The 144,179-nt window shown below is 38.6% G+C and overlaps 3 protein-coding genes and 1 long non-coding RNA gene across 13 annotated transcripts in view; 2 read left to right on the forward strand and 2 right to left on the reverse strand.

The window, feature by feature from the left end:
• The first annotated feature begins 6,368 nt into the window (after positions 1-6,368).
• LOC103045210 (nuclear factor of activated T-cells, cytoplasmic 1) lies at positions 6,369-110,778 on the forward strand. Of its 3 annotated transcripts, none has more exons than XM_049478607.1 (10): positions 6,369-6,896; positions 15,364-16,444; positions 20,343-20,502; positions 33,908-34,110; positions 39,841-40,013; positions 42,114-42,254; positions 58,842-58,897; positions 64,021-64,153; positions 75,647-76,261; positions 110,113-110,778. In XM_049478607.1, exons 1-10 carry the CDS (start codon positions 6,758-6,760, stop codon positions 110,166-110,168), a joined length of 2,757 nt encoding a protein of 918 aa, XP_049334564.1. In that variant the 5' UTR covers positions 6,369-6,757; the 3' UTR covers positions 110,169-110,778. The 3 variants fall into 3 exon arrangements, with proteins under 3 accessions (XP_049334564.1, XP_049334566.1, XP_049334565.1); XM_049478608.1 differs by lacking the exon at positions 6,369-6,896 and adding an exon at positions 13,259-13,572; XM_049478609.1 differs by lacking the exon at positions 75,647-76,261 and having other exon boundaries at positions 6,378-6,896.
• LOC111194261 (eukaryotic translation initiation factor 4 gamma 1-like) lies at positions 97,494-101,572 on the forward strand. Its single transcript, XM_049478610.1, has 2 exons — positions 97,494-99,915; positions 100,108-101,572. The coding sequence occupies exons 1-2, from the start codon at positions 98,101-98,103 to the stop codon at positions 100,633-100,635; spliced, it is 2,343 nt and encodes a 780-aa protein (XP_049334567.1). The 5' UTR covers positions 97,494-98,100; the 3' UTR covers positions 100,636-101,572.
• A 19,180-nt stretch (positions 110,779-129,958) lies between the features above and the next one.
• Positions 129,959-144,179, reverse strand: part of LOC103044895 (NACHT, LRR and PYD domains-containing protein 12) — an 18,631-nt gene continuing 4,410 nt past the window's right edge. Inside the window, exons 2-12 of one of the 5 annotated variants that reach the window (XM_049478931.1) lie at positions 139,339-139,455; positions 139,067-139,183; positions 138,704-138,820; positions 138,436-138,552; positions 138,031-138,144; positions 135,682-137,457; positions 133,998-134,171; positions 133,567-133,743; positions 133,133-133,306; positions 131,900-132,073; positions 129,959-131,720 (exon numbers count right to left, since the gene is read on the reverse strand). In XM_049478931.1, the coding sequence (XP_049334888.1) occupies positions 131,714-131,720; positions 131,900-132,073; positions 133,133-133,306; positions 133,567-133,743; positions 133,998-134,171; positions 135,682-137,457; positions 138,031-138,144; positions 138,436-138,552; positions 138,704-138,820; positions 139,067-139,183; positions 139,339-139,455 (3,064 nt within the window). In that variant the 3' untranslated portion in view covers positions 129,959-131,713. The remainder of the gene's footprint in view (positions 131,721-131,899; positions 132,074-133,132; positions 133,307-133,566; positions 133,744-133,997; positions 134,172-135,681; positions 137,458-138,030; positions 138,145-138,435; positions 138,553-138,703; positions 138,821-139,066; positions 139,184-139,338; positions 139,456-144,179) is intronic. The other 4 variants (XM_049478933.1, XM_049478934.1, XM_049478935.1 and 1 more) reach the window with 4 other exon arrangements.
• LOC125801727 (uncharacterized) lies at positions 139,462-141,384 on the reverse strand. Of its 4 annotated transcripts, none has more exons than XR_007438904.1 (3): positions 140,133-141,384; positions 139,901-140,074; positions 139,462-139,697 (listed from the first exon to the last, which is right to left on the reverse strand). It is a non-coding gene; the product is annotated as an uncharacterized LOC125801727 (long non-coding RNA). The 4 variants fall into 4 exon arrangements; XR_007438905.1 differs by having other exon boundaries at positions 139,462-139,813; XR_007438903.1 differs by having other exon boundaries at positions 139,462-139,639; positions 139,785-140,074.

The following is a 144,179-nucleotide window of genomic DNA, read 5'->3' on the forward strand; positions in this document are numbered from 1 at the left end:
ACTTTAGTTTAAAGTAGGTATAGATCCCTCCCTCAGACAAAGCACAGTGCTACTTTAAACATTACTCTGCAAAACATAAGCAATAGTTGTTTCATGTCCAGAAGCAATGCCAACTTCTCTGGACTCTGAAGGCATCTTAGATGGAACATCATGGAGTAGATTTTTTTATTGTATTCAGATGAATCAGAATTCCAACCCCAACACAAGTAGGATAAACACTTTTTAATACCCAGTCATTGCTTCTGAACCTACAGCAGGTGTCAGATACTACACTCCTCCTCCTCCTGCGTTGGCAGTGGATGAGGAATAATCGGAAGGGAAGTTTCTAAACATACTGCAGAGTCCAGACATGCCGTAGATAGCCTGCAGCAGTTCTCCATTATGACGGTTCAGCAAGCGGAGGATGTGGCTCTGTGAATAGCTGCAGGAAGAAAAGGAGAAGTGTGCTATCGAATGAGTGGCACTACAGTCACCTAACTTATACACAACCACAACCTCAGGGTTGCGACACTCGAGGGGCACGGACACTGCAGGCAGATGTGTGTGAAACGAGGGGGGTATTTTCACAGATTACACATACAAAAAAGAAAAAAAAATATGTGTGCATGAGATGCGCACAAGTTAGACTAGCTCTATAAGCTATTTAAAACTTGCTCTTGAAGTTCTTTCCACAAAATCAATTAGAAAGAGATCTCTCCAGCTCTAGTCTTACCAGTTTCAGTCCCTTTAAGAATGGTCCATTTAAGGGCTCTGTCACTTTTATGCAAATAAAGTGTTAGCTTACCTTGTGCTAGTTGGAAAAAAAACACGAACAAGCTTGTTCATGCTTAACTGCAATAGAACACACAAATACTTACTTACAACTCCCTCAACTGCTGACTTGCCACGGAAAGTAGGTATAGATCCCTCCCTCAAACGATGCATGGTGCTCATAAAACCAGCAGACTGAAAGGCCAATTCTTCAACTGATCCAATAGATAGGGCTCTGGTAGGGGTTTTACAGGTAAGGGGTGGTGCCAGACTGCTTTTAAACCTTTTTTTTCCTGCTTATTCACATATTTTACATTAAGAGAGACATCCAAACAGCTAATAGAAGCATATGATTCCTGACAAAAAGTGAGTTTTGCATAATATGTCCCCTTTAAAACTTTACAGCACATGTTAGCCATGTCCAGAAGTGGCATAAATGTCTCTGGGCTTGAAGAGGCATCTAGTATGGACCATCACACTGTAGCAATGTGTAATGTGGCCAGACAAATTAGTATACCAGATTCTACATATCTGACATAAAGAAACGATTGCTAAAGCAGTCTGGCCACTAGATTGAGGAGATTGAAGAGTGAGGGCAGCTTTACTTCTGTGTGTGTGTGTTTGGTGTGTGTGTGTGTGTGTATGTGTGTGTAAACTAGAATGAAAGAAACCACGACAGATATCCCAGAGGGCCTAACTGAAGAGCTGGATGTGTGTTTACAAGAGCGAGCAGTGATCATGTTGTGCTCTTAAATCATAGCGAGGATGAGTCATGTCATTCATGCTCTCCGCAGACATGCTGTGGTTGCAGGCAGTGTGTGTGTGTGTGTATGCGAATGAGTGTGTGAGGACTTCGAGGCAGATGTGGCTTGTCTCTGAATTATGTCCTCAGGAGGAAATTTGTCATTAACCTAAAATACTGCAAGCTTCCATCATCAAACGTCTGTATGAGCTTCTAGAAGCTTCTGGATGATGATTGAGGAACCTACCACCAGTGGTGCACTTCCCCATATCTGTATTAATCAAGGTTTTTTTGCATCTATTGGTTAGATTTTTCATATTGAAATGTCATATTTGTTGATTGTTAATTTGAAGATTTTTTTTTAGAGCTTTGGATTTTTGGTTGGTTGGGGCCTAAATGGGACCCATGTGAGATTAATTTAGGCTATAATGACAGTAATAGGCATTATAATTGGGAAGTTTAAATGGGCTTAATTTCATGCCTATTTCCACCTATTTCCACCTCTTCATGGGTTTCTTATAAAACAAAAAAGTTACTTTATTTCAGTAATTATGTTTTTTATTATATGGTTGATGATTATGGCTTACAGCCAACGAAAACCCAAAAATCAGTATCTCAGAAAATTCAGAGAATACTATATAAGACCAATTGGTACTTTTGGCAGTGTGGGCAGTGTGCCAAGTCCTGCTGGAAAATGAAATCCACATCTCCAGAAAAAGTTGTCAGCAGAGGGAAGCATGAAGTGCTGTTCAAGTAGCTTGAACTGTGTCTCTCCACTCTTCCTCCAAAAAAATGAAAATTTACTGATGGTCAGTGATGGTTTGAGAGCAATGTCATCTGCTGGCATTGGTCCACGTTTTCTATTTCATAGTTGACTGTTAATTTGTTGATTTTCCTTTTAAAAGCTTTGGCTTGGGCCTAAATGGGACCCATGTGAGATAAGATGTGAGCTATTATGACAGGGAGAATTGGTAGGTTCAAATGGGTGCCAGTAAAAACTCATAAACACTTTTATAAACCCACACATTCCATGCCTATTCCCACCTAGTACTCACCTATCCTCCACTTATGTGTGCCCCACATGGGAATACAATCTGATAAAAAGCTATTTAACCTTCAAAAAAGGGTTCTTCATTGGTTTCTTATAGAACAAAAAGTTACTTTAGTTCAGTAATTCAGTTCAAAATCTGAAACACATATATTATATACATTGTATTACACACACAATGATCTATTTTAAGCATTTTCTTTCTTTCTTTTATTGTTGATGATTATGGCATAAAACCCAAAAAAGGGTGTCTCTAAAAATTTAGAGAATATTATACAAGACCAATTGGTACTTTTGGCAGTGTGGGCAGTGTGCCAAAGCCTGCTGGAAAATGAAATCCTTTTCTGGCAAAACACTGCACTGACTTTGATCAGCACCAGCAGATGACATGTCTCTCCAAACCATCACTGATTGTGGAAACTTCGCACTAGACCTCAAGCAGCTTGGACTGTGTGTCTCTTCACTCTTCCTCCACACTCTGATCCCTTTTGATTTACAAATGAAATGAAAATGAAAATTTACTGATGGTCAATGATGGCCAATTTGGAGAGCCATGTCATGTGCTGGTGTTGGTCCACTGTGTTATATAAAGTCCAAAGTCTTATAGGTGGCCTATGTGGTATGTATGTGTCATTAAGGTCAATCAGAAGGAAAGGAGTTAAATTTTTGGCTTCCTTTCCAAAAGGCCTTTATCCCGCAACGTATCAGACGGACGCAGATTTTGCATTGCATGCCCCATTCACTGTAAGCAAATCATCCGGTGGAATGCAGCTGCCTCTGAAAAGCTCCCAAATGCTTGCAGAGCTGTGTGTATGTTCTAGTAGTGCACTTACTTCTTCCCTAATGGCGGTGGATGTGTGATTATATAAGATGATTCTACTCTGCCTCTACATTCTGGGGCTTTTTCCTGGTTCAGAGACATATTTTGCTGTGTATTTTACTCATTTTCTAAAGAAATTACTACACTGACTATTACTCTATTAGACCGTCGCTAATTACGCCCCCATAGGGCCTGAATGCATACATCGCAAATACCGTGATCACAAAAGCTCTGCTGGAATAGGATCCTTCTGATCTGGGATCAGTTTTTAACCTGATATAACATAGAAGGGAAAAGTAATTGTCCAGAAGCTGAACGGAGATGCCTTATAAAAGCGGCCCTGAGTTTTCTCAGCTGAACTACAGGCCTGAGCCCAGGCCCCAGGCCCACTCCTATAAAGACGGAGGTTTTTCAAAGTGGGTGGAAAATCAAAATCCAGATTGGACTATTCGCAGCTCTTTTCCGTTCTCTGCTTTTTGGAATCTGTGAAGAAACCAAAGTTTCCTCTGCTGCGAGGGGAATGTTATAGACTCTTTGGCCGTGTCAGCGAAGACGTAGACGGGTGATTCCACAACTGCAGTGCCAATTTTGTGTCCTACTGATATTACATTTACAAATATGCATGTAAAGTAAAGGCAAAAGGCATTAGAAACTTAGAAAACACTACATTTACCTGCCCCAGCCCACTAGAACTGCACTTTACCTTAAAGTATATTAATCAAAATGTATGTACAAATGTAAAACTTTAAATCTGCTTATGCTGGGACCATCCTCTTTAATCACTCACCCATTATACAGCTCTGGAAAAAAATAAGAGACTACTTCAGTTTCTGAATCAGTTTCTCTGATTTTGCTATTTATAGACATATGTCTGAGTAAAATGAACATTGTTGTTTTATTCTATAAACTACAGAAAACATTTCTCCCAAACTCCCAGTGAAAATATTGTCATTTGTTTGCAGAAAAGATGCAGAAGTTCATATTTATAAAGTTTTAAAAGTTATATTGTTGGAATAACAGTTTTTAATCACAGTCATAGGTCGTGGCATGTTCTCCTCCACTAGTCTTACACGCTGCTTTTGGATAACTTTTTTGGATGCCTTTATTCCTGGTGCAAAAATTCAAGCACTTCAGTTTGGTTTGATGGCTTGTGATCATCGATCTTCCTCTTGATTATATTCCAGAGGTTTTCAAATTGGTAAAAGTTAAAGAAACTCATCATTTTTAAGTGGTCTCATATTTTTTTCAAGAGCTATTTTTTCCGTAGGCTACAAAAACGTATTTACTTTTCACTCATTTGTTCCTTTAGCTTTCACTTTAATCTAACTCTCTAAACCCATTCACCCTATAAAAATATCCAGAAAAACACGTCACATGTTCAACATAGACCATCACTGTTTAAATTACATTAAAGTGTCAGTCTGTAGGTTTTGTTGATTTTGGGATTCAGAGACCTCTCTGGTGAGAAAGTGTAATTGCACACATCATATTAGTGCTGTCCAAAGATTTAGAAAAACAAGTATCTCCATTTCTGATTGTTTTAGTTTATTACATAATTTGAACACACAAACTGAGTTTCATACTCTGTAAAAAATCTTTATTGATGGACCAATAGAAATCTTCCAAAATGACCTAAAATAAACTCTTTTTAACACTGACTACCATTAAAAGTTAAGAAGGTTTTATCTCTTTCTTCAAAAAGTAAAGTTGCTGTTTTGAAAATACATGTTTTCATTGGCAAGCTAAGTTAAGTTGTACACCTTGCTGACCCAGATGTGCAAAAATAGACACACAGGGTTATTAACTAGAGAGTGCAGACACTGTAAGTGTGATAACACTTCTGCACTGTTGCTGTGGTAAAGGTGTTGGTTGCTAAGGTGTTGCTAGTTGGCTGCTTAAGTGTTGCTATGGTATAGATCTTGGTTACAGAGCTGTTGCTCTATGTTTTATGCTAATACTTCTGACTAAAGCAAGCAAAAACATTTGGCTAAGTAGTGCAATGCAAATACATTTTGCTAATGGATCTGTGTGCGTTCACAAGCTTTTGGGTAAATGTTGGAGCCCAAAAAATATGATTAAATAAAAACTGTAAATCTGATTGGTTCATAAATCATAAAGCATAAAACAGTGCTAATCAATGACTGTTGCAACTTAAAATCTTACCTGTAGAGAAGTTTGAACTGTTGGTTAGAAGTTTGGAGTCACATCTCAGTGATCTCCTAATGGAGAGTTTTGGCTACTTTAGGTTGTTGTTTGGCCACATAAGAAAATGGGCAGATGTTGGGTATGTGAACTGCTGTTCAATCAAAGGTTTGATTAACCCAGAAATGCATTTTAATAGAACAAAAACTTAAGTATATTTCAATACCTTCCTAAAATCATCATCTAACTCTTTATTTTTAGGTTTTTTATGAAACACAATGCATGACAGTTGTTGTGATGCCTGTTTAAAAATTAGCAATGAATAAAGAGGATAGGTTATTGAACACTAAATGAGTAGAACCAACCAGAAACAACCCTAATCCAAAACTTTGAAACTACTGATTGAAAAGACAAAAAAATACAGTTAACATTTTAATATCCACAGCATTTCTAGCTAGCTTTATGGACTGAGCTATTTTGATGACTAAAATGCATACAAACTAAAATTGGTAAAAGTTAAAGAAACTCAAATCAGCTGAAGGTGCAGGCAATTCTACCACAGGTGGCCATGCAGCATCAAGGAGATTATTTGGGCAAAAAGTCAATTTAGCCTAAAATCATTTTAGATAATTTTGACATATTTGACAGCTCTGTGAATCTATGAATCGAAGTTTAAAACTGGCATTTTACAGACTCGGTTCACTCCAAATAACTCAAATGACTCCTTGACCACCACCAGCATTCAGACAGCATCCGAACTCAAAAAGAATCGGTTCGGGAAAATAAACAGACAAACAAACAAACAGTCTGAACCGAATCCCCCACCTCTATGAATCCTCTGCGCGCGGAATCCCTCCACGGCGAGACCCGAGCAGCCGTGCCAGGGATGGCGCACGTGACGGCTCGGAGGGCGGGAACCGGGAGGTGTTTTCCAGGTTTAAAAGTGCGAGGGCTGCGGCTCCGTCATTCTTGCCGGGAGCTCCGCTGTGAGACCGCGATGCGGAGGAGAGCCGGAGTGGGGGACGCGGACTGAAGGAAGGGATGCCGCTGGCGTTTTTGGCGATAACTCGGTCATTTTTATCCTCTTTAATCCTTTTTTACACATTTTAAAAGCATATAAGCGCCTTTTCTCTCACTTTCCTCCTCCGAAACGTTCAGTCAGCCCCGGGCTACAGTCCACTGTCCTGTTTTAATAAACCGCACTGGAAACTCCGGCTGTCTCCGCTCCTCCAAACACCGCGCTGTGACGGGGTGAATGCCCGCGACTGGCTGCCTGCGGCCGGGTTCAACAGGCGAGTCGAGGCGGTGGTGTGAGCCGGTACCGGGTCTGGATAAGCGCCGGGAGTTTGAGGTGAAGTTCAGCGCTGAAGCGAGCATGAAGTCTGCAGAAGAAGGTAAGAGGAGGAGGAGACTGCTGTGCACTTTATTCTGCAGCGTTCAATTAATCATTTCTGCAAGTGTTTCTGAGTTTAAAAGAGATTTTTCAGCTTTAAACTAGTTAACACACTACAAACTGGAATAAAACACAACTGTGTGGAATGGAAGAGAGTATGAGCAGGAAAAAATAATAGAACTGAATGGACTTAAAACAAACAGACAATAGAATGTATTATAGTAGATTATAATATGATGGAATTAACCAGAATTAAATAACCTATACAATAGTTTACAGTGGATACTTCACAGAGACAAGTGTAATGTCAATGCAATAGTAAATTAAGAATAGAATGAACTGAATATAATTAAATAGAGTAACATTACAATATGTTACAGTATATATATATATATATATATATATATATATATATATATAGAGAGAGAGAGAGAGAGAGAGAGATAGATAGATTTTTTTCTATATCAGAATATGTACTAGAATAATTGAAAACTGAAATATAACTACTTTTTATGCTATTTTATTTGGCAGATATGATCAGAAAGTAAAACAATTGAGATTTATAATATCGTTATCATTTTAAGACATAAGGTGAATTGTATGCTACTGATGTGTTTGGAGTATAATATCATAAAACTGCTATTATAATATAACTATGATGACATTTTAAACCAATACAACTAATACTACTACTAATAATAATAACATGCTTTAAGTGTTTTTTTTTTTTTTAGAAACATCTATTAGCCTTAGATGTTTTAACGCACCTTCACACACATCTGTCAGTCTGTCACAGTGCTGTTATTAATGCATTGGTCATTGCATATTGCATAACTGCATGCCTACAACTTTGGTAATGTTCATTCTTGTTGTATGTAAATCAATATGCAATCAAACACAAGGGAGAATAAGACAAAAAGCTATAAGTCAATATTGTAGTTACAGTAACAGGCCTAAGTATTGCACGATAAAAAGCAAAGGATTAAGGATCATAATAACATAGAATACAATAGAACAGAGTGGAATACATTGGAACAGAGTTAGGACTGGATGAAACGGTTAAAATTTATATCTCACAATAATATTTTTTTTATTTTTATTTAATCAGTCAGTGACTGTGCTTATTAAGATATTGGAAACACAATATAAATTGATTTTGAGTTATTGTCCTGTCCTATACAGATACAAAATACAAATACAAAATTATTTTGCCAAAAATGTCAAATGCTAATGAAAAAGCTGAGATGTTAAAAAAGTATCTCAATGTATTTTTTATTTTCCTCTTTTATTTTCTTCTTATTTTTTTTTTTACAAAATAAATTTAGCCAGTTTAATTTATGAAATGGTTAAACAAGTGGCAAAATTAACAAAAAGAGTGGAAAGGCACTGCCCTCCCAGGTGTCTGTTATTGTTAATAATTAGAGGGTTTTTGACTGTCAGTCATAGAAAACGGAAATTTCCCCCCTAAAACCACAAGCAGTCAATTTGAACACTTCTCTTTTGTTTATAGCATTTACAGCAGCTGTTACCGCCATAAATAGAATAGACTGTGCACTATAGTTGCATCAATATGCTGCAATAGGCTAGTGTTGCATCAAATTTGACTTATTTACAAATGTGTATCCTTGTTAAAAAAAAAACATAAAACAATTTGCATTCATTGAATTGTGTAGATTTTATGCAGTTTTATTTTTGTGAATTGAAGGGGCCCAGATGTGCTACCAGAGCTTATTTTGCTCACATTAAAAACACAGATATTGTGTTAACTTTTGTGGACCAGTTAGAACTAGCATAATCTAATACTTTCTGTAGGATTTTATTCAGAGGGTCAAATGAGGCTAATTTGTTTGTTAGGGACTAGGACAAACTGTACATATTTAGCTTTTGCAAAAAAAAAAAAAAAAACTTGTTGTAGAACACTTTAATTTCTATGTCATAACTGCTGCTAGAGCTGAGCGTCAGACTTTTACATTGAACCTTAAATGGCAATATATAGGGTCCAAACACTCAAAGTCATTGTAATCAGTAGCGCAAGGCAGAAATGGTGGGAAAATAGATGTTTATTTTTCATCCTGTCAGAACACTGGGATCTAAAGACAGAGTAAAACACTGTGATATTTTAAGTACAAACGTATTGATTTCAAATGTTTTATTCAGTCTTATTGCCACAGGTGTATAAAATTAAGCACCTAGCCATGCAGTATGCCTTTACAAACATTAGTGAAAGAATATGTGGTTCTAAAGAGCTCACTAAACTCCATTGTGAAGCTGTAATAGTATGCCACAACTGCAACAAGTCAGTTTCTTCCCTTTTTTACCTTTCTAGATATTCCATCCTTAACTGTAAGTGCTTTTATTCAATAGTAAGAGCAGCAAAACGGGGACCAACTCGACACTAATGGTTCTGTATGTGTAATGTGTACAAGGTTGGGAAAAAAAAAACAAGAGACCACTTCCTTTGATTTAACCAAATTGAAAACCTCTGGAATATAATCAAGAGGAAGATGGATGATCACAAGCCATCAAACCAAACTGAACTGCTTGAACTGTTGCACCAGGAGTGGCATAAAGTTATCCAAAAGCAGTGTGTAAGACTGGTGGAGGAGAACATGCCAAGATGCATGAAAACTGTGATTAAAAACCAGGGTTATTCCACCAAATAATGATTTCTGGACTCTGGATTTCTTTACGAATATGGACTTGTATTCTTTGCATTATTTAAGATCTGAAAGCTCTGCATCTTTTTTATTTTTTCAGCCATTTCTCATTTTCTAATTTAAAGTGGTCTCTTATTTTTTTTCTAGAGCTTTATGTGTCCCAATAATATTGTCCATGCAGTGTGTCTAGCAAACAATATTGCGATATTTAAATATCTCTAGATTAGACTGTATTCATTATTTTATTTCCTTTGACATCCATTTTAACCTTATTTGCCAAAATCATTCTGGTATTGTTACTCACAGATACAGATACAGCTAAAGATAATATATATCTAACAGTATCGATAACAAATCATCATATCGTCCACCTCTATTGTCCACGTAGAGGACCTGTTCGTGATCTTGCATCACCAAAGTGAATCTTGGCCTCACTCCCTTAATCCAGGAGGCAGCGGGCCCCAGCACTGATGTCATGGACTTTCTGCCGACTTCTGTCTGTCTGTGTGGTTTTGGGGAGTGTATTACTGTGGTGAGGAGAGCATTATTATTCATTTCGGTCCGTGGCATTTAAGCCTCATAATTGATAGCAGACTCACGGGTGTTGGAGCAGCTTTTGAGTAAGCATGTCTGTGTGTGTGTGTGTGTGTGTGTCTCAGCACAACTCCAGGCTGCTGACGGGTGCAGTTTTCTGTACCCCTCTTTCCTCCCTTTTTTTACTCAGACCCTTGTCTCTCCTTCTGTGGTGCCTTCTACCCACAATGCACCCAGACACACAATTACCCCGGCCGGCCTGTGTGCTTGCGGGCGATGGTAGAAACCCGCAGATCTTCAGCAGAGCTGCACATGTGGATCGGGTCTACTGTGCATTAGGGTGGTATAGGGATGATATGATGGTATGTTAATGTTATCGCCATTAGTTACACAGTAATACAGTTTTCTGTAATTCAGTTTTTTGGTGATACAGTTTTCAGTAATTCACTTTTCTGTAATTTTAGTTTTCTAAGCTCATCAAACAGCAGGTTATTATAGCCTTAGAAAGCTTTAGATAGATTGTGAAATTGCACCGAGATAGTTATGAGACCTCCCAGTGTGAGGGTGAGGTTTAGGACCAGGGTTGTTAATGTTATCGCTGGGATAGGTGTAGGTTTGGGTTTGAGATGACGTTAAGGTTAGGTTTAGGAGGAGCAAGGTTAGGTTTAGGACTATAGGTTTGGCATTAGTGGAAGGTCTGAGTTAAGGTTAAAGTGTTTGTTAGAAGCATGGTTAGGTTTAGGACCAGGGTTGAGGTTAGGTGTTGTTTTTGGGTTGAGTTAAAGTATTGGATAGAAGCAAGGCTTGGTTTAGGACCAGTGTGGGTTAGGTTTAAGTTTGGATTGAGGTTAAAGTGTGAGTTAAAAGCAAGGTTAGGTTTAGGACTAGGTTTGGTATTAGTGGTAGGTCTGAGTTAAGGTTAAAGTGTTTGTTAGAAGCATGGTTAGGTTTATGACCAGGGTTGAGGTTAGGTGTTGTTTTTGGGTTGAGTTAAAGTATTGGATAGAAGCAAGGTTTGGTTTAGGACCAGTGTGGGTTAGGTTTAAGTTTGGATTGAGGTTAAAGTGTGAGTTAAAAGCAAGGTTAGGTTTAGGACTAGGTTTGGCATTAGTGGTAGGTCTGAGTTAAGGTTAAAGTGTTTGTTAGAAGCATGGTTAGGTTTATGACCAGGGTTGAGGTTAGGTGTTGTTTTTGGGTTGAGTTAAAGTATTGGATAGAAGCAAGGCTTGGTTTAGGACCAGTGTGGGTTAGGTTTAAGTTTGGATTGAGGTTAAAGTGTGGGTTAGGTTTAGGACCAGGGTTGGTGTTAGTTGTAGGTATGAGTTGAGGTTAAGGTTTTAGTTAAAAGCAAGGTTTGGTTTAGGACCAGTGAGGGTTAGGTTTAAGTTTGGATTGAGGTTAAAATGTGGGTTAAAAGCAAGGTTAGGTTTAGGACTAGGTTTGGCATTAGTGGTAGGTCTGAGTTAAGGTTTAAGTGTTTGCTAGAAGCATGGTTAGGTTTAGGACCAGGGTTGAGGTTAGGTGTTGTTTTTGGGTTGAGTTAAAGGGTTGAATAGAAGCAAGGCTTGGTTTAGGACCAGTGTGGGGGTTAGGTTTAGATTTGAGTTAAGGTTAAAGTGTGGTTTAGAGGGAAGGCTAGATTTAGGACCAGTGTAATGGTTAGGTTTAGGACAAAGTTTTTGAGGTGTTAAAGTGTGGGTTAGAAGAAGGCAAGATGTGGAACCAGTGTGAGAGTTGGGAGTTGAGACCAGAGTTGGGGTTATGTGTTGGTTTTTGGGTTGAGGTTTAATTGCGGGTCAGGAGCAGGGCTAATTTTACGACCAGTGTGAGGGTAAAGTTTTAGGTAAGGTGTGAGTTAGGGTTAGGACCAGTGTATGGGTTTGGGTTTAGTGTTTGGATTAGGGTTAGGGTGAGATTTAGAGCCAATGTGAGGGTTAGATTGAGGTTATGTTTAGGACCAGTGTTGGGATTAGAATAGGATTTTGCCTGAATTTTGGGTTTAGATTGGGTTTAGAGTGCTATGTTATGCTATGTTAGAATAGTTTTAGGCTTCAAATCTTAAAAAAAAAAAAACCTCAGAGAAGAAAAAAAAATCTTGGTACCACTTTAAAATAAGTCTCCTTTATAAAGGGTTAGTAAATAGTTCACAAAGGAGTTTTATTAATTGTCATTAATTAGGTTATAAAGCATGAATAAGCAGTTACAACACACAAATAGAATAAATAGAAGGGGCAACAGTGGCTTTGCGTGTACCAAATATTTGATTCCACATTCGTTTATACTTTTAAACCTCAGATCTTAATAGATGCTTATCTTACTTTGTCTTTTTCATAAGTCCACATGAACATTTCTGTTAATTACTTTATTCATTTAAATATAATAACATATACATAAGTAATTAAACTGAATTTATATATTAATCTAACTTTATTACATATGTTTAAAAAAGTTTAAATTTTCACTGTCTTTCTTTTTTTTATTTATGTCTTGTAAGTGCTTATTAATGTTTTTTTAAATTGTTTACTACTTAATTTATAACCATTAATAAACTCCTTTATTATCTATTTATAAACCCTTTATAAAGAAGCCTTATTTTTAAGTGGTACCAATATGTTATGTTGTATTTCGTTGGGATGCACTAGTATGAGAATTCAGTACTACTAACCAATAGAAATATACTTTAGGTCATCACCAAATATTGATTTGGAACGTTGATCAGATCTATTTTAAGCCATTATCTTTATATACTGATATGATTCTAACTAAACATTAATGCATTGCAGACTTAATGCCTTGTAATAAAGTATCATACAGCAAAAGATCCAAATCAGGGGCCACATTTTCTTCATTCTTCATTCAGTTCTGGGCCGAGCATCACACGGTACACTCTGATCTGAAGGCACCGAGATGCTTTTGGGAAGCTGGGCCGTGTGTGTGTATATATATGTGTGTGTGTGTGTTTGATAGCGTGGCGGATGAACAGTGGGTGAGCAGTGGGTGCGAGATCACTTCCCCTTCCAGCCTCCCCTTCAGATCAGCTCCACTGAGCCTGAAAATGCAAACGAGTGTGAGGCTGGCTGCGAGAAAGCCCCTGTGTGCTTGTTTACGCAGCGTAAGTACAGCTAACTGCTGCTGCTGCTGCTGCGAGTGAATCACAGAGCTCACATCAGAAAGTAGCGAGGGGCGGATCTGCCTCAAAGAGAAGCCTCTCTGAAAGAGGCGGCCGCCTCACTGAGGTGCTTTTCTTTTTCTTTTTTTTGAAGTGAGTGAGCGAGGAAGAGATAAGAGCTGCTGTGTGTATGAACAGGATGTCAGAGTCGCTGCTCTGCTCAAAGAGCGGCTATTAGACAGCAGTTTGTAGCAGTCGTCCCACAGACGCGAAGATGGGATCCGGACAGAAGGAGCCAGAGTTTGATTTCAGCTTTTTGTTTGAGTACGGCAGCCGAGGAGGAGGAGGAGGAGGGGGAGAGATGGAGACGGAGAGAGGTGTGTTAGCAGGTGGAGTGTGTACTTGTGGAGTGTGTGTGTGTGTTTGTGTGTGTTTACGGGATGTTTGTTTGTGAGGTACTATTATAGGATTTCGGTCTTGTTATAGTTACAGTGTACATTGTACATATATATATATATATATATATATATATATATATATATATATATATATATATATATATATACAATATATATCTGTATAGAATTCAGCAGCCTTAACTTTCTAACTTTAACTAAAGTCTTTTACATGTTATACATGTTGTATGGTAACTTGTATGGTAATGAAACACAGTAAAGTTCTCTACAGAGTATTCTCTAATTTTCTATATAATCTGCATCAATGTTGTACTATATGTACAAAATATTGTTTGATGTAAAACAATAATTTTGCATTATTCCAATGCAAATGTAATCTGTCTTAGATATTTTTTTTCTAGAGATATTTCTCTATACATCTCTGTATTCATTTTTTATTTGGTATCATTACAAGCAGGGCTATAAGCTCTATAACAGCTATACACAGCTATACACAACTATAAACAGCTGTAGTCATACTATATATAGGCAATATAAATTTTATTAAAACTATTGTTTCCTATTTGATCTCAAATTTTAACTATTTTTTTCTGTTAAAAATTCGAAACTGAAAAAATGCAGAAGTTCTGTTCAACCACAAACCCTATTGAAGGGTTACAGATTAGTATCTCAGGAGCATCTGCTTCTGGAAATAGTCTGTCATGAACTAATTTTAGTCAGTCTGCCCACGCATTCAGCGGTGCAAGACAGGTTCATCGTTTCACGTGGTGTCCTGTTTGCGTACCGCTGCGGTTAGCAAATATAGCACGAGGTGGAGGGGACTGCCACAAAAAAAAGGAAAAAAAAAAAGAAAAAAAGAAGCTTCGCTGCTCTGATCCAGACCTGAGTGACTTCTCTATAATATGAAACTGAATGAATTTGTTGGCCTAAGTAAGGGGTGGAGGGTGGTGGGGAATTTGTCTTGTACTTTTTGTAAGGTGTGGCATTTTTGCGCTAGGCAACCCTGTTGTTGAATCACGACGGATTGGAGAGTTGGACTGTTAAAACTTTTAATTTAAAGTAAAAAAAAAAGTTCTGCTGAGTTTAATTTTTTTATTAAAAACACTTTATTAGGCAAAGCCAATGTTAGCACAGCTGTTTAATTTTCTTTTAAATAAAAACAAGATTTATTATACATTTATAAATGCGTAGATATATCTATATACAGAGTTAAATAAAAAAAATCTTCCGTGTATTTTTTTTCTCTTTTTTTGAGCAGTGACGGCAGGTTCACACTTTGTCATGGGCAGATACAAGCTATACAGGGAAAAGATAGTAATGTTAGCAAATAAGGCATTTTTGTTTACCAGTGGCATACTGTCAGAATTCTGCATGGTGCATGGTGTGGTTACAGTAGCAGTATCTGAAGCAGTGGTACCAAACATTTATAAAAGTATTAAAAAAAAACATGCAGCAGAAAGTTGATCTACAGTGATCAACAGTGAAACTTAATCCTAACCCTTTGAAACTCCAGTTTTTACTGCTCTCTTATATATATATATATATATATATATATATATATATATATATATATATATATATATATATTGTGTCAAGGCTCTATAGGTATGAGACTTTTAGAAATATCTAGAAAAGTTTGCATCTGATTGAGTCAGATTGATTAAAAGGCTTTGAAAGGGCTTTTACTTTGCAGTTAAGATTCTAATGAGCTCACTAACATCTTGTGTTTTTTTTTTGTTGTTGTATTTGCAGAAGCTTTTAGCTACACGCCAAACGTTAGCCTGTCACTGCCTCTGGGAATGGGTAACCCCTGCCTGGCATCTCAGTACCACAACCTGCAGACCAGCCCTGTCATCTCGGTCTCCTCCTGCCACCAGGCGAGCTATGGGCTCCACGAAAACCCAATGGCGTCGGGCTACTACCTGTCCCACGGGCTCAGGCCTAACGGGGCACCGCCTCTGGAGAGCCCCCGCATCGAGATCACTACTTACGGCCAGATGTCTGAGGAGGAGGTGGAAGAGAGCAGCACAGTCGACCCCATGGCCAAGCGGGTCAACATCGTGACCCTGACCCTCCCCAGCATCGACGGCTACCGTGACCCCAGCTGTCTGAGTCCAGCCAGCAGCTTGTCCTCTCGCAGCTGCAACTCCGAGGCCTCGTACGAGTCGGGCTTCTACAACTACGACAACTCGCCCCAGAACTCGCCCTGGCAGTCACCCTGCGTCTCGCCCAAAGGCTCCTCATCCCTGCTGTCCTGCCCTCACGCCCCCGGCTCCGTCCCGTCCCCTCATCACTCGCCGTCCACCTCTCCACACGGCACCATAGTCAACGACGACAGCTGGACCGGGGCTGTCCCTCGCAATTCTCGCCCCAGCTCGCCGGTCTGCACTGTCGGAAGCCACGGCAAGAGGAAATACAGCTTCAACGGCGCCCCCTACAGGCAGCCATCATATTCACCCAACCAGTCTCCTGGCGCTTCACCACAGGGCTCACCCAGGCTCAGCGGGGTCGAAGAGGCATGGCTAGGCTCCACCACCAACCAGTACACCAACTCAGCCATCGTAGCTGCCATCAACGCCCTCAGCACGGACGGCCTAGCAGAAATCGGCGAAGGCGTGCCCCTCAAATCCCGCAAAACCAACCTGGACCACAATGCTGCCATGAGCCTGAAGGTGGAGCCAGGTGGAGATGAGATGGCCTCCAGCACGGAGCTCTGCCAGGAGGACTACTCCAACAGCAGCCGAACGCCTTTCAAGAAGGAGAGCTACTGTGCGGGATTCCTGGACGTGCCTCCACATCCCTACTCCTGGCCCAAACCCAAGCCGTACATCAGGTATGTAGATGAATAATGTAGCAAATTCTTAGCGGGAGCTGGAAAGGCGGAAGGCGATATGTCAGAAATTGCTGTACTTTAAAGCACTTTGAAGCACTTTATACTTTTTGAGTTTTAAGAGAATCACTAACAAATATACTACTAGTGCTACATTATCACATGACATAAATTCCTAAATAAAGTCTTGTTACTTTTGGCATATCAGTGTGTACTAGTGTAACTTAATGAATGAGAATGGAAAATGACTAATTTGGGAGAGAAATTGAGGTGGAAAAACAAATTAATTGGATGCAACCCTTTATTAATTTAATATTCAGTTTCATTTACACCTCAGCTCCTTCATGTAATTTCCGGAATTCATTTGCCATTGAGTTCATTGAGTGACGACACTGAATATTGTTTATCTGCTCTCCATGGTAGGTCTGAAGCTCTTAAATGAAGCACACTTCTTTCTCTTTTTCTAGTGTTGTACAAACATTAGAATTGCAGATTTCCAGGAAAGTAAAGCAGTTTATTGACATACTTCATTATCAACACAATAACGAGAGCATCTCCACATACTATTAGAGGAACTTAAGCTTAAGGCTGAAGCAGAAATCCAGCTCTCTAATCCTGCTACAGTAGACAGTCTTGAGCACTTTCAAGTGTCTCTGTTTCTGTAGTGTTGATTTATGATTTACGGCCTTGTTAGGTTCGAGCGCATGGAGATGTTTGGAGAGATGATTTGATCGTGAAAGGAGGGCTGGTGTTTCTGGTGATTTATGGGTGTTTACATCCAGATTATGACTTTCTACGAAGTCTCTGAATGTAAAACGAGAAATGTAAACGGCGTGCTGCTTCTTTTCCTCAGCGCGGATTGTTTTTTAAGGAATATAACGTCTGTTTATTTAACATAAGAGTATGTTTACTTTGTGTTTTCAAAGTCGGCAGTGGGTGCAGCTTAAGACTGGTTAAGATGGCCTCTTGCTAAATGTATGAAGACAGAAGGCTTTTCTTTGAAGTTCTGTAACATTTCATAAATCATGTTCCAAAGGGTGGCGCAGTGGATTATGTCTGTGTGTGTGTGTGTGTGTTTGAGTGTGTCTGTGTGTGTGTGTGTGAGTGTATGGCCAGCCAAGTGCCCATAGCAACGTACATACAAACATACCTCATACACTAACACACATCATTTTATTATTGTTTTTTTTTTCACCTTCCCATTTTAACAATCCTTAGTGTCCCCCTGTGTGCAGTATGTGTGTATTTGTGTCTATGTGTGTGTGTGTGTGTGTGTGTACACTATGTGGGTGTTTGTGTGTGTGTGTGTTTTCCTCTGCTGGCACATTTTCCTGCCGGAAATCAAGTGTTTGATGGTGATAGTGGGGAACAGGAAGTGATGGTGTCAGTGCTGATGGTGCTGGCTGCAGGTTCCCCCGCCGCCTCCTCCACTCTGAGAAACGCGGCCGATAAAAATGTGAGGGAAGCCGGTTCGCGTCGGGTCAGGGAACACGCAGAGCGTTCCGAGAGGATGGCTGAGATTGAAGCCACTCGAGCCGCTGGGTCGTTGGCTCTGTGTCGGACAGGCATCCGGACGCAGTGAAACTCCGTTCCGCTGGTGCTTGAGAGCATTGGATAACTGTTGCCTTCTTGCTTTCTCACGTGGGAATCTGCTCTCTGGCTGATCTCTCAGGGCTGTGGCGACAGAGATGAAAACAAAACAAAACATAGCGCAGTCACTCTGACTTACACCATCGTAACATATACCGTATTTTCCGCATTATAAGGCACACTTAAAATCCTTTAATTTGCCTAAAAATCGACAATGCTCCTTATAATCTGTTGCGCCTCACTAAAGATTTTCAGTAAAGTTTCTCCAGCAACAAGGCTGGAGCAGTATTAGCATTAGCCAATAACCGCAGCGCTAGCTCTTTCGCCGTTCAGAGGTGAGTATATCAGATTGTAGTCTGCGTGTTTACCAACAAGCTGCGTGTTATAACAAGTTACGTGTGACGAACCGCTAGCTGATAGCTTCCTGGCTCACCAGAACACTCAGGGTTCCTTAGTGTAGCGCTGTTGGGTGGCATTTGCTAGCGCTAAGCCTTGCTGCTAACCGTGCTGTTGAAAATACTGGAATTCTAAACTTACTGCAAATAAACGGAAGCGTAAAGACTCACTCAAATCAACAGTTTTCAGGAAAGAAATCTGTGTAGATTAACATCCAGCACTTGATTGATTTTGAAAAAAAATGTTTGTTTTTTTTAAGAATTACAGTTTTGTTTGCTTAGGCGCTTCCCTCATTTTTCCCATTAGAAGAGAAACATGGTGATAAACTTGTTTCTTATTATTTTTGCTTAAAATGCGTCTTATAATCCGGTGCACTTTATGGCTGAAAATAGGCCAGAAAATAGATGCTTATTAATAGTGTGCCTTATAATACGTTGTACCTTATAGTCTGTAAAATACGGTACGTAAGTTTGGGATCGATTTGAGTTTGGGAAAGCTAAGATTGTTCGTACTCTCTTATACTCTTAAAATAAAGTAGATAAAGAGTGATGTTGGAAAAAAAACTTAATTTTTGGTTCCATAAAGAGTGTTTTAAAACATTTATAGAACCTTCAATTGATGGTTGATGAAGTTTTTATAAAAATTTACAGTGTCTTGTTCACAAACATGGCTCTTCGTTCTGCATTAAAGTACAAGTTCAAAATCATTGGCTTAGGGTTTCTAGGTGGATGTCACGCTCAGGAAATATGGCTTCACGTTACATTAATTATTTGAGCCAAGCTTCAATAAATTGAATCTATCAAACCATTTCTCATTTTTGGAAGAGAGATTGTAAGGTATCTTATGTGCCTTTATTAATGTAGAAATCTACACCTTTTTTTTTTTTTTTTTTTTTTTAGAAAAGTCCAAATAATAATAAAAACCAAATAATTAACAATTGGGTAAAACTTAAAGTAGATAATTGCAAAACACAAAAATGTGGACCTATTTCATGCCATTTTATGTATAATATTAATCATAATATATAGGCACCTGTTGAGCAGTTTTATTAGATAAAGTCAGCACACTGCAAAACCCTTATTTTTAGCAAGTGAAATTAACTAGTTTTAAGGCAAAAAATCTTTTTTTTTTCTGATACATCTTACTAAGCATCGTAAGTGTAAGATTGTTTTACTTATTTTAGGAATATGATCTTATTCAGTCTCACTTAGAATTTTCACATTATTAAAGTAATTTAGACTCAAAATAAGCACAAAAAGTTACTATTCAAGTTATATTGATTCTTGTGTACAAATTTAAGCCATATAATAAATAATTTTTGCTTGATTTAAGCTTATTTCACTCATTTTGAAACTTTGTGATTGCCCATTGGCAGATTTTTTTTGCTTAGTTTAAACATTTATGTCTCAATTTACATAAATTGTGTCTAGCTTTTGCCGATGGATTTTTTGCAGTGCATCAGTAGTTAGTACTGGCAAGTAGTCGAAGATAAGACATGGGTATCAGAAATTGATTGGTATCTGTACATTTCAGTTTATTCAATTTTTTTTAACATATTATTTTACTGAATAACAAATTCAGCTTCTTAAATTTGTCCCATTTTTCAAAGAGCTTTTCAGTGACTTGCTGTGACGAGCTGTCAGATCCTGATAGAAAGCATAAAGCAGCCAAAGCAGCCAAAAGCAGAGCGCATGCCTCTTTCATTAATTCCTCTGAAGAAAGGTCTGCAATTAGCAGCCAGGCTTTGGGATCCAAGTATGTCAGGCTGTGACTTCAGATGATTAGATTAGAGGCTATGATGACATGGAAGGGTTCTAATCCAAATGCTTTCCAGAGCACTGAGAATGTCTGCTTGTGCACAACTCTGAGTGTGATCCATAAATCTTTAAGAACTGCTCTGTCTTCTGATTGGCAGCCCGTCTCTGCCGGCACTTGATTGGCAGCTGCCGTCCTGTTCGGGCCCCTACAGCCTGCAGATTGAAGTGCAGCCCAAATCCCACCACCGAGCGCACTACGAGACGGAAGGCAGCCGAGGAGCAGTGAAAGCCTTGTCAGGAGGACACCCTGTGGTGCAGGTAACCCACCTCCATGTCCAATTGCTACACAATTCTACAAAATGTTTCATTTTTATTCATATATTATGTATGCAGACGTGTAACCATTGTCCAACACGTGGGTGTAGTATTTTACTTTTTATGAACATTTAAAAAATTAAATATAATTTGAAAATGAAAACATAGTCAATCTTTATTCAGTAGCTTTCTAAAAGTAGGGGAAAATAAAGCTCTGGAAAAGAATAAGGCACCGCTTAAAAATGATGAGAATATAATCAAGAGGAAGATGGATGATCACAAGCCATCAAAGCAACTGAACTGCTTGACTTTTTGCACCAGGAGTGGCATAAAGTTATCCAAAAGCAGTGTGTCAGACTGGTGGAGGAGAACATGCCAAGATGCTTGAAAATTGTGATTAAAAACCAGTGTTATTTCACCAAATATTGATTTCTGAACTCTTAAAACTTTATAAACATGTTGTAACTTGTTTTCTTTGTATTATTTGAGGTCTGAAAGCTCTGCATCTTTTTTGTTATTTCAGACATTTCTCATTTTCTGCAAATAAATGCTCTAAATGACAATATTTTTATTTGGAATTTGGGAGAAATGTTGTCCGTAGTTTATAGAATAAAACAACAATTTTTATTGTACTCAAACATATACATATAAATAGCACAATCAGAGAAACTGATTCAGAAACTGAAGTGGTCTCTTATTTTTTTTCCGAAGCTGTATATTATTGAGTATATATACAGTAGATAATAAATAGTATATAGATATAATTGGGTGAACAATCATTGTTACCAGCTTGTAGCACATTTATTTCTATTAACTGATGTAAATGCTGTGGGAGTTATCCATCTGTCTTTTCAGGGTCCAAGCACTGTGTGGCAAAATAGGATCAATAAAGCAAAAATGTCTGATGATGTTTAAAAAAGTATTTTTTAGACTGCCATGATTTGTTACACATATAGAGATCTCAAAAAATATTCTTAGATATTACTTATGTATATGTATCTTTCTTAGTCTATGAATACACCAGCGTTTTCATATTTAGTCATATGAAGTGTGAAAAAAAAACTAACACCATGGCATTATGCAGCTCAACACGCTTAGAGGAGAATACTAGTGCTAGTGTTATTATATCAGCCCACACAGGCTAGCACCACCCTAAGAGATAGAGAGGTCACTATGACGCCAGTTGTGCTTTTTAGGATTCCCAGACACATCCTGGTGATAGAGTCAAGGCTTGGAAGGCTGCAAAACTCAAAACCAAGACTCAAGACTATCGTTTTCATGTTAACATAACTAGTTTTCATTAGAAGGATCGACGCCACCTGTCCTTTTTTCACTGCTTTTGCGTTTTAATGTCTGGTACATAAGGACTAAATAAGACATAAGGTCACTGAATCCATCCGAGACTTGACATAATTTATGTTTAAAAAACAAGATCTATTGCTTTTTGTTTTAGCGATTATAATGTGTGAGATGCATCTGTTTAGTAAAACATTTGGGTACCACTTAAAAATAAGACTATCTTTATAAGGGGTTTATAAATGGTTTACAATTAGTTTATTAATGGTTACTAATTAGGTTGTAAATGCCTTAAAAATCATTAATAATCAGTTATAACACATACGTAGAAAGGGCAACAATGACCTGTTGTTTGCCAAATAGTGAACCCACAGCCATCTGTATTGTTGCCCTTGCTATGTATGCGTTATAACTGATTGTTAATCATTTTTAAGGCATTTACAACCTAATTAGCAACCATTTATATACTAATTGTAAAACATTAATAAACCCTTTAGAAAGGTAGTCTTATTTTAAAGTGGTACCAACATTTGATAAATGCCTGTTGAATAATTTGACCTATCATAATGAAATGTTTAGTTCCAATTAGGGGTGTGCCATATCATATCGTATGTGATAATATCGCCAAAAAATGTAAATATTGTGAACGATATTATACCCTGAAATATCGAGCCATATTACCCACCTCTAATTACCTAATTTAGCAAAAGAAAAAATCACACTGTTCTAATTACCCATTATATATATACTAGAGACAGATTATATCTGTCCAGTATCATTTAATTTACTTTAATCCTGGATATTTGTAGATATTTGCAGTGCATTACTAGTATCATAACATTCTGGATCATTGACTTCTGTTACAAATCTGATACATTTTTTTAAAGATCTCAGTTAGCCATATCATATTGCATGCAATAATAAAATTCTAAATAATTTAAATAATAATTGTCATATCGCCAAAAGTATCGTTATCATGAAAATACCATGAAAAATCGTGATATTATTTTAGAGCCATATCGCCCACCCCTAGTTCAAATTGCGTTAATATGCTAATTGCACAGGCAAAATAGTTGAAAAAGCCAAAAGCTAAGACAGTTTGATCCATTTCTTCTCCTTCTTTCAACACATAAAGAGAGGACTAGTGTGATTCCTGTTGATCTCTTCAGGTAAACAAAGACCAGTAAGAAACAAGTAAAAGCTTAAAATAGCTAGGGATATCATCAGTAGCTTTCCCTGAATAAACACGGATTTATTGTGTCTGACTGCCACCTTGTTCCTACTTCTAGAAAGTCTTGACTATTTCAAACAGGTCTGTTTTTGCTTCTTGAGCACTTGGGTTTTCAGTACGCACAGGTGTGTGTTTGAGAGTGACAGAAAGAAAGAGAAAGCGAGGGAAAAAAGCGAGTTGTGTGTGTGCCTGAGTGTCACACCAATGTGTGTGTTATTAATGGCCCATGAAGGCCGAAGTCAATCGTCTACAGCACGTGGTGGGAGTAAACTGCAGTGGCGCATATTGATGCAATTAGCATGGCGCGAGAGCACCACCTCTCTGTGTTGTGCTTGGCAGCCCTTTAAGGTCCCACGTCATTCTCACCTACCTGCATTACCTAAAGCAGAACACTCTCTTTCTGTTTCTTCTTTCTTTCTCTCTCTTTTACCCAAGCCTTACTTTTAATTCTACTCTTGGTTTATTTAAGGTGGAAAGTGTATTGCTATGTGTGTGTGGTTGTGCATGTGTGTGTGTGTGTGTGTGTGAGGGACCATGAAATCCAGAGTGGACACAGAACCTCCGCAGCCGTGCTGCCGTCTCTTGGTAAAGGCAGTAGTGGAAGAGGTATTGCAGCTGTTTTCCAAACGCTTATTTTCTCCCCAATCAGACATGGGCACTTTTCACTTCTCAGCGATTTCAATTCATCAACTCTTAGGTGTTATTTATAAGCCATTTCCTCTCCACCAAAAGTCATGTCTCAGTGCTGAAGGTAAATTTGTTAACACAGGCCGAGAGGCTCAGCCGCCTGGCCTGTCAGGCTCTTGGCATTCTGAACTGGACCTGACTGAGCTTATGCCACTCCATCACTCATTCTGTACTGGTGCATTCAGTGGTGGTCTGTGACAGCAAAAATAAGGGTGTTGACCAAAATTTGAAAACTAGTAGAGGTGACTTAGAATGATATCATCTGTATGATTTTTTTCTTTTATTATTTTGTCCCTTTTGATTTTGAGTTTTAACATGTTGTACATGACATTTTGAAAGAAAACAGTCTTTAAGATCCAGCCTAGACAAACTTACCAATCAATGGCAAAACGTATGTTTATATTTAAGCAATAGAACACGAGAGGGAGTGTGTTATCACGAATAACATCACGGCTGTGATTCGGTCGTAGGCACAAGCTGAAGGAGTGATAACACACAACCTCGAGTGTTCTATTGCTTTTATACAACAGTTTTTTGTTTTTTTTTACAAAATGAATAAAGAAAATAAATTAAAGAACTTCAAGAAATTCAGTTTGAATATGCTTTAATATGGACTGTGCCTTCCACCAAAAAGTAGTTCCACAAAAACTGTAACAGAAATGAAACTTAACTACAAAACGGTGCATGGTTCATACAGACTAACACCATGAAAGTTAGCTTGAAATCAAAATTGGGAATAAGCGAAGATGGTAACGTTAGGAGCGTGAAATAACGCTAATACTCTCCTCTCCTGCTCCGTGGAGTCGTCTTCAGGTGAAAGCTGCGCATTTTTTAAGCATTTCTGCTTGTTTTGCTGGGTGGTGTTGGTTTAGCTATCCGGCTGGATTGTGGTTAGGTTAGCGTAGCTTGCTTTAGCTCAGCATTAACTTAGCTTAGCCTAGCCTGGCTGATTAGCGCTCTGGCTCTCAGACGGTATTAACCGAGCGATTTTCTTTCCCTTTTTTCCACGAAAGACGAGCCAGCGTTGCGGGCTGTGGGAGAGCGTGCCGCGGCTGAGAGCTAACCTGTGCTAAGCTAACGCTGCTGCGGGTGTCCTGTGTGTATACGCCGTTACTCGGCAACGCGTTGCCGGAGTGATACAAGTTTAGTGTGAGAAGGCCGTGATGTTATCACATATATCAGCACGGCTAGAACACTTCTCAACCAATCAGATTGTGAGGTCGGAACTAACTGTTGTATAATATGTTGTATTTGTAATTTAGGGTGTTTTTTACACCTGTAGTTGGTTTCTATGGTCTGGATGAGTTGATAAGTTTGTTTACTTGGAGCATGTTCTCACTTAGTTTGGCTTGGTTTCGAACAGGCATAAAAAAATGGCATGTTGCATTTTACTTACAGTTAAGACTATTTAGAATTAAAACTAAAATTATGATCAACAACAAGCACAAAAATGTAGAGTATTTTACCTGCAAACCATGCGGTTGTGAACATCTGTCTAACATTGGTTAGAATAGTTTACATCTATGGTTACAGATGTTCTAGCTCTGCCTTCACGGCCATGCAATTTATAACTCATGAGTGGCAATCACACCACATTTAGGCACTCTTTTCTGGCAAATGTGAGCAACATCTACTGTTCAGTACATTGCCTTTCTTATTGTATTTAAGGCAGTTTGTGTAGACCAAGGGAGCTGTTCACAGATCAGCAATTCTAGAGTCATGTTTTCCTCTTATGAAGCCAGTGTTGCACCTGGTTGTAGTATGGTGCGATTCTGGTGTGATTTTTTTTTTACCATGTTCCCAGGGGCCAATAAAACTGTTGTTCCTCAAAGGAAATGAGTCGAAAACAACATTTCAGTGACGCACTTCTTCTGTTACGCTCACATTATTAACATATTTTACCTTTTACTTTTTTTGCTGTGATTTACTGCCTTAAATATTGATGTGGCCAAGATATCTAGAAGCCTTTTCAGCCTGCAGCTTCTTAAATTGAGGGGCAGGCAGAGTGTCTAACTTCAGGCGAAGATCTGAAGAAAATCACTGCTGGCTATTTTTTATTTGTGATGGGCAGTCCTCTTTACCGAGAGACCTCTTTATGGAGAGATAAGAGAAAGACACTCAGACTGGTCAGCACTTGGTGTGGACAGTCCAGTGCTAAGGACTATGGGAAAAGTGTAAAGTTACCTTGTTGCTTTACAAACTTCAAAGAATTGCACACAAATACAAGGTAAAAAAAACAATTACCAAACCTTTATTTCTACCTAAATGAAATAGTAACCAGTAGTAAGCTCTGGATGGGTTGATGCAGCCATGGAGAATGGTAGCGTGGGGGAAGGGGTGTGGGGTGCAGAGAGTCATCGTGCAGGCAGCTGGGGCTCAGCAGGGTTGCCACCCTCGGGGACCCTCTGCTTCCTGCTGATTAAGGACCCTGGGCCCCAGTGGAGCCCCACAGGGGAACTAGGCAGGCAGGGGGGCAGGAGTCCCGCAGCCCATCTGATGCCACCAATCCAGGGCTCCAGGGGAGCTCGCTTCATTGCTGATGTCATTTCTGGTGAAGCACTCATCCCTCAAAAGCACTCCCAGGTCAATCCACATGCTGACAGCTCACTCCAGCACACAGCACTGCTTTTCTCTCATGCACTGTTGAGGCATTAGCACAGTTTCCCACCCACAAAATAGCAACACCAAAACAGTGCCTAACTCCTGCCCCTCGACAAGCAAAGCCTCGTCAGTCATCGACTCTGCATGCAGTCGCTGTGGACCACTGTGTCCCCTTAGATTTGCGTAGGTATAGACAGCTGGAGCTTGAATGGAAAGGTCCACTCCCATCTCCTGGTCCAGTATTTTCTGCCACCGGCATGCTCATTAATTATCATTGAGTTTCTGCAGCATTGCTGTAATGAACGGAGGTGTTTTTCTAACCCCTTCCATGGCTGCTGCCAAACACACAGGCTCCTCTTTGTTTAGGAAAGTTCCTTTTGTAGAGCTGACATCACTCTCCCTCTCCACCACACCAACCTACTGGCAGGTAAGAGATTCAAGACTGCCGAGAGGAGGGGTGGAACGGTTGAAGGGAAGCCTCATGATGGTGGAAATCCTTGCTTTAAAAGTGCAGTGGTCTGTGAGGGCGTTTTCACACTAGCCTTTGGTTAAGTGTGAAAGCTGTTTTGGAGCCCAGAAACATTCCAGAGTACCTATCTCTGGTCCTCCTGTAATCTATCCGCACCGTACTGTGGAAGCTATCTACTCCAGGTGCTGTGTGTGGGGTTGCGTGATTGATTTTTAAATTGGAAAGAGTTCTTGCATGTAAAAACAAATGATCTATAATGATCCCTTCCGCCAAGCAAGCCCAGAATATATTCCTTTGTGCAGACTCTTGTATTCAGGACAAGTCTGCAAACACCCTAAATTTGTCTCACTCTTTCTCCGCCATCCCTTAATTCTTCGATATTCAAATCCTGCTTTTGTGTAGGTTTAATTTGCCCAGCTGGCAGGCAAATGCTGATGGAGGCTGTTGACCTCTCTAGCCGCTTTTCCACTTTACTAGCTGCTGCCGACCGCACTACCATCATGGGGGGAACGTCGCCGCACCACAGCTCAGGCCAACATGTACACAGTGGTTTTCCATTCTGGGGAGAACGTCAAACGTTCTACCTTCGGGTGAAAGACCATGTCGGGATTAATGGGTTTTCCTTCAATTTGAAACTGAAATCCAATGTATTTGCCAGTGCAGAATTACATGGAATTGTGTTTCGTTAAGGGTAAAGGCCTGGGACATAACTGGGACGTTATGCTGACTCTTACAGCTATATATGTCTTCATCTACTATGACGACTTTAACTGGCATAGTTTTAACTTTTAGGTCATGCCAAGATTACCTCTGGCGGATGTTTTAAAAGGAAACCAGGCCTATTAGTTTCTCTTTCACTTATTTTTGAGATAGTGGTGGGAGTAGTTCAGACAGAGTGAAAGTCCTTTTTGTATATCTCTGATAGGGCTAAGCGTGTTGTTTGCCATTTCACTGCCTTAATAATGAATAATAGTTAAATTGCCTAAATGTGAGAAAACTATCACATGTTCTTTAGTTTCCTAGAAAGATTCATTGATGAAACTCAGGTTAAGAGTTAATTCTCCAACACTTTTTTGCTGCTCCACCAAAGCCAAAAAGTACTCTTTAACTTCTTCAGCCAGATCCTTCAGGGCCTTCCGCTGGTTTGCTCCAGTTACCCCCACACAGAAGGAAACGCAGAAAAAAGACAAGAAAATGGATAAAGACACATGTATAACTTCAGCTTGGTTTTCTTTTTACCATGTGCTCTCAATGGAGATAGCCGTCACTGACAGGTCCAGATATCAAACTTGCTAGATTTGAGTTTGTTGATCACTCACCAATCACTTTGGATTAAATCTTTTAGCCTGCAGTTCAAGGCATTTGACAGCAACCTCCAAAAACAGTCAATAGGGAACTGGAAAATCTGGCCTAAAATCGCGTAGTGTGAAACTGCTTAACTGAACAGAACTTTGGTACCATGTATCGTGGAAAAACATGGAAACCCCTCTGTACATTGATGACATCATTTAATTTTTCAACATAAAGAGACTGAAGTCTTCATTAGTGTCTCATGTTGATTATGTAAAGCCGCATTAAACACCCCGGCCTAGACTACTTCTTCTTCTTCTTTGAGGAGCTCCCCTTACTCAAGACCTTGGTATTGGGAAACCACTAATTGCAGCCATAGAGTAAGTCGAAGAATGCTACACAACAGCAACATTTTCATTGGTTTGAGGCGAGGACCACAGATTTATGAGGTAAGGCATCGGTGACCGCCGTTTAGATCACGGAGCACTGGAATCCTGTATACGTCAGATTGTAGCCTTTGGCGAGGCGTTTGGAGTTCGAAGCCGTTGTTTTAAAGCCATCAATTTATACGGAGCTTAGAGCTGTATGATCACTGGTCTAGACACGGGCCCCGCTCTCCAAACGTTGGCCCTCGATGACATAACATTCGATTTGTGTTTTAATACCCAGCGCAGACTGCAGTTGCTCTGCCGAGCACCAGAAAAGTGCCTCTGGTTACTTGCGCAGCCAAGCACAATAACACACATGTGTGGAACAAACAGTGTGCGGAGAAATGGAAAGCTAATAAAGGGGGATTTGGAGAAGGACAGAGAAGACTTGGATGAGTGTAGATTTAATTTGGTACAGAGAGGCCTCGCCGGGTGACTGTCAGCACTTGGGAGTGAATGTGATAATGGGCTGAGGTCTGCCTCCTCCTCCCTCTACTTGCTTCCCCCTCTCTCGCTTTCTCGCTGTCTCACACACTCACTGTCTCACTCGCTCTCTCTCTCTCTCTCCTGCTCCCCCTCACTACGCCACGTGGACTAGACCAGTCGTGACATTCCTGCTTACCACAGTGAAGAGTTGGAAAGTGAGAAATAAGGAAAAAAAGGAGAGAACAGGAGAGAAGAGGAATTAGATACGGGCTAATACAGAGGTAGATAAAGAAGAAGAAGGTGTAAAAAGTAAATACTGGAAACGTGGATAATGAGAGGTTCAAAGAATGCACTTGGATGAGTTGAGCTTCACTCTCAGACAAGACCACTCATCAGCCTCTCATTTCCTTAAACAAATGTGACTATTGCAAATCTAGGACCAGCAGGACTGATGTGCTTCCAGTGAGGACATTTCACTAATACCTACAAGGCCTGCTACTGTTGGAACACCATGACAGAACGCCATTAGAGTGACACTGTTCATATGTCATCCCGGTTATGAGGAATAAGCCAACATTTCCATGTTAATTCTGTTGATTTATAAAGTAGAAAGAGTCATCAGCCTTCAGAGATGTTTTGCTCTTTCGCTCTTTGGCCGTCACAAACTCAACCCTCACTCTCAGCCCTATGCAAAACAGCAGACAGCAGGCAGAACTCTGTCAGCATGCCCAAGAACTGTCCGCTCCTCTAACCTTGACAAGAGAGAAGTGAAAGTTTAGGCTGCTGTTTAAGTCTGCCGTTTTGGACGGCGTCTCCATGTGTGCGGCTGGAGACAGACAGGGGGAAAGGGGTTTCAGGGGAGCACATATGGTAAACGAATCGACTGAGGTTGCCCAAGGGGGGACAAACCGCGTTCCTTTAGTGTCGGGAAGACCAGCGTCACCGTGAGTTCCCTGACCTCATTAATCACTTCCTCTCGTGCATGAGGTCGCTTTCACGATTAATAAACCGGCCACCACCATCGCCTGCAAGTGCAAGAGTGGCCGATCCGTGTCTCCTGTGGTAACCTTCCCCAAGACTTGTGAGGCTGAGGTAATGCCTGGTCAAAGAAAGCGGTCCAAATTGCAACAAGGCACTAGAGGATATGGTGCCGCAGTATAAATGGACCTGAAATGTATGACAGTTTTGCATGAAAGCAAGAAGGTCTTCTGTACGGCCCGACTTGAACGACGTGGCTATTTTCTGATTAGACCTTACGATCTAGTCAATAAAACAAAAATTCTGAGCCCAATTCACTCCCTTTTTTCCATTTGTCCATGAGCGCTTGGTAGCGCACGGGCCTGAAGCTAATTAGCTGCGGTGACACAGCGAGTAAAATATAATAAAGCGGAGCGAGCGCTCTGGTGAGATCACCTTGGAGATGAAGTGCTCTCTAGAGAGACCAGGACTTCAAGAAGCCCCTGACCCCGGCGTGCCTCATTGATGACAAGCATATGTGACTAGCACTTAGGGTCAGGACAGCTGCAAGACTCCATAGGGAGGAAGAAAGCCAGAAGCATTCACTGGCTTGAAATTCTGTCATTCTAATGTTCTAAGCTCTAGAGATTGAGCCCTGGAATAAAAGAGTGAATTTTATTGTACCATTCTCGAATCTTGCATACTTTTATTCTGTTCATTTTAGCTATCAGGGTTCATTGTTAAGGTTTTTTTCCAACTTGCCTAGACGGGCAAGCGGCCTAAAAGTTCATTGCTAGGAACAAAATTCTTCTGTTCTCAAAACAAATCCCAGGAAATGATAGTATTGACAAAATTGACCCACTATTATCTTTCTTAATGGGATATCCTTGCACATTTTTTAGAAGTTCTCTGGTAAAAAAACTGACTCATGAAAACTCATGTGTTTTCCATCGCTGTGCTTCGCCAACACTAGACACAAATGGGCATAAAGGCAGTTTCTTGCATTGCAAAACTTCAACTACAGTACATTGGTTTTAGTTCACATAAATAAAATTGCCCATCGGACAAGTCAGTTTTTTCTATGCTGTCCTGAGGTCACGTATAAATTGCTCTGGGCATATTAATGCTTGATACTTGAAATGTAAGCTCATTGATCCTGATACCTCATGTCATCATTTTTAGTGAACTGCACAAGAAAAGCAGGCTTTATTGTTCATGCTTCTGTCTAAGCACTTGTCAAATAACACTCAGTTTAATGGTTTTACATATTCCTCACTATTCTCCATTGGTCCAGTTCCCCAAATACACTCCCCCAATCGCTCCCAGCCTCCGTCACAGAGGTAATTATAAAAGCATTAATCAGATTATGTCATAGGTTACATGTGGTCTGAATTCTGTTGGATGACTCAACCGCTTAAGTAAGCACGGCTTCTATTATTTAGTTTGACAGCCTTACCATTTTGACTCGGTCACTGCAGGAGACTTCACAAGTCAAAGACCTGAAATTATACACATTCATTAAATGACGAGTGCAAGCAGTCAGGCTCACCACATGGACTTTATTTTGACAGGTCTATCTATTTGCTTTCAAGGCAATCTAACATGTGGTCCACAAACACACGTGGGTTCAGTTCTGGGTGCCAGTCTTAACTCTCGGACGGAGCGTCTGGTTCCTGGTGTTGGGTTTTCCAAGCATTTCGAACATTTTCTTTTACTGTTTTCTTTAGGAGCAATCCAGATGCCCACACACAGTGAGAAACAGAACATCCAGTTACACTAGAAAAGCTTCGGGTTGCACCAAAGCCACAGTCCATTGGATCTGCTTGTTTACTAGCACAGCACACAGTTGCTAATCCTCTGTGTTTAATCATATATGTGTTTTTGAAGTAAACCAAAAAAGCTTGGTATCGCTTGGCAATTGGTTTACAACATTTTCACAAGCTGGTTGTTTTCCAGCTGAAATTTATGAGCCATACAGAGCTAGGATAGTAACGCTATCTGAGCATTTCTTTGTCTACCAACAGCCTGTCTGTCTTTCTCTCTGTAGATTCTAAAATCTCTAACCTTTGACATAACTATCACTACTGAGGTAAATTTATGACTAAAGTAGCACTTCTTCTGAGAGACCACTTCAATTTCTAAATCAGTTTCTCTAATTTTTCTAGTTATAGGTATATGTTTGAGTAAAATGAACACTACGGACAACATGTCTTCCAAATTCCAAATACAAATAGTCATTTAGAACATTTATTTGAAGAAAGTGAGAAATGGCTGAAATAACAAAAAAATATGCAGAGCTTTCAGACTTCAAATAATGCAATATCAATATTTGGTGTAATAACCCTGTTTTTTAATAACAGTTATTATGAATCCTGGCATGTTCTTCTCCACCAGTCTTACACACTGCTTTTGGGTGACCTTATGCCACTCCTGGCATAAGGTCTGTGTGGATTCTAAAATCCCTCACCTGTCTATCACTACTGAGGTAAATTAATGACTAAAGTAGTACTTTATTTTGGATATATGACTAAATTACTTTAACTCTTCTTCAACACTACCATAACTAAATGTATGACTTGAGTAGCAATTCTAAAGTACACTTATAATTAGAATAGCACTACTAAGGTAAATGAATTGTCTATACATAAATATCTCTATATAATATTATTCAGTTTCCCCTCAAAACCTTTATGGACTCTTCACTATGTTTCTGAACATCGTATCAAGTGGAGATTCATTGCACTGTAAGTGTCTCCCACTTACTGTACCCTTGACTAATGGCTTCTATCTTTGTGTATGAGGACCGTTAGCTCTTCCTGCCTGTGTTGAAGTGTTTTTTATTGGAGAGCAGAAGGGCTGAGTGGTAGCCGGCAAAAGAGGAAGTGGTACCTGTTTGAAGTGGGGGGTTCTGATTCTCACGCCTTTCATCTCAGTGTGGCACCGTCTCTGGCACAGTGCCAATGCATCGCAAGCTGTAATGAAATTCATAACGCATGTTTCGTTCCATGTCAGAAGGCCTAAGAGAGATGTTATGGAGGCAAAACTTAACACACGCATGTTAGCATGTTAGCACTCAAAGTAAAGCTGTGCTCAGAAATGCATTGCTATACAGTAAATGCTTCAGGCTACTACCATAGTCTTTCCAAGAGTTAACAACACTTATTCTAGTATACATCAAAATAAATTTGCGTCATTTCGACTGTAGATCTGAAATGTTACGATCAGTAAACCTTGTTTATTAACATCAGCAAATGTTCGACATTGCAAATGGTCCACAATTTATAGAGCATGTGTTGAGTTCATTTGACCTCAGATTTATTGTTTTTGAAATAATGACGACAGCTTCATAACACTCTCCCATTAAACGACTTGATACATTTCATGTAATTCTGTTAAAATGTTATAGAGATTGAAAAAACAAAGAATGAAACATCTCTGTATGATACTGGATTATTAGCTTTAACCCGTTTAAAAGCTCGTTGGGTAATCGGCATCAGTTCTACACAACTTTCCTGCAGGCAGACTTTAAAATAATCACTCAGCTCTCTCGCTGCATGTCGATAATGGTCACTTTCCATTCAGTCAGTGTCTGCTGTAAGCCTGCATCTCCCTAGGCATCCTTTTTTATGGCAACTCTGAACATTTTAATGAACAGTGAAGTGACAGGAGCCAACCTCCTAGCCCAGTGGCCAGGAGAAGTCTTCAGGAACCTCTTGAAGAAGATCAAAACCATCTTTGAGAATCCCCAGCCCCTGAAGGGAAGTCTCCTAACGATTAGCCAGACCAAACTGGGTCGAGGTTAAAGCGTCCTCCGGTCTCCAGCCCTACCGGAGAAACAAACACAGCGCTGCTAGCATGTGTGCGTGTGTGTTTTAGCTGCTTTGAGGCTAAAAGCTATCATTAGGAAGTCTTAGCCACAGTGCATTCAAGTAATTACAGCTCAAAGGAGATGGCATTTTAAGAGTCGGGTTCTTGACTAGGGTTTTTGAGGGGCTCACCTGGTTTTCTTTGTTCCTCTGCCAGCTCTACGGTTACATGGAGAGCGAGCCCTTGACGCTCCAGCTGTTTATTGGCACGGCAGACGACCGGCTCCTGCGCCCGCATGCCTTCTACCAGGTCCACCGCATAACTGGCAAGACCGTCTCTACCGCGAGCCACGAAGCCTTGCAGTCTAACACCAAGGTGCTGGAGATACCTCTGCTGCCTGAGAACAACATGCGCGCCATGTGAGTATATCCTTCTGCTTATATCATGTGTTTAGAACATCTTGCGACTTCTTTTTTCATTCTTAGATCAAAACTATGTTATAAACTTATCGTACAATAAATGAACTCCACCTCAATGATTTTGCCGACCTCAATATGGCCTATTATGTTTACTTCCCTGTATTTTTGACAGTCATGCGGTTCTGTTCACTGGTCTTATCTCTGCCTAAAACTTATTTTTAGCAAAAAAAAAAAAAAAAAAAGAAGAGTAATGACCAAAACATCAGTAATGCCACCCCATTCTTACAAAGCACTTTTATAGGGACAGACTAGCATGAGAACCGATACAATTTTACTGCTGCTCTAGTCTTTTACATCTTTTATTCAAGAGTTACAATGGTGCAATAGTATTTGCTGCTTCATCTGGGCCACCTTACACATGGCTGCAAAACCCACAAATCACATTAAATTCTGCTTCCCAATCAAAAAGAAAACATGTTGTTTGTCAGTCAGTTTTTTTTTGTTTTTGGCTGATCAGAAAATCACATTGTTAGGATCTCCTCTGATCAGAAAACAAATGATGCAAAGAAAATACGTTTATATTCGTAAAGTTTTAAGAGTTCAGAAATCAATATTTGGTGGAATAGCCCTGGTTTTTAATCACAGATTTCTCCTCCACCAGTCTTGCACACTGATTTTGGATACCTTTATGCCACTCCTGGTACAAAAATTCAAGCAGTTTAGTTTGGTTTGATGGCTTGGGATCATCCATCTTCCTCTTTTTCCTCTTTTTTTCAGCGCTGTATATCATCTATTAAAAAAAACACATGTAGAGTATATGGGATATGATGGCTGGAATTCGTTTGGGGGAAGTGAGGTCACATGTTCATAGATAATGGTCATAGTCATAAGCACTAAACCTGAAATTTAGCAAAGTAAACACGGCAATATCTCAGTGACTGCTTGTGTCTAGAGTTAGTTATCCAGAGATCCTAATAACTAACTTTACGCATTATGTCCTGCCTGATATCCTCAGTCACCATTGGATTTCTCAGCCTGTCTGAAAGACTTGCTTTAGTATGTTTTCTACTCGAGAATACAAGGAGCCATAGACTCTCTCCCTCATCAGTCCCCCACCCCTCTGGCCCTCCAGCATCCCCAGGGCTCATTCTCAGCACGCCGTCCAGCCTGCAGCGCTCCTGGCCTGGCTTTCCTCCTCCACAGCTCTGATGGCTCACGTCCCAGTAGCTCGGACTAGTAGGACTGAGGCGTCGAACCCAGACAGGGTTACGTAACTACCCTCACCTCTAAACATTGTGCTCCCTCTCTCAGTCCGTCTTCTTTTTTCATTTTTTTTCTTTTTTGAAATGCAGTTTGCGGAGGAATCTTGGCTAACACATACATTTCCACTAAATCTACACACACACATTCATACACCTAAAAACCTTGACTGAATCAAGTCATAAGAATCAAACCACACTGATCTGATGGAACTCAATTAAAGCCAGAACAGGACAAGGTGGGAGATAGTAGGCACGTCCAGATGACCTGATAAGCTATGTCTAGAGGAGCTGGATCACAAAAATGTCAAAGTGGTGTCTAAACCACAGCAACGGTGGGGATTTCTCTGGATCCAGTCTTCAGCAGGAAGGTGTGGGTTGGGTTTTTTTAAATGCACGTGGTCTGTGTGTGTGGAGGCTTGCTGAAGTGATCTTTCCATCCAGTAATAAAAACGGACGAATGCTGGTAAGACCCAGTCTAGCTCTTCGTTCTAAAGCATTTTTTTCTTTGTTCATGTCCAGATATACACTGGAGAAAGCAGTGTATCAGTGTAGCAGTTTATGCAATGAACACTCCCAGAAGTTGCGGGAGTCTACCTCATACCAATACCAATAATTTCTGATGCCAGAAAGTGAGATAAAATCTTCTGGAATCTAGAATTTATTATCATTCATGCAGGAGACACCAACATTTCAGCACTTCAAGTCCAGGTCCGGGGGTACCTCTCTAAACTTGGGATGTCTGCTCTACCCCTTGTTTTTGAGAGTAACCCTTTCCCTTGGAACCAAGTAACCTAAGAATTGGGAGAACCCTTCAGTAACCTGATAGATATATATTGAACCGGAGCTCTAAAGCTCAGCAACCGAAATGCTGATTAACTAGCTAGTTAATATAAAGGCAGCATACAGGGGTTGAACAATGAAACAAAAACACTTGTCATTTTAGTGTGGGAGGTTTTATGGCTAAATTGGACCAGTCTGGTAGCACAATCTTCATTAATTGCACATTGCACCAGTAAGAGCGTGAAGAGTGTGAAGGTTCAATTAGCAGGGTAAGAGCACAGTTTTGCTCAAAATCTTGCAATGCGCACAACATTATGGGGACATACCAGAGTTCAAAAGAGGACAAATTGACCAAGACAGCAAGTCTTTGTGATGTATCAAGAGCCACGGTACCCAGGGTAATGTCAGCATACCACCAAGAAGGACAAACCACATCCAACAGGATTAACTGTGGACGCTGTAAGAGGAAGCTGTCTGAAAGGGATGTTCGGGTGCTATCCCGGATTGTATCCAAAAAACATAAAACCACGGCTGCTCAAATCACTGCAGAATTCAATGTGCACCTCAACTCTCCTGTTTCCACCAGAACTGTCCATCGGGACAATAAATTATTGTGGTCTAAAACCAGGTGTTTCAGTTTTATTGTCCAACCCCTGTATGTCTTCAGAAAGGTGGGCAGGTCGTGCAGCAATTACTTATTATTGTTCGTTTCTTTAATTAGGTTTTATTTTATTTTTCCATTCCTTAAATGCTGCAGCCTCTGCAGTCTGTTGCATCATTTGAGGTGGAACAGGAAAGTTAGCTAACTAGCAAGCTAGCAAGTTAGCTACAGAGATGCCCTACTTGCACTTGTTATGAAGCTTGTTATGAAGAAAATGTCCATAAAGCATTGAAATTACACATTAAATAATGGTAATATAGAGGTTATCTTAATTATAAGCAATACAAATTCTCAAATTAGTGGGTTTCTTTGGTTACTTGAGCCGCCATCTTGCTATTGATAATACTGTATCACGTTTAGGTGATATTTTAAAGACTTCTGATTGGATTTACAAAGCAGTACTGAGCTAACGAGCCGATCTAGACGTCTAAAAGCTGTAAAAAGAGTAAGTAGTGCAGTAGGACACCATTTATATACATTATAACATGGTTGGAGACTGCTGTAGACTGAAGTATTGATTTCTCAGGATTATAGAATATAAACGTGAAAACAAGCCACATTTGTGTCCTCTGGGAGATGCAAGGGCGCCGTAGTTTATCCAATGAACACGCTCAGTATAAAGTGCGTCCCTGATTGTTCAGTGTCCACTGCTGCTGCGGCAGATGAGGTCATTCTTTTCCCATTATTTCCCTCGTTTCTTAATTATATTGCTTAGATCAAGGGCTAACAGCGGAAAGAGCAATGGGATGACTGGGAGACCAGACACTTTTTCACGGAAATGTCTCTCAACCCACACGGATCGCCTCGGACTCTCTCGCCCTCTCTCACTATCTATCTATCTATTGTTCTTTCTCTTTTCTCTTTCTTTCTTTAAGACAGCAGTATGGAGCTTGTTTTCTACATCCAGTACTTTTGAATGTTTTTGAAATATATTAAAAAGTGGCCAGTTTGACACATTCATATGACTTGATTCAATTGCCCATGCAACAATAAACCAAGGAACAGAGCTCTCATAATACATTTTACTAAAATGTGCATTGCCTAAGACTGACACCAGACACTCGTTCTTATGTGCCTATTATAGTGTTTTCTATTTATTCAGATTTTAACTGACCGAAGAGGAGGAAAAATAGATTTGTGTAAAACTTGACATTTACTCGGTTCCAGGAATTCAGCCCAAAAGCTCCAGTGTAAAATAACTGGAATGCCAAGCCATATCCCCTTTGTATTCTCTGCCTGTACTTTTTACCAGCTAGGCTTAAGTTTTATTTAATTTCTTAAAAAGGCCCGTCTGAAAAGTGATGCCTTTTTCCACTCAGAAGTGCCATGAAGGAAAATCCCCCAGAAATAGAGGGGGAATGCGAGAGAAATAGTAATGAAGTAATGAAGACGCTGAAAAAAGAAAGCTTTTGCCTCCAAATGTGGCATTATTTAACACTGCTCAAGCTGTGAATGTTTGATCCTGCCATTCAGAAGTGTGATCCTGAATGGCAGTTCTAACAGGCTGGTGTCTGGCGCTGGACTGGCGACTGCTTGATGTCCAACGCACATCTCCTCTGGAAGGATGAGGCCACCAGAGACCCATTGCTCCACAGACACCAGGGAGGCAATTAGGCAAAGAGAGGGAAGTCCCAATTCCAGGGCGTGAGGGTCCGAGTGGCACAGAAGCTTCTGATCTGTTATGCATCCCCCTTACAGAGCTCTGCATGGTTGGAGTTAGGGCTGCTAGTTATTCTTTGCTGGTTATGACATGCAGACACTGTAGGCAGTGTTTCCATAGTCCATCTGTGTCCAATTATAACAAAACGACCAAAAGACACTTTATGTAGTTTTTGATCAAATGAGCTAGAATGTATAATAAGTCAATTGCTAATTCAACAGCCAAAGACCAATAGAACCATTGTATTACTCATTTTATGAAGTGATCTAATTTGGTCTGTTGGTTTCCTCAGGATGGCCCATAGATGCATACTATGGTGTATCTTAACATAGATTAGACTAGCGTGTAACACTTTAATAAGAACTGTAATATGAAATAACATTTTTTTATTAATTTAGTTACTAAATATTGTTGATCTTCACTTGCTACCCAGTCAGCACAGTGTGGTTGGTTAGCCTACAGAAGAGATTGTAGTCAGTCAGCTAGTTTAGCTTTTTGCCTTTTTTTCAGCTCCCTCAGAGGCTTTCAACCTACTCAGATGACCACAGTGGCACTTAATCCAGACCCTTTTTTGAGTAAACCTAGTGTTAACTTTTGATTTGTTCCAGAGGCTGTTGGCATGCTGGATAACTGCAGCAGGATAGTAATGTTAAGTTAAGGAACTTTAGTATTTGTTCAGAACTAGTAGCTCATTTACCTGTAGTAAAAACAAAGAAACGTGATGCAAGCTCCAAAGTCAAAAAGGAGTGTAATAGATAGACCTGAAACGGCTCCCTCTCTGACTGAACATGAACCTGGAATCATATTTATCCGCTCTGAAAGGAGACCTCATCACACCCGTCCAGTTTAAAATGATTCTTCCGCATGCTCGGTGCAATTACTCATTCTCACCAGAGAGGGCCCTAAATCCCCCAAATCAAAAAATTTACGGACATCAGCTTTAATGTAGTAGTGTGCAAGTGCTGCATGAAATTTTAGGGAATTGAACAGTGCTCAGAGTCATGAAGCGCTTGAATGCGTTGTGCCAGTGTGTTTCTTTTTTCAAGTTCTTTTGAACTGTAAAATCTTACTTACTAAGTTAATGTTAGCCACTCTTCCTATCTTCCTCTCTTCTCTCCTCTCCCTGTTTTCCTTATTCTCTCTCCCTCAGGTCACACCTACTACCTGTTCCTCATTTCAAAGTAAAAGCCCTCTGTAGAGTTTTGGATTTGCGATATCATGAGCAGATCACTGCTGCAAAATATATATAGTCTAAATAACTGATCTTTTAAATGATTTGGTCAACAATGGACCTCTTCAAGTTGCAAAGAATCCCACTGTACACATGCTAAATTAACTGGTTAAACCTTCTTATGTTGGCTTCACAGAATTGACTGTGCTGGAATCCTGAAGCTTCGCAACTCCGACATTGAGCTGAGGAAAGGCGAGACAGACATCGGTCGGAAGAACACTCGGGTCCGGATGGTATTCCGCGTCCATATCAACCAGCCCAATGGCAGGACGTTATCTCTTCAAGTGGCATCTAACCCCATAGAGTGCTGTAAGTATAGTACACTAGCCAGGTTTACACACACAAAACAAGCCTCTGCTAGTTATTTACTGTATTTTCCAAGAATGATTCTTTAATAGTGGATTTCAACATTTGGTTTACAGTTGGTTACATAGAGAATACAGGCATTTTGAGTGATGTTCAAAAGAAAATAAGAAAGTTATGAGGTCAACGTTTAGCATTACACACAGGGTCAGAGTGTACAAAGGTAATAAAGGCAGCGTTGGTCAGTACAATGAGTGTACAATGAGGGCATCCATTTCTTCTGACTTGAGGTGAGATGATGTTATGCTCTTCTCTTTGCCATTCCTATAAATCTACACCCAATGCAATGCAATAAGCATGTTCTGTATTCAGGGCAAACAGATGGGCTATACTCCCACCTTTGTCACTTATTCAAACCTGTTACAAGGCAGAGATTAATAAGCCAATATAGCGATAACAAACTAATAAACTGGATTTTGACTCTCGGTTTGGTGTTGGCCACACTTCCAAACCCCTGGCTGTGAAAACCATCGACATTACCAAGAAGCCTCCAAGCTTCTACATTAACATGAAGGACCAGCTGGTTCTTAAAGAGTGACTCATCGAAATCAGTTGGTTGATGAGGATGAGACCAGACAAGGAGGCCAGAACTGCTTAACGGGCAAATTGTGACTATAAACATATTGATATGACAAATGCGTTTAGGATTGATTTCTGCTCTGGTATTTATAGTCAGGGATGGTTTAATGTGGTTTTAATAGCCAGTGCGCTAATAGAAGGCGAAAGGGTGAGTGTGAGTTAAGTGAGAGAGAGAGAGAGAGAGAGAGAGAAAGAAAGAGAGAGAGAGAGAAAGAGAGTTAGCTGTTGTGTTTTTATACTGAAGAGAAGCCCTCCAGGGGCACAAGTTCAGATGGAAAGCAGATGATGATGTGAGTTAATCCCAAAATATTTATAGAAAATGTATCTGTACTATAGTTTAAAGGTCTTGGGATTAACAGGATTTCAGCTCTTGCTCATGAATATTCATACATGCAAACATATCGCCTCTAAATGATTGGCTAACAACACCGCAACCTGCCTTCCCTCCACTGAGTGCTAGGTAAAGGTAACCCTTAAACTTTGCTTAACGTCAGACCCCAAATACCCCCCCGCAACCCCTGTCCGCTCTATATCATAAAATTTGACGAGACCACTTTGACCGGTGTTCTGTCAAGCTGTGCTAACTTTTTTTAAAACCGTGCTTCCCTACAGTAAATTTAAGGTCTCAATAATACGCAGAATCCACCGGAGATCCGATTTAAACCTATAGTTGCTACTGACACAAGATAGCTAACATAAACTATCTGGTGTAAGTTTTTAGCTGTTTAAGTCTTTAGCTGTTGAGACAGTGTCAGCTCTGCTGCAGCCCTGCTTCAGCTCTGTTTGTGGCTGGTCCCAAGTCAAGGTGGGCGAGGCCTTGAATACTATGTCCCGGGTTGACGTAGACCCGTGTGCTTTTACTGATCGACTCGATCGAGTATTTTTTTTTTAGCTACTCTAGACAATGGCGGTTGAAGAACAGTTTCATATGCAGCATCATATACAACTCAGAGTATTTTACAAAGAACTAAAAAAAGTGGATTTTAGCGGAAGGAGACCTTTAAATTCTATGTGTTATGTGTTAAGTCTGTTAACATTAGATTAAAATATGACTGTCATTCAATAAAAAATACAGTAATTAATCACACAATTTGCTGTGATTAATGGTGATTAGAGTTTAAGTCTTTATTGTATAATTGTATGATTTTGTGGACAAACACTTCTTCAAAGCAGTGCATTGCATTCATTGCTAATACAGATGTTCTTGTCAAGTCCCTGTAGGAGACTGTAAGTCTTGCCAAAAGAATAGGATTTCTATGTAACTGTGGAGCAGAGGAACTGTAATCTCTGGAATGATGGTTGGTGCTCCATTCAGTACATTTAGGATGAGTTGAGGAGATGGAAATGAGTAGAAATTATTCCTAGAATAGTAGAGACAGTTACTTTTCTTAATGCCTTTTTAAGAAACAATAAGGTGTCCCAACACTTTTGGCCTGTTGACAATCATCTCTATCTTCTCGTCTGCAGCCCAGCGCTCTGCCCAGGAGCTGCCTCTTGTGGAGAAGCAAAGCCTGGACAGTTATCCAGCCACAGGAGGCAAGAGGATGCTCCTGAGCGGCCACAACTTCCTGCCCGACTCCAAGGTCATGTTCGTGGAGAAGGCCCAAGGTGAGCCTGATGCGTGATCCATCTTTCATCCTCCCTTTTTTTATTGTTCCTTTCATTTTTTGTTGTTTTTTTCACGCTCATTTGCTGTCCCACACTTTCTCTCTCTCTCTCTTTCTTTTTTAATCGTCCTTCCCTTTCCATCCCATTCACTCCTCCTGCTCCCTCAGTCTCCCCGTCAAAATACAGCCGGGTCTGCCAGGCAGCCCATGTGTTGTGCATTAAGACACTATATTTTTAACCAAAACGTATTTACATTTGCAGAAGTTTCCATTGCCTGTTCTCTGACGCTCAGCCGCAAGTTAAGGAATGAATCACAAACGGGGGCATGTGCGAGCTTTCTCCCTTTCTCCTGCTCTCGCTCTCTTACTTGCTCTCGCTCTGTTTCTCTCCGACGTGCAGACTCACTCTCTCCCTCTCAAGCCCTTTTACCATTTTCCCCTCCATCTCTTGCTTTTCTTCCATAGCAATAATAGATCTCTCTATTATTTCAATCACCTCGTCTGTCTGCTGGAATCTGGTATTTTTCAAACATGCAAAATTCCTGTCTGGATGGAAAAAGAGCAGTCCACTGAAAAAGCTGTTGATATCTGAGATCTACAAGTAGGCGTTTCTTCAGAGTGCTAGGAAACCAACGTCCTGCCTGTACCTGAACTATTTTTATATACAGCTCTGATAAAAAAAATTAGGGACCACTTAAAAATTATGAGTTTATTTAATTTGATTTTACCATATTAAAAACCTCTGGAAAATAATCAAGAGGAAGATGGATGATCACAAGGCAAAGCAAACCAAGCTGAACTGCTTGATTTTTGTTTTGCACCAGGAGTGGCAGAAAGTTATCCAAAAGCAGTGTGCAAGACTGGTGGAGGAGAATGTTTGTTTGGACTTTTCTAAAAAAAAAAAAATAAATCAAATCAAATCATCAAATCAAGAAACTTTTAAAGCAACTCTAGTTCTTAGAGTGTAAAATAACATTTTTGGTGGTATTTACACATATAGCCACCTGAGACACCCATTCCCTTCTTTATTTTCCTAAACCTCACATACATTTTTATCAGAGCCATCAGTGCACGGAGGCTGACAGCCAGCATTAAACAATTACAGCTAGGCCTTGCCTAGGCTCAGGGGTCCACACGGTGCAATTCCCCCAGCCAGTATTTCACTGCAAGGTAGATTCACTGGATCTACGAGGAGAAATCCGGCTAGAGTCGCGCAGCGTTTTACGGTATTTTCCTTGGCGTCCGCTACTAGAATCTTTTCCTAATGAATATGAATGCGTCGGCTGCTCCTCTCTCCGCGGGGGCTACGCCGTCTTTGGGGTAAACCCCTTACTTGAGTTGGATGGCTGCCCATCCCTAAGAGAGGAGGTTTACCGAAGCGTTGCATTAAGCACTAATGAATTAAGATGGATTGAAGCTAAAAAACAATGATCCTTCCTCAAAGGAAGATGTATACGTACCAGAAGGCCATCTATCTGTCCTGCTTCTGAACCTCTCAGGACAGCTGCAGCGGAGGCGAATGGGAAAACCACCTGCCAGTGATTTCATGAATGCTTTCCCTGTGTGTAGTCCTCAGGTTCATTGGGCTGAGTCTAAAATTGAGTACTCTAAACTACCCTCTACACATTTTCTAGCAGTGTTAAAACACATAGGTAGTATATCCAGTATGAGTGGAACACTGACAGCTGATCAATATATGTCTGAAAACTGTATAAACTTCATAAAAGCATCACAATCTATTATCTATTGAAGAGTTTACAAGAAGAGTGAATGCAGCTTATCCTAAAGAACCCATTGTTGTGGGATAGATGATCTTTGAATAGCATCTTTTTGGCTTCAAGGCAAGCTTTTGAGATAGCAGCAGTATGTGGACAAGCATTGTCCTGCTGGAATACCTCATTAACGTAACATTGGGCTGTCAAATTGACTTAAATAGAGACCAAAGGTAATCTGGTAAAGGTGATCTAAAATCGTCCAATCAGAATTGGCCGATACTCTACAGATCTGAGGGTGAAAAAAATGGATTGGGATTTTTTTACCTTCTTAAATTGCTGTGTATGGTCACATATCTTAACTATTTTAATTAAGCTTCGTACAAATGCTGAGTTTTGTATTTGTCAGACTCTAGGACCCAGAGGCAAGGAGTAATACATGCAGGCAGGCCAGTGGTGAGCTTTGATGAGGGCTTCCCCACGCCTGGTTCAAGCCTTGGATTCCACAGCAGGGCAGCGTAGCATGGAAACACCCTTCAGCCAGCTGCAGCTTACACACACACATACACACACACACACTTGTTTGTTTTTATGTAATAACAGGACACAGCTTTTCCCTGTAATTGTTAATTATAGATATAAATGTAACTACCTATATGTTACGATGTTTAATCTGAATCAGTAACCATAATATTTTCTTTTTTAAGTAAATCAAGTGAATATTAATTATCTGGCTATTCTCTCTCTGACACACACACCCAGATACACACACACACACACACATGCAAAGCCCACAGCTACCCTTAAACACACCAGCGCCTCACATACGTTCTGGCACGTTAGCCATCCTCCACCTCGCAGCGAGCTGTTTATGTGGCAGCAGACTCTGCAAGTGAACTCAGCCCTGATTGGACGAGAAGCAGAGGGAATCCCCTAGAGAAGAGAAATCCCGTCCAGCTCATTCGCTCTCCCACTCCTTCACTCCCTCTCTCTCTCTCTCTCTCTCTCTCTCTCTCTCCCCGTGCTGACCACTTAACAGATTGCCGTGGTCTGCACACTGTTTTTGTGAAGCCCACAGCACTGTGCCGGTCTGTTATTGCCATCGCACGCAGTTTGTTTTCCCTCCTTGCGGCCTCCTGAGAGACACTTCCGGGACGGTGCATGATGGGAAGGATTCCTCTCATTCCCCTCTCTGGCCGTCGTATCTGTCTGTCTGTCCTGGGCTGCTTATGTAAGCTCTGTCGAGCCCGTTTCCGCATTTCACACCATCTTGAAGCTGCGCTCACGTAAACACATTGCCTGACGTCTGTCTGCTGGAGTTCTCTGGAGTTCTGTCTTCCAAGCTACTCCTGTTTCAGGTCATATGAGAGAGAACAAGATGATTAGTAGTAGGGATGCTCTGCTCATGCAAAACGAACATTTTCTGTATACGTTGTGAGGGGATACCTTGTGAGAGAGGTCGAACACTGGCCAGCTCATGCTCATGGCAAGGCGAGGCTGGATGGGACATGTTTATTATAGCAGGCATTATCAACCACAGTGGACAGCACATTGGGTGATAATGATCATGACTGGCAGCATCTGGCTAGAATTGTCCATGCAGGAGGTTCCACATGAATATCCTGCAGATCAGTGTATTGTTCTCTAACTTTCATGGATCTAGCAAATATCATGAGACAGAATACTAGTCGTGAATACTAGTAAGCAAATAGTTTTAATACAACTGTAATTGTATAATTGTTTTTTTTTATAGATATCATGCACATATAATAAAACAATATAATGTTAAAACCTATAATAACTCTCTGTAATTATTCATTATAAGTCTCTTGGTTATATAAAATCAATCAATGTCTCACTCTCAGAGATTAAATCTGTGTTATGCTATCTGTGCTTTTAAAAATGTGAATTATAATTGAAACAATAAATATGTAATACTCAAAAAGCTGTTCATTTTCAGTTATTATTATTATTATTATTATTATTATTATTATTAGTCTACAAATTCAAATGAATATCACTCTAAACATAAAAGCAGTTCACTCCACTGCAACTGGAATGTTTTTTAAAGAAATAGACACCTTTTTATTTGCAAGTAATCATGGAAATAATAATAATAAAAAAAAAAAACATTTCACGTGTAATTTATTGTGCACTAATTAAAGCACATATACGCCACACACATGCACAAGTGCACACAAACAAGTGCTTAAGCTCACGCGAGTGCGTTTAACACCGCCGGCGGATAGCTCCTCCCCTTGCCGCACGTCTCTGGGTCTCTGGTTAGCCGCGGTTGCTTGCGCAGCAAGTGCAGGGCTCTTTACCACAGCCGCCATCAAAAGCCGAGGAGCCGCGCTGCCTTTCCACAACGCTTTCCAATAAACACCTCCTTCAAAATTCCAGCCTTTTTAAATAGCAACAGATGGTCTTCTGCGCTCACGTGTTAGACCAATTAGAGCACTAGATACTCCTCCCTGGATTGTAGGCAGCACTGAGAAAGTGATGTAGAATGTAGATTTGATCTTTTATCTGAGGCTGTGAAGAATTTTACCCTATACAAAAGTACCAAAACGTACACAAAAGTATACAAGTACCAAATATTCTCCTAAAATTCATTAATCTGAATTTTACTGCACTGAACATAATGATGCCAGATAAAAAACAAGATACAGTTTTTGTGCAGGTTTTCATTTTTGCCCATTTTCACCACTGAATATATTAAAAAAGCCTAAAATGTATTTTTGTCCTGCCTCCTTAAAAGAAAACACAATAACAAAACATTAGTTAAAAAATATTTATTGAACACTTTAAATCCTAGCAAACATACCTCTCATAAAAATACCTCAGTGCAATTTTAGAAACACAGTTACCTCAGCAATGCTTCTTTAGCCACACATTTGTCTCAGCAGTGCAATTTTTGGAAAAAAAAAAGTGCAATTTTAGAAATACATTTACCTCAGCAGCACTTCTCTGGTCATACATTTACCTTGGCACTGCTTCTCTAGTCGCACATTTTCCTCAGCTGTGTTTCTCTAGTCACACGTTTAACTTTGTCAAAAAAAAAACAGTGCTATTTTAGTCACACATTTACCTCAGCAGTGCTTCTCTAGTCGCACACTTACCTCAGCTGTGTTTCTCTAGTCACACTTTTAACTTTGTCAAAAAAAAAACAGTGCTATTTTAGTCACACATTTACCTCAGCAGTGCTTCTCCAGTCGCATATTTACTTTGGCAGTGCTCTTCTAGCCGCACATTTACCTCAGCATTGCTTCTCTAGTCACATATTTACTTTGGCAGTGCTCTTCTAGTCACACATTTACCTCAGCAGTGCTTCTCCAGTCGCACATTTACCTTAGCAGTGCAATTTTTTTTCATAAATATACCTCACTGCTAAATTAGTCACACATTTACCTCAGCAGTGCATTTTTTTGTTATAAGTATACCTCTTCTAGTTCTATTTTAGGTACACAAAAACCTCAGCAGTGCTTGTTTAGTCACACATTTGCCTCAGCACAGTTATTCAATCAACCATACAATACATAACACAAGACCGATATACTGTCCCACTCTTAAACTCAAAATGAACACAACAGTTCACAAGAGTTAAGAATTAAGACAACAACTTATGCTAGCGGCTGTATGCTTCTGAGAGAGAGAGCAGACAAAGATGAGCTTAAAATGCTCTTTCTCTCTCTCTAATGTCTCTATCTCTGTCGCTCTTGCTCTTGCGCTTGCACTTGCTATTTGTGAGTGTGTGTGTGTTCCCCCGAGAGCAGGACAGGCCGCTCCTCAGAAGAGCCACTTCGGGAAATATTGTCCCCAGAAAAATAATTACATTCGTTTCTGAAATGCCACACTCGTCCCTGACGGCTCCGGCGCAGGACTGATGCAAGCTCAGTGTCTGTGTTTGGGGTCGGGTTGGGACTGGGAGAGAGGGGTGGTGGTACTGAATAGCATATAAATAGAGCATGCATTGTGTAAGTGTGTGTGTGTGTGTGTGTGTGTGTGTGTGTGCATGGGTGTGTACTTATTTACTTGAGCATGCACGTGCACCGGCTAGCCTGCGGGCCTGTTTGTGTCTTAAGTAGGAAGTGTTTTCAGTGACTCAGCTGCAAGGGATTCCCTCCAGAGGGGCAAATAGGAACAGACCAGTCTTTCAGGAATACACACACACACACACACACCCACACACCCACACACACACATACACACACTGACAAAAACAGGCTGGAATAATGAGAATGATATCCCCCTTGTTTGTGTCCTCACACCAAATAGCTTCTGTTAGTTTGTATTGTGTTTAATAGACTCCATTTTTGGCGTGTTTATAGATTTGTACACTGACATATGCCAATAATCATGGGACAGCAGTGTGGAAATTGATTATTGATAAGAGTTACCTCAGGAGAAAGCTTGGGAATGTGCTCACACATCTGTAAAAGTTGTTAAAGGGAATCTCTCTCTTTCTCTCTTTCTCTGCATTGATAACTCTATTCATTTGTATTTCTCTCTCTCTCCTTTTTATCTTTCTCTGTCTCTGTCTCTTTCTTTCTCTCTTGCTTTCCCCTGTTTTGTTTTGATATCTGTTTTTAATCATGTGCATCTCTTTCTCTCTCTCTTTCTCTCCCTCTTTCTCTCTTTCTGTCTCTCTCTCAGTCTTGCATTTCCCTTTCTGTTTTGATATCTATTTTTTAATCATGTGCCTCTCTCTCTCCCTCTCTTTCTGTTTCTCTCTCCCTCTTTCTCTTCTTTTTCTCTTTCTGTCTCTCTCTTTTCTTCTTGCATCCCCCCTTTCTGCTCTTTTTCTATTGTTTTTCTCTCACTCCCTCTTTGTTGCATTCCCCCGCTCTGTTTTAAAATCTATTTGTTATCATGTGCATCTCTTTCTCTCTCCCCCTATCTCTTTCTCTTCTTTCATTCTGTCTCTCTCTCTCACTCTTGCATTCCCCCTTTCTGTTTTGAAATCTATTTTTTAATCATGTGCCTCTCTCTCTCCCTCTCTTTCTGTTTCTCTCTCCCTCTTTCTATTCTTTCTCTCTTTCTGCCTCTTTCTTTTCTTCTTGCATCCCCCCTTTCTGCTGTTTTGATATCTATTTTTTAATTATATGCCTTTCTCTCTTTCTCCCCCTCTCTGACTCTCTGTGCCTTGTTAGCCCTCTTTATTTTATTTCTCTCTCTTCTATCTCTTTTTCTGTTGTTTTTATTTTGTCTGTCTCTCTCTTGTATTTCCTATTTTTTTCTCTCTCTCTTTGTCTCGCTCTTTCTCTCTGTTTCTGTCTCTTTTTTTCATTCTGTCTCTCTCTTGCATTCCCTCTTTTTTGCATTCTCTCTCTCTCTCTGTTTAATAAACTCAACCTTTTGGGGGGATTATTTACTTTTATACATTTATACACAATGCCAAAAATCATGGGACAGTAGTGTTAAAATTAATTATTGAAAAGTTTTACCTCAGGAGACCCGTCACCTTGGGAATGCTCACACACCTGTAAAAATTGTAAAGGCATTATCCCCCAAAGTAGACACCACAGTGCGTGGTAATGATAGTGACAGGCAGCATCTGGTCTGATCTGTCCATACAACCACAAACTGCTCTCTTTACCCTTGTGACACATGATATTAGTCACATCCATGAATAGCCACCACCATGCTTAACAGTTGGTTTCAGTTTTCTTGGAATTGAATGCCTTATCTTACCTTATGTATATATATATATATCTATTATCTTTCTCTTTTCTTGTCTTTTCTTGTCTTTCTCTTTGTCTGTCTTTTCGTGTGTGTGTGTGTGTGTGTGTATGTGTATATGTGTGTGTGTGTATGAAAATGAACCAAGAGAGTTTTTCCCTCTTTAATTTTGGCACAACAACAGCTAGGCATACCTTACCTGGCACACCTCGTGGAGTGTATTTGTGTGAGTGTGTGAGTGTGTGAGTGTGTGAGTGTGTGTGTGTGTGTGTGTGTGTGTTGGGGAAAGCCTGTGCTCTGACTCAGAGGGGAGGGAATTCCCTCATGACTGTGATGGCTTTTACATCTGGTCCGATTGGAGCTGCGCCTGGATCTGCACAGCACTACTGGGATGCCTCTGCCTCTCTCTTTCTCTCTCTCTCTCTCTCTCTCTCTCTTTTGCTTGCTTGCTCACTCTTATTATTCCCCTTTCTGTCTTGATATCTCTTTTTGATTGTCTTTTTTATTCTTTTTTCTCTCTCTCTGTTTGTCCTCTCTTTTTATCTATCTCTCTCTCTCCATGTGCCTCTATCTATATGTCTGTCTGTCTGTTATTTTCCCCTCTGTCTGTCTTGATATCTCTTTTTAATTTTCTTTTTTCTTTATTTTTACTCTCTTTCTGTCATGATATCTCTCTTATTTCTGTCTCTGTCTCTCTTTCTCTGTCTCTCTGTTGACAACCCTCTTTATTTTTCTTTTCTATCTTTTCTCTCTCTCTTTCTCTGCTTTGATTACCCTCTTTTTCTCTCTTCTTTCTCTCTCTCTCTTTATCTATTTTTCTATATATTGTTTTTCACTGTCTCTTTCTCACAATTCCCATTTCTGTTTCTTCTATCTATTCTTCTCTCTCTTTCTATCTGTCTATCTCTCTCTATTGACAACCCCCTTTATTTTTCTCCTAATCTTTCTCTCTTTCTCTCTGTATCTGCATTTGCATTAATAACCCTCTTTATTTCTCTCTCTTTCTCTCTCCCTCTCTCTTTATTTTTTTTCAATTGTCTGTCTCTCTCTCTACTATTCCTTCTTTTCTGATTTGATATCTGTTTATCTTTCTTTCTTTTTTTCTTTCTTTTTTTTCTTGCTCCTTCTCCCTTTTTTCTCTCTGTCTTTCTCTTGCACTTGACACACACACACACACACGTATGCATGCACCCACACAGTCTAGCTGGTGTGTGTTGTGTCAGGGCAGGTATACAGCAGTTCTCACATCAGTCAGTTCCAGTCATATGCACTATTGTTTATCTGCAGAGCCACAGCAGGAGGAAAAGAAGACAGGATTATATTCATTGTGTGTGTGTGTGTGTGTGTGTGTTGTGTGTAATTAAGCCATGCATCATATTTTCCACCCGTCAAACCACTGGTGTGAACATTCTTTGGCCGACTTTTGTGACTGTTGTTTGTGGCTGTTGCTGGCAGTGCCCTGCCCACCTCTGATAATCAGAAGCCCCTTCACCACTTCTGTACACAGTGGGCGGTCAGAAGAGGTCAGCTCAGGCTGAAGTGTGAAAGATGAAGAATTTGAAAATAGCCATTTCCAGGCGTGGATTTAGGAAAGTTTAGAAAAAAGAAAAATAGCCAGAAAGTTTTGGAAAAGTCAGTGGAATTTGGTCTACAAATCTATTTTGAGCTAACAAATACATCAGCTCAGAGTTTAAGCCTACACAATGGAGCTCTAGACCTACTATAATTCATTTTAATTAGAGTTTTTGTTGATTTTTGGTTTTATTGTCCTTGTCTGCATTGATGTTTTAATAATCGTATGGTCATGAAAATGTGCCTTGGAAAAGGCAAGGAAAAATCATGAAAAATATCATGGAAATTGATTGGTTAAACCGTGTATTAACCCTGTCTTGAATACATGCAGCTTTATAAAGGAAAATGGATGAGTTAGCAGCTCATATGTGGAGCATCTTTTGCTGGAGTGAAGAAACAGCAAACAGCTGGTCTGAAGTACTGTACATGCTCAGGTTGAGGAGGTGAAAAAAGGACAGGTGGTTTGCTTTTGCTGTTTTTGTGGGTATGAGAGAGAAGCACATAGCGCATGCGTAAAAACAAAAAAGACGCATGAATTCTGGTGATGAACTTGACCGTTCACATTCACATCACATGTTCATGGATCGGATATGTTATTAGGACCTGATTTTGAAAGTGGATTTGGCACGTTCAAAACGCCATGAAAAATTCAGATCTGAGCCACATAGAGTCACTTCAGCCTGCTAATGTGAAAATAGTGAAGTGTCTGTAAGTGCCAATGTTGACTCAATGAACAATGTGTCACTCAATGATCATGACCAAGAGTTATAGCCAATATCTTGTCTTTAATAGCATTGCAATGTTGAACATCCTTCTGAGTGCAGCCCTTTCTTAGTTTTGATGATAAGTGTACATTCCTGCCGTTCATACAGCCTTTAAACCATGTGAGGACATGAATTCGGCTCCGTTCACTGCCTGTGGCTGTTTTTAGGGGGTTGTGAGGGTGTTCGTCTGCATGCTGTGTTTTCCTGCGGAGAGCGTTTGATAATTGTAGACATTTATCCACCCTCTCGGTCTGATAAACGAGTGCTGAGGTGAGGTGTGCGTATGTCTTTGTATGTATGTATGTGTGTATATGTGTGTGGGCGTGTGACTTTAGGATGTCAGGGGTGTAGGCAGGAACAGAAGCGTTTTACAGATGTTGCAAAGGCAGCGTATGGAAAGTTCTTGCGGTTATCAGTCCTACCGCTGCTCATGTCTGACATGAGAAGGTATGCCACGTACAGGCTCGCGGCCAAGTAAGCTGGGGGAGGAAAAAAACAAAGGAGAGGAAAGGAGAGATTAAAACGTCTGTTTTGTTTTTTTAGTTTTTTTTTTTGCTCTACGTTGTTGTTTTCATTTGATCCTGCAAAGTGATTTTCCTGACTACAGGGGTCCCCGTTTAAATGACTGTGTTTAAGCTTTGGCGGATCACTGCGGAGAGGAGAGAAGAGAGAGAAGAACGAGGGAAAAGACTGTGATAGAGAGAGAGAAAAAGAGAGAAAGAGGAGGAAGGACGTAGAGGAACGTAATTGAGAAAGAGAGATAGAGAGCAAGAGAGGAAAGAAAGAGCAGAAGCTGAAAAACATGTTTACTAGTGGTGGGCTGGCGAGACGTCTAAGGTTTCCCCGCTGGAGTAGCTCCCGGCACGGAGGCGCTCGAGATTCCCTCACGGCTCGCTGACCAGAACGTGAGCAGAGCACGTCATCCTGAGGCACGCTGCACAAATCCTTAGGCAGCCCACCAACGACAACTGAACGAGCGTGCCCACCCTCGCTGATTCTTCTCTTCGCTCGTATAGCTGGCAGATCTTATTTGCAGAGAGATGTTGAGCGGCATTGCACCAGCTGATCTATTAAATCTCCTACATTTAAACAAAGCTTTCATGCCAACATTTAACGCTGGAGTGGAGAACTGAAGAAATAAGTTCTTTTCATTTGTTTGCAGCAGCTGTAGCGCAAATTACAAGACTAAGGCCCAATCCCAATTTCTCTTTTGTACCTCTACCCCTTGTTTTCGAGTGTAAACCTTCCCCTTGGAAGAGAGTTATAACAGGAAAGGGTGAATTTCTGTCTTTAAAAATTGGGACAACCCTTCAAGCACCCGATATACTGTAGATATATCTATGTCGCTAAAGCAGGGGAGCGCTAACGTTCAGCAACCTAACTGCTGGTTAACCAGGACACCACCCTTCTTGTGTGGTTTTTCATCAAATGATACAAAAAAATATTTTTTCTAACTCAAACTCATTGGCATTGGCTAATTTTTTGTGAAAAACATATCAAGACACATTTTCGATAAACACACACTGTACACTCCCCCCCCCCCCCACCCTAACCATTTATATTACATACAGTCTGTTTGGCCAAGGGTTAATAAACATTGCTTCATTTGTAAATTTGAAACTAAACAGATTTTCTACTCATATCTTGAGTTTAATTCATTTTCTTTTACATTTTATTAAAAAACTAATAAAAAAAGAGTAGCTCTTTTTAAAAGAAATGTAACATAAGAAAGGTAAAGGGCAAATATTAACCATGTAAGCTGTTTATATTGCTTGCAATTTAGGTGAAGCAAGCATGTGTAAAGCATTTTAATGTAAAATTGCTTAATTTTTGCTGAATTAAATACAAGTAACAAAGTAAACGAGTAACAAAAATATGAACACCACACAAGGGTTAAAAAATAGCTTAGTTGCTTTATAGATTACTTGATTTAAAAAGTAATTTAGTTACTTTTACATTATTACAGCCTCAACATAACAGTTTTGCCAAAACTCACTTTATTGGAAGTTTCTTCAAATTTCACGTTGTGTTTTTGAAGCTAGGTAGCACTAAGTAACGCATTACTGACATCACCGATCATATGTCTTCAGAAAGTGGGCAGTTGGTGCAGAAATGTATTAATATAGTCCATTCCATAATTCATCTGTGATGAAGAGCTGAAATAAGATTTTATTTGTTTTTATTTTATTTTATTTTTTCTGTTTTACCTTAAATTCTGAATGCTCTACCACCTGTTGCACCATTTAAGGTGAAACAGGAAAGTTAGCTAGCTAGCTACTGAAACTACTGAAATTAAAATAAAATAGAAAAAATAAGAGACCACTTAAAAACTTTGATTTTATCAAATTGAAAACCTCTGGAATATAGTCAAGAGGAAGATGTATGATCACAAGCCATCAAACCAAGCTGAACTGCTTGATTTTTTTGCACCAGGAGTAAAGGCATAAAATTATCCAAAAGCAGTGTGTAAGACTGGTGGAGGTGAACATGATGCCAAGATGCATGAAAACTGTGATTAAAAACCAGGGTTATTCCACCAAATATTGATTTCTGAACTCTTAAAACTTTATTAATATGAATTTGTTTTCTTTGCATTATTTGAGGTCTGAAAGCTCTGCATCCTTTTTGTTATTTCAGCCATTTCTCATTTTCTGCAAATAAATGCTCTAAATGACAATCTTTTATTGGGAATTTGGGAGAAATGTTGTCTGTAGTTTATAGAATAAAACAACAATGTTCATTTTACTCAAACATATACCTATAAATAGCAAAATCAGAGAAACTGATTCAGAAACTGAATTGGTCTCTTAGTTTTTTCCAGAGCTATATTTTGTTAAATCTCTGTAAAACTTATCCAGTTTAGCAACAGTAGCTACTGTAAATGGACTTATAGGTTTAGATCAATTGCTACTGTCATGCTAACTAATCTCTGCTCTGTTTCATGCTCATTCGATTCTTAACACTACAAGCATTCTGGAAGGAAAGAGTACTTTAATAGATTAGAGTTAAGTTGCTATTCCCATCTCTCTCCGTATCTGTTAATCATTTTCTCACCGCAGGGTTGCAGCTTATTCTTCCACCTCCCACACACGCACAATGTGCTGCTGATAGGACAAACCTGCACGAGGTTGTCTTGACACTATTTGATGAGAATAACAGGTCGGTGGAAAACTATGCAGCGGCTCGGTTTCAGAGGGTGGTTCAGTCTGTGTATTGACAATGATTAACCACATCCTTTTTTATTCCATGTATCGTTTTCTTTTGTTTCCAGTGATTTCATCGAAGTAGCGCTGATGAATCGCAGCGTTCTAGCTGTCAGAACAACTTAAATTGAGAACAAAACCTCTTAACTAATTGGAGCCAAGTTACCTTTCTTTCCTTTTGTGCTTAAATTGAACAAGATGGTAATCCAACAAGATCAAAAAGCAACAAGTACTTTTCACTGTGCCCCTTCTAAGCTAAATGCATCACCTAACAATCTAAACTCTGGAATCAATCGTTTGAAAAATAAACTTTAAATTAAGATTTATTTATGCTCATCATAAAATATGGATACAGATGGAGCCTTCTGTCTGTACTCTGTGTTCATTTCATCTGTACTGACATTCTCTCTAAAAGCTTAAGGATATGTGGGGAACAGAGCAGTACTACATTATTTTTTATTTTTTTAAAGCAATGATCAAACAATCTTTTCCAAATGTATTTCTGCATCTTTGGACTGTTACAACAACTATGAGAGCTTTGCTACTGTCTAAAAAAATGACATAGCAAATGACAAATTGCAATAGATAGATAGATAGATAGATAGATAGATAGATAGATAGATAGATAGATGGATAGATGGATAGATAGATACTTTATTTATCCCGAAGGAAATTTAGGCAGTTGGGCCCAAGCACAATTGTTGGGCCCAAGCACAATGTGCCATTTTGGAGCCAGTAGAGCAACAAAAAAGATGTACAAAGTTTTTAGAATCAAATAATCCAGAATTCTTGCTTATTTGAACTGTCACAAAAGCAATGAGAGCTTTGCTATCGTCTAAAAAGTACAATACACGTGACTAGTGGTGATCGTTGGGTCCAAGCACAGTGCGACATTGTAGTTCAAAAGTATGGCAAAGTTTTAAGACTGACCCAAATTTATAGAGTTTTTGTGATTTATCAAGTTTAAACTATTTGCTATTGGTTTAATAAGCAACAGACTATAATAATCATGTTTTCTTCCTTTTTTGGACCGTCACAACAGGTATGAGAGCTTTGCTATGGTCTAAAAACTACAAATGACCAGTGGCAAAGTTTTAAAATATATCAAAAATTACAAATGTTGTGTGATTTAACAAGATTAAAGCATTCATTATTGATTTAATAAGCAATAGGTTCAAATAACCCAGAATTCTTGCCTCTTTGGACTGTCGCAACAGATATTAGAGCTTTGCTATGCTCTAAAAACTTTATTACAAGTGACTAGTGGTCGATCATTGGGACCGAAAGACAGCGTGCCATTTTGGAGTCAGTAGAAGAAGAAACAATGGCTTCAAAGTTCTTTTAGTAAGCAACAGACTTAAGTTAGAATTTTTGGGGTTTAAAGTTGCTGAAAGTTCTAATATGTCATCAGACTCTATCACAGGAAATTGGTTTCTCAACATCAAATATGGAAATGGAGGAAGGCTATTTTCTGTACTGCATGTTTATCTCGCCTGTACATTGTCTTTTAAAGCTTACAGATACATGGGAAATAGGGCAGTACCACTTTCTTAATTTTTTCCTGAAACAAATTGAGCTACAAGAGCCTTGCTACAGTCTGAAAATTAAATAATAAGTGACAAATAGTGATCATTGGGCCCAAGCACAGTGTGCTATGTTGGAGCCAACAGAACAAAAAAAAAAAAAGAATTTGCTAAGTTTTTAGAGTGACCCAAATTTATAAAAAATGGTTTAGTAACCAACAGACTCAAATAATCCAGAATTCTTGCTTCTTTTGACTGTCAAAACAGCTTTAAGAGCTTTGCTACGGCCTAAAAACTACAATACAAGTGACCAGTGGCGATCATTGGGCCCAAGCACATTGTGCCATTATGCAATCAGTAGAAAAAAAAAAAAAAAAGATGCAAAATCTTTTTAGACTGGCCCATATTTATGATAAATGTGGGATCTTGGAGGGTTGCAGATTTGTTTTTGGTAAGGTAAGCAACAGATTAAAATATAAAAAAGTCTAAAAATATATAACATAGCAAATGACAAGTGGCGTTTGATGGGCCCATTTTGGAGCCATTTTGGCCCAAGCACAGTGTGACATTTTAGAGCAAAAGTTGGGATCTTGGAGGGTTGCGGATTTGTTTTTGGTAAGGTAAGCAACAGATTAAAATATAAAAAAGTCAGAATTTCTTGAAAATCTGCATTTTAAGTCATTGAAATTGATGATATGCCAGCAGATCCTGAAACAGAAACAGAAAAAAAATTCCTACAAGTTTCTCAACTTTAAAATCTATTTCATGTCTAAGAAATGGAGCCTGCCCTTAGAGTCAGCCTTACAAAGCATCACAGCTACCAACACATTACTACCATCTGCTGATTAATGGAGCGGTAAGAGAGCAGTGCTTCCGAGCTGATTTGAGAAGCAGATTTTTTTTTAAATAACTGAGTGTTCGGGGTGGTATAGCAATGCAGACAGACTGGGAGAACGCATTAGAATGCATTATGTCATTGACTGGCTCCCCATTACCCTCTCACTTGATGAAGCAATAGCGTCAACACCTTAAAATAAGCCAGAGGGGGGAAAAAAGAAGCAGGGAGTTTAAAAATAACGAAAGTGGTTTTGCAGAGCAGACCCGTGGTAAAAAGTCTAATTCTAATGAGGATGGCAACAGAGAGAAATGCTGTGAGTAGGATGGAGGGGATGATGAAATGAGATCAGGGAGCTGTCTTTGTGTTTGTTTGTGTTTGCAGCTGATTTAAAATAAATCTAAAATTGGGAGATTTTAGATTTAAAGTGAATGTAGATATGTAATTACATGTTTATTAAGACTATGAGGAATATAGTTTTATTTTTATATTCACATTACATTCTGTATAGACTGGTATAGGCCTTTAAATTACAAAAACACATGGTGAAAAGGAAGGATGTCTTTGAAAGGCTTTCAATGAACTACAAGTGAGAAAAAAGTCTATATAATACTTAAATAATACTACTGATAAAAATATATAAACCAGATAGTTTGGACTAGTTTTGTGATTGTAGCTTTTATACAGCTGTTTGATCAGATGTTCTGATTTTATTCCAAGAAAAAGAAAAAAAAAAAAAAAGAATGGTGTTCAAAGTGCACGCCTGTCTCCTGTACTTCTGCTCAACTTGTACACACCATATCAGATATACAGCTCTGAAAAAAAATTAAGAGATCACTTCAGTTTCTGAATCAGTTTCTGAATCTGATTTTGTTTTTTATAGGCATATGTTTGTGTAAAATGAACATTGTTGTTTTATTCTATAAACTATGAACAACATTTTTCCCAAATTACAAAAAAAAATAGTCATTTAGAGCATTTTTTGCAGAAAATGAGAAATGGCTAAACAAAAAAGATGCAGAGCTTTCAGATCTCAAATAATACAAAAAAACAAGTTTATATTCATAAAGTTTTAAGAGTTTAATATTAAGAAATCAATATTTGGTGGAATAAACCTTGATTTTTTTGATAAACCTTGACCCACCCTCATTTATTTGTATTTTTTTTTCTTTTCCTTTTTTCGTTTACTTTACATTCACTTCCATTCATTTTTTTTCTCAGCCAAAGTTTTCTTCCACGAGAGTTTCATCTGTCAAACAGCCACCAAAACATGTCTTTTTGTTTACGTGTTTTTCAGATGGGCATCATGTGTGGGAAACAGAGGCCAAAGTCGACAAGGACTCTGTTAAGTCTGTAAGTACATTAATAATATAATAATCAAATCATTGTTTAATTACTGTTACAAAGTAGACGCTTCTATTTGTACTAAATAAAATCTTAACATTTATTTTGTTGACGTAGTATATTCTTAAAAAGTGGGGCTCCAATAGGTCCAGCAGGATAAGCGATGCCACTATGCTATGGTTTGGGTGGGGCATCACTAGTGATGAGTGGGTTGGGTAATTGGCCTTGTAAATTGGGTAGAAAATAGGATAAAAATTTGAAATAAATTAATGAAAAAAAGGTTTTGTCATATTGCCATAAATACAGTTATTACAAAAATAAGGGGTGCGCCATATTGTATCATACACGACAATATCCCCAACATTTTTGAATATCACGACTGATATTATACCTTAAAATATCGTGCCATATCACCCACCCCTAATTATCACATCAAGGTATTACTTTTTTGCTGTTTTTAGCAAAATAAAATGTACACTATTCTCATTTCCTATTATATATATATATATATATATATATATATATATATCTACTAGAGACAGATTATATCTGTCCAGTATTATTTATTTTACTTTAATCCTGGATATATGGAGATATATGAAGTGCATTATTAGTATCATGATATCATTTTGGATCATTGACTTCTGTTACAAATCTGATGATAAAATTCTTGTGTTTTTTAATATCTCAGTTAGGGGCGCGGCATATCATATTGTATGCTATTCATTTTGTTGCAGTAGTGTATTCTTGAAATCTTTTTTTTTTATTCAGTATTTTGTCATATCACCAAAAGTATCGTTATCTCGAAAATACCATGATATATCGTGATATTACTTTAGGGACATATCGCCCACCCCTATCCGTTTCTTTATGCTGTGTTGTTAAATATTATTAAAGTACTGTAACTCTGATAGGGAGAGTTTTTTTTTTGATGATGCAAGCTTTAGTCAAATCTCTCTACTCTAATATACCCCACCATTTCCTCTCTCTCTCTTTCTCTCTCTCTCTCTCTGATGTAACTTTTGCTCACTCATTACTCTAAGTGAAAAAGCCTAATGATTAGCTTGTGCAACAAACACTAAGTGATCTCCTCGCCAATTCACACTAGTCTCTGCTTACACCTGAGACGACACAAATGACTGCCGATTGAGTCCCCTTTTCCATTAGACACCCCGAGCACACACACACACACACAAGCATTTTTCATCATCCTCTTTACTCCAGCACAAACAGAGCGATCTGAGAGAGCTGATTATCCTCCAGCCACCTTCCGTACAGGACACAGTGTCATCAGCCTCATTTACTACAGTCCAACATTAACCCCCGAGTGTTACTCCTCATTTACCTCAACTACTACCACACACACACTTACACACACACACCAACTGATACAACACATACAACCTATAATCCTTAATCCTCTGTTTTATTCCTCACCTCCAGCTTCACCCACAAACACACACACACACACACACATTCTCCCAGCCGCTGGCTTTACCGTGTCTGCAGCGTTGCTCCCGCTTGCACCGAAGCCAAGAGCGGATTACACACGCGTAGCTCTCACCTGCTGCGTTTTCATGAGGGAAATAACGAGAAAATAAAGCACTGCACGGTTCTGTCACACGTTCACTCAGAAAACAGAAGAGAGCAGCGAGCTCTGATTGGCTTTTTATTGCTTCATGCATACGGCTTTATACATATAAATCAGCCCTCGTGCTCCAAAAAAGCTGCTTTTGTTTTCCACTTTAATTGGAGCAAAGCCCTCTGTTTTCAGCAGGGTGTGCACGGGACTCTGACTGCCTGCTCTCAATGTGGGATCAATTAAGCCCCGGAGAGAGAGATACTTAAATATATACAGTCTAACATCAGTCTAATGATCCTTTTTTTTATTTTTTGGATTAGTTGGCTGATCGTACTATTAATCCGTTGATTACTCTAAAGGGGTTTTGTGTGAATGTGTGCATGCACAAAATTTTCTCTTAATATTCAAATATTTTATTTAGTTATCCGCTCCTAAACACATATAATGTGCATTTTAGTGGATTATTCTACGACAAATTCATTGCCAGGGTTAACAGTTTTTTTTTTTATGTCAAAGCAACCTTTTACCTGTAATGGAGCATCTTAACCCTTTCAGACCCTGCATCCATGAAATCGGACAGCATGCGTTTATTATTATTTTTTTTATCTTTTGTTGCACATAACACTAATTAAAGCCTATTGTCCATCAGAACAGACAATTAAGCAGCCAATGAACAATGTCAAGTAGCTAAGCCAAGCCCACTGCATTAGAAAAAGAAAAAAAAAAACTCAGATATTAGTGCTTGGCAGCACTAGAGCCAACAAGGCATCCTTTTTGCAATGGACATTAAAAAAACAATTAAATATTTTAGTTAATTGGAATTATTTTATACACATTTCTCTCTTGATTTCCTCTTTTATGTGCATGTCTGAAAGGGTTAAAACTTAAAATGTTAGTATAAATTGGAACTATTTCATCACTGGGGTAGTATGACGTTAAGTTAATCAGTGCTAAATGTATTTTTGCATTAGTGCAGTGCAAAGGAAATGCTTAAAACAATGTGGGTCTAAGATATTGACTAAAAACAATATTTCGATAAATTCTGTAATTTTGACCCTAGCAATAATAATCCACCTTCAAAAACCTGGAAAGAGGGGAAACTTTCTATCATATATATATATTTTTTTGCACAAATGAATGAATTAATTAACTTATCTCCCTTCAAACCTTCAAGTATATACTAGTATTTTAATTGACACCACTAATATTAATATAATTGTATTTTACATGTCTTACATTCATTATTTAGTTTAAGTATCCACTATAAAAACTTGCGTCTTAGGAAGAACAAGTGTGATTAATCGCAGTTAATCGCAGAATATGTTAATGATTAACCGGATTACATTGTTTAATTATCTGACAGCACTAGGTATTTTCTAAATTGTGTATATTGAATCAAAGTATATATCTTTTTTTTATATTCTTTTCATAATATAATTCTTTAAAACCTTTTTTTTCTCCAAACATACCTTTGGGTAATGACGTCATACAGTTTAATTTGCATTTTTTAATTTGTGATAAGGCAGGATCTTCTGTGAAAATCTTATATGTGCAGGTATCGCTGCACAGTAGAAGAGTGCGCCTGTATTCCTGATCTTTTAAAATGTACTAAAGGTCTGTTGCAGTTAAACAGGGTTCTCCCGGTTTCCCATGGTCTCTCTGTTAAATTATGAATATATTTTTTAATTACACTGCTTCTATAGAAAACTAAATGTGAAGATACAGTGTATGTATCTGTGTCAGTGCAGGTCTCGTCTAGTCCTGCTTCGTTTCCTGAGGCGCCCTCACAGTTGTGATCGTATGAAGCAGCTGTTACTCCTTCAAGCTCTTTCAGGAGCTTACATAAGCTCTGAGGGCAGTGCACGCATTAGTTTATTAGTTATTGCCATTGTTGTTGTTGTTGTTTTTTTTTTTGTGTGTGTGTGTGTGTGAGTGTGTGTTGTAGTGCTTTTGCCTTTCTCATTATAGTGATGAGACCTGTTGCATCAGCGCAGTTAAACATGACCCTTCCCCTTACACTAATTGGCCTTTAGGGCAAGCTGGTGTTAGGACTAGGCCCACGCACTGGAAAATGACATTGGGTTTGTGGTGGTGGTGTGTGTGTTGGGGGGGAGGAGGAGGGTGGTAGTGTGTGAGGTTAGAGACTAATAGACCAGTGTACTTTTATTTGGAGCTCACACAAACACCACCGTCTCCCGTTCCGACTCCCCAGAGGCCATCGGCGGGCACGAACACGCAGATATACATAAGTACAGACGAGCGTGAGCGCCGAAACGTGTGCCGCAGGGTTTCTGTCCCTGACCTGCAGACAGGCCTACTGTTTGGAAGAGTGTCTAGTCAGCAGGAAGAGTTTCCTCTGCAGCTTCGCTCCCCTCCATCCCTCTATCACGAGCCAGACGCTCCCTGACGTCACTGCTGCCTCCCGCCAGCCAGACCTGGAAAAGCAGCACAGGGGTCACCTCACCCCAGGACCTGCTCTGGGGACCGGCACATTCATCTTTGTCCAGACATTGTCATAATTACCCTTCTCAAATATATATATTTATTTATATATCAGTGGTGTCAGTCCATTAAAAAACCTATTCTGATTAATCACAACAATATTTTGTGATTAACTGTGATCGTAAGATTTTTACTGTGTATGTTTACATGTAAATAAAAGAATGATTAAAAAAAAAGTAAAATGCCAGTATATTTAGATTAGTGGTGTCAATTAAAATACTATATAATTGAATATACTTGTATGTTTGAGAGGAGATAAAGCCAATATGGGGCGCTGAAATAAAAAATGCATAACAAATTGGATACAGGAAACTATTTCTCACTTTATTGTAAACAGTGAACGCAGCACAGACCGCACATGAAAACAGCATGGAGCAGCAGAGACAGCGTCGGATCAAAGCAGTATATTTTCTGGCTAATATATGAGATTAAACTGTGCCTTAACAGCACAGTTTCGGACAAATTAGCATTCGCTTGGTCTTCCTTTCATAACAAAAAATGATACTTTCAAAGCTCTTGAAATGTTTCAGATTGACTGACCTTCTTTTCTTAAATGTATTTTTTTAATATGGATTAGAACATAAATCAAATACAGCTAATTACTGTATACCAACTCAACCTCTTCACACCTTTACAACTGATGATCTCAAACACATTAAGAGGAGCAAGAAATTCAAGCAATTAACTCTTGACAAGTTCAGCACAGCTGTTAACTGAAAGCTCAACATTCCAGGTGATTCTACCTCATAAAGCTGACTGAGTCATGCTAGCAAGAGGTGCTACTTTAAAGAATGTAAAATATAAATCATATTCTGGTTTGTTTTCCTTCATAGTTTAGATGACTGTAGTATTCATCTACATTGCAGAAAAAAAAAATAATGAAAAAAAAACACTGAATTTAAGGTGAGTCCTAACTATTGGACTGGCACTGTATATTAAGCAGAAAGTAAAACAGTTAGTTCTTGAAATGTTTAGATATGTGTAGCATTTTCTACTTTCACTCTGCTTTAATTCCAGACAATTTTTTTTGTTTCCTTGTGTATAACAGACTTCGCTGGTGATAGAGATTCCACCCTACCGAAATCAGCGAATAGCCAGCTCTGTACCCGTCAGCTTCTACGTCTGCAACGGCAAGAGGAAGAGGAGCCAGTACCAGCGCTTTACTTACCTGCCCCCAAACGGTAACACTCCTCTCCCTCTTACTTTTCCTCCCTTTTTACACTGATTACTGATTTTATCTCAGCATTTAGACAATAATATTATTATACAAAATTGCCATATCCATTGGTTACTGTATATTCAGGGTTACACACTCTATACAATGAGGGGAATGAGGACAAATGGCTGAAAAATGAGTTTTTATTACAAACATTTAATACAATTATTTACTAATATATAGTTACAATGTCTAATGAAGGGTTAAGAATTGAAAGATGTGAATGTTATTTTTATATGCTTGTAACTATTCATGTGATGATATTTCATTATTATGAGGCCTGTGAAGAAGTTATTAAAGACTGTAGTACTGAATGAACTACTTTTCACGCTCCCGTTTATACAGTAGTTTAGTTTATACATAGAGCTTTGTAAAAAAAAAAGAGACCGCTAAAAATATTGAATTTCTTTGATTTTACCTAATTGAAAACCTCTGGAATATAATCAAGAGGAAGATGATTGATCACAAGCCATTAAACCAAGATGAACTGCTTGAATTTTTGCACCAGGAGTGAAGGCATAAAGTTATCCAAAAGCAGTGTGTAAGACTGGTGGAGGAGAACATGCCAAGATGCATGAAAACTGTGATTAAAAACCAGGGTTATTCCATGAAATATTGATTTCTGAACTATTAAAACTCTCTGCTTTTTTGTTTTGTTTTGTTATTTCAGCCATTTCTCATTTCCTGCAAATAAATGCTCAATTTTTTTTTTATTTGGAATTTGGTAGAGATGTTGTCCGTAGTTTATGGAATAAAACAACAATGTTAATTTTAGTCAAACATATGCCTATACATTGCAAAATTAGAGAAACTGACTGATTCAGAGGTCTCTTAATTTTTTCCAGAGCTGTATATTCATGATATACTCAAAAATATAGTTTTACATTTACGGCATTTTTTAGAGTCATTCAGAGTGACTTACAAGGTTATTTTTATTACAGAGGTGGGCCAATGTAGTGTTAGGAGTCTAGCCCATGGACTCTTATTGGTGTAGAGCAGTCACCCTGATTAAAGTTGAACCCCAGTCTCCTATATGACGTGGTATCTCACTGGCATGCATTGTTTTATATTGATAACCACCCATTGGTTTTAGCATCAATGCCAAAATGTCAATGCCTTGCTTTTGTGTGGTGGAGGTCCTGAAGACTGGACCCTCTGACCTGTATGATGTATCATGAGCATTCTGCTCTACTCCCCACGCTGAAAGGTCAGGAGCCAGCAGCACAGGGCACACACAGCTTACCGCCACTGGGCCGTGTCTTGGAGAGAGGGTGCAGTGTGAGCACTGTTTATTTTGTTGCGGTGTTGCATTTTCCTGCAATGAGGCAATGAGGTGTAGCAGCTGACTGTCGGAGCCTGCAGGCTGTGTTTATGTAGTGGAGTCGCTTTCTCGCTTATACACACACACACACACATATACACATATACGCACACCTCCCGCAGGTCCAGCCCTGCTCACGCCTCCTGACAAGCCACAACCTGAAGAAGTGTGATTCCTCACTCCCTGGGCCACACAGTAGTACAACAGCCATTAAATAAATACACTAACTATACATATATTTATTCATAGCGCTGCTTATTAGAGTTCAATGATTGGTCAACATAATTGACATTGTCCATTATTAACAAAAAAAATAGTATTAATAGTAAAAAAACGTATTTTTCGCACTACAAGGAGCGCTTAAAATCCTTTAGTTTTCCAAAAAACGACACTGCACCTTATAATCCATTGCGCCTTATGTATGAATTGTACCAGTCAGGTTGTAAGGGGCAGTAAAGCCACTCTGCTGAAGTACAGAGTTATACAGAAGTTTCAGTTTGGCAAGCCGTGGCTAGCGCTGCTAGTGCTGATGCTAACCTCAGTTAAATACCGGAAATCTAGGCTTAATGTAGATAAACAGAAGCGCTTTACTCACCCAAATAAACGTTTTTCAGGATTGAAATCTGCGTAGATTAACATCCAGCACTCGATTGATGTTAAAAGAAAATGTTTTTATAAGAATTTAAGAATTTTAAATTCTTAAATTCTTAAAACCAGCTAAAAAAGAATGGAAACATGACGACACCCTTGTTTCTTACTATTGTTGCATAAAATGCACCATATGTGTGAAAATAGACCAAAAAATAGACGTTCATTGATAGTACGCCTTATAGTCCTTACACAAAACAGATTTACAGAAAGACTCCAAGATGCCGAGCTGGCTACTTTTCTCTACCTAAACAGGTAGCTAAGCTACTTTAGCCAGGCAGTTTATCAAAATTAGTACAAAAATATTTTTTTACAGATTTAATTTGGCAAATAATAAAAGCTTATTTTTTTATCTCAGAATAAGGAAATAAAAAATAGCTACTTTTTAAATTCTGCCAAAAAAATCAGAGCTTAAAAAACAATATATTTCGTTTAATCCAGTAATATTTTCCATTAAAACTTATAAATATATTTAAATAAATTTAGTTTAGGTCTGTGAAACTCCCTCACACTGTATTAATTCTATCAGAAAATCTAAGCTAAAAAAAGCAAAAAAAAATAATAATACAGTTTAATTTTTCCAAGAAAATAAAAAACTTAAAAAACAAAAATCTACTGCTTGATTTTTTTTTTTAAAGCTTTAAAAACCCATAATAATGGCATCATTAATAACTGTATTACTAGAAACAATGTTGGGCCATATAGTGTAATTGGTGTATGTGAGAGAGAGAGAGAAAGACAGAGAGAGAGAGAGAGAGAGAGAGAGAGAAAGACAGAGAGAGAGAGAGAGAGAAAGAAAGAGAGAGAGAGTGAAAGGGGGTGGGGTGATGCACTGGTTGCTGCCGTCACTTCCTGCCTCACTCCTGTGAATCGGCCCTGCCTGCTCGCTGTGGACCACTTCAAGCACACTTGTGGTTGTTGATGTTTCTCATAAAGAGCATTTCACACACTCCAGCATCTGACAAAAGCACACACACACACACACACACACGTAAAAGCCACTGACTGTGTAAACCGCCTCTAAATTTAGCCTCACTTTCTTTAAAAAGCGGAAGGACGACACAAACACGTTGCGGTCTGTGGGAGGTATTGAAAATAACCCTCACTTTCCATTCATCTGACGTGCTCTGATGCCCTGTAATCAGAATGACAACTACATGCAAATAGATTGTTAAATGTTAATGTTTTGTTTACAGCCACTAAATTATGAAGCCTGTGTCTTGATCTAATAGGTGAACAGTTAACAAAGGCCCTAAATGATAAATAAACATGATTTATTACTTAAATTGGATGCAGTCAATCAGCCAAGACATTTTTAGAGTCTGATGTTTGCTTTTTTGCTTAGAACTTGAAATGCTAGGTTAATGAATTATGAATTATTGAAATTCAATAGGTCTGACTGTAATGTTACAGACTGGAGTCAGACGCTTGCAGTAAAAATAACATAAGGCTTAAATACAGGGAGCAAAATAAAACATGTAATAAATGTTCAAAAAGTTCAAAAAAACACAAAGAACACAATCTAAACAGAGCAAGTCAAAAGAGAAGAAAGTGGCAATACTTTACAACAAGATAAACAAACACACATGTTTATGTACACAAGAAAATGAACAGCAGCTGAGATGCATGCTGGGGATTGTGGTTCTGGAGCAGAGCTTGTCCATTGACGGAAAGGGGGATATACAGGTTTTGGACTACACAGTCTGTATCAGGCGCGACATTGATAGTATGTGCCATATGGATGAGATATTCCATTTCTGAAGTTGTTTGGGTGTTTAATGTAACCGTTTTTCTAAACAGTGTCACATTTGTACTGTAAAAATGTCATAGAAGGCATTACTACCCACAGTAGACAGCATAGTGAGTGGGACTGATAGTGAACAGTGGGGCTGGGTATCAAAAGTCAACACCTGATACTGCTGAGTACTAAAGGGTCTAAAATAATTTGGTGCCTGAAACGCACATAAACACAGAGAGAGTGCACTTAACAAGAGAAAAAACATTGCAACGGCACCCTCATGCTGAGAAACATACTCTCTCTCACTACCCTGAGATATTATTATACAGTAAAAAAGCACTCTAGTCTGCCAGATCTAATTCAATACTACACTATTATTACTGTCCCCTTACAATAATACTGAAAAATATCAGCATTTAAAAAAAATGAATCAAGAATATATTTTATTTTGTAAGTGATTGACACCACTACTATAAATATCATTTAATTTTGCCAATTTAATGCTGATGTTCCTTAAAAATTACTTTAAAAACTGAAATGCATCCAGCAAAATGCTTAGGAAAAAAATATTTGTCCTTCACTGTGTGTTTATTCCAACAAGATCACAAAAGATGGAGTCTCTCATGGTGTGAGAATGAGATTACTCATGTTGGCAATTTTTGTATTTGCTACAATTAGAAAAAGGTTTAAAAAAAAGTATTGTTTGGGAATCGGTACCTAATTTAAAGTATCATGTCAGTACCGGTATCGAACATTTTAAAAAGATACCCAGCCCTAGTGACCAGCAGCATCTGGTTAGAATTCCATGTCCATGCAAGCAGACCAACAAAATCAATCAACTTTTATTTTCACTCGGGAAGAAACATTGGGGGTGACCCTCATTTACAATGTTGCCGAGCCTTTATAACATCAAAGGGATTGAACACATTTAATGATAATTTAGAAATGATAAGAAATAAAATAGTAAAAAAAATAATAAATAATAAAAAAAAATAAAAGTACGCAATTTAAATCAACATTTAATAAAAATATATATGTAAAACAGAAAATTCTAAAGTACCATAAAAAAACAAATTTGACATCAAAATATAAAATAAGTAAATAGATAATAGTAAAAGTAAAGTCAAATATTAAAAATGATAAGTGATTAAATGAGTAATAGAACTAAGAACAAGAATGAAAATACAAAACATTAAAATGAAATAAAAAATAAAAGTAATAATAAATAAACAAACAAAAAATGGAAAAAAAAAAAAAAAATATATATATATATATATAAATAATATAAAGCCCTGCAACATGATAATACTTAATAAAGCCATGCAACATGATAATACATACAGTCCCATGACGTTTGCCATTTTACTGGACATCCAGTTGTTTTCTTTGATTTTTTTTTAACAATGATAGCCTAGCATTTTCTGTTCTTACACATCTGTTTCTGTGGTGTATAAAACCACCTTTATCGGATGTTTCTTTTTTTGTTCCTTTATTCTTAGCATTCATATTCATACAGGCCTATTCATATTTCATTTCCACTGTTGTAGCATTCTGCAATTATCGTAATCTGTTTTTATCACAACATGTTCATCTCTGAAGAGATGCATTATTTGAGTCATGTCAAAACAGTTGTTTCTTATCTTTGTTTAGTGGTGTATGAAATACGCAATACTGCTGATCCTATCTAAAGCAGTTTCTGTGGTGAGTCAGTGCACCCGCACACACATGAACACAATGGTGCTCTCCACTCAGCTAGACTGAGCTTAGCTTAGCGTAGATCAGCGCTGGAGCACAGCTCGACTTTTCCAAGTCATTTTTAGTCACACATGACTGTTATTTTATTTGGCAGTTCTTTGAAATTAGCGAGCGTTCTAAAATAGTTTGCAAGCTACAGTGTCTTGATGAGGGAGCGATTTGCAAGTAATTGATTCAAGATGTAAGGGTTTATAGACAATTTGAAACTAGAATGAAGAGGAGGTTTGCTGGAACAATGCCGTGCACTTTCTTTAAGAACCCTGCGACCATTTGCAGTAGAGACTCGATGTGTTTTATTCATTTTTACACCAATCAAATGTTTTTTATTCAGATTTCACACCAATTAAATGGTATTATTCAGTTTTTACATCAATCAAATGTTTTTTATTCAGTTTTTAAACCAGTCAAATGTGTGTTTTTTTCAGTTTCCACACCAATCAAATGTTTTGTATTCAGTTTTCAAACCAATAATTTTTTTATTCAGTTTTTACACCAGCCAAATGTTTTTATTTAGTCTTCAAACCAATCATATGATTTTTACTCAGATTTTACACCAATCAAATGTTTTATTCACCTTCTAAACTAATCAAATGTTTTTTAATCAGATTTTATACCAATTCAAAGTTTTTATTCAGGTTTTACACCAAATAATTTTTTTTTCAGTCTCCACACCAATCAGATGTCTTATATTCAGTCTCCACAAATCAGAAGTATTTTCTTCAGTCTTTTCACCAATCAAATGTTTTTTTTTTCGGTCTTCACACGATTAGATGTTTTTTTTTTTAGTATTTCCTCCAATCAGAAGTCTTTAATTCAATCTCCATGCAATTCTGTCTGTACTAACTGGAGATTTTTATTCACTTCCTATGCCAAACAAACATCTTTTCATTTATTCTCTATTAGAGATGGAAACATGTATTGGCTATGTATCTGTATTAGACAGAATTTTCTAGCTGACAATGCTGGCATTGAACTCTCCTCTCTGTTCTGGCTCATCTCTGGCAGCATTTATTTTTTTCCCCCTATCTGACACAAACTCGAAAGACTTTTAGCTCACTAACTGGATACCCCTTACAAGAGTACATCAGTCAGCACACTGCAGTACCAGAAGACAGCAGAGCTAACAAACACCACTTACCACACAACAGCAAAAAGGGCAGACCACATTTAGCCACAAGCAGAAGTACAGAAGCAGTTGGACATCTAAAGAAAGTGTGGCCCTTGGTTTTATAAGCCTGCTGTAGAAGCACTTCTGTTTTCATAAAGATTTAAATATTCAAATATTATTCTTCCTTATACATTTCTTTTATAAATATGTTTATTTTATAGAATCCAGGGAGGTTTCTGTATGACGTAACTTAAAGAAATGTTTTTTTGTAACTTTCAATCGTTTCTACAGTGTAGCAATGTCCATGCTGAGGTAGACAACTTAGTATAGTCTGTTTTTTTTTTGTTTGCTTTTTATATATATATAATAGGGGTTTATTACCGAGGTGTCAGTATCTACTGTTAATCATAAGAATAAGAAATCTGCAAAGATATTCTAAGACTTTTTTATATCAGGGTTAATAATATGAATTACAGTGTTTTTCCTTTTCTCGCTCCTGATGTGAGCGTTGCTTTTCCAATCCAGCCTCCAGCAGCTCTCGCGTGCGTGTGAATTCGTGACGCGGCGTCTTTTTCGGCACTTTCAAATGAGAAACATTCTTTCAAACCACATAAAACAACACAGGCTAACACTGCTGGCACAGAGGAAAGCCCACTTGAAGTCAGTTCTCGGAATCCCTTTGTTTTAACAAGCGATTCAAAGATTTCTTCACAGTATCGAAGTCTATTAATAACCTGAATGGCGAAAGACGTGCGGCTGAAACCTGTGGCTGTTGTGGGTGGGCATGTATGTTCAGGGGGAGGGGCTTAACGACACATAGAGCATCAGTATAAGCGAAGGCTGGGTAATGTTCCGACCCTCCAAAACCCGAAACCTGACTAAGCATCATAAAAGCATCCACGTGTCGCTCTACGTGAGGTATTAAACCCCGCCGCAGAGCATGTAGTTTTCCAGTGACGTCATTTCTCTCTTACTGGACGAAGAGAGAGTGGGAGAGAGTGACGGTCCAGCTTTAGCAATTGCCTGTTTGGCAGTTTGGGAAAACGTGCTGCTTCTTGGCGCAGTGGTTTGTGATTGTGGAGAACTGGACTGATCTTTTGCAGGGTGGGAGTTGGCATAGGTTTAGGCCAGTGACAGACACAACCAACTGGTCCATACTGGCCACCAGCTGCCTGCCAGATTGGTTCTGCCCGGGGGCTTGTAATTATGGCTAGGCCCTCGTGACGTAATTAAGAGTCACCTGTGTCACACGGAGACTCCTTGATCCTTTCCTTCTGTCTCCAATATTAAAACACTGAGACTCTACAAACATTCCACAAGTATCATTTGTGTGGTACGACAATCTCAGCACTGAAATGACTGCACTTTCTGTTCTGCAGGTATGAGTGGATCAGACACAGCAGTGCTGCTGGAGTTTTTAAACACCATGTTCACTTACTGTTTACTCTATTAGACACTCCTTCCTTTAGCTGCCCTCCTTCACAGGATGCTGCCCACAGGATGAGAGTAGTGGATTATTTTGAGTCCAGTAGTGACACAAAGGTTTTTAAAAGCATGACCCATCACTCAAATAATGACCCTACACCCAAATTATATCTGCATTGGTCTGTGGGGTCACGTGGGGTCCTGATTATTAAGAAACAGGGATAAAGTATGCAGAGAAACAGAACTACAGAACTACAGTCAGTAATTATAAAACAAGAAAGTGCTCCTGTAATTGGATAAGTGGTAGAATCAAGGAGGTGGTCATAATGTTATGCTTGACTGCTGTAAATGTAGCTACAAAATAGCTAACTAACTATTGTACAATAATGTCTATTTTCTGGTCTTTTTTTATACATAAGGCACGTTTTAAGAGACACTATTAGGAACTTCTAATTCAGCAGGTCTCATCGCTGGGTGGTGGTGGGGGGGTAGCTAACTAAGTTAAGTAAGGCTAAATTAAGTAAACAAAACTGTAATAAAAAAAGACTTTCTTTTAAAAAAGTCAAACCAGTGCTGGATGTTAATCTACACAGATTTCTCTCCTGAAAACTGTTCATTTGGGTGAGTAAAGCACTTCCGTTTATTTACAGGAAGCTTAGATTTATGAATTTCTCCAGCACTAAGACTGGAGCATTAGCATTTGCGGCTAACAGTTAGCAGGTAATGCTAATGCTGCTCCAGCAGCGTTAGCCAGGGAAATAGCGGTTAATGGCTGAGTGGTAAAATTCATACGTAAGGCGCACTGGATTAAAAGGTGCACTGACAACTTTAAAAAAAAAAATTAAAGGAATTTAAATATGCCTTTTAGCATTAAAAAACAGTACTAAATGAAACTGATTGGACTAAAATGACAAAAACTGCTAAAAAAAGGTCTGTACTTATGCTAGAATGTCCTTTAGAATACACTTAATAGAGACAGACAGAAGAACAAAAAAAGGACAGACGAAGAGAAAGAGTGAAAAAGTGCACAGTAAAAAAGCACAATGTGAAATATCTGCAGGCCATAACCGGCTGGGGGTTGAGAGGAAATCAGAGGCAGCTGGGGATGAGGCTAACAGGGTGAATCTTCACGCCATGCTGCAGACTCTCAGCGCTCAGAGCGGCCTGGAAGGAGTTCGTCAAGACTGGCCCAGGGCCCTCAGCCTGAAGGCTGCCGGAGAAATACGAGAGGGTGTCTGTAGAATGAGACAATAACAGAGCCACAGCTCCGCTGAGTTTTCGTTGATGTGTAAATTTAAAGATTAAGCGTGCGGCACAGGCTGAACTTGCCACTGGGGTAGAAGGATTAAGAACATATTGAATAGAGACCAGACAGGAAAGATAGACTGGGGTGGGCTTTTGAGGTGAAGATTAAAGGTTCTTTCACACTATGTACAGTTTTTTTATGGACAGAAAAACAGATTTTTGAAAGTGAGCATCAAGATGACAGCAAAACTGAAAACAAAAAACACTAGTTTGCGTACTGGTCTGTTCATGGCCTCAAAGAACTATAACTTAACTCACAAACGAACAATTACAGTTTAAGTAGAGGAAGGACAATAAAGAAAGCAAAAGTGGATAAGAGGCAGAGGAAAAGAAACTGTGGAAATGTATAAAAGCTATGCAGTTTCTAGCAAATCAAAAAACATTAGTTTTTTATGAGCGTTCATCGTCCCTTTTTCTGTAGTCTGTAGATTTTCCAATACCAAGCACATAAGTTCCACTTTGGATCACTCCGTTCACCACCATTGCAGGTGCGGCGAAATGTATTGCATGATGTTGAGTCGACCAGTCATCTTCTTTAAACAGGACACATCATTTCCAAGGTGATTTCAGCAAAGAGACTCGTTCCAGACACACCAAACAATGTCTCTGCTGAGGCTGGTAGGTGGTGTCTCTGGACACCGGTGTTGACCTCTATTGGAATGGCTTTGGGACAGGTAAAAAAAAAAAAGGACTCACAATTAAAAAGAGCAAAAGTGACCAGGGAGCAGAAGAAAAGTAAAAGGTAAAGTTTACAAGAACTTTTAGGAGATTTTAGCTCCTTTACAGGGCACAGAATGTATCAGACTTGGTTTGAAGGGTCCAACTTATTGAAAATTACATTTGTTATTTATCTCCAACAAAATCTAATAATAGTGGGTCTTAAGCCCACTATTGGACTAAATTAGTCATTTTAAGTCCTTGACGAAGTTTTACAGGTGTCTGCCAGGCGAATGGAGAACAGACAAGGAGTTCTCCATTCGCCGTTGCAGGTGCAGCGAAGTGTATTGCATGATGTTGAGTCGTCCAGTCATCTTCTTTAAACAGGACACATCATTTCCAAGGTGATTTAGGCAAAGAGCCTCATTCCAGACACACCAAACAACATCCCTGCTGAGGCTGGTAGGTGTAGTCTCCTGACGCTAGCGCCGAGCTCCAGTGGAAGGGCTTTGGGACAGCCTTGGGTTCAGGGAGCTGCTCACTAGCACCAAGTAGGCCGCAGGGGGACGCCCTGAGCACTCCCACGCCACTTAGAGCAGACAGCAATGACGTAAATCTGTGGTGCGCTGGGGACACGGACACGGCACTCGTGGACTGAGGGTGTGAAAGATCTGTTTCGTTAAAGAAGTAATGACAAACAAAAAGTGGCGAAGCGACGGAAACCGAATTGGCGAAAGTTGCCAAGGTTTTAGGCAACACTGCTCAATGTTGATTGTGGCCATGTAAAATCATCTCTTCAAAGCAGGTTTGACTGATTATCAGCAGTAATTCTCAACATTCTTAGGGTAAATGAGTTTAGTCTACAAAGTATACAAATCTGAGAGCAAATGGGCGGTTAGTCGACTTTCCTCTGTTGTTTCTGTTGAAAACCTCAGACTGGGCAGACTCAATCACCCAGTTCTAAGTACCTAATCAAAATCAAATCATTTTCTCTCCCTCTGTTTTTTTTTCTTTTAATTTTTTGTCCATTAGAGCTACAGTCTCTTCTCCTGCACTGTGCCCCTGGGGTCTAAGGCTCCTGCAGCAGCTCTCTCGCTTTCAAAATGCTTTTCTATAGCATATTAGAGCTGGAGCTTAGTCCAAAGAAAATAGGCCTTTTCATTATTAGAGGCAGCTGTGGAGCTCTCCTCTGATGACTCATCCCTTTTTCTTTCCCTTTTTTGTCATTTTCTTCTCTGTTTTCTTTTTCATTTTTTTCTCTTTCCCCCCCTTTGGTGGGATAGCCACAGACTAACACACTCAAGTTGGAGTCCACTGAGTGCATTTAGGAGGGTATCCTGACCACAGTGCCTCACTTGTATTCCTGTAATTCCCTCACACTCGCTTTACGAAAAAGCCTTTAGTAATATAATAAGAAAGTGTATTCCTACGCCTAGTCCCTCTGTAGTTCCTATCCTTGCTCACTCTATCTTTTCCACTCTCTCTCTCTTTTATTTTGCAGTACCTATGATAAAAACGGAGCCAACTGATGACTATGAGGGTGCTCCGAGAATGCCCATGCACTCGAAGCCCTTCTACAGCCAACAGAGACTGCCTCCCATGATGCCTTTGGGCGACTCTGACTCCTGCATGGTGGGCAACTACTCCCCCTGCCCTCCCCGCCCCGCCGCCATGCCTTGCTCCTCCCCCGGCTCCAGCCCTAAGCTTCACGACCTGTCACCTGTCCCCTTTCCCAAGTGCCTAAGCAGCAGCCCCACTCAGTCCACGGTGCCTGGTGGTGTGGCTTCTCTACAAGACACACCTGCACTCCCCAGTCTGGCTCTGCCCAGCTCCCCTGACCACACCTCCCTCAACATGCCCCACCCCCAAGGCAGTCCACACCTGAGCAGCCCCTCCTACCATCCTCTCTACCCCAGCAGTAGCCCTTCCTCCTCCCCCACCTCCCACCCTTCCACGCCCGGCGCTGCCACAGAAAGCCCATACCTGCCCCCTTTTGGGTCGGCCCAGCCACGAGGAAGCCCGCCCAGCCTGTTGGCGGAGGACAGTAGCTCCCCTGCGCTGTCCGTCACCATCAAACAAGAACCACAGGAGCTCGACCAGATGTACCTGGATGATGGTAGGTCACTATGACTTTACTGACTTGATGCCAGTGAACCCTGACCTAACATTCCACAATTAACACCAAAATTGTAATGGTGCTAGATGACTGGATTGTTCCAGTATAAAAAAATGACAAGATAATTGAACCTGTATGAAGAATATGGGTGATTATAACCTATTTAATGGATGGTTCTGACCTGATGGTTTAACAAACTTTTCTTTGCTTACCACTTTTTTTATTTTTATACAAGATCCACCTGACAGAACCAATTTGCAGTTTTCTTCAATTTCAATCCATTTCTCAATGGATAGTTGTCTTATATCCACTAAAATGTGACCTCTCTTGCCAAGATTATGAGGCCCCTTTTCCACTGCAGGGTTGAGCGATTCTGAACATTAACATAAAGATTTTGTTAGCATTCAGTTTGTCAGAGAATACAAACAAACTGAGCCGGTCCCAATCTCTTACCTTAGTTAACTTGAAAGCATTTGGTAGCCAGAGAACCATTCAGTGGTTTACCAGCTATTCAAAGGCATAGGTATGTTGGGATCTGCTGATAGGCTACCTGGTCTATGCTATCACAGTGGTAAGTGGGTAGCCAACATGCTAACACCACTGTAGCGATGTTGGACAAGGCCGGTAGTGATGTGGAATGATACAAGTAGCCAGCATGCTAGTGCTGCAGTAGAGATTCTGGACGAGACATCTAGTAGCAATGTTGGGCAAGTTCTCCATTTTATATTGAATTAGTGTGCTAGTATATTTCCGAAGTTAGCATGCTAGCTCAGGGCAGGAATGTGAGACTGGACACATTCAACAACAGCAACGCTGTTGGTAGGAGATGCCAAGTATCTCATGGTCCTTTTTTAGCAACACATCAAATGGAAAAAGAAACCATATCCAGTCTAATGGGTCCACACTTACATGGAAAGGTACAGCACAGCCTTAGTAAGCCTTTGGTCCTGCAGTGGAAAAGAGAGCTAAATGTTATATAAGTGATGCCAAGCCTTTTCACTTAATGTCCACCTAGAAAAAAACTGTTGTAATAAACAGATCTGCAGCTTGTGTTCACGTTGTAAACATGCATACAAAAATAGGCTTCTCACTTAGGCTGCCTTTCCATGCAACTGACGTGTCATGTCTGGTGTGAATTTGCGGTGGCAGTCATGAATACGAAGAGCCAGCGCTATCCAATGTTTCATCCAACATTAATAACACTGTTACATACTGTTAATCCCAGAGCAGACCAACTCAGAAACCCCTCACACAGCAAAAGATCAGGCCAGCATGCCAGACCTGTTTGTGATTTCTGGAAAGCCTGGGATGTTCTTCCTTCTTCACACTGGCTTATTGTCTTGTCAGTCTCTACACGGCGTAATCCCAACTGTCAGAATGTTCCCATTCATTATGACTCCCCCACCCCAAAAAAACATCTTTCACACAACAAGCTAAGATGTTCCAGAATGGCATTTTTTTCAACCTGTTGCTTTAAAATAGGCCCTTCCCCATATGGTGAGCTTGAACCAATGATGAAACTGTCATAGCAGTGCTAAAGTAGTTGTAAATTTATCTCAGTAGTAGTAGTCTAACCATAAATTTACCTCAGAAGTGCTACTCAAGTCATATTTGAGTGAAATTTAAACAGACAAATGCTTATTGTGAGTGCGTTGCTACCGCCACTGCTGAAAAACATCCCAATATTAGAGGAATCACTACAAGATAAGCTAAAAAACACAATGCACTAATTCTTTTTTAAGTCTTTTTACTTATTTGTCAAAACATGGAATTTGTTATTTTTGCTATTTTTGTCTGAATAATTTCGGTTGCCAAATATTTTGTGCATGCCTAGTCATTAAAGGTGTCTGGGTCAGTGTCCACTGTGTCCACTGGGCTTTGTGTTGACTGTAGGATGCCCTCCCATCATTTACCGCAGGTGCACATACTGTATACATAGATGATGTGATGATGTGCGTAGTTGCGGGAATAACGAATCCACTTGTTATGTGATGGCGGCAGATTAGCGCAGCGGGATCTGAAACAATCTGTACAAACACGCAGAGCGCGCAGGAGGTCACGGGTCAGGCTGGGAGTGGCCGGGCGAAAACAGTGGCACACGCATGGCGGGATAGCCTGTTGACACCGGCCCTAATGAAGGAAGCAAAACAATGGGTAGGGTTTTCCTGAGGTGAGAGCTGCTGGCTTTTTTTCCAGAATTGAATTTGAGGGGCACGAGGTATGGAGAGGGGGGGGGCGAGGCTTTTTTGTTTTCCCTCGGTCTCCCCTGTGGAGCCTCCTGCACTGAGCTGGCGTCATCAAGGGATCCTGGGGGGTCACCCGGGTCTCCCCTGGCTGGGTGCCCAGTGACACCCATGGGGTCATGGGTGTTTAGCCTTGAGCCCCCTCGCGATTCCTCTAATAATTGCCTCCTGCGCTCCTCGTCCCCTGGTCACCTGTGGCTGCTGGATCTCCGCTGAACATTCCGAATTCTGGCCAGGGATGCGATCGCTCAACGGAATGAGGCCAGGGATAAAGCGGTAAAAGGCAGGGAAGGGCAGGGTAGGGCAGGGCAACATAAGGACAGCATCCCTTTCCCTGCAGCTTGACTTCACGCTATAAATGCTATAAACAGTGATCTTTTATTGCTAACAATGAAAGAGAGGCTAGAGGTGCCTATTGTGCTCTTGAGAGGACATTCCATGATTTTGTGTGTGCGGATATACTGTATATGTGTGTGTGTGTCTGTGTGTGTGGGTGGGGGGTATTTAAGGGCTGAGCCGAAATTGAGTTAGAATGTAGCTTTCACTAAATCTGTCATCTCGGTGTCCTCAGCTCATAAATAAACAACACGGAGTGATCCGAGGTCATCTATTTGTCATCGGCCGCACGTTAATAGCCTCAGATTTGGTCAGATGTGACGTTTTGAAAGCCACGTCAATTCACACTTGCTCTGCCAGCATTTATCATCTGCCTGTTGAGTAGGGAACAAAAGGAACCCAGTAAACCCCTCAGATATGGAGTAGAACTTCATCAAACATAAACTACATAACGCCGAATGACATGTTTATTCTTGGGTCGTGAACTATGGCGGTAGTAAGTGAATAGAGCAGAAACTCTAGCCTTGTTTGATGCAGTAAGAAAGCTTGTTATTGGATCGTTTTACCTGGTACCTCAGCCCGATGTGAAAGTATTCTGAATTTCCTCTGCACTCACTTTAAAAAAAAAAAAAAAAAACGAAAACAGGAGTAACCTCGTTTCAGAGCTTCCCCTCGTACCTCATCTCCAGTCGTTTTAGCTCATCCCCCCCGTGCCTCCCTCCATACCTCCACCTCGGTGGCCAAATGCATTCAGCCTGTGATTACAGTTGCATTAAGCGAACTGCAGGAATGCGTATTGATTGGCCAGGGCCCTCCAGAGCGCGTCTCGTAAAACCTCGATCAGCCTGCCATCTCTCGCTCTCTAATGCCTGAATAAGCGTCTGTGGTCGGCTGCTGGAGTCCCGGTAAGTGTGCGGTGGTAACTGCATCCTCCGAAGGCATCTGTTCGCCCAATCCTCCCTCGCCCCACCTCCCTCCACTCTGCACTTTTCAAAACGAGGAAAGAAACAGAATAAACAACATCATCGCAGCAGGGAGCACCCCAGCCACCAGCAGAGCAGTTCCCCTTAAAACGTCTAACCCCTTAAAAATAAATGATATCATGGAAACTAATCATATAACGAAAGCATCTTAAATGTAGTCCTGCATTTTGTATGATTTTTTTTTTTGCTTGTTGTGAATCCTGTACATGACTTTAAAATTACACAATATTTTAAAAACTGCTATCTACTACATTTTCCATTTTACTACATAAACATGACCAATTATGCTCTATTTAAAACAAAACATGCAGTTAATCATAATAGTAACACAATAATAAAATGTATCACAATATGATGTATATTTTTAGATTCACCACCTCTATCTATAGGTACCATAGTAAAGCTGGAGACTTTATGAATGTTTTAATAAGTTAAGTTGATAATTGTCTTGAATTTTCTATGAACATTAATGGTTAAAGCAGTAGCTCTTTTAATTCAGTTTTAATTCTACTTGTCAACTGGGGTGAGATTTCTAAAAATATTTAGTCTTATATTAAACAAATATCAAACAAATTAACAAAGGACGTGAGAAAAGAATGTGTGCAAAAAAACAATATTATACATATACTGAAATGTGATTGGTTGAGGGACGTTTTTAACTGTTAAAATTCAGATATAAAAGTAGAAATAATATAAAATGCCACAAATAATTTAACAATATCTATTAAACAATAGCTAATAAACAAAGTACATAGCATTACAAATCTTTTGGGAAACTCACACCAGAGCAGCACAGAGCTCTTTAATCTCCACAGTGTCAACAATTTCCAACAGTTTCATACTGATAAACATTAAACACACTCCGGTCATTTAAGATGTTTTCCTTTGCCAATTTATCACTCCTGGGCTTGTGGCAAGAGGGAGACTATCTTATTTGCTCCTTTGCCTCAGTTGCTGTGAGGGAGGCCCTTGGCGTCATGGCGTGGGATGAGGTGGACCCCAGGCTGCTGTGGGCGTCTGCTGCCGGACACTCGAGAGGCCAGGCGTGCACTCACGGGCCTCCCGTTTACCGCAGCCAGCGGAAAACCTCGCTCAGAGAAGGAGCCACATGAGAAATTACTCAACTTCTCAATGGCTGGCTACTGCACGAGCGAGCTAGGGCTTGGGGATGATGTGTATTTTGTGTGTGTGTGTGTTCTTGGGGGGGCTGGGGGCTGAGAGGGGAGGGATGCAGTAACATATGTAAGCCCCAGAAAAAGGTTCCCCACCACTCATCACCGTCTTTAGGCCTCCATCGTGTTGCTAAGTGCTTGAAAGGCTGTGATGTGATGTGTGGCACGAGAGTCCGGGTTATCATCACTGCTCTCCGTTTTCACTGGCTCTGTAATTCTTCTTCTCGCTGTTCTGTGGCTCCGGCTCTAGTCGCTCTACTAGCAGTAGTAGCTTCTTTGTTGAAAGGATCCAAGTAAACAGATTCTTATCCAGTCGAGTGCTGAAGGCTGGCGGGAGCCGAAGCCAAGAACCGAAGGGATGCAGTTGAGGATTGTGTCGCTGGCAAATCAAAAGCATGCCTTCTTCCTTTTTTTAACCTGGCATTGCTTTGTGTCATTGTTCCTGTGTCTAGCACTTGCGTAATGCAGCCTGCGGTCTCTTAACTGGGCAGCATCCAATAGCAGCCTTTGTTGGGTCATTCCCTTCTGTATTCCACAGCAATTTACAATGCATATGGCATGGAGTGAGAAAAAACAATTGCATGCATATGGCATCGGGGGGAACAATAGCACAATAGCGCAACAGCCTTCGAAAACAGGAGTGTGGAATTCAAGTCAGTCTTATTTTCCTCGCTAATTAAGCAATAAAAGGCCGGCTGGAAGGCTTAAGATGCCGGAGTGTGCGGTCACAGTTGCTGAGGAAAGACGGCTAGGGTGACATCATGCACCCTCAAATGTGTGTGTATGTATAAGTGTGTTTTTTTTGAAGGAGCATGAGCAAAATCACTGACTTTTACCCTTCGTTATAGAATTGGCAATGTGCTTACAGTTCGTTTACCGTTTTTGATCTTTGTGACCAAAGCTCCACGTGGGTGGCTCTTTTCCCCTTGATTCAAGGTTTTACCTTCTTTATTCTCCTGTGCTTGAGTCTGTATTTATGTGAGTGTATATGTGTAGGGTTGCCTCACGGTTCCTGATGTTTGTCTTCTCTCATTAGCTACCAGCATGAGGGGTGAAATCATGAAGAGAAGTTTCGGGTTCACTAATCAGGGCAGCAGATTCTCTCCAGCTGTGCTCCTGAAAACACAGGGCCTCTATTCACCAGAGTCTCGTAGAGTAGCGCAAAGCTGACAGGACTCGGGGACCTGAGGCCTCAGGCCCGTGTCTCATTTTCTTTAAGGCTGAGTTAATGTCATAAAGCCTCGGACTGTGAGAACCTCTAACCTCTCGCTATGATGGGACAACTCTCCGGCCTTTTATGAGGCCTTTTTCTCTTTCAACGTATCTTTCAAGGGCTTCCATTGGGTTTTCCGTACTTCTGACGGTTCTCCCTCTGCCGTCTCTTTCGCTCTCCTAATGGAGCAAAGGTCTTAAATTTCAGAGGATCCCCCTGCACTCCTCCGTCCCGCCACCCCGTGACCGACCCCCCTCCTCTCGCCGGGCAATTCGTGGCTTTTTTTCATGGAAACTTTTACGCATTCTGGCAGGAGGCCCGGGCAGCAGGACTCCGCTCAAACCTCTAATGATGATTGAGAGTGCGTCCGCTCCACGCTGAAACATGCTGAGTCGCTAACATTGCCTTGCGCCGCAATCTGGGTGCTTTGGGGGTGGGGGGTGAGTTGTTGGGACCATGGGGCAAGTCTCGGATGGAAAGGGAAGGGTATTCTGTATTAAAGGGTTTGGGGTCACCAAGGTTTTGGGAATATCCTAGCCTAGTCCCAGAGAGTAAAGAGCTGTGCGCTAGAGCGTCTAGCAGGAGCTCCTGACGGCTCTGCGGTTACTGTCTCGGCTTTTACCTCCTTCAACTTTAACCCCTGTGGCTGGCTGTGAGAAGGTGGAGCCAATAGAGCAGGAAGTGAGGGGCTTTCTGTTGGTTAAGTGCACAGTCCGAATCAGACCATCAGCCTGTATTGACAGGCAAAACAGAAGGGTGATGGTTTTTTTCATAATTTATGACCACCGAGAACATGGAGTTCTCTGTTGTTGTTATTGCAACCTTTTCGTATTAGGAATCTTGTTTTCCTGGCACTCTTTAGAAGGACGGCGGATAAATGTACGTCGACTTTTGGGAACTTTTGTAATTGCTGGAAAAAATAACTTAAGGCTAAAGCGGTGGCCTCCAAGGGCTTAGGGTTGGTTAGAAGACTATGAAGGCAACCAGAATGTCAGGCCTAATGTCAGCAACACATTGCGGGATGGTCGCTACTGGAAACACACTAGTGCACCGGTATTACTCATTTTTCATTCCTACCTTAGTCATCATCAGCTCTGCACATTACATTTACTACAGTAGCCAGCAATTTAATACAAATTACGCAAGATAGATGGCTAGATGACTGAAAAAGTCTGAACATCTCAGGATAGAACATCAGGCAGGTCTTGTGGGAAGTTCATAGAATGCAGTGGTAGTAGTTATCGAAAATTCTCCAAGGAGGGACAACCAATGAGGTAGGGACCAGGTCATGGGCAATGACAAGCAAGACTTCCTAGAATGATAGAACTGGTGGGTGCTCTGCCTGATTTTAAAGGATCTGCTATTTAACAATAGTCTTAGTGCCAGATTTCACAGGGCACCTTTAGAGAGACCTGACAATGTTTTTTTTAATGTGATGGCTGAAACTCTTAAACTCTAAAAACATTCCTTAAAGATCTTTGGTTAAGGGTAATGGTGCTTTTTGTTTGCCTGGTATTTTGATAAGGAAACCTTTGCAGATAATTCTATGTAGACCCTTTTATAAAATGAATATTGCAGCAAAAACTGAGAATCTCAGCCCAGTAAAGTGTAGAAATTGTAGGAAGTTGTGAAAAATCTGGAAATTGTTGGTAATTTATAACCTACGTCATTTCACTGGATCACTGAGTGGACCACTGAAGGTCAGTGTAATGGTGGTCTCGCACAAGAGAACTAGGACGCTAAGCAGAAGCCGGTCATGAAGTTGAACTAATCTTGATTTATCAACTGAGGTTTGCCAGAGACATATGCATCAGCTCAACAGTGCATATAAATTAGTTATGGTAATGACTGCAATGTTGCATCACATATTACAGTGAAAGCTTTGACAGTGCTTTGAAGGGAAAAAGGACATCAAGTGGTGCTAAAGTATTTCATGATGATGTTATCAGTGTCGCAATGGCACTGTGTTGTTTTAATTGGGTACAGGCTGTTTTCCTGGAGGAGTTGTGCTACATAGTCTTTCTCCTCTCATGTGGGGCTCGGTTCCTTGGCCATTTCATTCAGTCTCGTCCAATTTCAGCCACTCCGTCATTATAGCTGCAGTCACTGCAATGGAATCCGTCTGGTGCGTAACTACGTCGCTGTCTAAACAAATTGGGTTTCTTCATGTCTCTGAACCTCGATGCCTAAAGATCGGAAACCAGATTTTCTTTCTAAAGGGGGGAAAGAAAATGTTGTCCTGGTGTTCCTTTTTCTCTGCCAAGAGAGTGGTCAAAACAGAGAGTCTGCCACGCTTTGGCCTAAGATCTGATTTTTTTTTCTTCACTGATTGATCCATGCTGTTCACATTATTAAGTACTAATGCTCAAAACAATTCCAAGGCATCCAGAAGCACATGCTTGGAAGAAGGGAGGAATGATAAATTGGTAATCTCCTGGTTAAAAAATGATCAGATTGAGAAAACGGTAGTTATTTAAGTGTGAGGTGATAGCAGCATGTGCCTTGCTGTTATTTGTTTGGGGACTGGGTGGTGGTGAGGGCGGTTGTGTTATGTGCTCCTGGGAGCATTCTGAGGGTTGAGGGTTGGCTGGACGTGACACCAAAAGAGTCCATCACACAGCCTGTGGCTTGGCCCTGGATTGGCTTGAGTTTGGCTTGAGTTGGGTACAATGCCCCTGAGCCTTACTGGTACCCACAACCTAAAGATGATGAATGCATCGTTGGCTGTTTTCACCAAAAAGAATGTCGATATTGCCAAACGTTTCGCAAGACCAGAGTGACTGTTTGTTCTAATTTTTCCTCTTTTACACTTTCAAGCTTCTTTAAGATGAATGCTTTGAAAGCTGGTCTGAAAACTCTGCCAGCACATGATCCGCAGCTTCACACTTCTTTGCAAATCATTGTTTGTCTATTAGAAGATTATCAGTTCCTTGATCTGTCGAGTAACTTTGCCTTCAGCACTAGTCTTTAGAGCTTGTAAGAAATTTTTGTTCCATTTATAATCACAGTGAAAACGTATCCCGTTGTGACTTTTGTCAACAGGCAGAGTTCCTCTGACTTACGAAAGCCAAGGGCTTTTGCTGCTCTTGGCTCACCTACCTCCGTTTTTTACCTCACATCATTCCCAAAAAGGAAGGGAAAAGGGAGGGAAGGAAGGAAAGGAAAGAAAGAGTCTTAAATGACAAGAACTTTTGCCGGTAGCTCCTGTCACAGGCAAGCCGCCTATTGTGCATTCCTGATTTCAACAGCGCAAAAACCAGACCGCACACCCAGACAGCCTTGACCTAGATCAGTAGAGGAACGAGTCTGAAAGACCTAAACAAAAGACATTTCCACAGATCGATTTAATGTCCTTCTCCTTCGTTCCTTCATTCCTTTCCTTCTCATTCATACTACAAGAGAGTGGAATAAGCCCTCAGTCTCTGTTGAGTTGACCCCGACTCAGGAGACCTACATTTGAGCCCCAAGATTAAAAAGAACCTTGCGTCAGAGAACTTGAGGAGACTCGCAGACTTGCATCTCCACAAAGACAGAGGCAGATTGATAGGAAAAAGTGAGGAGGAAAAGGAAATCTTAACTTCAGCTGGGGTTTCATTGCACAGCTCACAGTCCGATTGGCAGGACTGGCCAGTCTCAACGATTTGAAGGATTTTAAAGCAGTTGGAGCAGCTGAGGAACATTTGAAAAAAACAAGACTTCAAGACTTTATTCTTGCCATCTGATTTAGGTTAGACACAATATATCACATGTGACTGATGTTATCTGGTTGTAATCTTGCAGTGTCTGCTGGTAAAATCGAAATGGATCCCATCAACAGCAAATGACCTTTACATTTATTTTATTATCTGCGGCTGTTTGTTATGGGAGAGCATGAACAATTTTCCGTAAGCTTGGCAGTGTGACTTTGACACCTATTTTGTTTGGTTTGGTTTGGACCAATCAGGTGTGGCACGTCGCCTACAAAAGTGGTATAAAGACAAGCACAAGTCTAGGATTACCTGAAGGGTAAATTAAGATAAATGGCTCTTGGTCAGTATTTTTGTCTTTTTAAGGCAAGCTCTCTTGAGATGGCAGTAGTGTGTGGACGTGCATTGTCCTGTTGGAATAGTCACAGAAAAGGTATGACCACTGGTTGCAGGACCTCATTAATGTAATAAATGGTGGTCTTACATCGTACGAGATTGCACCACACACCATGATACCAGGACCTAGGATCTAGATGTGTGATGCATGGCAACAAATTGCAGATGTAGCTAACAAACACTTATGAATTCTGCTATCAACTTTGAGTATTTAAAGTAATGCATTGCTCTGCAGTTTAAACCGTGAAGATGGGAATATGTGGGCGGGAATGCAAGGCTTGGCGGACCAATCACAGCTCCAGCTGTCTGCGTTGTGTGATGCATAGTTACATTTCTTAAGAGGTGCACGTCTGTCTACAGCGTAGGGTATGGCGTACACTGTTAAAAAAAAGTGTAAAAAAAGGTAATTTTCCGGCAGCAGGGTGCACCAGAAAATGTCTGTAAAAAAAAGGGAAAAATAGTCACATTTATAACAGATATAAACCGTAAAAAAACAGTTATTGTATTTACTATGATTAACAACTATTACTGTCATTTTACAAGAACTTGTCCTATAATTAAATGAAATCGTTCACTTTCAACAGAATTTTAATTCTTAAAAAAGCATCATACACTCCTTATAAAATAATAAATAAAATAATTAGTCATTTTACAAGAACTGTCCTATAATTACATGAAATCTTTTCATGATCTGCGTCTACGTGCAGGGCATGTAGGTTTGACGCAGAAGTATAAATTGGCCTTTAGAACAAAGCCTCTAGCCCCCCTTGCTGGTACTTTAACATTATACCTTGAGGATTTTTATGTATCCCATCATGTCATGTTAATATCATATTAAGCCATTTCTCTAAAGCATATCAACATACGAGTTTCTTAATTAAATTGTACTCAACCTAATCTTTATTTCTGCAAAAGTACCACCATTCAAGCCATAATTAATAAGCCATTAATGTTCTTTACTCAGTTTTATAGACCTCTTTTCCTTCTCTTTTAAGTACAGAATAGACACACCAGCAATTACCCAGTCTTGATGTAATTCATATTAGCCAGTAGTTACATAACTGGAGACAAGATGAAGGGTAACATATGTGGACAGGACACTTTTATGAGTCTAAAGACTGATTGGGATTTGAAACACGTCTGATTCATGAGCAAGCCATCATACATTAAACTACCGCTGTTAGAAGCCATCTCATGCAGACAAGCCCGCTGAACCGAAGCCCACTAACTCCCTATTGCTACAGCTGCTCCAAAAAAAAAGAAGTGAAAGGAGGAAATAAGTGTAATCATTTCTTTCATTTGGAGAGTTTCTGCTTCAGCAGCTTTAATGAAGTTAGTAGCCGTGCAATAGACGTGCAAGGATCAAAGTGGCACTACAGAACTGTGAGAAAAAAAAATCATAGTAAACTATAAAAACTTAAAGTGTAAAATTGCATGGAAACAAAGTCAACTAAGGTGTAGAGTAAAAAAAAAATAAACCTCTCCTGATCTCTGCCATTTGATTGATTGTTTTAATTTTGCATCCGTTTGAATTAGGCTGCAGCTGCCTGGCCCTGTCAACCTATCAAAAAACGCAGTGAAGATGTTTAGGGCTGGAAAAAATTGAATGCCACACAACTGCTTATCTGCCATATTTAGCAACAGCAGCAGCTTGTGCTGCAAGGATGTTTTGACCACCTGCAAGGAGCTAAACATCTTTATAATCATGTATGTTAAAACAGGCAGAATGTGTGGGCAGTACAGCGCTGTGTTGTACTGAAAATAGCTTGCTCTGATGTAAAAATTTACTAGTTTGTTATGAACCATAAAAGAACAGCAGTGAACAGCAGCAGAGGTGGCTTGAACAACATTTTAAGGGTAATAAGAAATAAACTTTTACTGGTTCCGTAACCGCCAGAATCATAGTGGTTAATTTATATTTTTCAGCATAACACAACAAAAAATCTTTAAAAATAAAAAATAAAGAAATCTTTAACTTTATTATATAACTTTATTTTTAGCAGAAACTTACATTTTGTTACTGTTCCATAGATGATATGTAACAAACGGTTATATTTCAAGTAGTGGTCTCAGCATTTGAATTCTGGCATCTTAGTTAACCAAATAAACAAATAATAAGTACCAGTCAACATCATATAAGCCTGACATAGCCTAGAAGTAAAACTACACCTTTTTAGAGTATGTTTACTCTATTTTTTCCATACTGTAGCCGTTTAAAGTTTGGACACACCTTCTCATTCTTTTTTTTATTCATTTGTATTTTTTCTTATTTATTTCCTTTTTTTTCAGTCAATGAAGGAACGCATAAGGAATCATGTAGTAAATGTAAACAAACATAAAATACTCTGTAAAGAAGCATTTGTGTGCTCTTATCTAGGGTGCTGTTAACTTGTGGTTTCTGAGGCTGGTAACTTATCCTGTGCAATAGAGGTAACTCTTGCTCTTCCTTTTCTGGGATGCTACTGATGAGAGCCAGTTCCATCTTAATGTTTTTGATGGTCTTTGTGACCATCAAGGACCAATTTTCATTTCTTAAAGTATTTTTTCTGAAATTATTTAAGTAGTTTTTGCCATAATATAAAGATTAGAACATCAATCAAACAGAGCTATTCACTGTATACCTGTAATTCTACCTCTTCACAACTGATGCTCTCAAACACATTAAGAGACAAGAAATTTAAGTAAATAACTCTTGATGAGTTCAGCACAGCTGTTAACTGAAAGCTGAACATTCCAGGTGACTCTACCTCATAAATCTGACTGAGAAAATACAGACAAGATGTGCTAAAGATGTGTCATCTAAGCAAGAGTTGCCTACTTTGAGGAATCGAAAATATAAAACATATTCTGGTCTGTTTAACATTTTTTTGGTTACTAAATGATCCCATATGATTTTCTTTATAGTTTGGATGGCTTTAGTATTGAACTACAATGTGATATATTGTAGTTCAATACTAAAGCCATCCAAACTATAAATTTACAGACAGACTTTCATATTTAATGGCGGAAACATAACAAATGAATATATTTTTTGAAGAGTGGTTGTAGCAATTAAATACTGGCACTGTCAACAGTTAACTGAGCAATCGAGTACCCATAGACAATTAAATAAACTGGGGAATTCATACTTAAATATTAAAAAATGAAGTAATTTTAAGTCTGCAGTTCTTTTTTGCAATCTCCTTTGCATTTAAACCAAAAGCAGTGCTTTACTTCTTAATCCACATGCTCTGTTTAGAGAGTCTTTAGAGACAGTTGGTTGACACACCGTCCCATCATTCTTCTTCCAAAATGGAATGCCTAAAATCGTGGCACGGGTTTGAGCACGTTGTTTTTGTAAAATAGGGCCAGTGGGGAAATCTGGGAGCGTGGAGGCTTGTCATTGGTGTTTATGTTAAAGCTGCAAGATTTATACTGGAGTCATGGTTCCTACCTCTGCTAAGGCACTCAGACTGAAAGCGCGCGGAGCCAGGTTCAGTATTAAATCTGCAGGTGATGAAATCGTATGGCCATAACCTGGTGAAGGCACGGCTGTGATTTACACATGACGATGCCATATCGATGCAGATGTGTGTGTATCTGCGGGAGCCTGGAAAAAAGAGTGGTAGTCTGTTGTCTCCGTTAGGAGCCGTGATAGGCAGGAATACGTCTGCCCTTAGTTTTTATCTAGGCATGTGATTGTGTGTGCAGGACTTGGAGCAGATGCTCAGTAGTCTCTGGTGGGTTCCAGCCCTTGTGTGATGCTGAATGGCTATTTCAGAGGGTCCAGATGTAGGACTGATATAGGCATTTAAAGCAATCCTAAAAAGAGGCTGATGAGAGCAGTGGAAAAAGCTCATCCAGGAGAGCAATGGAATGAAAACTATGGGGGAACACCAGCAGATGGCCTTAAAATATCCCAGCCATCTCATTATCCAGGACTCTTTTCTGCCTTTTTGATGCCAATAAGCTTCACAGCATTTCTTTCTTTAATGTCATAATGATGGTGTGATTTACTATATTTGAGATTTTGATTTATCTGCCATATAAAGCTTTGTAAAAAATGAAGAGACCAATTCAGTTTCTGAATCTGATTTTGATATTTATAGTTAAATGTTTGAGTAAAATGAACATTTGTTTTATTCTATAATTTACAGACAACATTTCTCCCAAATTCCACATAAAATTATTGTCATTTAGAGCATTTATTAGCAAAAGCATGGCTTTCAGACCTCAAATAATGCAAAGAAAACAAGTTCATATCCCTAAAGTTTTAAGAGTTCAGGAATCAATATTTGGTGGAATAACCCTGGTTTTTAAAAACAATTTTCATGCATCTTGGCATGTTCTCCTCCACCAGTCTTACACCCTGCTTTTGGATAACTTTATGCCACTCCTGGTGCAAAAATTCAAGCAGTTCAGCTTGGTTTGATGGCTTGTGATCATCCATCTTCCTCTTGATTATATTCCAGAGGTTTTCAATTTGGTAAAATCAAAGGAACTCATAGTTATTAGGTGGTCTTAAACTTATTAGATTATTTATTGCTTTATTTAATTTTTTTTGTAGCTGTTTTGCTTCCTTAGTTGTTGTTCCTCCGTAATACTTGTGTCTTTTTTTGCCATATTCCGGTTTTTGTTTTCTCTCTCCTTTTTTTGTTTTTGTTTAAGTTTTTTTTTCACTCTCTCCCCACTTTCTGCCTGTTATTATGTTTATATTGTTATCTCTTTTTTATACACAGTGCACAATGACTACAGATACTTGAACTCTGTATTAACTTTAATAATGCTTAATTGGATATTTCAAATAAATTAAAGCTCATTGCTCTAAAAATGACATAATTATCTTATATTATCTCATATTTTTATATTATGATTATATCAGTGACATCAAATGGCCCTAAAATGACAATATATTGTTTGTGGGAATTATTTTTGGATACAGTACATTCTGTATTTGCAGTAGTGGCTTTGCAGTGATTCTGGCACTGAGGCACTGTGAGCTTGTGGCACTTCCACAGCCCTGTGGCCTCCAATGAGAAACCGTAACCCCAACCAAGAAAGAGAGCACACAGAGCCCCCCAGGTCTGATGTGATAAACCTCAGCCCCCATAGCCTTCCCTCTCTCCCAGCCCAGCATGGAAAGAGAGAAGCGGTCAGGCGCGAGGCTCCCGGCCAAGGCTTTCTGCTCGGTGAGACGGCTAAGGCACCTCCAAGCACTCTCCCCGTGATGGATAGAGACCAATAAAGGCCGCTCTGATGTAAGCCTTTTTGGATGCAGAAACTGCAGCATATATAAGCATTTTATACAAGGTGGAAAGAAGGTATGACTTGAAATCTGACATTAAGACTGACAGGCTACAGGTGATTTAAAGAGGCAGAGTACAAATGCTGATGTCATAAATCCCATTTAAACGCAGGTGCAGCGCCAGGTTCTCGCTCAGACATTTATAGCCTACCAAAAACCTGATTGCTTCAGTATGCTCCTGCTTTTCCACCGTATTCGATCGCTATGAGATGACTATCCTCTTCTCGCCGCCGCTGTTGCCGAACAGCTTTCCAGGTCAGTATTCATCAAACGCAGCTTATCTGATGGCCACAGAGTTTTTTTTCTTTTTCTTTTTTTTTTTTGCCGTGAACCTTTACTGACTGAGAATGCGCAGACGCTTTTAATCTTTTACCCATATCTCTTCACCCAGACATACCTTTACGTCCATCTGAAAGAAGCAGCAGAGCCACGGAAAACGGGAATTCAGTTGTTCTTTTTTATTGAGACAAGTAGAAAAAAAAACAATAAAGGAACTTAGACAGCTAATAGCTAAAGGCTATTATATTGGAATTTGTACTTTTTACCACTATAAAGCACACTTAAAATCTTTCAATTTTCCCAAAAATCGACAGTGCACCTTATGTATGAATTCTACCAGTCAGGTTGTAAGGAGCAGTAAAGCCACTCCACTGAAATACAACATTATAAAGGAGTTTCAGCTAAGTTTTAGCATTAGCCACTAACTGCAGCGCAGTATCGGACTGTAGCCTGCGAGTTTACTGTGTTAAAACAAGCTATATGGTACAAACCACTAGCTGATAGTGCCTTGATTTACTGGAATACTCAAGGTTCCTCATTGTAGCGCTGTTGGGCGGCGTATATTAGCGCTAAGGGCTAACTGCTCTAAAATACTGGAAATCTAAGCTAAATAAGTAAGTAAACAGAAGCGCTTTACTCACCCAAGTAAACAGTTTTTGTGAGAGAAATCTATGTAGATTAACATCTAATGTCCGTTTGACTTTGATAGAAAATGTTTTTTTAAGAATTACAGTTTTTAATTTAGCAGTGAGAACAACTGAATTAGAAGGGAAACACGGCATCACCCTTGTTCCTTACTATTGTAGCTTAATGCGCCTTATAATCCGGTGCGCCTAATGTATGAAAATAGACCAAAAAATAGACATTCATTGATAGTGCCCCTTAAAATCCGGTGTGCCTTATACTTTATAAAATACATTATTCGTAATTTCAGTTTGATGCTAATTGATAAGCAATCAACTTTCTTCCACTGCTTGTTAGCCTCATTATCCAAAGCAAAAATGAGCAAGAGGCAAGAGGCACGCTTCTGACTCCGAACAGAAAATTGTGAATCATTTCTGCACATCTCTGATTAGGGCACACGAGACTAGGCCTAACCATGTAAACACCTTCTCCACCACACTCACCCTCCCAGGGAGGCTGCCCAGCACATACACCCCCCACTGTCCCTCGAGACAGAAAGGAAGTGAGCAGAGCTAAGCAGAGCAGAGGAGGGAAGGCTAGATAGCAGCGAGACGGAGGGAGGGAGGAAAAGACAAGTGTGATAGGGAGACCCACCAAAAGCTCGGCGGATCAAAGGGAAAGGCTGGCCTGTTTCAAACCCAGCCAACCTAAACAGGTCGTTTTTGTGGTGGAGCTGAGGGGGAACTGTTGTTGTTAGATTGGGCGGCTAATTTTGGCTGCTGAGTCGTTCTAGTGTTCTCCCAATCTCTGCGGTTTAGAGTCTAATTCGCAGTGTGTTTTTGTGTGTGTATATGTGGGTTGTGTGGGGTTTGTTTTTCTTTCTTTCTTGTCTGGGTCGGGCAGACTCCGGTGTCTCCTGGGTTTCCTCGCTCACCCTGGCAACAGTTGTAATTGATCAGGCTCAGGGGACCCGCAGTGCTCTTAGTCACCTCATACGGTATACGCCACTTCAGCAGCAGACTGACTCAAACAGGTGGAGATCCGGTGCTCATCTTTTGAAGGTCCAATCCTGGTTCACCTCTTGCCCCTACGACTTAACCTAGCCCTTCCGTTTTACCTAGGGTAAGGTAGGGTGAAGTGTTTGGGTTATGTGGCCTACCAATCCGAGATTTTTCCAAAGACAAAGGCACAATCTAAACAGAGGGTCATCGGATGTTTATTGAGATTAAAAAATATATAACATTATCATAGTGTGGCTACTGAATCTGGCAGGTCCGAATAAAACAGCCTAACTAAAGGGAGAATGAGAGCCAGAAGGTAACATAGACATGGAGGCACCCAATAACATTGACATATACACATTCCACCATCAACAAATCTAAGGATTTGGTGAAACTGGTGATCATGTGCAGTGAGTTTTAGTGGATAACAGCACCAACATCTCACTTCACCACAATTCCCTATGTCCATAAACCTCTGGATTTGCAGAGCTATTTTTTATTTGCTCATTTTGATGACGTATCAAATTTGTAAGGGTTGCCTTACTTCTCAGATTTCTTAGAGGATTTCAATCACTTCCCTTTTTAACTTGCTTTCAAGGGGAAGTGTGGCTTTCCAAAACAATAAGTAGGGGTACAATTGGTATATGAGATTGGGCTTTATACTACACACTGACCTCGCACCTAAACATTCACCATCAAACCAGCAGTATCTTCTTGTAGCATTACAGTCGTTGATTTAAAGCAGGGGTCGACAATAAGCATGAAATATCTGGCCCATGAGCTTGTTTGAAATATAATGAACAATAATGTAAAAAAAAACTTTAGTAACTTTAGTTTCCGCCTGTTCTGGTTTTTCCGCCCGTTCTTGGTCTCCCTATCTCCTTATAAGGGATTTCTTTCCTGGCCATGTCCCAATTTACTAGCCAGGTTCAGCTACCCTGACAACACGGGTTCCATTTCGCGTGAGGAGTGGTGTGTTTATTTATTTTATTTTTTTTTCCCTTTTTTCTTGGGTTTACCTGCTTGGAATTCAGCTGTTTTGCAATTGGGTTCAACAATCTTCTGGGCTGGAGAGCCACTAGCCTGTAGCACACCATCCCATTATACTTCATTTTCCAAAACAGATTTTTTTGTGGCCCGCTTTTTAATTTCTTGGAAAATATATGGCCCGTGACCAAACTTAATTGCCGACCCCTGATTTAAAGCCTGAGGATGGGCCATACTAGGACATACGTTAGCTAGATTACTAGCTGCACTGATTTTAAGAAGGGATGCATAGAATATTTGGTCGAAAAAAGCACTTTATGGATGAATAAGTGAAAGCTCTGAATAATTTACTGTATATTAAACAATGACTTAGTTATATATATATATATATATATATATATATATATATATATATATTTATATATATATCAAGTCATATTGAAGTGTTTCCTTTAAAATTAGAATTCTTCAAACAGCGTCGATAGGCTTACATTCCACATTTTTTCTGGTGAAATAAATGCATGATTAAAATAGCACTGCAGAGGTTTTGTTGTTAATGAAGTTTTTTTTTTAACATTGATTACACTGAGTACCTTGATTATGATTAATGAGAAATTGTTCTAATAATTATTAAACTACAGACACAGCTTATTATTTTGGTAAAAACTGTTGGAGTTGCTCAGTTGGCTGAGTGTTTGAGTTCTCTTTTATGTTGTTTCCCTCTCACAGACTGGAGGGTGCAAAAGTCATGTACCTACAAATGAATATAAATGAAATAATCAGGAATTATTTGCCTAGTCTTTCCACTAACCCATCATTTTCTGTTAGTTTGGGTCAAATCACCCTGGCCTTCAGTTCTGCTGGACGCTTGGAGACTCTGCTAGAGAGCTATAGCAGTACAGCAGTAGCTGAGGCCTGAGGAAACTCCTCCAAGATCCAGAAGTTTAATGCCTGCCAGCGTGGCTCACACCCCTTTCTCTCTCTTTCCCTCACACACACTGAGTTTATTCAAAGCCATTTTAAAACAAACCCCCACCCCGTCCACCCCCCGTTTTTTTTCTCCATGCTGTCAGCCTCCGAGCTGAATGCTTCCACATGGGCAGCGCAGGCTTTTCCGCATCAACAGTTTTTCTGAACGTGACCGGCTGTCCATGCACGCCTGTCGGACGTCTGCTTCTGCTGAAATTTATCGCCGCGGTAGATTAGCTGACTGATCCGGGAGAACTTGCGGCGGCCGTGCGTTCCTGCGTGTGCTTTCTTAACCCTTCTATCCTCCGTCTCTACAGGGTTAAGGCGAGAGTCGGCATGCGTGCTCCCGGGGCCGCCTCCCTGCCGCGGTTGGGCGCGTGGGAGGCTGTGAATAGCCCATTAGCGTTTCAGCTGAAAGCGAGAGCAGATTTGATATTGTGGGGAAACAATAAGTAATATGTAGCAGGAAATTCAATTGCCCTTCTCCTACAGCATCAAATTCAGAGTTAAGCTTCCTTTGCCAAATCAATTTCACGGGCAGTTCAAACAAGGTTAGAGCATTTGTGTGAAAGCTGCCCTTCCATTCATTGAACATATACGATTTCAGGGCAAAATGTTGGTGGTATTTAGTGTTAGGGGCTTGTAGCGATCCTAGAAATACAGTATGCTGCTGAATTTCAATAGATATTTAAGAGGACAGCTTCTCTTATTGATTCCCAAAAAAATTAACTAGTGATTAGACTGAAATCAAAGGAAATCAATCGGCATAATGCTGGGATTATAATCGTGACCACTTTATGACTTGTTATCTTGCTTAGAATACACACTAAATAAAGTGTAAATGTCTTAATACTGTGCATGCCTATTCTAAAAAACTACCTTCACCAAGTTTGACAGATAAGCCTTCCATCAATATTCCCCAAATAAAATGTAAATGTCTAAATACATGCCTATTGTATAAAACTACCTTCACCAAGTCTGACAGATTAGTCTTCCTTTCCTTCTCCACAATCCAATCAATCGAATTCAAATTTATAATCTTAGTTTCATCTGTCCACAGTGAATCAAAGGAAAAATGGCAGTTAGAATGTTAACAATTTCATAACGCTGGGATTATAACTGTGACCACTTACTAAAACAGTTAACATAATTGTTTAACATTACTGACATTTCTGGTGCACTATTTGGTTGTCTCCTGTAAAGGTTATGAGGTTTGAAAACTTGTACTTGTTGCTTAGAATATGCACCAAAGGAAGCCTGATTTCTAAATACATGCCTTTTCTATAAAACTACCTTCACCAAGTTTGAATTTTTTTTCCTTCTCCACAATCAGGTGAATCAAAATCAAATTTGTAATCTTTGTTTCATCTGTTCAAAGTGAATTAAAGAAAAAATGGCAGTTAGAATGTTAACAAATGCATAATTCTGGGATGATAATTGTGACCACTTTAGTTCTGTTATTGTTTAACACTGCTGACATTTCTGGTGCATTATTTGGTTGTCTGCAAAAACACCTGTATGAGCTATGAGGTGTTATCTTGTCCTATGCTATAAAACTACCTTCACCAAGTTTGACAGATTAGTCTTCCTTTCCATCTCCATAGTCAGGTTGATCAAAATCAAGATTTTAATCTTAGTTTTATCTGCCACAGATGTCTTTAAAGATGTTTTAAAGAATTACATATTTACATAATAATAATAATAATAATAATAATAATAATAATAATAATAATAATAATAATAATAATAATAATAAAACAATTAAATAAATAAATAAATAAATAAATAAAAATAAAGTATTAATTGTCCTCCGAAGAGGGGGGGGGGGTGGTGGTTGGGCAAAAAAAAAAAAAAAAGATCAAAGTTTGTTCAACTCCATAAAGTATTATAAATGACTAAAATTACTGAAATTACTAAATTACTGAAATCTTAATTCATTTAAGGCAACAAAATATCTCAAATGATTTTAGTAGACTTAACTTATTAGAGTTTACAGTATACTGCAGTATTAGAGTTGCCCTTTTTTTATATAAAAATGTCCATGTTTAAACAGTTAAATCTCGTGCTAGAGTGGGTAAGATAGACCCTGTTCAGATATTGTGGTGCGGTTTAAAGCAAAGCAATTAGATACGACAATAAACTACAAATATATATGGACAAAAGTAATGGGACACCTGGTCATGCATTGTTTCTTCTAAAAGAATACTAAAAACATTTAGGCTTTTAATTGCCAAATTAAAAATAAATAAGATTAATTCCTTGCTGGCCACTTTATCAGAAACTCCCGACTTAACTTTGAATTTAATACATTTTAGTTTGTATAATTTGCAGTGTTTTGTGCTATTTGTGCTATTCTTAGTGGGAAATTATAAAAAAATATATATATTTCTATATATTGTTTAATGACAAACTACTGTAAAAAGTGAAATACAAATAAATATGAATTCAGTAAAATTATTCTGATAAAAATCTAGAAATATAGTTTAATATGCATTAAAACTATTGAGAGAATTCAGGTGTTTAATAGCAAATTACTGAAACAAAGTGAAAAAGGTTATTTAGTGAAATTATTATTTAGATTTTTATTGTTGGCATTAAGCCAACACTGTTCCACAGCACTGAGCTGCTCTGATTGGTTCGGAATCTTGCGTGCTGACAGAACTGTGATGTCACTGTGTGATGTCATATATGGCACAGGAGTGACGGAATTCCGTCAGAAACGTTTCAGTTACTGTGCGCTTCACTTGTGTTCGCTGAGTTTCGAGATGTTTCTCCAGCAAGAGATTAACTCTGATCGTCCGCGATCGAATGTTACTTACCGGGGGGCTAAAGACCACCCTTCCCGGCCCCCATTGGTGCGTTCTGGACCACCGGCACCAATGAAGAAACGTCCTCAGTACGTTCCCCAGACCCAGCAGACCTCCACTCCTGATCGTCGCCTTAATTACAAGCCTCAGGCGGCTGTTCCTCTGGAGCAGAAGATTCAGTACGATCGAGAGTTTCTGCTGGGCTTTCGATTCATCAGTCCCAGCATACAGAAACCTCAGGGATTACCATTCATCCCTAGGGTTGTGCTGGACAAGCCCAATAAAGATCCATTGGACACTAGTTGGCAGCAGAAATGTGTACAACAGGACAGACAGACCTCCAGACATGGATGGAGACGAAGCACAGAGCCCGACAACGAGCTCCGCAACGAGATGCGTAAGGTCATCAGCGTGTCCCTGAATGACGACGTCCAGCTCAACAAGGCAGCGAATGCCTGGAGGCCTGGAAGGAAGAAGAGCGTTGAATGCGGCGAAGTGCAAAAGGATGAAGCAGAAGACCTGAAGACTCAGGAGATGTTGAGATTGTTCCGCAGCATCCTCAACAAACTCACCCCTCAGACGTTTGACAGGCTGATACAGCGCGTGACCGAGCTTGCCATCGATACGGAGGAGCGTCTGAGGGGGGTCATCAGTCTCGTGTTTGAAAAAGCCGTCAGAGAACCTCACTTCTCCGAGATATACGCAAAAATGTGCCACCGCCTCGTAGATCTAAAAGTCCCGACCTCTAAAGACCCGGCAGTTAACGTAGAGTTCAGATTACTGCTGCTCTGTTGCTGCAAGGAGGAATTTAAGAAGAACAAGGACGAGGAGATCATCGAGGAAAAGCAGAAGCAGCTGGATGCAGCTACAGAGAATGAAGAACGTCAGCAGTTAAAGGAAGAGCTGGAGGAGGCAAAGAACAAGGCCCGCCGTCGTTCTCTGGGAAACATAAAATTTGTTGGAGAGCTGTTTAAATTGAGGATGCTTAAGGACTCCATTATTCACCACTGCTTCGCCAAACTCCTGAAGGACGAAGCTGAAGAGAGCTTAGAGTGCCTCAGCAAGCTGCTCTCCACTGTCGGGAAAGACGCTGATGAAAAGGACAAGACTCGCATGGATCATTATTTTACTGAGATTGAGGAAATTGTAAGGGCGAGGAAGACGTCCTCACGAATCAGATTCATGCTGCAGGACCTTCTGGATCTGAGACGGAATAAGTGGGTCCCCAGGAGGGCTGATCTTGGCCCTAAAACAATAGATCAGATCCACAAAGAGGCTGCACTAGAGGAGAACGGCTCACAAAACAAGGTCCAGCAGCAGCAGCTGAGATCTTATAAAGACTGGACCTGTGGACCGATCAACATCTGCCCATCCAAAACCATCAGCAAGATGGAAAAGATTGAGCTCAGGCCCACTGTACGCCAAGAAGAGGTTCCTGTGTCCAGTGACACCCTGGAGGACTCTGAAAAGACAATGAAGGAGACACCTAAGGAAACACCTGAAGAGGCGCCTAAAGAAATATTTGAAGAGGCGCCTAAGGAAACACCTGAAGAGGCGCCTAAGGAAATATTTAAAGAGGGGCTTAAGGAAACACCTGAAGAGGCGCCCAAAGAAATATTTGAAGAGGCACCTAAGGAAACACCTGAAGAGGCGCCTATAGAAATATTTGAAGAGGTGCCTAAGGAAACACCTGAAGAGGCGCCTATAGAAATATTTGAAGAGGTGCCTAAGGAAATACCTAAAGAGGCCCCTAAGGAAACACCTGAAGAGGCGCCTAAGGAAACACCTGAAGAGGCGCCTATAGAAATATTTGAAGAGGCACCTAAGGAAACACCTGAAGAGGCGCCCAAGGAAATATTTGAAGAGGCGCCTAAGGAAACACCTGAAGAGGCACCCAAGGAAATATTTGAAGAGGCGCCTAAGGAAACACCTGAAGAGGCGCCTAAGGAAACACCTGAAGAGGCGCCTTATGAAACACCTGAAGACACAGACAAGCCTGTATCTTCGTCTGTGCTGAAGGGCGCCCCCTCTGCTCTGGAGCTGCCACAAGGAAACGTCTCTGCAGAAGCAGAGGAGGAACTTCCTGAGGAGACATCAAGACCAGAGAATCATATAGTAGATCAGACCTCACCTTCAGCTCCAGTGGAACTGACCATGACTATAGAGCAGGAGACCACCAACAAGGAGACAGTCTACAGGAATGATGTGACGGCGTCAGTGAAGAATGCGCTGGATGAACTCAACGTTTTAAAGGAGAATGACATCAGATCTGCTCCAGACAGCAACAGATTTTCCTTTCCGGCTTTAATCGGCACCGCTGCCTTTCCAAGCGCCATTATCTGTTCTGGGCTCCTGCTTTACCATGGTATAAACTGGTTACGCACCCTGGTCTAAACAGCTCTCCAGGACTGTACCATGATTTAAATTGTCTATGCAAATTTAAAAAAAATAAAATATATGGTTTGGTTTGAAAGTACAAAAAAAAAAAAAAAAAAGAATTACATATTTATGAGGGGATTTTTTAAATGGTTAAAGTTTAAACTGTATGCACTAAATAAATAAATGAAGCACAATTAAACTGATTTAATTTATTGTCTAAAATGTAAAAACTATTACATTTATTACAATTAATTATTGAATAAAGTACAAACTAGAGCTGCACAATATGTATTATTTAAACATCATAATTGCAATGTGCAGTAAAGTCAAATCGCAGATGTGCAAATTTATGTAAGGCCTATTTGATTAAATGCTAAATCTTTTTTTTATTTTGCTGCTTGATCAAAATGGAAAATTTTCACTGTCCTAATTTTTTTAATGACTTTTATACTAAAGGCAGATTTTTTTCTATGCAATATAATTTATTTTAGCCTAGTCTGAGTGTATGAAGTGCATGATTAATATAATTATAATTTACTTCTAGTGAGATCTGGTGAAAAGTACTGTATTTTTTATATAGCAAGAAATATCACAGACAGAAATAGAAAGAAAAATAATAAAATATTTGCACTTTTAGATTTGTTTTTAAATATTGTGCTTTATACTTTCATAATAAATAATACTTAAGTGCAATAACCAGGTGCAGTTATTCAGCTGTTGTCCACCCCCTCTTAGTTATTTCAAGGTATCTTTCTTATTTATTATTTATCATAAAGGAAATAAGCTAAGCTAAGTGTTAAAACTAGCTGGACCCTCTCACTCAGGCCATAAAATAGATCACACAGTGATGGACCCGGTGATTTGTGTCTCAGCTGCTGAACTCATCCTGCTTCGTTTCGAAAGCCCCAGTTAGCTCCCCCTCTCCCTCGTCTTCAGAGTCAGGTTTCATGCCTGGCATGATGGCCATCCATCTCCACCAAACCACAGGCTTCCCCTTCTCTGCTCTCTCCTCTCTCAAGTTTTTTTTCTCTCCTCCTTCTCTCTCTCTCTGCTGCTTTCTGCTCTTTATACTAGCAGACTTGTTGGCAGGGGGACGTGTCAAATAAGGCTCGAATGGAGCTGTAATGATCCTCAAACCAGTCTTGAGAAATGGAGCTGAAAGTGTATCTGGGTGTGAGTGATTTTGCTTGTCTTGAGCTTCTCACTTCTACACTTTGTGATTCTGGTGGTCTTGGAAAGGCATGAGCTCGAATCCTCCAATTGTAATCACTCACTGATCTATGAACAACAGTGGTGAAAGGCCAGGATGTAGCAGTGTGAGTGCTGAGAGGTGCTGTGTATCTGTTAAAAGTATTTGCTCACCCTTACAGATCATTGAACTCAGGTTCCAATCACTTCCATGACCACAAATGTAGATGTTTGACCACCAAACATCTACTGTAGGCATGCAGACTCCAATGCATCTACAAATATTAGTGAAAGTAAAAGAATAGGTCGCTCTCAGGAGCTCCAGTATGATTTCCAGTGTGGTTTATTGACTGAATACAGCACCTGTGCAACGACAAATCCAGTTGTGACGTTTTCCCCCTACTAAATATTCCACAGCTGACTGTCAGTGATATTATATCAAAGTGCAAGAAGCGACTGGGAATAAAAGCAGCTGGCTCTGTCTAATCTATAAAGTTTTTAGATGTAATTTCCATAACATCAGTTTCATTGGTCCTAGAATAAAGCCCTGTGGAATGCCACCGTCACCAACAGTTTACAGCATTTTCTGAATTACAATTAATATCTAAATAAGGTTGTAAACACTGTAGTTCACTGTTGGCACTCTTGGTGTTTTTTCTCTGTCTACAGCTCTGGAACAAAATAAGAGACCACTTAAAAATGATGAGTTTCTTTGATTCTACTAAATTAAAAAACCTCTGGAATATAATCAAGAGGAAAATGGATGATCACAAGTCATCAAACCAAGCTGAACTGCTTGATTTTTTTTGCAGCAGGAGTGGCATAAAGTTATCCAAAAGCAGTGTGTAAGACTGGTGGAGGAGAACATGCCAAGATGCATGAAAACTGTGATTAAAAAACAGGGTTATTCCACCAAATATTGATTTATGAACTCTTAAAACTTCTTTTTTGTTATTTCAGCCATTTCTTATTTTCTGCAAATAAATGCTCTAAATGAGAATATTTTTATTTGCAATTTGGGAGAAATGTTGTCTGTAGTTTATAGAATAAAACAACAATGTTAATTTTACTTAAACAAATACCTATATATATATATCCAGAGATGTACTATATATGTGTGAATTACAGGTCTAACTTGCTGTGTATAAATAAGCATATGTGTGGTAGCTACATGTTTTCCTGTAAAATGAATTGTAGTTGGTACTTGTAAGTTTAAGTTTGGTCATTGGTGGTGGTACCTAGTCTACAAAGTTTGAGAACCACTGCTGCAAATGCTGATCCAGACTTTCTGTTGTAAAAAAAAAAAAAGCTCGGAGATACTATCTTAAAGTGCTGACATACCTTCAGAGCTGTTGTTTTAACCAGACTACCAGATTACTGAGACACACTGGAGTGGACTTGGAGCAACAATATGAACTAGAGGAACAATCCCTGTTCGCTAATTGCTGGTAGGGTTATCAGCGTTTCCGGTTCTTTGAAAGCAGTTGCTTTGCTGGTACTCAGGTGATAAACTACAATGGAAACTGAGGGAAATGACATCAACGCCGACATCGGTGCACCAGAAAAGAGTAGTAGCAGTGAAGAACTGTTAGTAGCCGGCTGGGTCAGATGGAGCAGAACCGGAATTCCCGCGCTGTGTATTTTTAGAGGAGAGAACGTCAGTGGCCAGTCGCGGTTCCCTGCGTGGAGGAGGAGATTAAAGATGCCTTGGACGGGCACAGGTTTAGTGGACCACACCCATAGGGAAAACTGGCTGGGAGGGGTTGGCTGTACTCCCTGTACTCACGTGTGTGTGTGTGTGGGTATATGTGGTGTGTGTAGGTGTGTGTGAGTGTGTGTGTGCTGGCAGTGACAGTATCACAGACTGGTACACTGCAGGGATGAAGCATGTTTTAATAAAGCAAACCTTCTGTGTTCTGTCACACTCAGAGATGCTCAGTCTGTAGCCAGGTTTGGGTGTGTGTGTGTTTGTTTGCGTGTTTGTGTGTGTTTTAAATTGACTTTAAGATATTAAACCAATACAGGAACATATGTGAATGTATTTTCTAAAACAAACCAGAACATATTTTATACTTTAGATTCTTCTAATTAGCCTCATTTAGCTTTGAGGACAGATCTGCACATTCTTGGTATTTTAATCTCAGTGTCTTCATGAGGGAAAGTCACCTGGGATGTTTTTCTCAGCATCTTAAAGGAGTTCCTGAAGGTGCTGAACAATAGCTGCTGCATTTCGTTCATGCTGTGAAGCTCCAGCTCATCTCAAATCACCTCAAATCACCATCTCAGTTAATCAGGTCAGGTCAGGAAATTGTGGAGGACAAGTTTACTACATAATTCTATAAATGTTTCCTTTTTTATTAATATACAATGTAGAAAATACATTACATTTACATTTTATTTATTCAAAGTGACTTGCGAGGTTATTCCTATTGCAGATAGGACCTATGTTTTGTTAGGAGTCTTGCCCAAGGACTCTTATTGGTGTAGCGCATGATAAATGATATTAGTGCACGATAAATGATATACGGTACTGTATTTTTCGCACTATAAGGCGCACTTAAAACTCTTTAATTTTCCCAAAAATTGTCAGTCCGCCTTATAATCCAGTGCACCTTATGTATGAATTTTACTTGTCAGGTTGTAAGAAGAAGTAAAGTCACTTCGATAAAATACAGCATTATACAGTAGTTTCAGTTTAGTTCTCCAGCTCCGGGGCTGGAGTAGCATTAGCATTAGCCGCTTACAGCTATTTCCCTCTTCAGAGGTGAGTATTATCGGCCTGTGGCCTGCTGCTAAGCCTGGCTAGCACTGCTTGAGCAGCATTAGCATTACCTGCTAACGGTTAGCAGCTTATTCTAATATCTCTAATTTCTCCAGCCTTAGTGCTAGCGAAATTTGGGAATCTAATCTTAAGTAATTAAACAGAAGGAGTTTACTTACCCAAATAAACAGTTTGTTTTCAGGAGAGAGATCTGTGTAGATTATTATCCAGCACTCATTTGGCTTTAAAAGAAAATGTTTTTTTTGTTTTTTTTTTATTACAGGTTGTTTAATTTACAGCTTAGCTTTACTTAACTTAGTTAGCGACTAAGTTAATACGTTTAGAAGATAAAAGTTCCTTGTTGTGTCTCTTAAAATGAGCCTTATAATCCAGTGCGCCATTTTCTGGTCTATAAAAATAGCCCAGAAAATGTATTTATAAGTTATATAATAAAGTGCGCCTTATAAGTCGAAAAATACATAATATTGCACACCCCTTATTACAAACCAACATCAACACCTTTTATCTCAAAAAGAAAAATAAAAAAGAAAAGTTTTACATGATTCCTGCCCTTTAAGGCCCTTAAGGCCTATTTGTCGAGGCCCATTGTAAGAAGGAACCTGTTTCTTATTACTTATTAATGCTAGGGATTGTTACAATAGGTTGCATCAGGTGAGCTTAGCATGGCAAGACTCCATACTTGACCCCAAGTGACTGCAGTCAGCTCCTGTAACACGTCAAGCTCTGACAACTTCATCTTCTTTTGCCGTAACAATCCGTCCTGTGCACTTTTTCTCCCCCTTTGTGCTGCTCGCGATTGTCTCGATAAACAGGCTGAAAATATTAATAGGGGGCTATAATTAGACTCGCAGTGCAGCTTTGAGGTTTAACAGCTTACAACATCCTGTTTCGGTGGCTTTTCTGAACGTCAACAGGGGTGTGATGAGAGACCTCTGGACACCTCGCTGGTGTAAATCTCTCGCTCTCTGCTCCGTTTTCTTTTTCCAGCTCTCATGCTTTTGCTATCAGTGGAAAAGCTGAGGGCCCGGAAATGGAAACTATTAGTTGATAAAGCAAAACAGAGCAGTGTTGCGGTCCGCGTGTAGGTGTGAACATTTCAGAGAAGCCCCGACCGTTTGGCACGGCTGATCGGGGTGAAAAGGAAGTGGGCGCTTTTCCTTTGAAACCAAGCCTTGTTGCGTTTTGTCTTTGCTGAAGTGGTGATTTCTTTTTGATTGTTTTTTTTCTATTCATTCTTTTGTTATATCCTAAACCTGAATAAGTTACATTTATTTAAATTGTTTGAGGAAACTTGTTGCCTTGTGATTTTTAAGTAATGTTTGCTGAAAACTTGAGTTAATAAGACTTAAATCTTATATCTTATATAATTTTCATTTTCATTTCAGTTAATCTGGTGCATCTTATGTATGAATTTTACTAATCAGGTCGAAAGGAGCAGTAAAGCCACTCCTTACAGTTTAGTTCAGTTTAGTCATTAGCCGCTAACAGCTATTTTCCCATTCAGAGGTGAGTATTATCGACCTGTAGCCTGCTTTTAACCCCGGCTAGCACTGCTGGAGCAGCATTAGCATTACCCGCTTATGGTTAGCCGCTAATGCTAATGCTTCAGCCTTAGTGCTGGAGAAATTCAGTAATCTAAGCTCACTATAAATAAATGGAAGGCCTTCATTAATAATTGTTTTAATTTAAAAAGTCAAAAACAACATAAAGGGCCAAGCAGTAAATCATAATATATGATCTATCAACAAGTTTACCTGAGGTAGTCTTGGGGGAATCACTGCACACTGATGCAAATAGTATGCAAATATATTGTACCAGAAGCCAATAGAAAAGAAGCTGCCACTGGCAACAGAGTAAACTTAGTTATTATAAGCTGATTAATCTCAAAGATCTATGTTTGAAGGTCACCTAATTTAAAATAGTAGAGCAATGTTTGGAAGTAACCAATTTTACATAAAACAGACTTAACTTTAAACTACTTTAGGTGGGTTTACAGTTCAGTATGTATGATTTTGTGTGCGTTTACATGTATGTATGTGTGTATGTGTGTGTGTGTGTGTGTGTGTGATACCTGAGGCTCTTTGCACCTCTCCCTACCAGAGGCGCATTAAAGTTTGATCATGTAATTATGGGGCTGGTTTTGTGGTTTGTTTTGTGTGATGCAGAGGGGTTGAGTGAAATGAGGCTGGCGTGTAAATGCCTGTTTTGCTCCGAGCGCCAATAGCAGTAGCAGCGGCAGCAGCAGCAGCAGCAGCAGGTACAAACAGCCAGCAGTGTTGGCTCAGCCTGCACTTTTCCACTGGGACAGCCCTAATGTAGGAAAACAGATTCAGAGCTCTGTGCATACATGCAGGAGTGTGTGTCTGTATATATGTGTGTGTTTAAGTGCCCTGGCTGGTGGTCTGCTAAGGTAAAGCGACACACACATGGATGATATGGCTGTATCACATTTATATAGTATGATATTGACTTTCTCAGGTGGCATCTACTGTGTGTACAGTACAGACCAAACGTTTGGACACATTTTCTCTTTTTCAATGTGTTTTCTTTATTTTCATGGCTACTTACATTGTAGATTCTCACTGAAGGCATCAAAACTATGAATAAACACATGTGGAGTTTTATGTACTTAACAAAAAATGTGAAATAACTAAAAAAAATTATATTCTAGTTTCTTCAAAATAGCCGCCCTTTGCTCTGATTACTGCTTTGCACACTCTTGGCATTATTCTCTCAATGAGCTTCAAGAGGTGGTCACCTGAAATGGTTTTCCAACAGTCTTGAAGGAAGGAGTTCCCAGAGGTGTTTAGCACTTGTTGGCCCCTTTGCCTCCTTCACTCTGTGGTCCAGCTCACCCCAAACCATCTGGATTGGGTTCAGGTCCGGTGACTGTGGAGGCCAGGTCATTTTTTGTTAAGTACATACAGTAACTCCACATGTGTTCATTCATAGTTTTGAGGCCTTCTGTGAGAATCTACAATGTAAATAGTCATGAAAATAAAGAAAACACATTGAATGAGAAGGTGTGTCCAAACTTTTGGCCTGTACTGTATACTCAAATTGTGTTGAATTGCAATGCAGTAAATTATTGAACATATTTGATTGATATGAGCAACTCAATGTGATATTTATGGAGCTACACATACAGAAGTAGTGTGTAATGCACATATAACGCAACGTGCCAGATGTCTTGGAACTGAGTTTAGAGGTTTCTACGATGCTGCCTGCAGATTTTGCAGTAGGGATGAGGTGTTGATTGAGCATCCCAAATAGCAAACATCCTAAACACGTTTTTAATCAGGGGATAGATACAGTAGGTCTGGTAATATTGCTCATCATGGCATAGTATCTGTGCCTTTCTCAGGGGGGCTTGGGTTCATTTTTTATTTTTATAGGGGGTCCTCTATGATTTTATTCCCGTCTGGAACGACCATGTATGTTTTTTTTTTTTTTTTAGCTGTTTTGGGGGACATGCGTGAGCCACACAATATTAGTCAGATGGTTTCAAATGTTTCAGTGCATGTTAATTAAGCAATAATAATAATAATAACTTGAGGATTGTGCTATAACGTGTAATATTGGCACTGCTGTGCTGATCTACGGTACTCTGCCTGTGGCCTTGTGCCTATGACTGCAGCAAATCAATGCCAATATTACAGTGTATAGTGTATTATTGTAATTATACCACAGTTCCATCATCACTGTTTATTGAAAGATTTTGAATTAAAGAGGACGAGAAAATACAATCTTTTTGGTTGTAAGCACTCCACCTGTTAAAATAGTTCCACTGCTGCTCTGTTTGTAACCGCGCTGTTTGGCTTGTAAGTTCTGCATCATTGCTAGGATACCTGTATATGGCAGAGTAATACATGGAGAGCTTCGGTTACAGTGCATTACCGGCTGATAACAGCACTCATAGAACAACTCTCAGCCAATCACACTGCAGGGTCAGAACTAACTGTGGTATAATATAGCCTACTGAATATCCTGTCGAAGTTTTTTGGTGTTGGATGGTTAGTATCTTTACCCACCATATCTGTTGCTGTTTGCTGGTGCTTCTGCTGTTGCTTCTAATGGTTATCAGTCCATGGCTTTAAGGGGCAGCCTCACTCTGGAGGTCACCCAGCAGAGATTCTTTGTAGTCACTTCCCCAGAGCCAGCCAAGAAACACAGCACTGATAACAGCACTCTGAAGTCTGCCTTAAACAGTGTGGGAAACACGCGGGCGCACAACACAACCTGCCACGGTGACGCTGACTCACACTGAGCTTTTTCTGTAGTAATGGAGTTGATAAATATGTTCAGGATTTGACTCAAATATTATTCAGTAAAAACAAGTCCTCAAAAATGTGCTTTTAAATAAAATACATTTTAAGCAGCATAATGGGAGACTTGGCGATTCATGCTCTTGGGCTCATCCTATGCCATTTCTAAAGAACACACTTCAAACATGCATTTTTGGACAAGCTGAAAAATACAAAATACTGAAATTTAAAAAATATATGAAGTGGCATAAATATGACTTAGATTATTTTGCATTATGCTGCATTATAGCCTTATCCTGCCCAGTTTGCCAGATTAACATACTGCAGTTTCTAGCATGCTGGCATGCTAAGCCTGGAGGAGCAATGATAGAAACACAAATGACCCAAACGTACTGAATATGTTCTTATCACTAGCAATAATAGCAGAGGCAACTGGTATCCATGTGTATGCTTTGTAAGTTACCGTATTTTTCACACTATAAGGCACAAAAATTCCCAAAAATTCCCAAAAATTGACAGTGTGATTCATAATCCAGTGCGCCTTATGTATGAATTCTACCAGTCAGGTTGTAAGGAGCAGTAAAGCCACTACGCTGAAATACAGCATTATACAGGAGTTTCAGTGAAGTTCCTCCAGCACCAAGACTGGAGCAGTATTAGCATTAGCAAATTAAAACAATTAAATTAAAACAACCTATAAAGGACAAACCACTATCTGATAGCACCCTGGCTTATCAGAACAATCAGGGTTCCTCAGTGTATCACTGTCGGGTGGCATTTACTAGCGCTAAGCGCTGCTAATTGAGGTTAGCACTGTTGCTAACTGTGCTAAAATATTGGAAATCAAAGCTTACTTTGAATAAACGAAAGGAGAGGAATCTGTGTAGATTAACATTAGGCGCTCATTTAACTTTTAAATAAATTTTTGTTTACTTAGGCGCAACATTGTGACACCCTTATTCCTTACTATTGTCACTTGAATAGGCCTTGTGTTTAAAAATAGACCAGAAAATAGACAATTTTATGGCAAATAAACCAATAAAAAATGCTCCAAAATCTTTGAAATTGGATAAAATCTTTTTTTACATTGACTTCCATTTAAGTTGTAAGACAAGTTGCACGACAGGGATGATACTGTATGTTTGATCATGTTATACATATTAAGCATATGTTAATGTTTTTCTTTGTGTTTTTTGTGTTCACAGTCAATGAGATCACATGTTAATGTTTTTTCTTTGTATCCTCTTGTGTTCGCAGTCAATGAGATTATCAGGAACGACCTGTCCAGCACTTCGGCTCACGGTCACTCGTAGACGGCCGCGGAGAGACGCCTGACGAAACGAAGGGACCAAGACGTCTTCCCTCTGATCCCGAGCTCCCCCGGACAGCGAGTCCTGACAACTCGACAAGAAAAAACTCCACAGCTACAACTCGACTGAATGTTTCACATGAAAGGCCTTAAACTCAACGAGGTGTGGAAAAGCACCACCAGTGACTGTTCCTTTACCTTCACTTACAGTTTTTTTATTATTATTTTTCTTTTTTCTTTTTTTTTTGCTCTTGCCTTAAAGAAAAAGAACTTTTGCTCTGTTGTGGACCAAGATCTCCCATCCCAGAGACTCTTCCTCCTCTTCTCGTCTCTTCTTGATATGTGATATGTACTGGCATTCAGGACCAAGGCTGTTTGACAGGGTCAGAATGATGTAGAGTAGCAGAAACGTCCTAACCGCTTCGTCATCATACGGGATACAGGATACTGCAGTGCCTTGCTGCGAGCACAAAACCAGGATGCAATTCTTGCCATTCTTCCTTTATTTGCCTCTTTTTTTTATACCTTTTTCCATTCAGTCACTCATTTGTTTACAGTAAATATGAAAGGCTGGAAATGTGTAGGAATGTGTGAATAAAGTAGAGCAGTGTTTAGACCGTGTTTTATTATTATTATTATTATTATTATTATTATTATTATTATTATTATTATATTATATCATTTTTTCCATTTTTTTATACCATGGCATATACATATACGATGTCTGTAGTGCTTCTTGTTGTAATTTGTATGTTAAATATGCTGTAAATATGCCTTAATTATCTGTTGGTATCTGTCGTTCCTTGTATAGTGTGTAATCCTCTCAGTGACATTGGACCACCTCTACCTCCCCAACACCCTCAAACCCAGCCCCACCCATCCATCCACAGGAGTCCAGTGGTTAAAGAGCTTTGACTCGAACTAAAGAAAGGCACTTAGTCTTACAATTTGTCTTGAAAGTTTGAAAGTAAATCAGGAAAGTATAACAGGAGTAAACAGTAGTTTAATACCAAGATATTATCTTTAAACACATTTCCATGCTGGACATTTTAGTGCTAGGCGATATGGCCAAGATTTACAGTATATCACGATATATTTCTTAATTTCAGTCCATACAATATCATTTTTGAAATTGATATAAACAGTTTTTAAAAAAAAATCCACCATTTATGGTGTTCGTAATCGTGAACTGAATTATAGAGCTCAGCAATATGCCAGAAAATATTATATCATTATATTATTTCTTTATAATAATATCAATATTTATCAAAATATTTTGCGAGATTAAGACCATGAACACTATAAAGCTTTGGAAAAAAATGAAATCAGAATCAGTTTCTCTGATTTTGCTATTTATAGGTATATATATTTTTGTTTTATTCTATAAACTACAGACAACATTCCAAATTCCAAATAGAAATATTCTCATTTAGAGCATAAGTTTTAACTATTCAGAAATCAATATTTGGTGGATTAACCCTGGTTTTTAATCACAGTTTTCATGCTTTTTCTTGGCATGTTCTCCTCCACCAGTCTTACACACTGCTTTTGGATAACTCTATGGTGCAAAAATTCAAGCAGACTCTCTATGTAATGAAATGTTCAGTTTGGTCTGCTGTGTTCTTTGCATATCTCTGATATGTTTATTATAGCGTATTGTAGATACAATAAGAAAAAATATCACAATCCCAAAAAGCCAGAAGCCAGCTTCTATTTCTGATCATTTAATAAATATTATTTACAGTTTTATTTATAGTCTGTGGCTTTTAAAATTGTGATAGCGATATCTGAATGATATCACACTGACTGAAATTAGGAAATGTACTGCATCATAATATAGAGTACCAGTCAAAAGTTTGGACACACCTTCTCATTCAATGTTTTTCTTTATTTCTTTATACAGTATAATGTATCTTCCACATTGTAGATTAACATTAAAAAGGAGGTGGTTTGGGATGAGCTGGAGCTTCACAGTGTGAAGGAAAAGCATCAGCTATTGTTCAGCACCTCCAGGAACTCCTTCAAGATGCTGAGAAAACTATTCCAGGCGACTCTATCTCATAAAGACACTGAGATTAAAATACCAAGAATGTGCAGATCTATTCTCAAAGATAAATGTGGATACTACAGAATAATTCAACATGTTCCTGTATAGATTTAATAAAGTATTTAATATTACATTTAAAATGTAAAAAATCATAAAAAGAAAGATAACGCATTGAATGAGAAGGAGTGTGTCCAGACTTTTGAGTGATACTGTACATTTTGGCCATAAACTGAAGTCCAAAAGACAAAAGAAGCCCCAGCTTGAGTGTGATTTATTTGGGCTAACTTAAGTTATGCTAAAGTGACCTACAATCAGAGGATTAAAGCTAATCCTAACCTTAACTTTGTACGCCAGATAAGCGAATGTTTGGGACCCACTGGACTAAGAATGCACTTATAGATATACATACATACATACATATATATATCATCAAATGACTGCACTTATGACCCTCTATAAAGGTTATAAATCACTTGTAATGACAATCCGACTGTGGCATGGGCTCAGAATTCCCATATCAGTGCATCCCTAGCTTTATTCAAAGCATTCCTGCTTTAAGCTCCGAGTTCTTTCTTGGGAAAAGAAGAACCCAAGTGTTCGTGAAGCTCTTATGAAAAAAATGCATATATCTTTGCTCTCCAATAAAAAACAAGTATCTCCAAAAAAGCCAATGCACAAATAGGTTATTTCAGGTCATTTTGTATATTGTACAAGTATTTCTATTGGTCCATTCATCAAGACATTTTGGCACAGTGTAACAGAGAGTTTCACTGTTCAAATTATGTAGTTAACTAAAAATCGACAAAAATGGAGATACTTAATTTTTCATTGGACAGCGACGATATGATAATAAATGGGGGTTTAAGGAGACAAAGACCAGCAATAACTGACACAATGACACCAAAGGAATTTTACCATGTAATCAATGTGTTTTCTATAGTGTAGATAGAGTCTCTCAGTAACCAAGGAGAGCACTAGCCTCTCCCACTAACCTGCGTAGGTGCTTCTCGATCCCAGGCCATGTACATACAGCTCCATGTTTTGTGTTTCCGCCATTTTTAGAGCATCTTCTAAAGCCTATGAAGGACTTCATGAGAAGTAGCATTAGGAAACTAACACTCCAACATGCAAGACTGTGATTCCATTCCGTTCTATTGAAGACCAAAACTCTGCGGAGGGGTCTCCTGATGTCGAAGGCTCACTTCTCTTCCGCTGAATGAAAAGACGTCTTTCTAACGCATGCACTTAATATCGCTATCCGACGTTCTGTTCTTTATTGTGACATGGATACCTTGGGATGCTTTCTCCTTCTTGTATATGAATGCATGATCGTGTGTGTAAGAGACCTTGTCCCCGGTGCCTTATTTTGCATTGGCTCTACTAAACAGGCTGATTGTATTCTCTTCTCTTCTCCTCTCTTCTCTTTCTCCCCTCCCCCAAGTCAAGGCACACGGTGAATTCAATCTTGTATCTTCTCTAATATGAAATATTTATAGAAATCTCAAGGGTATTTTATGTATACAGTATGCTTTCTGCTAATGAAATGAATAAAAAAAACATTATTTAAAAAAAAATTGGTGATTTTTTTTTTTTTCATTTGTAGTCCAGTGTCCAGGAATAGCCCTTTACAGGTCATAAAAATATTATTTCTCCTTAAACATCAAATTATCCTCAGTTAATATGGATATAATTAACATTTTCCACCCCTTACAGAGACAATCACTATTACTATTATATAAAAAAAAATAAAACCTAATAGAAATACCTTAAAAAATTCTTCTACTAAAGTCTTTAATGTCACTACTGGGTCAACCTGACTGGTACAGTAAGTACTGTGTATAATATAAACATATATGAGCATATATAATCATATAAGTATACTTAAACTTACTCAACTTAATAAAGAAAAAAAAATACTTTAAGAAATAAAGGTCAGTCAGTCTGAAAAATTTTAAGAACTTTGAAAGTATCCTTAACTGCAGTCGGAAAGACTATCAAAAATGTTATGATGAAACTGGCTCTCATCAGGACTGCCCTGAAATAGATAGACCAAGAGTTTTCTCTGTTGCACAAGATAAGTTCATCATAGTTACCAGCCTCAGAAACGGCAAATTAACAACACCCAACCAAAAGTATTTTGGTTTGTTTAACATTTTATGTCTATCGTCTGGATTACTTCAGTTTTCATTTACAATGTAGAAAAAAATACAATTTAAAACACTGAATGAGAATGTGTGTTCAAACTTTTGACTGGTACTGAATCATCAAAGAAGTGGTTTCTCTAAGAAGGAAGTGTTGGATTGCAATACTATTCGGAAGAAAGATATAAAAAAAAAGTTTTTTGGGAACAATAAATGAATAGAAATTTAGACACCATTAGGAACCTCTACAATTTTATGTTGAGACATTTGATATGTTGTATTCCACATGCAGTACATACTACTTCTGTATGAGTAGCTCAATAAATATTGTCCAATTGTTCCTGATGAGAATATATATTTATAGGATTAGCAAAAACACAGATAATTTACAATACGAGTTTATGAAACCAGATTTTGTTTTAGGTCATTTAGGCCCATTTCGATTGGTTCTTTCACTATGAAATTATATTTTGTCATAGATAATAATTTAAAAATGTCCATTTTTGGAAAAGTCCAGCTGTTTTCTGCACAAACTAATGGAAAATAAACAAAGGTCAGTTTCAGCTTTTTGCACAGCACTGTAACTGCCCTATTCTCTACGGGGCTTTCTGAGAAAATTACAATTTATTATTCATACAACACTTTCTTTCCTCCTGATATGATTCAGAGGTGGATATACCCTAACTTAAACCCTCCAACTCACCTTTGTTGACCTAGATTTTAGGAGCGATTTGACTCGAAACAAAAGCCGACTTTCCGCTGTGAATGAAAAGCAGAGATTCAGCATGAATTTTACCTTTTTTTTTTAATAATTGTCAAATAATTCCTCTCCCTCGTTCCTTTCACTTTTCTCTCACTTCAGTTCAGGCTTCCTTCTGAACTTTCCATCGACTGACTGTACTGAACAATACTGAACTTTCCTTTTACTGAACACACACACACACACACACTAACACACACACACTTACATATAAACAAGTGCAGATAGGTGGATAAAGATGAATAAATTCAGGATGGCATTAACTGTCATTCTCTATAATTCCTTTATTCGCTTTGTTCCGTGTGTGTAAGGTGATCATGCTGTTTTTTGGGGAGTGTATACAGTATATATATATGAGCGTTTGAAATGCCAGCAGGGAATGAAGGGGGTGATCATGGGAAAAACCGCCGGCTCTGTGCCACGGGACTCTCCTGTGTACCACCTGTCTGTCCTGCAGACTTTTTCCATCCAGCTGCATTCTAAAACAGCCATCGCCATGGTGACAGAAGGCAGGCCTGGGCGGTGCTCCTCTCGCTTGCCCATGACATTCCAAAAATAACCTCTACTTCAATATTCGGTCACGCCTCTTTTTCCGGGCACACGTTTTATTTTTCTAGATTTAAAAAAAAAAAGTCACAGTCTGAACTCAGTCTCATGACCTCTGCAGTCACAGCTTAAATCTGATGCAGATGCAGGAATACCATAATACAGGGGGGTCATTGTCAAAATACTGTGCTTTTTGACTCTCTGGTACCACTTTAAAATAAGACTACCCTTATAAAGGGTTTATAAATCGTTTATAAATAAGTTTATTAATTATTATTTATTAGGTTGTAAATGCCTTAAAAACGTTTGATAAGCAGTTACAACACATCAACTGAAAATGCATCAATGATCTATTGTTTACTTAGTCATTTAATTTATAGTAAATAGTTCAACATAATTACAAATATATTAATATGACAGGTTTAAGTGCTGATTGATGGAAAACACAAAGTAAGGTCAGGCTCTAGAAAGATCTAAGATTTGCCATTTTTGTTTGTGTTGTTATATATTTAATAACTGCTTATTAATGGGTTTTAAAGTATTTGCAACCTAATTAATAAATATTAATAAACTCCTTTATAAATCATTCATAAACCCATTATAAAGGTAGTCTTATTATAAAGTGGTACCGACTCTCTTATGAATATAACTGAATATATTTTAAATGATAATATATGATCATAATAAATTATAAATAATAATAATACATTTATCGGTACCACTTTAAAATAAGACTACCTTTATAAAGGGTTTATAAATGGTTTACAATTAGTTTATTAGTGGTTACTAATTAGGTTTAAATGCCTTAAAAATCATTAATAATCAGTTATAATAGTCACATATGTAGAAAGGGAATCAATATATAGATGGCTGTGGGTTCACTATTTGGCAAACAACAGGTCCTTGTTACGTATGCGTTATAACTGATTATTAATTATTTTTAAAGCATTTACAACCTAATTAGTAACCATTAATAAACTAATTGTAAAACATTTATAAACCCTTTATAAAGGTAGTCTTATTTTAAAGTGGTACCAATTCATCTATATAAATTTTATTTATAAAATTAATCATATTTATACGACTTCAGACTGCACACGACAGGCTGGACAATAACATGGTGGAGAATTATTGCAAAAATTAGCATCTAATAAAAACGAGGTTCACTCAGATTTACGAGCATTTCAAATTGTTCATTGTGACTTTATTTTGTTTCTGATTAATTTATTTTTATTTGAAATAATTCGTTCACTACAGTGCTATTTTGCAATGACAAAGTTTTCAACAAGACACTGCAAAACCACATGCCCCGCATGCACACGTCATAAAGACAAGACTGCAGGAGAGGATGTCCACAGTGCTGACCTATTTCTAATAGAGAATTAAAGTGTGTAGAAACACGACAACAAAGACCATGTACTGCTGTTCACCTTATGATGCGTTTGCAGGAAGAATGGGATGAAATGACTCCAGAAACAAGAAAAATCGCTTGGTATCCTGAGCTCCAAAATATCTTTTAAATGTAATGACAAAAAATCGCAACATTACAAAGAGGTAAATGCTTTAACGTCCCAACTTTTTTTTGCAATGTATTGCAAGACTAAAATGTAGGAATGGATGTAAATTAAAATATCAATATAATAATTATATCTAAATATTAATATAAGTAGTGTTCCTGAGTGGGGAGAGGGCAAACTATTATAATAGATAGCATCAGTGTGTTTTGTTACCATTCCTCCATGGCCACATGCAGTGGTGTGAAGACAACACAAGAAAACACAAAATACAGTTTTTAAGTTAAGGTTTTTATTATTAAGGGTAATGAGCAAAAAGAACTTTAAGGCTCGTCTCAATGTTTCAAGAAATCATCTTGATCATTTTTACTTTTGGTAAATTTGGACTGATTAGACACTTTTTGGAAGGTGTGTGTTTCATTACATCTAGCATAAAACTAACAGTGCAATTTAAAAAGAACATCATACCTAGAGTAAGATATGCTGGTGGTAGTGTGATGGTCTGGGGCTGTTTTGCTGCCTCCAGACCTGAAAAACCTGCTGTAATAAATGGAACCATGAAATCAACTGTCTACCTAAAAATCCTGAAGGAGAATGTCCAGCCATCTGTTCGTGACCTCAAGCTGAAATGAACTTGGGTTCTGCAGCAGGACAATGACTCAAAACACACCAGCAAGTCCACCGCTGAAGACTTTGGAGTGGCCTAGTCAAAGTCCTGACCTGAATCCTACTGAGATATTGTGGCATGACCTTAAAAAGACAGTTCATACTGGAAAAACCCTCCAATGTGGCTAAATTACAACACTTCTGCAAAGAAGAGTGGAACACAATTTCTCCACATCTCTGAGAAACACTCATTGCAAGTTACCAACAAGTTATTAGGTTTAGATACTTTAGTTATACATTTAAAAACTGATTTTTTTTGTTTGCTTGTGTTGTCTTTGACTGATAATTAAATTAGTTTGATGATCTGAAACATTTAAGAGTGACTGTAGCAGGTTTTCCAAGTTACCTGACTAATCACGGTGCTGCCATGTCATTGATACCAGAGCTTCTGCGAACATGGAGATATCAGAATGGCAAATTCAGTCTTTATTTACTTCATTTACGCATCAAACTGAAGAGAGTGTACAAGATAAAAGCTTCATCCAAAAAGGAGATGCCTGTTTTTAGCATGCTCAGTGAACTTACACATTTTTAACAAAAAAAAAAAATCTACAGATTGTCACTTTAGTTAAAGCTAAGAAACCATACAATTAAATATTAATATAAAATATAAATGATTATATCTTCGTACTGTCCCAACCATTATATTTACTGTAATTTATAAATGATTTAACAATTTTACTGTAATGATATTTATTGCTTTACTGGTCCAAATTTTGAGTAAAATCCACTCAAACCTGTGTCTGGAAAGAAGCTGAAACCTGCTTACAGTTTCAGCTAATCCCCCGGCTTTAGCTGTTTAAAAAATCCATCCAACTTCCTCCTAACTTTGACGGTTTATAAATAAACGGAATAGATTAGCAGGCTAGCTCACTCTCTAATTAGCGCTCCGGCTCAGCCACAGGTAAGCACAGCCGTGTTACCATGTGTGTTTACTGCACATGCTCAAATACTTTCTTAATTAGTTCGTTCTTGATTTTAATTTCAGGAGCTGAGCTCACCTCACTTCTTATTTTTCAAACGCTGGTCTTTGTATCGTCTGTGGATAAAGCTGACCCATCTGTTAGAGTGTCCCGTCTGTCTGGCACGTGCGATAGCTGCTCTCTGGCCCCAGCAAACTGATCTTTAGCCGCTCGACATCCGTAAAGTCACTCGCACAAATCACGTTTAAAAGACATATTAAAAGACACTTAAAAATTAAAAGTCATCCAGATGTGGTGGAAATATCTGAACTACAATGACTTTTCCATCTGCGTTCTGTTCTCTCTCGCTCTCTACGTTGAGGAGGCTTCAAGGGTACGATGAAATTCCTCAGAAGAATAAGAAGTTAGTGTCTATCAGCAGTGTGATAAAACTAGTGGTGACCAGTTAGCATTTAGCATAAACTTTAGACAGTATACAGCCTTTGGATAACTGGTTATTAGAGATATTAGCATTTCTTGGTATGTACAGTACCAGTCAAAGGTTTGGACATATCTTCTTATTCAAAGTTTTTTTTTTTATTCTTTATTTTTCCTACATCATAAATGAATACTGTTCATCCATGTAAATAAATACTGTTCAAGTCATCCAGACTATGAAGAAACACATAAGGAATCATGTAGCAAATTAAAAGTGTTAAACAAACCAAAATACTCTGTGAAGCATTTAGGTGCTCCTATCTGTGATTCTGTTAACTTGTGGTTTCTGAGGCTGGTAACTCTGATGAACGTATCCTGTGCAACAGAGGTAACTCTTGCTTATACTTTCCTGGGGCTCTCCTGATGAGTGCCAGTTTCATCATAAATATTTTGACATTTTGGGTCTTTTTCAGACCGACTGACCTTCATTTCTTAACAATTTTTTGTTTTCTTTACTTAGTTGATTAGTTCTTGCCATTATATGGGTTAGAACATTACTTAAAAAGGGCTATTCACTGTATACCAACTCTACCTCTTCACCAAAATAATGAAAACTATCAATATTGCACAAATGGATAGGAACAGATAGGATTTCTCGACTTGGTATGGCTACTGCACTTGTGCAGATCTCCTTAGAGAGGAGGGCTTCCCCACTAGCATGCTGACCCTCTTCCACTCTCAACACAACCAACAAGCTGATTGGCTCTTCTTGCTGAAGGTGCCAAGGTGCCATGATAAGCGATACAAGAATTCCCAGTCATATTCCAAGTCAGTGGCTGGTCTCTTCATTAAAGGTCTCCTTCCGCTTAAATCCACTTTTTCTTGTTCTTTGTGAAATACAGTAGGTCTCTCTGAGTTGTATATGGATGATGTGCATGAAACTGTTCTTCAACCCCCGAGTTGTATATGGATGATGTGCATGAAACTGTTCTTCAACCCCCATTGTCTGCAGTAGCTAGTAAAAGAAAATGTTCAGAAAAATGAATCAATCAGGAGTGGGCTGTAGCAGAGCTGACAGTGTCTCATCAGCTAAAGAGCTTACAGCTCTGTTTAAACCAGCTTGTTAGAGTTGTGTTGTTTAAGTAACTATAGGTTTAAATCGGATCTCCGGTTGATTCTGCTTTTTACCGAGACCTTAAATATACACTAGGGAAGCACGACTTAATAAGGTAGAAAAACTTGACAGAACAGCGGTCAAAGTGGTCGCCATTTGCGTTGGATATTATGATATAGAGCGGAGTCTGGGGCTTCAATGTGGTGAAACTGCCCAAGCACAGAATAACCAAGTCTGAGGTTTTAGTAGCTCACGGCCGAGCGACGCTGAAAGTCTAAAGTTAAGCGAAGTTTAATAGTAAATTAAGCACTCTTTACAACTCTTTACAACTAAGGCTGTATCTCTGAAAACATTTTGTCCTTTGAGTTTTAAAGCTGTAAAATTGACTGTGGGGGGAAGGCAGGTCGCCTTCTCTGCTGCAGTGCTGTTAGCCAATCAGGGGCAATATATTTGCATGTATGAATATTCTTAAGCAAGAGCCCAAAAAGTCTTTCTTCAGAGACCACTAATTCAGTGAAATAAAGCAGCACTTTCTTTTTTTTTTTTTTACAAAAAATGGCTCAAATGCATTCATTCAGACTAGAGACCACAACTATACATTTTACAATGAATGAAAAAAACGAAGGGATGAGAGCTTTAAGTACCTTTGGTCGCAAATTCGATGACATGATGATAATTTCTACAATGGCTCTATTTCTACAGAATGTAAGGGAACATAATCATGGCGTCTCTGTTTATGTAAAGGTATGAATAGGTCATACCAGTATTCAGTATCTGGGAAAGCAATGGTGTAAAACTATTTTAACTGTACTTTGATGACAATATATGTCCACAAACTTACGCCGTCCTCTCACCTGCGTGTTGCTAACAGCGTTTTACAGGCTGCGGGAGGCTGTGAGTATTTGATTACCGCCGGCTTCTCTCTTAATGGTTTAAAAGCAGCAGTGGAGTGGCCTCAGGTTGACCGCGCACCATCAGCCATAGGCTAGCGCTGGCCGCTCAGCGTTAGATATGAGTGGTGAAGCGTTCCAGGAGCCTTTCAGCTGTTCCACACTCCCTCGCTCGCTCCTCGTTTCCCCCCCCCCCCCCCCCCCCAGGGAGAATCCGGAGTGAAGCCAGTGTCCATCTATTCATTCTAATGATCCGTGCTTATTGATTAGCAGGCAGGGAAAGGGGGCGGGGTGAAGTAATGACCCTTTATCCTCTTTTGCCTGTCATTCACGCTGACAAAACACTCAACAGTTCCTGTAATGGACAGCCAGAGAGAGCGAGGCCTGTTGGAACTGTGCGGCGCTGCTCTCGTCTGAGGAACGCCGGCTTTTTTCAGATTTCTTAGCTTGTAGCGAAGAACGCTGCGGTCAAACTTTTCCATACGAGTGCCTGTTGGCTCGTTTAGTTTCTTTTTAGCAAAATTCTAGCAAGAGAGGATCTACAGTACGTTTAATAGGCTTGGACCATCGATTGATAACACTCACAATGAATTTCAACTGCGTACGAGATATTCCTCACTAATAAACTCATCTTTCCTCGTCTGTTTCTCTCCACACTAAACGTCCATCATCTCCGCTCAGCGCTATCGTATGAAACATTTAGTGACCCATTACAAATCGCTTCGGAATACCCTTCGCTTCTGGCCTTCTCCGCACAAATCGCAGAGGGCCCACAAGGAAGTGCCTCCGCAGTTTGCGGCGCAGTAAACACCGAGGAATTTCCTACCCTGACCGCAACTCGGACATTCTGTTTTATATAAATCCCCCCAGTTTTCTTGTAGCACGCTGCACATTCATAACAGCAGCTTATTATGTTAGCAGAACTTAGCAGTCTCTAAGTGTGTAGTACATATATATATATATATATATGTGTGTGTGTGTGTGTGTGCGGTCAATACAAGAGTGTATCACATTTTAAGTGTAGGAAAGTTCTTCTGAGCTGCAGTCATTTAATACAGTGCAGTAGATTAGGTTTACACAGCCTAATTCTAAAGAGTGATCTGTCTGGGCTGTATCATTAGCTCTGACTCTTTATTATACCTCTTATTGTGACCTGCGTCTATGTTACTGTCTTGTTTTCTCTTTAGCCCTGCTTGCTACTATTATTATTACATTGTTACATGTATCTCGTTTAAAGACTTAAAGGATCTCCTGTATCATTTTGATAATAACACCTCGGTGTGTCTGTGTGTCTTTGGTATCGCGAGGATGCAAAAAATATACGCCTTGCACGGCATTAAATGGCTTTAATCGTGTGACAAAAGTTTCAGGAGGAAAAGACTTTAGAAGCGAAATTCACCAAAAATTAACAAAAAACACAAAAATGGAAGCAAAATCTTTGTGCTATATTGAATTTGCACTTTTCATTTTGATCCTTAGGATTTTGGATTATATAAATTAATTAATTAAATTATTCATTAGTTTTTTTTTTTTTTTTTTTTTTTTTTGTAAATCTTTTGGCACAAAATGAACTCTTACTTGGTTTGCTGTAAGATTGGTGAAATAGTATTTGGCCCCTTTATGAATATTGTGGACCCTTGATGGCCCCTTATTCCTAGATCCACCACTCTTTTACTGCATTTTCTCCACCTCTTACAGTATCTAGACCCTAGTGAGATGAAATACTGAGAAAAATCGAGCTCTCTTTATTATAGCCTTAATCGGATTTCTAAATCTCTCTAGCCCTGCTTGCTATTATTAATTACGTTATTACATTTGTCTTGTTTAAAGACAAATCTTTGGATCTCCTGTATCATTCTGTTAATAATAAGGGTACAAAAAATATGCATTGTGCGATTGGAAATGCACACAATGCATGTACTAATTCTCTTAATTAATCATGGGTGGGATTTGTGTGTAACATGAAATAAACCAATCAGCGTTTTCTTTTCATTCCCTTTAAGAGCCAAGTGAGCTCTGACTTTGGCACGTTCGTATCTTAACAGCAAAGCGCTTTTAATGTCTCAACAGAGGAAACTTACCTGCATGTACAGGCTGTGAAAGTGTGCCAGCAGGTAATATCTGTGTGTGTGTAAGCAGCGGGGGTGTACACGCATAACATTGGGCTGTCAAATTGACTAATGAAGACCAAAGGTGATCCAGCATTGTACGACACCAGGCCTTCTGGACAATTTGATGTGTGAATGCAAACCATTGACAAAAGTGAGTCTTGTAACTGAAGATGTCCCGATGACCCACTGTGAGTCACTCTGTGACAGTAAGGTATGATTGTGAGACCCATCAGGTCAGTGTACTATATACTGTGCCTATGGATATATATGTATTCACTACCACTACAATTTAAAAGTTTTAGGGCACCCCTATATTTTAGTTGTCCAGTAGCAGTGTTGTATGGTCCAAACAAGCTGCTTTTTTATTTTCTCATCTTTTCTTAGCAATGACTTTTTACTTCACCTGTCAGACCTCGAACTCCTCTCTCCACTGCTGAAACTGAGATTTAGTCCAATGTTAAACAGCTGAGCTACAGGCGCTGTCACCATGTGGGTCAGCCAGACCTGACCAGACCTTCCTGTACTAGTTTTCTCCAGTTTCCAAGAGTCTTTTGAAGATGTAGGAAACAGAATTAACCACTCACTGGCTTCATCTGTAATTTCTATAAAGAAACGACTTTTACTTTTATTAGTTAGAGTTATTTGTGTTTTTGTGTCTTTTTCTAGTTTATTATGTGTGTATTGTGAAAGTGTTCCTGCTTTACTACAGACGAAGGCTTTGTAAATTGACATTATTTATTATATTTCCAAAGATAATTTTGCTAAGAAATTCCCCTCTTTTTTTCTAAGCATTATTTTTTTTTACAATACTAAAATTACTTTTATCAGTTTTTAGTTAATTTGTTTTCATTAAGAGCCTGATAATTTCTTGCAAAACTTTTGTACATTCTAAAGCTCTTGAGCAGTAGCAATGTCATATTCCTGTCTCTAACAAAATTCCTACACTATGTATGTCTTGTATGTGACAAGATTTGTTCTGATTTTACTTGACAAATACCTCATTATGAGTAATATTATATTATAAAGGTTGTTTCTGCAGGTTGCCTGGTCCATGACCCCTGTCTTTGCTCATTAAGGTTATTTTAAGCTTGTTCATTCAGCTCACGCCTACGCCTCCGCTCTGGTTATCACTCTGGCTGCTCTGAGAGTTTCACCCTGAACCGGAGGTACTGTCCCTGTGGCTGAAGGAAGTGCGCTCGTCAGGCTCGCCGCTGGAGCCAAAACCGCAAAAAGCATCCTGCCGTCGATGCGGCTCGTCCTGTACCTGCGCTCTGGACGGGACTGGAGAAGTGAACTCTGCACACGGGCCTCCTGCGTTAAAGAATGCCCAGGTGACCCACATTACAGGCTTTAAAAGCAGGTCCTGCTGCTCTCCCAGCGCAATGAAAGACAAAGAACATTAGGCATCTCTGCCTATCGATCGGAGCACCGGCAGGAGAATGCAGGAAAGAGTGGCTGAACGTGGGGGTCAGGGGTCGGAGCATGAGCTCATTGTTACTTTTAAGTGGAGGGAGGTCTTGATCTGACCTAAAGCACTGGCTCTAAAGCTTGAGAGAATTTAGAACACCATAAAACTCGTTAAGAAAAGCTAAAAAACTGCTAAAAACAGTTAAACATGTTGTCTAAACTACATGCTGCACCTACCACAAGAGCGTGGCCTTTCACAAAAAAAAAGTCTGGGTGCTAAACTGACCTACCTGCTCTCCAGACCTTTTACGAGTATAAAATGCGGATTTGGATTATTTTATCAGTTGCTAAATAATTTTCTCTAATAATAAGTCTCCTCACTTCCCAGACGTTCAAAACTGGGTTTAAACCATTCAAAATTCGATTTCCATCTTAAGTTAAAAAACTTTCCAAGGGTTAAATTGACACAAATAAGAATTAAAGTATGACCTGATTAGATTATCCAGTCTTTCTTTCAAAAAACAATAGTAATAAACTCTTTTAAAAGGTTTTCCCTCTTTACTGCACTAATGGTTCTAGGGGCAGGGCCATAGGGGCAATGGTCACAGCCGAAATCTGATTGGATCCCTGAAGTGCCTGTCTCCTGTCACTTATTTTGTCTATGTAAAATAAAAATGATAAAAAAATAAAAAAATTCTATTAAAAGTGATTTTAATAGAATTAATTAATTAATTTCCGAAGAAGCAAAAAACTGCAGCAGCAAAATCCAAGAAGTGCAAATAACCAATATATATATATATATCTGACCTAAAGCACTGGCTCAAAAGCTTGAGAGAATTTAGAACACAATAAAACTCGTTTAGAAAAGCTAAAAAAAACTGCTAAAAACATATATATATATATATATATATATATATATATATATATATATATATATATATATATATATATTCCTATTTTGAATTTGCAACATATTTGCAACTTTATTTGTTTATTTATTTTTACATCAAATTAACTCCATATATTTTAAGTTACTTTCAAGCATTTGAACATGGTGTGACTGGTGAAATAGTATTTGGCCCCTCTATAAATAATGTGGCCCCGTGATCACCCCTTACTCCTGGATCTGCCACCGTTTTACTGCATTTTCTGCACCTCTTATCTAGACCCTAGTGAGATGAAATACTGAGAAAAATCAAGTTCTTCATTAGAGCCTTCATAGAGCCTTCATTAGATTTCTAGATCTTTGTCCAATCTTATAAATTGTAGTATGCTTTTAACATGATTAGAAAAAGAAAAAACAAATAATCCAGTATTGTATTAATCTAGTAATGATAAATTGGTAGATTTTGGGGCTAATGAAAACACACTCAGTGTTGACTAATTCTGAATGTGATTCCCATTTAGAGTGATGAGAATTCCTAAAGTCAAATGCACACATATAAGGAATACAGTATGGATTGAGTACACTATCCAGTATTCCTTCAAAAATCTCTACAGAAGATTGTATTGGTTCTGTAATGCAACGAGTGGTGTGACTATCTAAGTGCTGGTCTCTTATTAGCAAGTGATCAGGACATACTCCAGATCGAAGAGTATTACAGGTGAGTGTCTCCACACACTGAGAAATCTGATTACTGGGCTAAAATCTTGTGAAGCTCTTGTCAAGCTCTCTTTATCAGATTTTGTATCAGATTAGTAGATTTAATTGTGATATAAGAAATTAGAGTATGCTGTTTACATATGTGTATGACTATTTGAAAAATCAGATAATGCCAGTAATGCAATTATATACATAGAATTGTTTTGTGTGATGCTGAGATCATGTAATAGGGAGATCTAGCAAGTGTGTGGAATTAAAGAGAAATTTGTCCTAAATCCCTCTAAAGAAATGAGGTCAGAGCAGATATTCGATATTGAAGGGCTCAGACGAAAGAAAAAATGTAATCGGAATAACTCTTAAGGACAGACAGACATGACATAACGGCGTAGTACTACGGCATGACAGCCTCCTATTGCTTTCATATGTTTCCGTCTGTCAGGGTCTATAGAAAGCCTCATAATATAAAAGCTATCACTAATGTGCTTCACTCTCTCCATGCTGCTTTCCAAGCGCCTAATAAAATGTTTCTGTAGCTTCACATTCCTGCCTATTTAAATAGTAAATTAACCGAGTGGGATTGGGGGAGAGAGAGAAAGAGAGAGAGAAAGAGAGAGAGAGAGAAAGAGAGAGAGAGAGTGATTTGAGCCTCCGTCTGTCTCAGATGTTGACATAATATTTCCAGGCCTCTCAAGGTTTTTACAGACGCCTCAGAGGTTGAATGGTGGGATGGGGGGGGGGGGGTGAGAGAGGAGGGGTGGAAGTGGGTGGTTGCGTAACACAGGCCTGATGGTTTCTGGCCGCCGCACAAACTTCACTGGGCCTGCACATTCCCCAGCACCGGCCCGCTCCATTAAACAGGTAGGATTTCCCTCATGTGTTTCAAATTCAAATTACTATCAGTCTGTCCTACACACTGCTGAGATTTAACCCCTTACTCTACTGCAGAACACACATAAAAACACCTTAAACTCTTAACTGTAACTCAGTCTCACCTTTATTTACCCACTAGCATAATTTAATCAGTAACCACGATGAATTATACAGCTCTAAAAAAAATAAGAGACCACTTAAAAATTATGAGTTTCTTTGATTTTTTCCAAACTGAAATCCTCTGGAATATAATTCAGAGAAAGATGGATGATCACATCCAATGATTATTACTGAGTATCCAATATATATTTTTTTTGATGTTTTAAATAATTTATTCAGTAACTGTTTTAAATGTTCAGTATAAAATAAAAATATATATATTTAAATTTATATTAAATAACTACTATTAATTATTTAATACATCATTTAACAGCTGTTAAATTAATAAGGAACCAGATTATCCACTCTACATTATTCAGATTTTTTAAATAAATTACCACAATTCTTATAAATCAATATCAATACTATGGATTACTGCTATCAATACTAAAAACTAAATAAAGACATTTTTACTGTAATATTATAATTTAACTTACTAAATACTAATCACTGTCTACTATTACATTACTATAATTGTTTAATATCCACTATCAATTCTTATTCCCAAGAAATCCTTTAGTAAACATAAGTTCTTGTTTAATGTGTACTATGAATTACTGCTATAATACTAAAAACTAAATGAAGAAAAAAATACTATAAATTATACTGTAATATTATAATTGAACTTACTTACTTAAAGTACTGATCACAATCTACTATTAATAACATTATTATAATTGCTTAGTATCTACTATCATTTATTCAGTATCTACTATGAATTATTTAAATTCTACTAAGAATTATTCAGTAGCCATTATTAATTATTCCAGTCCACTGTATGCTATAAATGATCCAGTATATACTTTTAATTAATTAGTATCTTCTGAGTAAAAGAAAAACAAAATATTTTGGATATTTCAACATGTACTGTTTTGGTTTTACACCATCTACAATCCATGTGTTTAAGGGACAAGACCAAGGGTCAGTACTGGATGCTGGTGATCTTTAGGCCCTCAGGTGGGACTGCAAAAAAACAAGCATAATTATGTACTGGAAATCACTGCATGGACTCTTCCAGAAATCAATGTCAACTATCGTTTAACCCCTTAAAATGCCTTGTCCCGTATAAGGGCTACAGGTGTATGTGATATAAAACTCTTTGTTTCTGCAGTAATTTTGAGGGCTTTGAAATCTCCTACGGAACACTTGGAGAACCTGCCTGTTCGCTCTCTACTCCATTTAATAATTCCAAATCAGTAACAGAAATCAACCCAAATTCTGTCCATTTGACGTAAAAACTAGACAAACATAACAAAACTAAAGGTTTGGAGGACATTAATTGTTTGATTTGTAATCAGGAAAATATTGATTTTAAAACAAGGTTTGGGAAAGAGGCAATTGTATGATGATATTAATTATATTTTGACATTAGCAGATTTACTTAAATATTTGTTATTTTTTTATTACAATTACAATTATGCTTTTCGGGAATGTACCTCATTAAACTTGAAAGCATTTTTTATGTAATGTTTAAATAGAAATTCTCAAGATTTAGTGGTGTGATGTCAGGCAGAAAATTTACAAAAATCCTGGCCTGTTAAGGGGATAACCTATGTTCTAATGTGATTAAGATCTAAAATATGGAGCTTGATTAGATTTACACATGATTGCAGATCATTTATTTTTTTATTTTTCACTGCATCCCAACGTTTTGACTTATAACTGGGTTGTAATAAAAACATTTAGTTACTAAATAAATGATTGAATAAATTATTTATGTGTTCACTTTTGCTGTTCTTGTTTTTTTCTCTTAACACCTCATTTTAAACAACTTAAGCACACATATCCACACACACACACACACACACACACACACAGTGCGCAGTGCATTACTGAGGTGTGAGACACTGCACTAAACCGCTGCTGCAGATGTGTTTAGAGGGTCAGAGTCATCACAGTGTGAATCAGGCGGTGAGCACGCTGACCTGTCCGGTGTTGAGGGTCCGGGGTGAAACACAGAATCAGAGAGAGTGAAAGGGTCTCTGGAGAGATGCAGCAGACATGACAACATCAGCCAGAGGAAATACTCCAGAGTGATACATCTGCCTCGCACAGGAGGAAATGGGACAATTTGTTCAAGAACTGCAACTCACTGCGTCTGGAATACCGCTAGTATTCCACATTCACAACATTCTCAGACTCTAAAAAAGCACAAAGTAGGTCAGTAGATGGTTGGATTGCTTCAAACGGTGATGCTAAATTTGGAAAATGGGGGAAAACAAAAAAGCCTAAGGCTGAGTAAAACTGAATGAACTTTAATTATACAAAGAAAAACTCAAACTTAACCAGATTACTTAATTGTGGGACTTCTGTACATCTTCAACTAGCTTACCAGTATATTGTATATATTGTATATTGTATAGCTTGACCATCAAATACCATCTTAATCAATAATTACTATAAATTATTCTATACCAACTATATATTACTGAGTGTCCACTCACATTTTTAACGGGGGCACTTCAGAGACTCGAGATGTAAATATGTTAGTGAGCCTGAACTTTGATTTGATTATATACAAATAACAAATACAAAAACAGACTTTTAGTAAAATAAACTTTTTTAAAACATAAGTATAAAACTAAAAACATACTTGAAGTACTTTTTTTCTAGTATGGGACAAGTATCAATTCATGAAGCTTTTATTGTTATTCCCTCTGAGTACAAGTAAACTCTTCCTGAACCATGGTGCAACATAGAACAAACAGTACAATATAGACAAAATAAAGAGCAAACTACAATAAAAACCATAAACAAGTATAGTCCACCTCGGGTTTTAATAATGTCCATTAACCACAATGATTATTAGTTGTTTATCCAATAGCCAGTAATAAATATGATCATTTGAATCTTTTTTTCACCTCACAATGGGTTTACAGTTTAACACCTGCTCATCTGTGCCCTCTTGTGTCTCTGTCTTGATAAAGCCAATACCTTCTCATCTTTCTTAATAGATGATTTCATAAGCTTGGAATGCCATCTAGTGGACAGGGAGGTGTTTACCTATTGAAAGTAAGTTCAAAATTAGTTTACTTATAATTAGTGGGGTCAATCAATTAAAAAAAAATTTATCCGATTAATCACAATCAACAATATTCTGTGATTAACGGAGATTAATCGCATTTGTTCTTCTTAAGACACATTTTTTAAAGTGGATATTTAAATGTAAATAAAACAATAAATGTAAGATGTAAAATGCAATTCTATAAAAAATGTATAAAGAATATTAGTATATACTTGAAGGTTTGAGGGAAGATAAAGTCAACATGGGGCAATAGAATAAATAATGCATTACGAATTGGATAGAGGAAACTTTTTTTTTTTTTTACACTTTATTGTAAACATCTCAACTTGGTTGTAAGGATTTCTGAATTATAACTTAATTTCCTATAAAAAGCGTATAGAGTATAAAAAGTATAAAATTATAAAAAGTGTGTTTTCACACATGTAGTTCGTTTCTATGGTCCGAATCAGTTAATGAGTTTGTTTTTTTTGGATCGATTTCTTCCTCTGTTTGGTTTGGTTTCTCACAGACATAAAATAAAAACACCAAAAAAAATATTTTTGTAGTAAAGAAATAAGTTTGCCTTGGTGCCTCCCTAGTTTACGTATGAACGAATTAACGAGTGGAATACTGCCAGAGTGAGTCAGAGTGTCTCATCTGCTAATATTATCTGGCTAATACATCAGATTACACAGCGCCTTATCATTAGTTTAGCTCAATGAAATACAAGTTTACTTGATAGCTGTTTGGTATTGAGACCAGGTCAAGTTTTCACCACAAACGAACCGCTCCAGATAAAGAAGTCCTGTTTTTTTTTTCAAATGACACATTACTGATCCCAAATTAATCATGTGTATTAACGCTTTAATGTTTACAGCCCTACTTATAATGAATGAACAAACGCTACCCAAACACCAGGCTACCCAAAAGCAAAAGAGAAAGTAGAAAATTAGAACAAATGTAGTCATAAGTACCATATGCATGGTGTGTGCTAAATTAAACAGACTATTTAAAATATTCCATAAATGCAATAAATGTATTACATCAAAAAACATAAATTTCTCCTTTTTTTTTTTTACATTACAAAACAACATAAAAAAAATAGGAAAAAGATTTTACAAATTGACTTGAGATAAAATACCTCTTATTACTGTGAGGCAGTAAGGTCTGATCTCACATAAAAAACACTTTTTTTATCCAATAAATTTGATATCTTGAATTTTGGTGTCCTTTTGAGCACTGATGGAAGGTGTAATAATCCGTGTGCATGTCGACCAGTCTGAATGGCACCAGTGAACCAATAGGCCATTTTTACACAGCAAGTTTCCAAACTGATTCTTCTTGGGACTGTATTAAAATAGCCATGGCCAGTAGGCACTACCAACTGCAAGAAAATACATGGGAAGCAAATGTATTAAAAATATATAAAATAAGAGAGGTCCGTGAATTTACAATTGGTATGATGTCTCTGTTAATATGAGCAGCTATTGAATATGATGATGTGCTGGATTTGGGGATGTTTGCTGATACCCTTGAATGTGGTACTTTTTATGTTTAACTTACATAAGTTTTTCCAGTTTGTAATCTGGGTCCTTCTTCAAAGCAAGCAGCGTGTTCACTTCAGAGTTTTGAAGCTTATTGCCACTTATGCGAAGTTCTTTCAAAGTGGAGGAGCTTGAACTGAGAGCTGTAGCAAGAGCAGCACAGCTTTTCACAGTGAGCTTACAGCGGCACAAGCTGGAAAGAAAGTACATATGTTTATCTGAGTGTTTTTATACAAAGATACTCTCTCAAGAACAGCAAGTACACTCATTGAGACAGGACATGAGAACAGACAAGATTTTAACAAAACACAGCCATTATTAATTAAGAGAATTATTTCATGCCTTTTGCGCACTCCGAGCTACGCAAGGCGTATTTTTTGCGCCCTTACGATACCAAAAACACGCCCAAATTAAATTGCACGATACGCAATTGACTGATGCGCTATAGATCGCTAAAATAGGGCCCTATATGATGCCTAGATAAGCAATTTATGACAACTGTCTATACACTTTAAGCACTTATATTAGGGAAACTCCAGCATGATTTGGTTCATTTTATAGCCAAAAAGTTTAAGAATAATAATTATTGCTGGAATTAGCCTTAAAAATAGTTTACATTTATACATAAGTTCTGACATTGAAGTTACACTTGCATAGTGCCTTTCAAGGAATCTATGAATGGTTTACAATTAAATTAAGAACACAACATACACACAACATACAGTATAGTCCTGGAGGACTTCATTGGACACTCATTGACCCAAGACAATTTTCATACAATCCATATCTGGGCAATTTAGAATATCAAATCTTTCTGGGCAATTTAGAGTACACAATTAAACTGATATCCATGTTTTTGGACTGTGGAAGGAAACTGGTGTCCCCAGAGGAAACCCATGCACACACAGGAAGAACACCCACAGCACTGATCATCCAGCCACCATGCCGATGAAGTTTGTCATTTGTAACAAATAATTTCTGGACAGATATTGGAGCACTGCTGTGAGAACTAGATTTCGTTTAGTGACAAGAGTCTTAGTGAGGTTAGGATCTCCCAACTCATCCCAAAAGTATTGGACAGAATTCCATGAAAAGGTTCATGTTTATCTGCTCCTTAGAGTCTATGGCCAATAATTATCTACAGTGCAACTTAAAGTATCTAGGTGCTTTGTTCATTAATAGGCCGTCCAAAATAAATAATAACTAGCATATTATTCCCAACATATTGTGCCCCGTGAAGCTTAATACTCACAGTAGTTTTTCAAGTTTGCAGTGTTGGTTCTGCAACCCAACACAGAGCAGTTCCACCCCTACGTCCTGTATATTATTGCAGCTCAGCTCCAACTCTCTCATAGTAGAAGATGGGACGCCCAGAACAGACGCCAGAGCTTCACAGCATTTTTCAGACAGCATGCACCCAGAGAGGCTGTGGGAATAAAAATCATACATAAGTAAATGATTTAATTGATCAAAGAAAATAAACATTTATTTTACACAAGTTACAGACTGTACTCCTTTAGTTTCTGCATACTTATATACTTAGTATATATAGTATAAGTATACTTATACTTTCACCCTGTTCTTTAATGGTCAGGACCCCACAGGAGAGGCCACCACAGAGCAGCTTTTGTAAATACATGCCCCATCTATCCACTGACCTACACAGGAGCTATCAATTATACTCACAGCAGTGTTTCCAGTTTACAGTGTTCACTCTGCAGTCCTTTGCACAGCTTTATTATTCCCAAATCCAACATGTGCTTGTTATCTCTCAGATTTAGCTCTTTTATTTGGGAGGATTTTGTGCTGAGAGCTGAGGCAAGAGAACAACAGCTTTCCACTCGAAGAAAACAGTATCTTAGCCTTAAGGGGAAATAAAATGCATTCTAAAATTACTTTTTTTTTTTAACAATATCTTACTTTTTCAACTTAGCATAAAATAAAGGAAGTTTGTATGTATATAAATTCATATTTGGTGCCAGCATATACACAATTACTATATAAATCACAGCTTCATAACATGATAATGCTGCCAAAATGTTGTGACATCACCCAAAATAATTCTTAAAATTGATACACATATATTCAACACATACGCTGTCCACCAAAATACTTACTCGAGTTTCTCTAGTTTGCAGTGTGCACTTGCCAGTCCAGCACAGAGCACCCCCATTCCTGAGTCCTTCAACTTATTCTCTCTGAGGTTAAGCTGAATCAGTTGCAATCGATTTGCTGAGAATGCGGACGCAAGTGCTCCACAGCTTTTCACTGTAAGACTGGAATTCTTCAAACTTCGTGAAAAAAACAAAGTTATATATTAAAGCATGTCTGTATACAGCTCTGGAAAAAATAGGAGACAAAATCAGCATCTCTACATGTATGACAGTCATTCCATTCCAGTGTCAGTTGAATTCCAACCCAAGTACACCTCATTCTTATTTAATGAAAGAGTATAAAAACAAGTATAAAAACACTGCTATCTTTATCACAATTCTCTTGCAATAGGACAAGCTGGATGGTAAAGCAAGTGCTAGGAATAGCTCAAAAGTCTAAAAAATAATTATTAACCATGCCAAGTAGTTAAAAAGAAAAGAAAAGTCTTGAGAAAAAGAAGGGCTCAATTCTGGCTTTGCTGGCAGAGGGGTACAGTGAGTGTCATATTGCTTCCATCCAGTTTATTACAACAAGGTCAAGCATTGGAGACAACAAATCTACAGACTGGCAGAGAAGACCTACAAAATAACAAATGGCAGTTGGGGTGAAGTGCACGGCAACAGTTTATAACATGCTCCAAGAGGCAGGGCTCAAATCATGTAAAGTTAGAAAAATGCCTTTCATCAATATGAAGCAAAGGAGAGCCAGGCTGAAGTTTGCAAAAGACCATAAGGATTGGATAATAGATTACTGAAGTAAGGTCGTCTTCTCTGGCAAGTCCAATTTTCAGCTTTGCTTAAAAACACTTGCTTCCTTCTGCTCTGGGAATGTTCTGGCAATGACTGTTGTTTTTCAGCAGGACAAGGCTCAATTCCACACAGCCAGATCAATTATCGTGTGGATGAAGGACCCCCAGATCAAGACCCTGTGACAGCCAGCCCAATCTCCAGCCCTAAACCCTATTTAAAACCTCTGGAATATAATCAAGAGAAAGATGAAGAGTCACAAGCCATCAAACCAAACTGAACTGCTTGAATGTTTGCACCAGGAGTGGCATAAAGATATCCAAAAGCAGTGTAAATAACTGGTGGAATGCATGACATGACACATGAAAGCTGTGATTAAAAACCTGGGGTATTCCACCCAATATTAATTTCTGAACTCTTCCTGAGTTAAGACATTAGCATTGTTGTTTCTAAATGAATATTAACTTGTTTTTTTTTTTTTGCATCATTTGAGGTCTAAAAGCATTGTATCTTTTTTGTTATTTTGACCATTTCCCATTTTATGCAAATAAATGCCAATTTTTTATTTGGAATTTGGGAGAAATGTTTTCAGTAGTTTATATAATAAAACAACAATGTTCATTTTACTCAAACATATACTTAAAAACACCAAAATCAGAGAAACTGATTCAGAAACTGAAGTGGTCTCTTAAGTTTTTCCAGAGCTGTATGTATGTGCGTATATCTTTAATGACACAATGAGTTCTTCATGTACGCTTAATTTTCCCTCGAATCCCTCAAATCTAAAAAAAAAAAATGTTTTACAACAGCTAGGACTGCTTAACTGCTTAAGAAAAAAATTGCAACTAATTTGAATGGATCAATTAATGCCAATTTAAAGCAATTTCATTCTCTTACTTACGTTGCTGATGAGGCTGTTTCAACAGCTGGCAGCAGTCTTAGAAGAACCTCATCTGGTGAAAGAAATTCCTTCAAATCGTTTACTGGTGTATGAATGTATCTGGTCAAATTAAAGTTGTCCAATTCTTCTTCTGAGGTGTGAAATTCAAAAGTCAGAGTCGCCCATTTTTCGGGCACAAGCATGATGATCGACAGCATTCCTGAGCTTTTTTCTATTTTATCCACAATGGAATGATGATTCAGTTCTATGAGACAGTACAACAAGTTAATTCTGCGATCAGAGGAGGGATCTTCTCTGATCTTCTCCATGACGTACTGGACTGTTCCCTCATTCCTTTGCAAGGTGCGTCCTGTCTGTGGAAGAAGACTTTGCAGGAGATTCTGATTTGACTCCATGGAGAGGCCAAGAACGAAACGGAGGAAAAGGTCAAGGTGGCCATTCTCACTTTTTATTGCCATATCCACAGCAGCTTTGTGGAATTCATGAATGGATGGAGCTTGAAGAAGAACTTTAAGCTCAGAGGTTAGACCAGATACTGGCTTTCCAAAAGAGAAAAACACATACAGAGCTGCAAGATGTTCCTGAATGCTCAAATGAACAAAACTGAACATCTTTCTCTGGGTTAAGACAAACTCCTCTCGAAAGATCTGTGTGAACACTCCTGAGTACACTGATGCCTCTTTGATGTTGATCCCGCATTTCTTCAGATCAGCTTCATAGAAGATCAAGTTGCCATTGCAGAGCTGCTGAAAAGCTAGTTTCCCCAATTTCAAAATTATTTCTTCATCTTGTTCTTTCATTTCTGGGTACTTTGACTTTTTGATGCTTGTCTGCATAATCAGAAAGTGTGTGTACATTTGAGTTAGAGTGTTGGGGATCTCTTCATTTTCCAGTGTCTTCTCCAGAACGGCTGCTGAAAGCCAACAGAAGACGGGTATGTGGCACATTATAAAAAGGCTCCTTGATGCCTTGATGTGTGTGACAATTCTGTCCGCAAGCTTCTTGTCACCGATTCTCTTTCGGAAGTACTCTTCCTTCTGTGGGTCATTGAATCCCCGTACTTCTGTCACCCTGTCAATGAACATTGGAGGAATCTGACTGGCTGCTGCTGGCCTGGAGGTTATCCAGACAAGAGCTGATGGAAGCAAGTCGCCCTTGATGAGGCTTGTCAGCAGGTTGCCGACCGAGGTTGACTTCATTATGTCACAACATCTCTCTCGTTTTTGGAAGTTTAGAGGGATTCGACACTCATCCAGACCATCAAAAATGAATAAGACTTTGTAGTCACTGATATCCTTAAAATCGGTTATTTCTTTAAAAAAATGATGAAGGAGGTTCATCATACTGAGTTTTCTCTCCTTCATCAAATTGAGCTCCCGAAAAGGAATAGGGAGTATTATGTCGATATGCTGATTGGCTGCTCCTTCAGCCCAGTCAAGCACAAACTTCTGCACAGAAACTGTTTTACCTATGCCGGCAACACCTTTTGTCATCACAGTTCTGAGGTTATGCTGTTGGTCTGGCATGGTTTCAAAAATATCATTGCAGTTGATCGGTGTGTCTTTTTTGGCCGGCTGAAAAAAAGTCTTCTCAATCAATCTCACCTCATGATTTCTACTGACTTCACTTGTTTCACCAACTGTAATGAAAAGTTCTGTGTAGATGTGATGGAGGAGGGTACGATTTTTTTGCTTTGCTATTTCATTGACCTCAAACTGACTTTTTATCTTGAGACTGAATTTGTGTTTTTCAAGAGCATCTTCAGTGGCCGGAGACCTTTAAAAAAATAACAAGAACAAAATACTTTATTTCATTACATAATCAAGGCTGAGTTTCTCAAAAGTCTTTCAGAACATAGACAACAAAGACAAGCTTTGTCTATACTGTTTCAGATGATCATATTAAAATAAATCCTTTGGAAAGCTGGACTAATTTCCAAGAGAATTTAATTCCATATGAAACCAAAATGCCTTGGGACTATAGGATCGGCTAAGTATTAACTATAATTCAGTGCACTGTTGTGAATTCTATATTAAAATCTGTCCCTTTATATCTCACTTTGTTTAAGGCTGTAGTTTAAAAAACACATTTAGAACACCCAAATATTGTCAAATACATAAATCATCCTACAATGTTTGACCATATCAGTTAATGGATCATAACTGATAAGAAGGATGATGCTTTTCATTTGATTTCATTAGATTTTTGTTTGTTTTACAACTTTTGAGAAACAAAAAATGATTTATATTACTTTGAGCAACTAAGACAGTGATGTATATGTCTCCATATTATATATATTACAGAGAGCCTGGGTAACACAAATACATAGACAGACAACATAAATCTCACCTGTCTGCAGAAAAAGGAATTCCACTACAAACAGCTTCCATAGTTTTCATATCCTGCTCCCTATTTATGAACTTACAGGCATGTTCAGATGAAGCTGATGTCTGTGGAAGGGGCCTTCAGCAGCAAAGAAATATTTTTACTTAACATTTATCCATTCATTTTACTTTTGCTACAGTACATTTTAATAATGAACAAAGTACAATTTACATAGTTATATATATATATATATATATATATATATATATATATATATATATATATATATATATATATATATATATATATATATATATATATATATATATAATTTTTAAAATTTGAGTTTAATAATTATATTTTTATTTAATTTACATGTACTGCACATGTATCATTAAATGTCAGAGTTATTAGAAAATCTATTTCTACCTGTGTTCAGATGGGAAACTGTCTTTTTGAAAAACGTCTTTACGGCCCATAGAGTTGTCACTTTTCATGGACACGCAACTCTGTTCAGGTAGGGGTGATTTTTTTGGCTGGAACATCCTTCACAAACAGATACAAACACAAGCAAGATTTTTTTTAAAAGGGAAATGAATCCTGTTTGTCTTTTCTATTGCAAGGGACACTATTTACCTAATAGTATAAGTAAATACAATACTTTATAAACCTATGCATAGAAAGTACTTGTTTCTACCTGTGTTCAGATGGGAAACTGTCTTTTCGAAAAACATCTTTACGGCCCATAGAGTTGTCACTCTTCATGGACACGCAACTCTGTTCAGGTAGGGGTGATTTTTCTCTCTGGAACATCCTTCACAAACAGATACAAACACAAGGTAAATTAATCTTGTTAAATAAAATGTGTCTTTCCTATTGCACTTTTGCAGATAACATCAGAAATTACAACATCTTATATGTAACAGCAAGAGCTACAGCATTTTACCAGTAATGTCTGCATATAAAGTGTTTTACCAATAACATCAGCAAGTAAAGTATTTTATTAGAAGAAAATGTACAAAACTTTAACACAATAATCACTATTTTTGTCTTTTTCTACCTGTGTTCAGATGGCAAACTGTCTTTTTGAAAAACTTCTTTACGGCCCATAGAGTTGTCACTCTTCATGGACACGCAACTCTGTTCAGGTAAGGGTGATTTTTCTCTCTGGAACATCCTTCACAAACAGATACAAACACAAGCAAGCAAAATGCTAAAAACTACTACTATAATCACTATAGTATTTTACCAATAATATCAGCAAATATTGTATTTTACCAATAATATCAGCAAATATTGTATTTTACCAATAATATCAGCAAGTACAAGTACCTGTGTTCAGATGGCAAACTGTCTTTTTGAAAAACATCTTTACGGCCCATAGAGTTGTCACTCTTCATGGACACGCAACTCTGTTCAGGTAGAGTAGATTTTTCTGGCTGCAACATGCTTCACAAACAACAAGAAACATTTTAAAAGGGAACTAAATCTTGTTTGTCTTTCCCATTGTATAATTCAGATAACATATTTAGCTACATCATTCTACCTATAATATCAATAGCTACATCATTCTACCTATAATATCAATAGCTACCGCATTCTACCAATAATATCAATAGCTACAGCATTCTACCTATAATATCAATAGCTACAGCATTCTACCAATAATATCAATAGCTACATCATTCTACCTATAATATCAATAGCTACAGCATTCTACCAATAATATCAATAGCTACATCATTCTACCTATAATATCAATAGCTACATCATTCTACCTATAATATCAATAGCTACATCATTCTACCTATAATATCAATAGCTACAGCATTCTACCAATAATATCAATAGCTACATCATTCTACCAATAATATCAATAGCTACAGCATTCTACCTATAATATCAATAGCTACATCATTCTACCTATAATATCAATAGCTACAGCATTCTACCAATAATATCAATAGCTACAGCATTCTACCTATAATATCAATAGCTACATCATTCTACCAATAATATCAATAGCTACAGCATTCTACCTATAATATCAATAGCTACAGCATTCTACCTATAATATCAATAGCTACATCATTCTACCAATAATATCAATAGATACAGCATTCTACCAATAATATCAATAGCTACAGCATTCTACCTATAATATCAATAGCTACAGCATTCTACCAATAATATCAATAGCTACAGCATTCTACCAATAATATCAATAGCTACAGCATTCTACCAATAATATCAATAGCTACAGCATTCTACCAATAAAAATATATTCTACCAATAGCTACAGCATTCTACTTATAATATCAATAGCTACATCATTCTACCAATAATAATATATTCTACCAATAGATACAGTATTTTGTATAACTATACTTTATAAAACTATACATAGAAATCACTTGTTTTTACCATTATTCAGATGGGAAACAGCTTTTTTGAAAAAAAAAAAGTCTTAATGGCTTAGGAGTTGTATATTGATTCAGCACTGCCAAATATGCAGTATTTATTTATTCTTTTTTTTTATTATTATTTGCACACATATGTGAAAGAAGGAAGCAAACAGGGATGCGTGTCATGTAAGTGAGAACAAAAAAACATGCGCAGGGAAAGTGAGTAAGCCCATAGGGGCTTATATACAGTACTTTCCCTCTAAATTACAAACAAAATCATAAGAAAAGACTTTGCATACATACATACGCCTACATACACATATATACATACATATACACACATACATACATACATATACACATACATATTCACAATAGAGTTGTAAAGAAAGAATATAAACAATAATTGACCCAATAATTGAGTAAAGAACCATAACTTTACATATTTTAATTATCCATTAAGAGGAGATAATCCTTTAGTTGTTTTTTAAACAACTGAGTTGATTACAGTTCTTTAAATAAGATGGTAGGCCATTCCAGATCGTAGGTCCTCGGTAAGATATGGTAAACTCTCCAAGTGATGTTCTATAAAAGGCTGTATGGAGATTATTGGCTGATCTTGTACAGTAATGGTGTACTTGAAAATTTAATTGGGTTGTGTTTTGAAAGCAGTCAGGAAGTAAATTGTGTATATAAGAAAAAATAAACTGACATATCTGCAACTGATTAATTTCATTTACATTGAAAATCTGAAGGTTCTGAAATAAGGGACGGGAGCTTGAAAAATAGTTTGACCCAGTGACCATTCTGACAAAACGTTTCTATAGTATATGTAAATAGCTGATATCACTTTTGAATGTACTGACCCAGATAATGTTACAATATGAGAGATATGGATAAATCATTGTATAATACAAACTGGTCAACAAAGGTCTTGGCAGTAGAAACTTAATTCACTATTCACTATTACACCCTAAAAACTTAGAAATGTGTAATCATCAACATTATACATATTCTGAAATTTAAATTACAAAAGGATGTATTTTGGCATTAATAAAATACTACTAAATATATATATGACTAAATAAATAAACAAATATCTAATCTATTTTAAAGCATTACATTTTTTTTAAATAGACTGTTTAATGATTTAAAATAGATTGTAGGATTATATTAATTTAATTAGTATTAATTCAATTGTACAAATATTAATTCTTTTATTAATTTAGTAATATGTATTATTACGTATGTTCCTTTATGTTTATATATATATATATATATATATATATATATATATATATATATATATATATATATATATATATATATATATTTATATTTATTTATTTATTTATTTATTTACTTATTTACTTACTTACTTACAGGATAACATGATTTTAAAAACAACAATTTTAAACCAACTAGAATATGTTTTGAGGACAGATCTGCACCCTCTTGATATTTTAATCTCAGTGTCTTCATGAGTTAGAGTCATTTGGAATAGTTTTCTCAGCGTCTTGAAGGAGTTCCTGGAGGTGCTGAACAATAGCTGCTTTGCACTGTGAAGCTCCAGCTCATCCCAAATCATCTCAAATTACCCTGTCAGTTGGGTTTAGGTCAGGGGATTGTGAAGGCCATGCATCTTTTTGTTTACTAGATAATTCCATATGCATCAATTAATAGTTTTAATAGGTTTAATATTAACCTACCATGTAGAAAATAAATTAATTATAATAAAGAAAACCATTGAATAAGACGTGTCCAAACTTTTGACTGGTATTTATATATTTTCGAGCTGACACACCCCAGAGTTTGCCCAGAGGAACGGCCACAATGTTGGTTAGAAGCACCTGATTATAAAATATTATTAAATATTACCTTCGTATTTACCGCAGAGTCCTCTTTACAATACGTGTAGGTGTGATTAAAGACACCACAACGTCCCATGCACTGAACCTACAGTACCAGGGATTTTCCCAAAAGCATGGAAATATATTGTGTTGTGCTGTAATTCCCGGCCTGGTGGAAATTGTGTACAGGTATGTGCATGCCACAGTAACGGCCTAGTTACAGAATGCAGAGACTTAGAGACTTTGCAACTTTGCTTAGACTGTGAGCATCATCTGCAGGAATTCACTGATTGCATTCATTGCAGCATTAATGTCAGCATTAAGCTCTACCATTGCTAATCTGGATTTTAATGATTTATTCGTGGGTTTGATTGGTCAATTCCAACATGCCCAGCTAGACTACAAACTAAAGACAAAGTTGACATTACAATATAATATAATATAATATATAACATAATATAATATTATATATTTGATTCAAGCACAGAAATAATATTTTTTCCCTCAAAATTGGCGGTCCCTGCTGTTTATTGGAACTGCAGATCCCTTAAAGAAGCTCTTTTTTATTTAACGACTGGGTCAGGTTTTACTCGTTAATCTGCGAGTGAGTTTACGTAGTACTTTAGTTAAGCACGGGTTTGGGAAACACTCTTTATTTAACAATCAATCTTAAGTACAAGTTAACGAAGTTCTTAGCGTTACGAAGCTTTTGGGAAACCCACCCCTGATAAGTAATTACAGTTACAGTTAATATAGCAGACAAACTCAGTTATATTTAAGGAGTTAAATGAAGTTTATAGAATTTACAGAAAGTTTGCAATAATTCTTTAAATAAATTAGGCAGGTGCATACATTTCAGCACAAAAAAATGTTTGCTAAGCTCATTGACTCTTGACCTACATTCACAGGTAAATCCAATTATGAGAAAGGGTTTGCATCTTCTCTGAAGAGTGGCAACATGGGAGCCTCAAACCAATTCATAGATTGTTTAACATCATGGTTTAGGGGAAGGATACAAAAAGCTATCTCAGAGATTTCAGCTGTCAGTTTCCACTGTGAGGAACATAGTGAGGAAATGGAAGACCACAGGCACAGTTCTAGTTAAAGGCCTGAAGTGGCAGAACAAGAAAAATCTTAGATAAGCAGAGGAGAAGGATGGTAAGACCAGTTATAGTCAACCCACAGACCCACAGACCAGCTTCAAAGACCTACATCATCATCTTACTGCAGATGGAGTCACTGTACATCGTTCAGCTATTCAGTGCACTTTGTACAAGAAGAGTTGCGCTGGAGCTGGATACTTCAACAAGATAACAACCCTAAACACTGCTGAAAATCTACTAAGGTGTTAATGCTAAAGAACAAGTACAACGTTCTGGAATGATCATCTCAGTCCACAGACCTGAATATTATTGAAAATAAAACCTGACTGAACTGGAGATGTTTTGTAAAGAAGAATGGTCCAAAATACCTTTAACCAGAAGCCAGACTCTCATTGGTAGTTACAGGAAGAGTTTAAAGGCTGTTATTTCTGCAAAAGGGGGATCTAGTAAATATTGATGTCATTTTTCTGTTGTATGTATGCACCTGCCTAATTTTAAATTTTGATTTTAATTTTAAAAAGAATTATTCACTTTCTGCAAATCCTATTAGCTTCATTTTACTACTTCTCATCTATCACTGTGTTCATCAGCTATAAGATATACAATGGGTTTTCAGACCCATTTAAATTTTTTACTCTTTGTTTCATTGCAGCTATTTGCTAAAATTAAAAAAGTTCATTTTATTTCTCATTAATGTACATTCAGCACCCCACCTTAACAGAAAAAAAATACATTTTTTTTTTGCAAATGTATTAAAAAAGATAAACTGAAATATCACCTTGTCATAAGTATTCAGACCCTTTGCTCTGTATTGA

The sequence above is a fragment of the Astyanax mexicanus genome, chromosome 4, assembly GCF_023375975.1.
Source record: "Astyanax mexicanus isolate ESR-SI-001 chromosome 4, AstMex3_surface, whole genome shotgun sequence".
In the NCBI taxonomy this organism is placed as follows: Eukaryota; Metazoa; Chordata; class Actinopteri; order Characiformes; family Acestrorhamphidae; genus Astyanax; species Astyanax mexicanus.

Bases quoted from the DNA above. Each gene is read 5' to 3' on its own strand.
- LOC103045210 (XM_049478607.1), top strand. From the start codon at position 6,758: ATGCCCGCGACTGGCTGCCTGCGGCCGGGTTCAACAGGCGAGTCGAGG. The intron at 20,503-33,907 runs GTAACCCACCTC...TTCCTCTGCCAG, and splicing joins GAGGACACCCTGTGGTGCAG to CTCTACGGTTACATGGAGAG. The intron at 58,898-64,020 runs GTAAGTACATTA...TGTGTATAACAG, and splicing joins ACAAGGACTCTGTTAAGTCT to ACTTCGCTGGTGATAGAGAT.
- LOC111194261 (XM_049478610.1), top strand. From the start codon at position 98,101: ATGTCACTGTGTGATGTCATATATGGCACAGGAGTGACGGAATTCCGT. The intron at 99,916-100,107 runs GTGCCTAAGGAA...ATATTTGAAGAG, and splicing joins CTATAGAAATATTTGAAGAG to GCGCCTAAGGAAACACCTGA.